The 115,631-nt window shown below is 33.4% G+C and overlaps 2 protein-coding genes across 4 annotated transcripts; one reads left to right on the top strand and one right to left on the bottom strand.

The window, feature by feature from the left end:
* The first annotated feature begins 3,068 nt into the window (after nt 1–3,068).
* LOC140444094 (long-chain fatty acid transport protein 1-like) lies at nt 3,069–45,711 on the top strand. Of its 3 annotated transcripts, none has more exons than XM_072535743.1 (10): nt 3,069–3,342; nt 20,921–21,024; nt 23,138–23,288; nt 27,762–27,999; nt 28,898–29,117; nt 32,432–32,633; nt 37,608–37,800; nt 38,566–38,914; nt 41,823–41,913; nt 45,356–45,711. In XM_072535743.1, the coding sequence occupies exons 1-10, from the start codon at nt 3,319–3,321 to the stop codon at nt 45,662–45,664; spliced, it is 1,881 nt and encodes a 626-aa protein (XP_072391844.1). In that variant the 5' UTR covers nt 3,069–3,318; the 3' UTR covers nt 45,665–45,711. The 3 variants fall into 3 exon arrangements, with proteins under 3 accessions (XP_072391844.1, XP_072391843.1, XP_072391845.1); XM_072535742.1 differs by lacking the exon at nt 3,069–3,342 and adding an exon at nt 13,146–13,283; XM_072535744.1 differs by lacking the exon at nt 3,069–3,342 and adding an exon at nt 20,800–20,860.
* Nucleotides 45,712–53,465: 7,754 nt separating this feature from the next.
* Swim (Secreted Wg-interacting molecule) lies at nt 53,466–102,845 on the bottom strand. Its single transcript, XM_072535741.1, has 9 exons — nt 102,685–102,845; nt 68,749–68,908; nt 67,655–67,865; nt 63,926–64,087; nt 63,412–63,600; nt 58,809–58,943; nt 58,322–58,521; nt 55,046–55,197; nt 53,466–54,098 (listed from the first exon to the last, which is right to left on the bottom strand). The coding sequence occupies exons 2-9, from the start codon at nt 68,906–68,908 to the stop codon at nt 53,937–53,939; spliced, it is 1,371 nt and encodes a 456-aa protein (XP_072391842.1). The 5' UTR covers nt 102,685–102,845; the 3' UTR covers nt 53,466–53,936.
* Between the last annotated feature and the right edge of the window lie 12,786 nt (nt 102,846–115,631).

Below are 115,631 nucleotides of genomic sequence, written 5' to 3'. Positions count from 1 at the left end.
ATAAAGTAATCTATACAATTTCATATTTCATCAGTTGACTTCCTATAGTAGTGTCAATTTGACCTTTGGTCAATGTTCAGTTTCATAGAATTTTGAAATGTACAGATCACATCATCATGATTGACTGTCCAACCACGTTGTCATATGTCAGATGTCATTTTAACATTTCCGTTAAGACCATGAGCCATTCTCTCTTTTGCTGTCAGCCACTATGTAGCTTATTCAAATTTAAATTTTTTTTAAACTGTTTATCCTTTGTCTAGCGTTGTGTAAATGTGTTATTTAATGCTTATGACATTCACCAAATTGTTGGATAGCCTATAATTTTGGACGAAGTAAGTCTAAAACGTTATATTAAAAAAAATTTTGTCAACTATGAACTTCCAGTTTTTTCGAAGTTAATTAATTTTCCTTCAGTTGAAAAAACGTTGCTTGGCTTATTTCAGATACCCTGAGGATACTCTAGGAGCGAAAGTACTTGGGCAAGATTTTATAAAAAACTTTTAACCATATATCAGTTTAATATTATTGTTGTGTTAATGTTTTTGTTCTGTAAAAGTAAATTTGTTTGACTCCTATACTATATTTTCCAACTTGTGTTATGTTACATCGAATTTTTGCCTACTTCTTGTTTTACATGTTCTCCCATTGTTAATGGCACAGCTCAACCTTTTCTTCTAAGTAGTTCGATACAAACCTTTTATATTCTAATCTTCTAGAGACCCTATGTATAGATTTTTAGAATATTTGGGCGGTTTTCTGTTGGCTAGTGGTATTTTTAATAAAACTGTTCAAAACTACTTTGTGATTTGACAGTAAATTTAGCGATTTTAAAACCCTTTCGTCAAGAATTTGTTAATATTTGGTATTATTTCTCTATTTCTTATTATGTTGTCTATTGTTGATATACCACTGGAATCTTCCCAGAAGACTGGCTTCAGACATTTAAAAAAAAAAAACGTGTTTCTTTGTTTTATCGACTACGAAAAAGCGTTTGATCGAGTAAAACACACAGAACTCATAGAAACCCTAACACAACATGGTATAGACCATAACATGGTATAGACCATAACATTATTAAGAACCTATATTGGGATCAAATGGCGTCGATACAAATAGACAATCGTATGACAGCAGAAATGTCAATAAAAAGAGGAGTTCGCCAGGGCTGTATACTTTCTCCACTATTGTTTAATATATATTCCGAAAAGATCTTCCAAAATGCCCTCGAAGATATTGAAGAAGGAATAAAAATCAACGGAAAATATGTAAACAACTTAAGATACGCAGACGTCACCGTCATGATTGCGGACAGTGCTGAGGGTTTGCAACGACTTTTGAATGCCATAACCAGAAAGGGAGATAGCTCGGGACTAAATATAAACACAAATAAAACAAAAGTAATCGCTGTTACACGTGCACCAAATGCCGACATTAATATTCGTATCTACAACAAACAGATAGAACCCGTACAAAAATTTCAGTATCTTGGTTGCTGGATAACAAACGATCTTGACTATGAATTGAAATACGTGCTCATATAGAGTATGCTAGGTCCGCTTTTCAAAGAATGAAAAAAATTCCTAATAAACTCTACCTTATCGTTGAAGATCCGATACCAATTTGTAAACATTCATTTATTCCATATTGTTATGAGTGGAATAATGGAAGGAAAAGTGGAGGAAAAAGAGGTCCAGGAAGAAGAAAATGCTCCTGGCTAAAAAATGTAAGAGACTGGACAGGCATGGACACACATTCGATACTAAGAACAGCTCAAGATAGAGAGCAATTTGCTGTAGTTATAGCCAACCTTCAGTAATGGAGAGGGCACCTTAAGAAGAAGATTGTTAATTGTTTTGATTGACCTTGTATATTGTGCCAAGTATACTTGTATTCTCTCTCTCTCTCTCTCCCTCTCTCCCTCTCTCCCTCTCTCTCTCTCTCTCTTGTCGTTTCCCCATTACTGAGGATTGTGATTTCTTCCAATATTTCTAACAATTTCTCTCCATTGGTCTCTATCTTCAGCTGCTCTAAGAGCTTCGAAGAATGAGTTTCCAGCTGAATTCTTCATTTGGTCGGACCATCTAGTTGGTTATCGTCCTCTTGAGCTTCTCCCCGTAACGTTTCCAGAAACAATTAATCTATCCAAACAATCATCACCTCTGCGAACCACGTGACCGAAAAATTGGAGAATACGTTGCGGACATAATGTGGACAACCTTTTTTTAATCTTGAGTTGGTTTAGAATGGAAAAGTTTGTGCCCCGAATATAAATATTGAGAATACAAGGACATTCACCAGTCCCATCTTGATATTTTGATAGATAGATCTGTCTTTCCAAACTTTAGTTAGGCATCTCGTCGCATTTTTTGCCATACGATTACGTCTCTGAACTTCTGCTTTACAGTTACTATCGTTAGTTATACTAGACCCAAGATAGACAAAACTGTACACTATCTGGTATTCCTGTAACATGTTAGTCAGTTGAATAGTGTGAAATCTGTCGACCACCATTATTTTCGTCTTAGCTTTACTGATTTTCAGACCAACTTTATTGCTTTCGTACTCAACTCTTCGCAGAAGATACAAAGTACCTGCTATGAGTAAAATTCACTAAGTTATGATTTATTGTGTCTTCGTTAAATCGCTATTTTTTATTCCCTGAGGTCTCATTTCCTACTCTTTCATTGTAATCTCCAAGAATTACAATTTTTCATTTCCCTGTATCCTGTCCACTGCATCTTGCAGACTATTATAAAAATCTTCTGTTTCACCTTTAGCTTTGTTTACGCCTGTAGCTTAAACTGATAAAATATAGACCCTACTGTTTTCCATAGTGAAGGTCGTTTCCACGATTCTAATAACTCTTATTAAAAATTCTCTAATATTATTATAGATTTTCTAAGATTGTTAATTTCGGAAAAAAAAACATTCAGTACTAAATCTTTTCGGACACCCTTTATATAAGAAGTATCAGTAATGTTTATTATCGACACTTAATCTCCCGACCTAATAGAGAAAGTTCATATCCTATAAACATACAAAATGATAAGTTTACGGCGTATGCCGGCATTTATTCATTCAACTAATCTTCGTACATTCACCACAAAAGTGTATTGCAACTTACAACTAAGATTTTTGTTTTTATTTATAAAATAACCTGATTGGAAAGATCGCTTGGCAGTTCATGAAAATCGCGAAAGCTGAACGGTTAAATACCTAGTTTAATAGTGAGCAAGGTTGAACAGTATTGAATGCAGTGTTTCTGTGTATCTGTTTTTATTGAAAAAAAAACGTAGCTGAGATAGTGTTGGTATAATGATTGTTGTATCGAGTCGTCACGTAAGTATTAAATGAAATTAAAAAATAATAAAAAATAAATATTTCTTTATAAAATTAAAAGAACATTTCTTTTATCGAACTAGGGCTTATTTTTCAAATTTCTTATAGTCTATTTCCATCATATTGATAGCACATTATGTATGCAAATCCCTAAACTGTTGATACGGGTGACTCAATGAAAAATAGATATTTGTCAACAAGTTTACAGAAGTATATAGGAAAACAATTTTAAATTGAGTAGGACCAACAGGTATAAAGGTTGAAGCAGAATAGAATACAATAGTTTTGGGGGTTACTAATCCCTAAATAAAGTTGCCAGTGTCGGAGTGATGGAGATTAACAGGTACTAATGAATTTGCAAGAAATGTAAGATGTTTATTTTATTGGTTATATATAAAATAATTTGTGGCCGTAACAGGGGCCGATTTGTAAAAAAATGAATATTATTTTAATCAAATTCCATTTCAGATTCACTGCTTTCTTCAGAATCTAAGGAATCTTCAACTCCAATGTTAATTATTACCGATTTCAGCATTGCGTCAGACATATTATCCAAATTCCACATTTTATTTTCTTTCTTGTGAGCATGACTAACAGCATTTTTCCAATTTTCTGGAGTAACTTTTGATAAGGAATGTTCTAATAATTGTTGTAAGTCTTCTAATTTAAAAGTTTTGTTGTTGCGTCCGACTTCACACTTTATTTGAGACCATATATTTTCTATCGGATTCAGATCACAGTGGTATGGGGGTAAACGTAAAATAATTACATCACGGTTTAATGCCATTTCATCAATTATATATTTTTTATAAGCTGCTTTATATGTTTATCCAACCATTCGATTATCTCTCCTTTTTTCCATGCCGTTGTTGGCAATTTTTCTGCTAGTCTTGAATGGTAACTAGCATTATCCATGACTATGACAGAATTTTTTGGAATTAAATCCAACATTTGCTCAAAATATTCTTCAAAAACGTCAGCAGTCATTTCCTCGTGGTAATCTTTGGTTGATTTTGAGGCAAAACTTAATAATCCACCATTGACAAAACCGTATTCGTTTCCAATATGGGTTATTATGAGTCTGCGTCATTTTCCAACGGGAATATTGTTTATTCCAGTAGATACACATTCGATGAATGTCTGACGGGAACTTTTTACATTTGTATCAACCCATAGATATGGTACAGTATGACCTTCATCTAGCCAAGTCTCGTCCAAATAAAAAATTGTTTTCCCTTCTTCTCGGTACTTTTTAATAGTTCTTAGATAATCTCGTCTCTAACATACAATGTAATCTTTTTCAATTAAAACAGATTTTCTTCTATTCTTTTGCCAACGAAATCCCATCTCTCTCAATAGTCCCCATAATTTCTTGTTGCTTATGATTGGTAACTCTTCGTTTCCTCTAATTAATGTTTGGATTTTGTCCAATGTTGGAAATTCTTTGTTAAAAAAAAATGAGTGGACGCTGCGTCGTATCATGTTTTTATGTATTTCTTCAATTTCCAAGGGTTTACTCCCTCCACTCTTTTTGGGAGATGAAACAGTTCCTCCTTTTCTTTCTTTTAGGAATCTATAAATTATTGCTTCTCCAACCCCTGTCATATTTGAAGACATGTTAACGATTTCACGAACATTACTTAAAGGGCGTTGATGTACAAGTGCATCGTGTACATTTAATATTATATTTTTCTCTCTTAGACTGAAGGCACCTTTAAAACTACACTTAACCGGGATAAAACCTGTTGTTGACGTCATTTTTAAATGCAAATAACAAAATATCGACACCAAAAACGTAGGTAGGTAAGACATGAACAATGTACATCTACAAACTAAATGGAACATGCAAACAATTTCTAATTTATATTATTGGCATAAGCTGTAATGTGGCATAAAAACTACTTAAACTATCATTAGTGAAGCCTTATCAGTAATTCCAGGTAATCGTTCAAAGAAGGTATTCTTTTTGTGTCAGGCGATAACTTGTATAGAAAACAATAATCACCTTTAAATTACTGTTTACATTCATTTATTTCGTGAAACATTGAATTCTCTCGTTAATCACCCGTGTATAATTAACAATAATCGTGTGGCATATATACCGACGTTTTTTTACGCACAAAAAAGGTATAGTGAGATTAGTGGACACTTATTTTACAGAAGATTTTTTAAAAGATAATGAATTGTTGGCGGCATCTTAAAATATTAATTTTTTTTTATTTATTTCAAAACAAGTATAGGGTGACGAATATGGTTTTTTGACCTGTTGAGGATTTGCATACATAATGTGCTATCAATATGATGGAAAAGGACTATATGTTATTAAATGTTTACCTGCAAGTTGCATTGTGATTATAGATTCTGAGCATGTTATCACGTTCATTATTGATATTTCATTTTGTTTATTATTAAGAATCCGACACCATATCAGTGCTGTAGTTTGTACATCCCGAATAGTAAAATGTTGTGTTTTCTTGTTGACAAACTCAGTTTCCTGGTCATTCCGTCTCACTCATTCCCAATATATCAACGTTTAACCTTTCAGTAGACGCAGTTTAATTAGCTGCACACGATCTACTACACCAGTCATAAAAATAGTCCTCTGAATGCATTTTGTTTAAATCTCCATAAAACAATCTATTGTTTGTAGTTTTTTTTTTAACATTGACATATTTTACATATTACACTCAGGTGCAAAAAAATCGATCCATTCCTTATTTCTTATTTATTTGAAGTTGTATAATTTTAGAGACATTAAATTACGTATGTAAATTTAGGTGTACCCTCGTATACGAGAAATAAAATAATATCCACAAGGAAACTAAGTTCCTGTAGTTGGCTGTATACCATATAATAAAAAATTTTCCAATAAAACCCTTTATAAAAAGGTATATAAAAAACCCAGTCGGGCTATGTTAAAAAGACAAAACGTTTTCGGAATAAGTATTCCATCATCAGTGTCAATATATTACATGAATGTAGCCACTAAATATGAGGGTAAAAACCCTTTAAAAATTAATATATGAAGTTTAGTTTACATTATGTCGTGTTTACAAATAGGATGGTAAAGTTACCGTTGGATTGGTAACATGGCGACATATGACTCTACATTAAGTTGCAAGTCCTGAGACGGTATGTCTACGAGGACTTTATTAAAGCAACTGAACTGAAGTCCTCGTAGACATACCGTCTCAGGACTTGCAACTTATTGTAGAGTCATATGTCGCCATGTTACCAATCCAACGGTAACTTTACCATACTATTTGTAAACACGACATAATGTAAACTAAACTTCATATATTAATTTTTAAAGGGTTTTTACCCTCATATTTAGTGGCTACATTCATGTAATATATTGACACTGATGATGGAATACTTATTCCGAAAACGTTTTGTCTTTTTAACATAGCCCGACTGGGTTTTTTATATACCTTTTTATAAAGGATTTTATTGGAAAATTTTTTAAATAAAATAATATTTTTAACATTGCTTTTTATATTTCTTAAAACAAATTGGTATTTCAGGTTTTTGTCAAAAAGGGTCTGAAGCAAGTAGATATTTATTGAATGTTGTTTTTAATTCAACAACCATACTAGTGTAGTGATTTTATTTTCAAAACGTGTTATATTTTTATTTAATTATCCTTCCTAAATGTCTCTTACCCCGACAGATGCTGCAAGGGCGGTGACTTTAGTTCAAGATGGTCGTAGCCAATATTATGCAGCTGAAATGTTGGGTGTTAGTCGATCTTCGGTTCAAAGAGCAGTTCGGCGTTTTAGCGACACCGGTAACTTCACAAGAAGACCAGGATCAGGTCGTAGAAGGGTAACATCCGAAAGAGATGATCGATTTCTGGTCTCATCATGTTTGAGAAATCGTCATCTAACTTCAGTTGAACTGGTAAACCGTCTGAGGGAAGTGAGAAATATGGATGTAAGCAGATGGACAGTTCGTTGACGACTTGTAGAAGGAAATTTATTATCCAGAAGGCCAGCCCTTTCTCCAATACTATCCATAGAACATCGCAGAGATCACCTTGCTTTTGCAAGAGAACATGCAAACTGGAGTGATGCAGATTGGAGCAATGTATTGTTCTCAGATGAGTCCAGATTTTGTCTAAGGTCGCCAGACGGCCGAGAAAGGGTTTGGAGAAGACACGGAGAGCGATATTTTCAATGTAATATTGCGGAAAGCATAAGTTATCGGGGGGCTCAGTTATGGTTTGGGCTGGTATCAGTTCAGAAGCCCATACTGATTTAGTTATTGTAGATAGAGGTTCTATGACTGCTGCAAGATACATAACAAGTATTTTAGATCAGCATGTGGTACCTTTTGCTCCATTCATTGGACCTAATTTTATTTTTATGGACGACAACGCGCCTCCTCACCGTGCTAGAATCGTCAACCAATATATAGAGGAGGTGGGAATTGTCCGTATGAACTGGCCAGCTTGCAGTCCCGATCTCAATCCCATAGAACATCTATGGGATATGATAGGAAGACGTCTTCGAGCACGAGTACCCCGTCCAAACAATTTGGCTGAACTTACAGCGGCTGTTCAAGAAATATGGGACTAATTGGATCAATTTGATATCCAGAGGTTAATTACCTCAATGCCTAGACGTGTACTGGCTGTTATAAGGGCCCGAAGGGGAAACACTGGATTTATTATCAATGTTTTTCTTAATTTCAAAAAGTTTTGAATATTCTTGTATTTTTGAGTTTTGGCGTATGTCTCTATAAATAAATGATTTTTTTGGATAATCTGTAAAAATTATTTTAATCTAACATATACTTTTACATATATACCTGATTTAAAACTAATATCTTCAAACTTTTTCTTTTTTCAGCAAATAATACCCATGGATCGATTTTTTTGCACCTGAGTGTATTTTATTTTAATATATTTATTAATTTATTAGTTCCTTTACCTTCAGTTTCTTTTTTACTATTTTTTCTTCAAAAGGTAGTTTACGCCCTCTTTTCTCTTTCTGTCCCGTAGAATAAATATTCGCCCTCCCTCTTTCTTTCCTCTCTCTTTCTTTCCGGTAGAATAAATATTCGCCCTCTTTCTTTCTGTTCGCTAGTAAATATTCTGTTCTATGTTGAGAGAAGAGCTAATTCCATCATAGGCATACGTCCTATGACATATGTACTAAACTTCATTTTAATCTCTCCCTACCTTCTGTCAATCACTTTCTCTAACCGTAGCGGGAATATTCTTATTTGCCTGTAATTAAAATTTATAAAAGAAGGAAAAAATTATTATAAGGTTCATTTTATCGTCTGCTGAAATCTCTTGGGTTTCGCATCGCGACTGAACTTCTGCTTTTCCTCTTCTATTTTTGTATTGGTCCCATCAACAATTATTTGCTACATATCAGTATCAAATAGATTGTTTCATATATCTAAAATATCGGTTTTCACTTCGAGTGCAGAAAAACAATATTTTCACTTCGAGTTCTGACGTTCTTAGGGGCAATATACTTAGCCCATTTTGTTTTATTATATATATACAAGGATTTCCACAGTTTTCACTGTATTCCTTCACTCAACCGTTTTCTCCAATTTTTCCTGTTTAGCCAGTCCCCTTCCTGTAGGTTTCTTCTACTCATTGCTTCGTCCACCTCATCTCTGAAAGATCTTCGGGGTCTGCCTCTCTTTCTTCTTCCTATCGGGCTCCACTCTGATATTCTATTTATCCACCGATTTTGGTCTGCTCTTTTGACATGTCCGTACCAGGTTAACCTCTTTTGTTCGATGTAGTCTATTATGTCGGAGTTCATTCCCATTCTCCTCTTAATCTCCATGTTATTTATTCTATCTCTTCTTGTTGCTCTGCAGCTTCTCCTTAGGAATTCCATCTCTGTTGCTCTTATTTTGTTTTTTATTTTATTTATTGTCCAATTTTCACACCCATAAGTGAGGATACTTCTTGTCATGGTATTATATATTTTTTTCTTTGTTTTCATGCTGATGGTCTTATCCCATAGTACCGGGTTCAATTTTCGTATTCAGTCTCTTGTTTGTCCTAGTCTATTTTTTATATCTTCCTCGGTTGTCCCTTTGTTTGATATTATGAAACCTAAATACTTATACTGTCTTTGTTCTGTTCCTTTGATTTGTTTACCTTCGTCTATTTCCAGCTGTTTTATTTCTGTATTCTCCGTTGTTAGGTATTCAGTTTTCTTTAGGTTTATTTCCATCCCATTCTTTGTATATTCTTGCTCCAGTTTTCTCATCATAAAACTGAGATCATCCTCGTCTTGTGCGATCACTATTTGGTCGTCGGCAAAACTTAGCGTATATAGATATTCGTTCCTTACTGGTATACCCATTCCTTCGCACTTTCTTTTCCATGGTTTCAGGTTTTTTTCCAGGAATATTTTGAACAGGGTGGGGGATGTGGAGCAACCCTGTAGTAGTCCCTTTGTCATCTTAAATGGACTGCATATTCTATTGCCCGTTTTGATAGCTACTTCGTTATTCTTGTAGAGTGCTTTTACCGCGTTTATTAATCTTCGTGGAACTTCGATGTCTTCCATTGCTTCCCATAGCTTGGTTCTAGGTATTGAGTCATATGCCTTCTTAAGATCAACAAAAGCCAGATGGACGGATCTATTTTTGGCCATTCTTTTTTCTATTAGTTGTTCGACCGTGTAAATGTGATCTAAGCATGCTTTCCCCGCTGTGAAACCTGCCTGGTCTTCTCCGATTTTATCTTGTATATATATTTCTAATTTTTCCTTTATGGTCTTTCCATACAGTCTACCTATAGACGATATAATGCTGATTCCCCGATAGTAAGTCTTCTCCATTCAGTGCTCTCTCAAACATTTTATGTATCATACGGAATAACTTTTCCGATCCGTTTTTTATCAATTCATTTGGTATTCCGCCGGGACCTTCTGCTTTTTTGTTCTTTAGAGTTTTGATCGTTCTTTTTACCTCAGTTAGGCTTAATTCGATTTTGATCAGATAAAAGGCATATATCGAGCACAGTTTAATTAAATCTTGCCCAAGTACTTTCGATCCCTAGATCATCTTCAGGGGCATCTTAATTCGATTTCGTCATGTGTGTAGATTTCTATTCCGTCTATTTCTGATTGTTTGAATTAGGGGCGGTCTTCGGTTAGCAATTTTTTATAGTATTCTTGCCATTCGTTTTCTTTGATTTGATCGATGTTGATGTTGTTGTTGTTTTATTATCTTTGCCCAAAAAATATGAACCAATGGCAAAATTTGTCTCATCATCTAATTCCTGGTTTCGTATAGCTTCAATCGCAAGTTTTCTTCTACATGATCTTCTCCCGATTCCTCTTCGTCATCATACTTATCACCCATCTGTCAGAAGTAAACAACTTATACTTTCTTAATATGTCAACAGGCGTTAGGATAAAACATAAAAAGTTATTGACATATTCTGATATGAAATAATTTGTTTAAAATATAAATAATCAAGTTACTTAATCAAGTTAATTATTTTAAAAATATTATTTACATGTTAAACATACAGAAAACATAGTATGAAGCTTCGCGCAAGTCTACTGTACTGCCTACTGTATCATCTTTTTTATTTATTTATTTAATGGTATTATCCAGTCGTCCTGCTGCATACAGTGTGTGAAAATTCTATCTAGAAATTCTCCTTTTTAATTTTGCTATATTAAACCGAAGAATTCTTCGCAACCTCTAGTGACTTAACTCCTACCCGTGACTGACACTCGTTTTTCCCTTTGCTTTCCCTTGCATTGCGACACTGTTGCAACCGCCCACTCTGGACATGTGATAGATCGTAACAATCGTGATAGATTGAGAATTGTTTGGATTTTAAAATTCTCATGGCACCAAGTTCTACTAGTTCTGATAATAGAGGTGCTATGTAAATAATCTTCTTTGGATACCAAGTTTGCGTGATCTAAAGAAAACGTACTTCTGTATATACAGGCGTCTTGCTTCTGATGGCCATACTTGAAGGATACGGACCCTCCCAACTAACGGTAACATCCGCGACAAGTAGTCGATTACCCTGTTGCATAACAAGTTCAAGAATTTTTCAATTCCGTCACTGCATCTTATTCTAGGCTCTACCTTTACAACCCATTCTCTATTCTCAGTTGTTGTATTCAGAGGTTATTTAACAAGGCGCTATCTTTATGTCTAAATCCCTTCTGGTTCTGATGATAATCCAGCGTGGCAATCATTTTTCCTATGATACGATGTAGTACTCTTATTAGAACTGAGGAAATCGTTATAGAAATCGTACCTTGCGCAACTCTTTGACTCTGGTATTGTTCAGTCTTACTGCATGAGACTTTGTTATTTGCATGGTTTCAAGGATTTTCACTTCTGTGACAGCAGTGCTAATCACTAGCAGTTTCTTTTACCACCACCAGGAGTGGATCGCCAAATTAGAATTACCCACATGAGCGATAGAGAAGGTGACTCTGTGCTTTGGGGCTAGGGTTAACGGGCATGTATGATTCCATACCTCAAAGTATACAGTTTCTAGATATACCAAACTTCCTGGGAGAAATAAAACTGAATGAGCTACTCTCATCACTGAGAAACTATTCATCATCATTCTGGCTTTACAACCTTGCTTGGGTACTAGCCTAGCCTCCTCAAGAATTTCTCTCCTGTCGTCCCTATTCATCCCCATATTTCTCATATCTTCATATATGATATCAAAAGAACCTTGCCTTGAGTGTTCCTCTTCTTCTATGACCAATGGTTCTATCAAGGAGCGTTTTCTAGCTGGGTCATTTTGTTTCATCCGCATTACATGCCATATCCTCCTCAGACGTCCTATCTTAAGGGTTTTACGATATCAGTTTTCTGGTATATTCTATAAAGTTCGAAGTTGTATCGTCTTCTCCATACTCCATTGTCATTCACTGCTCCATAGATTCGCCTTAGTTCTTTTCTTTCGAAATATCCTAACATGTTTTTATTATTTTTTGTTAGAGTCCAGATCTTTAAAACATATGTTATGACTGGGCCTATTATTGTTTTGTAAAGATTTATTTTTGTATTTCTTGATATAATTGTGGATTTAAGAAGGAGATTGAGGCCAAAATAGCATCTGTTGGCCGTGCAAATTCCGCGGTTTATCTCTGCGGTAGTATTATTTTCAGTGTTGAGGAGCACTTCCAGGTATACAAATTTGTTCACTGCTTCGATGACGTCGTTTTCTATAACAAGTGGTCGTAGGATTTGTGGTTGCGTGCTTATTTTCATATACTTCGTTTTGTTGGTTTTTATTATTAAATCCATTTTTGTAGCTGATTCTTTTAATGCTACATCGCCTCTCGTACAGCGTTTTCCGTTCTCTCAACAATATTGATATCATCAGCATAGGCCAGAATTTGCACTAATTGCCAGGGAGAGAGGGTCTCCCTGGCGTAGCCCGTTATTTGTTTTAAAAGGTTCAGACAGTTCCCCTGAATTCATACTGAGAAACTATTAGAAAGACAGTAAAAGGAGGACACAATAAGTCTTATAGGGCGTAGTGTGACTTCTCCTAAAAAAGTAACAGTAAAGTAGACAAAAGAAGAATATAATGATGAGAAAACTGTCAGTCTCAATACTGTTAGACATATGATAATAAATGATCTTATATTTAAGTTATAGAGTTTATTACAGATAATTAGTCTAATTAGATAATATAGATGTATTGACAAAAATAACATAATAATCTAATTAGTGCCAAATCAAATCTAATTACCTATTTCAGTAATACAAAAAATTGTTCCATATTTTTGTAGTTTTATTTTATTTTATAACCACATAATACGTGAATGCATTCTCACGATTAATTACTTGTTTACTACTATTTAAAACATTAAAATTATTGACCAATTTAGTCGTGATTTGAACGTTGAACATTCAACTCACAAAAAATGGTTAATCTTTCTGATAATAGTTCGTTTTTAAAAGAGGTATGTCGTTTAGTTTTAAAATAGCGTATCGGTAAGTATCGGTGTTTTATTTATTCCTATGTTCTTCATCTTGGCTGTTTTTAACAATGTTTTCTTTATCATCACTGGGAAAAGTGGGTCCTATCCTGAACATATTGTTCAGTTTCTACCTATATACTTAGTCTTAGTCTGTTTTTAACAACTTTTTCCTCATTATCACTAAGTGTCGAATACTGGATATTGTTCAATAACTTTCACCATTCATCATCTTAAGTTGTTTTTAATAATTCTTACTTTATTATCACTGGAAAAAGTTTGTCCAGTACTGGATATATTGATCGATTTCTTCCAATGTTCTTTATCTTGAGCATTTATTATTTTAAAAATAAAAATTAATGTGAAAATCCCAGTAGTTGGCTGTATACCATCGTTTAAAAAACTTATACAGAAGTAAAACACTTCACATTTGTATTTCGGTATAAAACATATAATTAAAACTTTTTTAAAAAGTGTCGTCAAAATTTATACAGGAGCATAACGTGACGTTTTCGATCTAGATCAGATGATCCTCAGTGCCTTCTTTTGTAATTAAAGCTAACACTAAAATTGTAGCAGTGACATCAGTATATGGTTTTACCAATGGTAAATGGACGTTCGTACCAAGGTAGGTGTATGTTTTGACTCTGTCTGTTGGTTGACCATTCACACTGATTTTTTCAATTTTCAATTCCTTCTTAGAGATCATCATACATTTTGATTTCTTACATCTTTTGATTTTTACATCATTTTCACTGGGAAAAGTGTTTCCAATACTGAATATTGTTCAATTTCTTTCAATATTCATCATCTTAAGTTGTTTTTAATAATGCTTACGTTATTATTACTGGCAAAAGTTTGTCCTGTACTGGATATATTGATCGATTTATTAAAATATTTTTGTTTTTGAGCTTTTATTATTTATTTCATCCAATTGGTTATTTAGTTCTTTTTCCTTTTCTTCGGTTGATATGTGAACATTCTATCTATCTAATTAGCCTTCTTCGGTCCATCTTTGGACATAGGCCTCCCCAATCGTTTTCCATTCATCTCTGTCTGTCGCTATAGTCATCCACCTAGAGCCCACGTGCTTCTTGATATCATCTGCCCATCTCATTTGGGGCCTTCCTCTGCTTCGTTTATATTCCCACGGTCTCCAGCTTATAAGAATTTTGTTCCATCGGTCTTCTTTTTATCTTATATTGTGTCCTATGTGAACATTACTTTTTTAATTTTACAACATTAATTTTATCATCATATAAATGTGAGCTGACGAATGGGCCAGTCATGAGTTTTCACCTTATAACGCATTATATAGTGCTCAGATTAACAATATTGTGATAATAATGTGGTATATTTTTATTTTGCTTGAAATTACGACAATTCACCATTATAAACTGCTTATCCAGTATGTTTTAATTAATTTAAAACTGTCCTTGCTCTTTAAAATTTTATAAACTACGTTTTTCTGCACTTAAATCAATTATTTTGCAGTAAAATTTTTTCTTCGTTGTATTTAAAAGTGAATTAAAGTATTTAGCGATAATGTATTGGTTTATTATTACGCCATTTGGACAATATATAAAGTCATGTAAACAGAATCAACATCACTTTTAAGAATAAACTCAAACTATCGTACCATGTTTCAATCCTCATTCACTTTGATGTTATCCCTGTGTGGAGTCGGCTATCCTAAATTTTCTATTTGGCCCATACCAATACCAATATCAAAATCCACAAGGAAAATAATTCCTGTAGCTGGCTGTATACCACGTATAACAAAAGAGGTTAGTCTTTGTATGTGGGTATATTTTATTTTATAAAAACCCTTAAAAGGGCAACATTACAAACACGAACGTTTTCGGAACAACTGTTCCATCATCAGGTTAAAATGCAGGTTAACATGCCTGAGCCACCAAAATATTTGGGTAAAAACCCTTTAAAATGAAAAATGTTACCAAAGAATGTACATGATGTTTATAATATTATATGATGTTTAATATTTTAATTAGATTTTACTTCAGGTAACATACACCCATGCTTAAGTGAGTTCCAGTGTCCGGAGAGTAAACCTCTTCAAACGCCAGCAGGCAAGAGTTGCCAACCGTAGTCCGTTTGAAGAGGTTTACTCTCCGGACACTGGAACTCACTTAAGCATGGGTGTATGTTACCTGAAGTAAAATCTAATTAAAATATTAAACATCATATAATATTATAAACATCATGTACATTCTTTGGTAACATTTTTCATTTTAAAGGGTTTTTACCCAAATATTTTGGTGGCTCAGGCATGTTAACCTGCATTTTAACCTGATGATGGAACAGTTGTTCCGAAAACGTTCGTGCTTGTAATGTTGCCCTTTTAAGGGTTTTTATAAAATAAAATATACCCACATACAAAGACTAACCTCTTTTAATACCAATATCATTCTCAGACACTCCTTCCAGAAACTCGTGACTTAGAAATTCATCTTATTGGATGATAAGCACCTCATTGTTCGACATGTCCTAAACCTCTTAACATTTCATCTCTTTTTTTAATTAATTAATTGGTATACCACTTTGACTTTTCCTTATATATTCATTTTGTTGTGTCTCATACGCCTGATTACGGCCCTGTGCTTTAGGGAAGTCCGGAATTATGGAAGGTCATTTTGTTATCGCGACAGGGGGGCATCTTGAATTCTCTAACGCATCTTTTCTATCGATGCGGAGATTCTTAGCGCTGGTAAGCAATTCCAGAAATTAATTTCTGTGTATATAATCCCGCCGAGGGAGCATTAGATTATTAGTATCGGCGAATTGTTTTGTAAGCAATATCAATTAAGTTAGTTTCTGGAGTTAAATAAAAGTAGTAAACAAACAAGCAATATATGTTACGCGGTTAATATGTTATGGTTTTTTATGTATTGAAGCAAAAAGAAACAGACAAAATGAGTACAGCGGCATTCAAAAATAATCGTGAAATTTTGTTACATCGTCTAATAACTCTCTGTATATTTTACCTTCTCCTTTGGTTTGTCTTTTTTTCCACAGTATGCACACTCCATATTCTTTGTTTCCGCTTTTTCTGCTCTTGCTCTTTCTCTTCATTAAGTAATAATGCCAACACGGTGAGATCTTTTATCCAAGCCGCCATATTTTAACTCCCTTTTACACAGAAATTATGTAATAACGTTTTCATTTATATTCTGAGCGGTACGCACATTGTTACAACGCGGTTGTATGTAAATATAACATAAATTGATATGTATTAATCGACCTTTAATCTCTGAACTAACAGAACAATGTAACAATATTATCATTTTTTTCATTCCACTCATTCATCTAAGCTTTTCCATATTCTCCGCATGTATTTGTGGTACCTAATTCTTTTTAACTGTCCAACGATCAGTTCCGTACACCATAGCTGGTTATGCGGCAGCTTTGTAGACTCTTCCTTTCAATTGTGTTAGAATCCTTCTGTCACACAACACACAGTTCGCTTTATTCCATTTCTTCCATTTCGGCTTCACTCTACTGCTTGCATCACTATAGATTTATCGATTGCTCCGTAATGCTGAGCCTAGATTCTTAAAATTATTACTTTTTACAATTGTTTTATCATACAAAGATATCTCATTTGTGATAATTACTTCATATCTAAATAAAGTACATTTTCATTCTCAACGTACCATCGGTACAATCGGTTGGCAAATATCTTTCTTAATATTTACCTCTCAAAGATTCTTAGTTGATTTTCATCAGTGGTTGAGAGAATCCACTTTTCTATCCATATGTGACCACTGGCCTAATAACTGTTTTATTGATTCATCATCATCATCATTCTGGCTTTCCAACCCTGCGTGGGTCGTAGTCTCCTCAAGAATTTCTCTCCAGTCGTCCCTATTCATCGCCTTTCTTCGTGAAGCACGTATTCCTATATTTCTCATGTCTTCATCGATATTATCAAGGAACCTTGTTCTGGGTCTTCTTCTTCTTATCTGACCAATGGGTCTATCAAGGAGCGTTTTTCTAGCTGGGTCGTTCTGTTCCATCCGCAGTACATGATTCTTAAGACTATTAATTCAGTAGTATGCTTTTCACTGTCTTTGTTTGTATACAGTCTCTTACTACCTCTAAGAGCTAGTGATTATATTTCTTGACTGTCGTTGTTCCTGTCATTTATAACTGAACCGGTAAACTAACACAGCCGGTAAACTAAGAACAAGAAATAACTTAATATCAAAACTTGCCGGAACAACTTGAAGTGCTTCTGCAGATACTCTTTGGACCTCTGCTCTAGCTTTGGTTTTTTCAGTGGCAGAATATTGTGCACCAGTATGGCTAAATAGTGCACATACAAGCAAAATCGATGTCCAACTTAACCAAACCATGAGAATAATCACTGGAACAATAAAACCAACGCCAGTGAGATGGCTGCCTACTCTGAGCAATATTGCTCCACCAGATCTACGCCGTACAGCAGCATTAGTCAGAGAGTACCAGAAAATTGTAGCCAACGTACAATTACCAATACATCAAGATATCCCAGACATCTCAAAAGAGCACCAGCGACTGAGATCTAGAAATACCAACAGTAGACTCGGACTATATTAAGATATCCACCCCAACTCAGGGTTTCAATCGGATCAAATCTGCCCCGGTCCACTTGGGCAAGGCTTAATCGTATACGTACCGGATATGGTAAATGTGCTGATTCGCTGTTCAGGTGGGGTCGTGCAGAAAATCCACAGTGCGATTGCGGACAATCTAGACAGACCATAAGCCATTGTGTTTCAGACTGCTTGAATCGTGCCTACCGTGGAAACCTCCAGGACTTTGCGGAATGTTCCCCAGAAGCAATTGAATGGCTATGTAAATTGGACATTAATATTTAGTGTCATTCATTCTATCTTTAGTGTTTAAATAATATATTTAATATATATGTATATATTATTGTATTTGTATATTTATCGTACTGTGAAAGTCCATACGCTAAATAAATAAATAATAAATAACTGAACCAATGTAGGAAAAGCTGGAGGCTGCTCTAAGTTTTCGTGTCGTTCAGATTTTATGCACTCCATATATTTTGTTTCCTTTCATTGATATATAGGCCAATGGTGCCTCTCGTTTTAGGTATGTATGTAATTTTCTCGCTCAGCATTTTTTTATTACATTTATGTAGACATGTGTTTACACAGTCGGTGATATTAATTTTCTAATAATAGCTTCCATTGTTATTTTAAAAAAATCTCCATTTTCAATATTAAATAAATTCGTTTTTTCGCACCACTGCCTTGAAACCATCCCAGGCTATTTGTATATGTTTAACTAACTTTTTGGATACACCTATTATTGACAATTACTTTAGCATCTTTTGTCTATCCACTTCAACGAAGGCGTCTTTGAAATCGGTGTAAAGGTTGTATAATGGTTACATCTTTCTTTGCCATTCTTATCTTTTATTGAAACGATACCTTTCAATATATTTGATACTCTACCATTTGATTTTGGTATCTTTGATATATCAGTATGGCAATCCCAAGTTTGGCTGGATTATTTTCTAATCCCATATTATTTATTCTTGTAATTAAGATGTACGTTGGTCGTTCAGAAAGTAAAGCACGTTTTGGCATAACAAAACAAAAGATATCAACACAAAATTTTATTTACACAGTCACAGTACCTTAGGCTATTTTTCAATGTAGTTGCCTTGTTTGTTGAGGCATTAATTGTATCGTAGAATTAGTTTTTCAATGCCGGTGTTGTAGTCCTCTGCCATCAAACTCCCTTCCATTCAAGAATTCCTGCAGTTTCGGGTACAAATGATAATCGGAAGGGAGGCTGAAGGGAGGATGCTAGAAAATTTCTCATTGTAGGATTCTGAATTTATTGTTTCACCCGTAGTCATAAAGAAGAGGTGATTTAAACCTTTAGTGATTCACATTTGGTTTTTCTTTTTTGATCACTCCGTTCTTTATCGTGCACCCTGGTTCTTCCTTGGTTGAACATAATTCACAATTTCTTTATTGAAGATTCGTTCATTGTCACCATAGACAGCCTTCATTTTCGTATAAATATCGATAGGCAAACATTTTGGCATTCAAAAACTGAATCAGAATGCGTACTTCACATTTGATGGGATTTTCAATAGTCGCCTCCATTTTGAAATGTTATAACACAAAAACGCGTGGCCACACAGTAACGAGACGTGGCTCACACCGATGCGAGAGACAGAGGTAACTAGCGCGTACGAAATCGCGGCGGATGAGAATAAGGTGCCGCGCGGATGCGCAATTATTTCTTGACAACCTACGTATGTGTCAAAGCGAAGATATATTGTCGATTCTACTTCAACGTATGGACATTTTTGGTGTCTTGTATTTAGATATTATCTACACTTATACTAGCAGCAAATGAAGTCGAAATGATAACCATCTCTCAACGGCTAAGCCAGATAAGCGAAGAACTCGGACTTCAGATTAACACCGAAAAAAACAAAAATGAAGATTGTAGATAGAGCAAATAATAATCTATCGTATATACACCAAGTGACGAATTTTGAAGTGGTAGACAGATTTGCATACTTGGGTTCCCTGATAACAAAAAACCCTCAGAAATCAAACATACACTAGCAATGGCCCGAACAACAACAGGTAAACTGATTAAAATATAAAAAGACCGAACAATAACAAGGAATACTAAGCTCAGGTTTGTCAATGACCTTATTTTTCCATTGCTACATACACAGCTAAAACATGGACTCTCAAAAAAATCGATAGGAATAAAAACGAAGCCTTCGAAGTGTGGGTCTATAAAAGAATTCTACGTGTGTCCTGGACAGAACATAGAACCAACCTGTCAATTCTGGAAGAGCTTTATATACAAGACAGGCTATTAAAAAGAGTAAACCGATCATATCTAATGTACTTCGGCCATAAAACTAGAAGAACGGTGACCATGAAACTATTGGTATTAGAAGAAACGGTAGAAGGCGGAAGACAAAGAGAAAGATCTCCAACACGATGGGCAAACCAAATGAAGACTCTGATCGGAAAATCCCTACATGAAGCCGTCAATATTGCACAGGATCGCAGCCAATGGAGGCAGCAAGCCAATAATATTTAATATTTAGAGTGTCACCACAACCTGACAAGGGCTCAAGAAATGAGAAGAAGGATTTAGATATTCCATGAAGCTAGTCTAATCTGATCAAAAAAAAAAAAATTAAAAACTAATTAAGAAGTTAGGGCATTATAAAATATAGTCGCGCCACTTTTTCGTGCCAGTAAATGCAGTTTTCTTAAAATTTCCTAATATTTTATTTTATAAAAAAGTATTTAAACAAGAACTCTACTCTCATTAATTAAAAAAAAATATGGGTATAATAATTTGTTATTTTATCACTTCAAAATTATTTGTCTTGTTTCTTTTTATCGAAACATTATCATGTAAAAGTTCTTATCTTATTTACTCCGCTAGACATTATAGATATTAAAAAATATTTGTTAATTAGGTATTCTTGATACACTGTTGACTTTTTTACTTAGTACGTGACCATGAAAGATTTACAAGAGGTATTATAATTTAGCTTTATAAAAAACTGTGTTTCTTAGTTCGTTTTTGTTTTCTTCCAGGTTGGAGTAGCGTCGTTCGTGTTAGCGTTAATATGGATTTTTGCAAGAGGAAGAAGATACCGGTTGTTCTATATTATATATAAGACATGGAGGCGGGAAACATTGTAAGATATTATTTACATTTTTTGTTTTTAAATATGTATGATAATTTGCTTTGACTTTATCCTTCTGGGGATGACATTTTCGAATGCTCGAACAACAGAGGAATTTGGATTCTATATATAAATAGCCTATCAAATATTCTTTCATATACTATGCTGCTGTACACGAAAAAAATATTTGAAACATGCAAGGCTGGATTCACAGACGGTATATCGACAATTCGACATATTTTACCCTAGATAAATTTTATAAAAAATATTGGAGTATGGCATATATACATGTAGGAACCACCAACTATTCTTGAAGTTAAAGATGCAGTTAAAAAACTAGCCAGAAATGAATCACCCGGAATAGATAACCTCCCACCTGGATTGGAATATTGGAACACTTTGCACCATACACAAAAAAGAAGATATCTTTGAATGCTCTAACCACAGAGGAATTAGGCTTCTAAATGCAGCGCATAAAATATTTTCCACAGTACTATGTCACTGTATGGCATCGTATGCAGAACAGATAGTAAAAAGTACCAGGCTGGTTTCAGAGGTGGTAAATCGACAATTCATCAGATTGCAACCCTGAAACAAATTTTGGAAAAAACACTGAAATATGGCATTGATACTCATCACATATTTAGGCTACAAAACAGCCTACGACTCTGTGAATAGAAGAAAAATGTTTAAAGCCATAAAAGAGCTAGGAATACCAAATCATTTGGTAAATTTAACAAAACTAACTCTTGAAAAAGTTGAATGTAGAGTACAAATTCAGGGGAAACTGTCTGAACCTTTTAAAATAATTAACGGACTGCGCCAGGGAGACTCTCTCTTCTGTATACTGTTTAATCTGGCTCTGGAAAAAATAATACGTATGTCACAAATCACAACAACTTGTTCAATATATAATAAATCAGTGCAAATCCTGGCCTATGCTGATGATATCAATATTATTGAGAGAACGAAAAACTCTGTACGAGAGGCGTATGTAGCATTAAAAGAATCATCTACAAAAATGGGTTTAATAGTAAATACTAACAAAACGAAGTATATGCAAATAAGCACGCAACCACAAATCTTACAACTACTTGTTATAGAAAACGACGTCATCGAAGCAGTGAACGAATTGGTATACCCGGGAGCGATCTTTAACACTGAAAATAATACTACCGCAGAGATAAACCGCAGAATTTGCACGGCCAACAGATGATATTTAGGGCTTATTTTTAACCTAAAACTCTACAAAACAATAATACGCCCAGTTCTAACATATGGTTTAGAGACCTGGACTCTAACAAAAAGCAATGAACACATGTTAGGATGTTTCGAAAGAAAAGTACTAAGGCGAATCTATGGAGCAGTGAATGACAATGGAGTGTGGATAAGATGGTACAACTTTATAGAATATACCAGGAACCTGCTTTTGTAAAACATATTAAGATAAGAAGTCTGAGGTGGATAGGGCACGTAATGCGGATGGAACAAAATGACCCAGCTATAAAAACGCTCCTTGATAGACCCACTGGTCAAATAAGAAGAGGAAGACCCAGAACAAGGTTCCTTGATAATATAACATCGATGAAGACATGAGAAATATGGGAATACGTGCTTGGCGGAGGAAGGTGATGGATAGGGACGACTGGAGAGAAATTCTTGCAGAGGCTAGGACCCACGCAGGGTTGTAAAGCCAGAATAATGATGATGGTGGTAAATATACTTACCACATATTTATCGACTATAAGGCAGCCTACGACTTAGTAAACAGAAAAGAGACCTACGAATACCAAATCTTACGGTTGGTAATGTTAACAAAAATACTTATGCCATAAAATTAGAGGACCCAAATACCATTTACTTATTAATACAAGGAAAAGTGGAGGGGACAGAGATGGATTGGTCGAAAGAAAATTTCATTGCTGCTTAATACTAGACAATAGTGTGGTGGTACAGTAGCAGACTTATTTCGCACAGTAGAAATTAAATTAGCAACAAAGTATATTGATATTTCAACATCAATATTTAACGCTTGATCCCCTGTTTATTATTTCTAAACCAACTAATATCCACATATTTTATTTGCTCATTTTTTTATTTGTAATTAAAATTAACTCTTTTTCAGAGGTATATGGCGTGGTGCAAAAACGATTCTATCCTCGCTAATGATAGAGATGAGAAAAGAAACAATACCAAAAAGTTTTCAGAAAACCGTGCGGAGGAAAGGAAATAAAATTGCTTTTTATTTTGAGGATGAGCAATGGACATTTAACGAGGTAAAAATATATTTTCATTTTTTTTAATGTCAGTACATCTTTGGACACTCTTTTGAACTATCTCCCCATATTTGTAAGTAGAATGTTTGTATATAGAACCACCAATAGACACATAGTAAGAAACGATGGTAACAATGAATACACAAAGCCTATAGGAGATGAGAATCATAAAAATAAATGAAAGTAAAGGGAAAACAACAGTTCATCCTAGTTCCCCACGTTAAATTCCACAAGAAATCTCTAAGGTTCATTCTGGTCATTGTTAACGCTTTTCTTGATTTTTGTTGACTTGTTTTATGACTTGACATTTTATGTCATACGTCAAGTATTGTGCCACATGTCACGTTTGTTTATTTTGTACTTAGCCAGAAATCTTCGTTTTCAGAGTAAGTCAATAAATCAAAATTTGTCTTGTAAGTATTAAATCTATTTTTATCTATGGTGCCCTGCGATAACTCGTATGTCGCTATAGGACGAAATAAATTAATAACTAAGATGTTACAAAGTGCCCTTTTGGTAGTCGCCCTGTTTGTTTGTTTTTTAATATAATCGTTGTTTCCTCCCCTTTCATTTAGCACATCACACATCGGATCAATAACAACGAAGATATAATAAAGCTTCCCTCGTACCAACGGCGTTCACAAATCCAAACTGATTGGGCGCAATTTGTTCCTCGCATTTCCGGTAAATTCTTTTGTGGATGACTTTTAAAAACAGCTTCAGCAGATGGCTCATTAGGCTTATGGTCCTATCATCATCATAAGTGGCTCGACAATCCGTTGTGGATCTTGGCCTGCTCACAAAGAAGTCGCCACTCCTGTCGATTCCTGGCAACTTCCCTCCATCTTCTAACCCCTAGAATCTGTAGGTCTTCTTCCACATCATGAATCCATCTCATTCGTGGTCGTCCTCTGCTTCTTGTGCCCTCTGGTTTTGAAAATGTCAATCTCTTCGTGTATTCGTGATCTGACATCCTAGCAATGTGTCCAGCCCATCTAAGTCTCTGCACTTTAACGAATTTCACACTATCTGGATCGGTGTATAACTGATATAGTTCAAAGTTGTCTTCGAATCTTCGACGCCATAGCCCATTTTCATTTACGGCCCCAAAAATCTTTCTAAGAATTTTTCTCTCAAAAATACCAAGAAGTCTTTTATCATTTTATGTTGCGTTTACTAGCGATCCAAGATATGTAAATTCTTTGACTTGCTCAAAGGTATGGTTGTTAATTTGAATTCTTTGTTGGATATTTCGAGGGTTTTTAGAAACCAACATATATTTGGTTTTTTCCTCGTTTACCACAAGTCCTAATTCACTTGCTGCGTCCGCAAGCCTTGTAAAACACTGCACCATGTCTCTCATACTTCTGCCCACTATAACTATATTATGGTCCTATAGCCTTCACAAATTTTTGCTCCTGGTTTTTTGGGCAATGGTATGAACTCCGATTTGAGCCACTCTACTAGTATTTTTCCTGCCTTGTATATTTCATTAAATATTTCAGTTATTATTTTTTTATTTCATTAATCTCGGTGCCTTTTAATCTTGCCTATTAATTATGTTTATATTTTAAATCTTGGGTGCGTCTGATTATTGATTCGCTTACATTGTGTTTGCAGCGTCGTTGGACCTACTTGGCTTATTTAGCTAGAAATGAATTTAGTAGAATAAAAATAAACTGGATGAAGTGGAAAGAAGTAAGCGATCTATTGTATGAATGGTATCGATTGGTATCTACTCGTAGTTGTTATTTTGAACTGCCTTTGTTTTCATTCTCTAACTAATCATCATCATATAACGGGGGTCCTACGGCGATTGCCGCTTCCCGCATTTCAGCCTCCATCTTTTCCTATCTCTCCAATCTCCCTCTTCTAAGCCTCTAGATTGCATTGTTTTTGTAATTTTTCTTCTCCAGGAATTTGGTGGTCTTCCCCTTTTCCTTCTTTCTGGCGGAACATACATTAAGGCTTTCTTTGGCCACAGCTCCTCCTCCATTCTCATCACGTGACCATACCATTGTAATTGCCTTCCTTGTATTCTATCTGAAAGAGTATCTCTAACCTGTACGGTTTCGTATTTCCTCATTCCTGATTCTTTCCATTCTCGATACTCGACATGACCTTCTAAGATAATTCATTTCCACAACGTCTACTTTATCTCTTTTATTCTTTGTCATCGTCCAACATTCGGCACCATATGTGGTAATTGGTTCTACAATTGCTCTGTATACGCGAAGTTTGGTATGCATCTTTATTTTATTAGACCACAGTAATGAATTCAGTATTCGGATGCATTTTTTCCCTTGGGTTATTCGGTTTTGTACATCTATCTTAACTCTGCCATCTGCTGATATGATGCTTCCTAGATATTTATACTCAGATCTGTGGTATTTCCTCCAATTTTTAAATATTCTGTTTTGCTTATGTTTACAGTAAGCCCCCATTTGGCATATTCCTCAAATAATTTTCGATTCATATAATTTATATCTTCCTCATCGGTTGCAACCACCACCTGATCATCCGCAAACAACAATGTATACAGAGTTTCTTGTCCCACTTCGATGCCCATAAATCTACATTTATTTCTCCAATTCCTCAATGCTTCTTTTACGTATATTTTAAAGAGTGTCGGTGACAAACAGCATCCTTGCTTTAGGCCTTTAGTGACTTTAAATTCATTTGAGGTTCTGGTTCCAATTTTTACACAACTAACTGCATTTTCGTACAATTTATATATCGCTCGGATTTACGTCGAATCCAATCCGGACCTTTCGAAGACCTCAAACATTTTCTTTAACGGGACACTATCATATGCTTTCTCAAGGTCTATAAATACCAAATGGGTCTCTCTACTTCTTTCGACACGCTTTTCAATTATTTGTCGTAGGATAAATATATTATCAAGGCAGGATCTCCCGGTACGAAAGCCGCTTTGTTCTTCAATATCTTGTATCTGTCTTTCAACCCTCTTCTTTAATATTCTGCCGTACAACCGGCCCACAGAGCTCGTCACACTAATACCTCTATAATTGGAACAGTCTCTTTTATTCCCTCTCTTATATATGGAGCTTATATAAGATTTATTCCAATCTTTAGGAATTTCCTGGTCTCCACACATACATTTATTGAAAAGGTCTACTATTAATTCTAAAAGTGCAGTCGGCCCATATTTAACCAGCTCTATGGGAATGTCTCCAGGCCCTGCGGCTTTTCCGTTTTTAACCTCTTTTAAGGTTTCCGTCAATTCAGATAATGTTATTAAAGGGATTTCCTGTCTTTCGTCTCTGTTGTCTATTAATTCCCTTATCTTTTCCCATCTGTACTCTACTCTATCATCTTTCAGCAGTTTCGTATAATATTCTTCCTATTCATTTAACTTTATGAGAGAAATGTTGTCTTCATTCTCTAACTACCGGGATGAAATGTTGAAATGTTATTTAAATAGTCGCTGGTATAATAATTATCATTTAAGTAGCAGTGATAACGAAAATAATTAAACAATTATAATTTATATAAATAAGTAATATTGTTTTCAGTTACAAGGCTACTATTGACCTTATAAATGTGACTTGCAGTGAATCAATTATTTTATGTAAATCTGCTTTGACCGCATACTGTATAGCTAACTTTTGCATAATTACCTAATTAATTTTTTTGAATTTCAATATAATCAGTGAATGCAAAGTATTATTATGCTTATGTTAGGTTGTTTACTTATTCCTTTAAGTTTTACAGTACAAGTACAGTATGTCTCTAACTAAAAGAACACTGCGTATACAGTTTGATTAAGAAATTAATCCAGTGGGATCCAATTTTATCTTTTTTAACATCCTTTCTTTCTAACTGTCATCATATTACTGAATTTTTGGACTGAGTTAAACTGTAACTTTTATTTTGTAACATTTATAATGCCCTTTTTTAAATAAATACTGCCAATTAGTAATAATAGTTAATAATTAATAATTATTAATAATAATTATTGCCAAATTAGTAAATTTTATTATCTACTTTTTTAATATTTCGTACGCGAATTTATATAAGTGGTACGTGTAAAAAAAAAATTGGGAATTGCTGATCTAGAGCGTTCATAAAAATAATATGTGTCTTTACTTAATAACAGACGGTAGGTGGTTTGTCTTGACGACGCACAAATAAAGAATCATGGACTCACCTCTACCTAAACTATTTAACATTTATTTAGAACTGCTATTTTGACAATTTCTTTGGTATTTTTCTTTTTATTTTTCTGCATTTCAGCTATTAGTCATCAATTGGTTAAGTTAAAAACATTTTATAAGCATTTATAAGTCTATAATACTAAGAACTTTTTTTACTTTAACTTTAAACAATAATTTAAGAATTTTAAACTTTTCTCTTAATTATATGAATTGAATTGAATCAGCCTTACACCTAACGGTAGAAAGGCTTAGGACTAAGTAAGTAAGTGTAAGTCTATATCCATATAACTTTTAGGTAGATGAATACAGTAATAAAGTTGCAAATTATTTTCTATGCCTGGGATACAAAAAAGGTGACAGCGTAGCTCTTTTATTGGAAAACAGACCTGAATTCGTTGCTATATGGCTAGGATTGGCAAAAATAGGAGTGGTTACTGCTTTAATCAACAACAATTTGGTATCAAAGTCTTTACTACACTGTATTAGTATTGTGAATGCAAAGTCAATTATTTTTGGATCTGATTTTGTCAATGGTAAATAAGTCTTAATTTTTTTTATATATATTTTATCTTTCGTAGATTTTTTCAGAGTTTCCGGTAATTCGAACTAAAGATTGTTTAAAGAAATATTAATCAATAAAAAGGAGTATCAGAAGACATTGAATAAAACTTATTTGAAATCCTTTACAACAAATATTCAAGACCTGATCATTTTACCACCAAGCCAGCAACACCAGAAACACAAAAAATAGCACTGTGCGATAAAAGTCAAAACCAAGCAAACAAACTCAACATGTAACATCTGATAAAAATAATTATAATGTAAAACTCAAACGGACAACGCCAAATTATTGCCCGAAAAACAGAATAAGATCATATAAAGAAATCCTTATCAAAAAAAAGAAAAGACATAAAAAGAAAAGGAAAGCATTAAACACCAAGAAACGATTTTGAAAAAAGAGACTACATAGTAAGACAGTTAAAAGGAAAAACCAACAATTTGTGCAAAAAAAAACATAATGCTGGGATTAAGTCAATCTCAGCATTATATGATGCAACTGTAAATAAAGACCAAAATTTCATGGTCATCGGCAACATCTGGATTGGATACACACCCCAGGAAGAACAAGAAGAAAAATAATGTATATGTAGCTACTGCAGACACGAAAAAGAAGATATGTAAAAATGGAAAGAAATGAATTATCGAAGCTATCAATAGACCAAACACTAAAAATAAAACATTTGATAAGTGATGAGATCTTAAACCTTGATGATAAATATAACATAGAATGAACGCAACAGTTTCAACGCAGAAAAATATAGGAAGAGAGATAAATATTTATTTTTCTCTATTTGCATTCATTCGTTTATTATTAACCAGTAATTTTAGCCAAAATAGTATTTTTAATCCTTATATTTGTTTTGTTCACAGCTGTAGCCGACATACAGTCAGAGTTAGGCGCTACCATGTTACTTCAGTTAAATACTTCTTCTGTGGAAGTCATGAGAAATGCCCTTGATTTCCAAAAATGTATTTCGGGGCGTCCAAAAACAGTATCCTTGCGATCTGGTGACATGACTGACACAATTTTGTACATTTTCACTTCTGGAACGACTGGTCTACCCAAAGCTGCCAAGATCACTAACTCCAAGTAATTGCTATGATATTTTAACAGTTCTTTTATATTTATATGTTAAGGCGGGTTTACACAGGGCCTACTGTAGTGGTTTATTACATAGAATACTGCAATAGCGACCGTGTTTGTTGGACAAAACAGTGACGTATGCAAAAAAAATTAAATAAATATAGCACTACCATTTTACTATTTTTAGCACTTTACAAACTAAATTTGTGTGACCTTATTATTGAAATAACGAAGTTGTTTTAATATATTCCTTACAATGGATAACATTGCGAATGCTGCGACTGTTGCTACAATTTATAATTTTTTGAAAATGGTTCGCTAAGTTGGAGTCGCTTTTTATGGATATTAAATAATCGTCTTGTTTGTATAAATGATTTAATTTGGTCCTAACATTTCCTGTGGCAGTTGTAACATATTATGAATTTTGTTAATTTGAATATCATCTTCTGGAAATTTTTCTACACCTATATTTGATGTAACGAATTTGAAGGATATAGAAACAATTAGATACCTAGTATGAATCTTCTTCATACACTATTGTCAAAGCTTTTAATCGTACGTTATGGGCCGGCTTCTATAAAAAAATTATAATTTGGGAAATTATAAATGTAAAATGGAAAAATATTGCAATTTTGTGAATTTTTTTTTATATAATTTGTCTGTTGGCATTTTAAAAATAGAAAGTTATGTTTAGGGAATCTGATCTTTTCGCTTTTATAGCTTCTCTTCAAAATTGTTTACAATTCGTGGAAATAAAATAAATATTTGTATAATCCCTTTTTGATCTTAATATCCTTTTAATGACACCAAACTTCAAATTCAAAATTATTCTTAATATCTGCAATTACTACTATTATAAATTCAGGTAGATAAAGTGTCGTGAGTCATTAATAGGATTTTCAATTAATGTCAGACGTTTGTGTCGTGTCAATCTCAAAATGGCCACAAGTGCAATAAAATTCAAAAACGGTAATTTTTAAATAGCGAATGGAAAAAAATAATGCTAAATGTTTTTAACTACTTGTCAAACAGTAAAAATAATAAAAGTGTATAAACAATAGTACGGGAAGTTTCTGATATGAATGCAGTCTCTAAACGAACGATATTCCGATATAGAGGTGAAAGTAAAAATGGGTCACTCGTAACTCCCATAAGAAAAGAAAAGAACCGGTTATTCGAATAGCCTTAAGAATAAATACCATGAAGTAACTCGCTCTAGAATAAGACAAGTAGTGCAAGGTTTTTTTAGGAAAACATTCGTCCAACCATTGACGTAGTACTAGAAAAAAATTAAGAAACGAAGCATCTTCCGAATTTTTCTAACAGTATATTGAGAAGACTATTCCACGACATGGGTTTTTTATATGCAAGCAGATAGGAAATTCAATATTAATAGAAAAGCAAGAAATAGTCGCTTGGAGGTGCCAATTTCTCAAAAACAAATTAAAGAAATTGCGAAATCAAGTAGCCAATATCATTTATATGGACGAATCGTGAAACTATTAATGGACAAGTATGGCAGGATACAACAATAAAAAATAGACGACAGGCTTTCGTAAATGGACTTACCAGTTTTAAAAACTTCGAGAGGAGAAGTACCAAGATTTGTTTTAGTCCATGCAGGAAACAAAGATAGATATGTTAAAGGTACTGACATGACTTTTCTAGTCAAAAAATATGCTAAAGATTGCTATGAAAAAATGAACGTAGATCTATTTGAGAAATGGTTTAAAGAGATGTTAATACCAAATCTTCCAAAAAATAAAAAGAATGTGATTCTAATTGACAATATTATAATTCTAAAAAACTATTGGGTGAAACATTAAATTAAGGAGTAGTTTTATAAAAGGATATTTATTTTGAAGAAGATTACTTAAAAAAGAGCTTCTGTAAACTGCTCGTGCATTTAAAAATATTTCTGACAAATACAAAATTGATTATATTATTAAAAAATATAGGAATCACAGTGAAGTACAATATCGCGTAGATGTCCTCATCTTAAGCCTTATCACTGTAAACTGAACCCAATAGAGATGGTGTGGAGTGAAGTGAAACGGTAGGTACATATCCTCTAGGAATTGAAATTTCAAACAAAATACCATTAAAGCATTGATTTATGAAGCCTATAAAAAAGTACACAAAAATGGACATTGGAAACATTACCTTAACCTTGTTATATAATTGGAGAATAATTTTTGGATAGTAGACAATATGCATTCAACCTATTTCAATGTCATTAAACGATGATTCGGACGATAAACTAGATTATGAAACTGAAAATAATTAAAAATTGTATTTCTGGGGTGTATTGTATTTCTGGGTCTCAACATTGATGAAAAAAGTAGAGGCCTTCGAAATGTGGGCTTACCGACGTATATTACGTATATCCTGGACTGAGCACGTGACCAACGAAGAGGTACTACGCCGGATAGGTAAAGAGAGAGAGGTAGGAATAAGTATACAGAAAAGAAAGTTGGAATACTTGGGTCACGTTATGAGACATAATAAATATAGAGTACTACAACTGATCGTTCAAGGGAAAATAGACAGCAGAAGGGGTCCAGGGAGGAGAAGACACTCTAGGCTCCAAAACTTGCGGCAATGGTTCGGATTGTCATCTGCTGAACTATTCAGATCTGCCGTAAACAAAGTCAGAATAGCCATGTTGATTGCCAACGTTCGGAACGGACAAGGCACATGAAGAAGAAGAAGATTTCTGGGGTATTCTCTTAAACGACTTTCATTAAATACGTATTAATAAATGTTCACTAAAATGAACTATTTACATACTTAAAATTATTAATGTAGTTCATATAATTTAACAGCTATGGTTAACCAACAAATTATCTTTATTATGTATAAAAGCATGTTAGAAATTATGACCATTAATTTCATTCACGAATATTATATTAAACATTTTTACTTACCCAAACATATTTTAGTCTATCCTGAGTTTGGCCCTGCTTATTTTACAAAAGTAGCAAAATTTACAATGGCAGTAGATTTGGCAACGTTGTTATCCTATATCCGTACACTGCCATCTGAGTGTGATTTCCAAATTTTTTTTTTGTTTTATAGCACTCGTAGATAATTGGTATTATTTTTGAAATCACCTGAACTATTGTTGTCACTCAAAAAGTTTTCTAAGCTGGTTTTAACACTGACTTTAAATATTTCTTCCCTTTTCTCATCGTTTGCACATCTTAATAACTCCCATCACTGGGCATGTTTTAAAGATTTTGTTTAAAAGTAAGGTTTTATCTTACATCATTGAATCAATAGTACAAGAAATAATATAAACAAGAAATATACTATTTTAGGTACAGCTTTTCTGCGGTCGGTGTATACAATATGGTTGGAATATCAGAAGATGACATCTATTACAGCCCACTACCATTGTATCATGCTTCTTCTGGAATGTTGTCGTTAGGTGTGTGTCTTGTATATGGTGTTCCAATGGCCCTTAGAAAAAAGTTCTCAGCATCTGCGTTTTGGAGCGACTGTATCAAATATAATTGTACAGTAAGTAGACACTTTTCACATGAATTGGTAAACTTATTATTTTTCGCGTGAATTCTTAGTATTTCAGTATCGGATTATTTAGTTTAATGTTTTTTTTTATCTATTTCTTCCAGTTTTTCCAGTCTGAAATAATTTCTTCCATTTTTTGATTACTTCTTCATTTTTTTTTTCTTTTATTTTGTGGGTTTGATGCAAATACTGTACTTCATTTCATGAAGATGCAATATAAAAAGCACCGATATGTTTTATATTATACATAATGTTGTATTTTATATCTTTTGCTATATTTCTAAACAAAAATTGCCTGGTCAGAGAGAATACTATCAGTTGAGATGAAAGACAAAAGCAAGAATTTAAAAATACTAATAATTATAAAAAAATTAAAATTAATGCGAATATCCCAGTAGTTGGCTGTATACCATCGTTTAAAAAAAACATACAGAAGTTAAAACACTTCACAATTGTATTTAGGTATATAAAAACATATAGTTAAAACTTAAAACTGTCGTCAAAATTTATACAGTAGCATAACGTCTTCGATCTAATCAGATCATCCTCAGTGCCTTATGTAGTTGGAGCTAACAATAAATTTGTAGCCGTGACATCCGTATATGGGTTTACATCATTCCAAAATTAAATTATGTGGTGACTCTAGGTCGATAACATTGAAAAAAATTTAATACTTGAGGAGCTACATGTCTCCCTGCTTGGTTTTTAACACGTGGATATTGTCAGTTAAAACGACATACGCTGTCGTTGATGTAAACCCATATATGGATGTGACGGCCACAAATTTATTGTTAGCTTCAACTACATAAGGCACTGAGGATGATCTGATTAGATCGAAAACGTTATGCTACTGTATAAATTTTGAGGACACTTTTAAAAGTGTTAACTATATGTTTCTATATACCTAAATACAATTGTGAAGTGTTTTAACTTCTGTATGTTTTTTTACTAATAATTATATATGACCCAAACGATGAAGACTCGGCTTATAATAAGGATAAAAGAAAATATGTATTTAGTAGGTGACTTCAATAACAGAATAGGCGCAAATAACCAGCAATATAATGAGGTATTAGGAAATAAGTGATGAATTCGACTGTTACTTAATGGAAATTCTGTTTACATATCAATAAAGTGATCTATTTTTGGTATGTGTTTACACTTTATAGTCTTTAACTGAATAGGTTGAGGAGGGGAGAACTGTTTGTCTCAAATTGGTCATTCAGAATTATGTCTGTATTTTTTAATTTGTTAATTTCCATATATACTAATAAATATAGCTTAAGGCCTTTATTTTGAATGTGAAGAATTTGAAATTGGTCATTAAAAGAATGATTATGGTCTAGAAGGTGAATTGCGTATGTAGAATCTGTTTTTCTAGTATTGAAGGGCCTTCAATTTTAACAGTTTAACCTTTTCGTTTAGTGAGGTTTTCGGTATCGAAGTACAATTAAATATAAACGTTCAGAACATCAACAACAAATTTATTAAACAAAATATACGTTTTATTATATTTGGTTCTACCAGATTTTGATCAGATGCAGGAGTAGATCTCTTGCTGCTGAAGACATCGGTGGTATATAACCCCCCTGTTCACTTGGAATAACTTCCCTATCGCAAAGTTTAAGAATGTTTTAGCAACAATTGTTACTTTACTTTTCTTTTTTGTTTTTTTTTTCTTCGCGTGTTGATAACCTTTCTAAACGGTCTGTCCATCATCTACAGCAACTGAAGAAGAATGCCTTCGAGACAAAAAATTCCTGGACTTCTACTACTTCTCCTAGTAGTTCGATTCACTGCGTATATTATAATATATACAAGGAGTCACTAAAAGGATTGATCATAAATTATACCGTGAGGTTTAGGGATGAAGTCGATTTGGACTAACTTACGTATAATTTATGACCAATCTTTTTGTGGCACCTTATACCGTGAGTTTTAGGGATGAAAATAAGTCGATTTGGACTAACTTACGTATAATTTATGACTAGACTTCGGCAAATATGCATATTGCATATTTTGCATATTGTGCATATTTTATGCAAATATTTCATATTTTGGCATATTTGTATAAAAGTTTGCATAAAGTGCATAAAAGTTCAGATTTTTATACTGTATTTGAAAATTTTTAAACATACCAATTTATTTCAATTCTTGTATAAAATTTTGTAGTCATTTTAATCAAGAAATGATCTAAGTACGTAATCTCTACAGGTACAAAACATTTACAATTTCAAAGAAGATCAATTTAAGTAGCCCTCAACATTCTTAGAAAGTCTCGGTCACTGAGGCATTCAGTTATTGGATAATCGCTAAGGGTTCGCTCATTTGCATTTTATGATCTAATCCCCAAATCTATCTACAATTTATTGTATCTTAACAGCAGGTAAACGGCTAATAGTTTTGTTCCTAATTTAGGGATTTTCCAAAATCTCCCAGTTTATTGAATTAGGTACCTAAACATTTCTAATTTGATGCTCAGATTTGTAAATCATTTTTGTTTTGATATTCAAAGCGTAAACACTCGTTGTGCATAACAAAAAGGAAGATTGTGATTTTATAATGCCTAAAACAACCAGTGCTTCAACTTGGATTAAACCTTATAAAGAGCTGTCTATGGATATGGGAAAAATCTACTGTTCAGTCTGTGGCAAAATTGTAAGTATCTAATATTTTCTATTAAATATCTAATATTTCATACATACAGGGTGTTTCCAAATGACACTTACAACGTTTGACTGTAGATACTTCTCGAAAAATTGAACAAAACGATATAGTTAATGAGGGGTCAAACTTATTTACTTTTCGAGATACAGGGTGTTAAAATTAAAAAAAATTAAATTCTTTTAGTTAATAACAACAATAACTTTAAAACCAATAAACGTATTTACTTGAAATTTAGTACTCGTAGGTTGTTTTTAAATGAAAAATAGCTTCCTTTAGTGAGAAAAAATTGTCCATGGTACAATACAATGGTGTGTATTTAGAAAAATTTTTCACCTTTACTTTTTTTATGAAGTCAGCTATTCTAAAACACAATTATTTTTATTGTAATTGAATTAACAAAAAAAAAACTTTTGTTGAATTTTAAAATAAGTTATATGATGTACTAATGGTTAGTAACAAAAACTAATTTGTGGATTAATACTGCATTTAAAACACTTAGCGAGTGTTTTTTTTTCCAAACCAGTTATTTGATTAACCAAAAACACCTTGTATATTTTTATATTTTAAAGGTTGGGTTAAAATAAAGGTTTTTATTTTTATTTATAGATAGCATGTGAGAAGAAATTTCAGGTAGACCAACATGTGAGAACTGCTTCACACCTTGCAAAAAAAGGAAAAATAGGAGGAAAACATCAAACTTCAATGGCTAAATGTTTCCAATCTACTTCAAAAAAATTAGATGAGCAAGAAACTTTTAATGAAGACTTATCGCGCATTAGTGTCTGCAAACATACCGCTTTCAAAATTAGTAAATGTAAATTTTAGTTCGTTTCTAAAAAAATATTGCAAACTTAATGTTCCAAGTGATCGGTCTCTAAGAAGAAATAATGTGAACGGGCTATACTCGTCGGTGTTAATTAATATTAAGGAAGAAATTGCAGATAATTATTTTTACATATCTGTAGACGAAACCAATGATTCCTCAGGAAAGTATATTGCTCATTTATTGATTGGTGTTCTTAAAGAAGATACCTTACCAAAATCTCATCTTATTTCATGCCAGCAACTTGAGAAAACAAATGCTTTAACAATTTCGCGTTTTATACAAGAAACATTAGCAACTTTTTTTCTTCCGACAACTATTCCTTCTAATAAATTACTGCTTATTTTATCGGATGCTGCTCCTTATATGGTGAAAGCAGGACAAAATTTAAAAATATTTTTCCCAGATTTAATACATGTTACTTGTGTAGCGCATGGATTAAACAGAGTTGCAGAGGAAATACGAAAAAAGTTTCCTCTTGTAAATACCATGATATCCAGTGTCAAAAAAGTATTTCTTAAAGCTCCTATAAGAATTCAACTTTATAAAGAAATGCTACCTAACATTCCTCTTCCACCACAACCTATTTTAACGCGATGGGGAACATGGTTAGAAGCAGCTAATTTTTATGCAGATCATTTTGTTAAAATAAAGAACATAATTGATACGTTAACAGATGAAAGTTCCCAATCTCTTTTGGATTCTAAACAAACTTTTCAGAGTAACTTGCTTCAACAAGAACTTTCATTTATAAAATCAAATTTTAGTTTTGTTCAAAAAACAATTACTCAGTTAGAATCACCAAAACTGTCATTGTTCGAAAGTACAGCATTAATAAAAGAATTTGCGTCATGTTGTCGGAACGTTAGAAGTAATATTGGAAAAGATATTTTAAAAAAATTTGAAGCTACTATGGAAAAAAATAAAGGTTACCATATTCTTTCTGAAGTAGTCAGTGTTCTAGCTGGAAATATTTCGGAAACAATTAATTTAGAACCAAATGTTTTGGTTAGTTTGAAAAATGCTCCCGTTACATCAGTTGATGTTGAACGAAGTTTTTCCATATATAAATATATGTACTCAGACAGAAGCCACAAGTTTTTGTTAGAAAATTTTGAACACCACTTGGTCATTTATTGTTACCATAATTCTAAATAAGTTTATTCATACTTAAAAATGATGTAGTTACTTAAAATAAATGTAAATCTTAATGAATAGTAGGAAATATTTAGTTATGTACACTTTTTTTTTTAAATAAAATTGTTACTATTTTACGATTTTTTTATTTATTTGTATGCATATTTTGTAAAATATTTGCATATTTTCGGGTAAACACGTGCATATTTATGCGCATATTTTCTACATTTTTATTGCATATTTGCCGAAGTCTATTTATGACCAATCTTTTTGTGGCACCCTGTAAAAGCTAAATAAATAAATTTAAGAAGCAATCCAATATATACTTTATTTATTAGGTTACGAACTATATAGGGGAAACCTGCAGATATATTTTAGATGCCCATAGAGGGCAGACAAATATTCAGCACAAAGTTAGGACAATGTGGGGAAATGGTTTAAAAACAAATGTTTGGAAAGAATTCGCTCATACTTTTAATGTTCCTAATATTCTTGAAGGATACGGTTCAACTGAGGGTAATGTTAATATAAGTAAGTATTTGGCATACTTTTCTTGTTATCATTAGTCAATTTTTTCTATCCGGTATCTTTATTTATACACGTACATTATATCAAGTGGTTTAACCCTTTCAGTACCGCTTTTTTTCAGCAAACGGAAAAATATTATATAAAAAAAATATAACATGTATATATAAAAAAGCAATTTCTTTCGTTTTGAGAGCACAAATGGACAGTGCACTTCAGAAATTGCCATCTTGATTTTCCTGTACAACGATTTTTTCATCTTAACGGTAAAGGTAGCTGTGGGTGCTTGGAAAATGTCCAATATTATCAAATTGTACTTCAGTAAAAGGTCTATTTTAATGGTTTGGCGTTATGCAGCTACTACTAAACTAGATGTGTCGTTTGAAGGTCTTACCCGTTTAATATAGCAGTTCCTTCTCCTTTAAATATTTTATTGGAGGCATTTTACTCTAAAAATTAAAATAACACTTAGACATTTTGGATACAATTGTGCCCATCGAATTTGAGGTACACTTCTAGATTTGAAAAAAGTCTAATTTCAATAAAATATATTTCCAATTAGTAAGAAGTAACGCTACTTACAACATTGCACTGAAATATAAACCGCGATTGACTTTTATTCAAACTGATATTTGAAGAAACAAGTACACTTACCTCTTACGAACAATGCAGTTGCCGCCATATTGCTTTTGACATCAATCAACATGACTGAGAGGGTTAATTCACTTTACTCTGTATCTATTTTTTCTTGCTGATTATGTTAATTTTTAGTAAATGTAGATGGAAAACTAGGCGCGGTTGGTTTCATTCCTTTAATCATATCCAAATTCTCGCCTCTAAGAATCATCAAGTACAACGAAGAAATTAACGAACCTATAAGGGATAAAAGTGGATTTTGCATTGAGTGTAAAGATGGAGAACCGGGGCTAATGGTAGGCAGAATACATAAAGCTTTAACCCTAAGTAAATTCGAAGGATATGTGGACCAAAAAGAAACTGCTAAGAAACTTTTTAGAAACGTTTTCAAAAAAGGGGATATGTATTTTAATACTGGAGATCTTATGGTTAAAGATGAATTTAATTATCTGTATTTTTCGGACAGGATTGGAGATACGTTCAGGTAATTACTTTTGAGATTTATTTTTTCTTTGACTTACTTCGATCTAAATTTTCTTACTTTTTTCCGCAGTAAATATCATTTTAACAGTTATGATGAACTCCTTTTTTTACAAAATCGAGCACATCTTTCTACCAGCCTTCTTCAATCTTCTGAAGTCGTCCTAAGTGAGAACCTTTTAAAATAAGGTAAAACAAGAAACATTACTATTCTATCTGTACTGTAATGACAGAAGTTAGTGTTCTAGGCGTAGTACTATCATATTATCTATCTGAAATATACGAGTGACACAAAACACGGTAACAGAAACATTCGTTGATGACACAACAATTATTTTATACCACGAAAACCCACAATAGCTACAGAATTCACACAAAATTCCCTAGATAACCTTCAGAGATGTTAAAACAAATGGGAAATAAAGATAAATGAAAGCAAATCATATTTACATAAAAAGAAACACCCTACAATCGTCATAAACAGTGTACTGATACCACAAACCGAAACAGCAAATCGCTAGGACTACACTTAGACCAAAATCTTACATGCACACATTTTAAAAAAGAGAAAATAAACAGATATGGAAACAAGAGAACTACAATGAGTGTGAGGAACAAAATCACGTGTATCGACGGAAAATAACATTTTGACCTATAACTATTGAACTAGTTTAAATGTATTAAGTTATAACAGGTTATAAATGTGTACCTGTTTATGTTATTTAATCACTAGAGTAACTTAGAGATACATTAGAAATGTACCTTTCTGAGTGCTAAAAACATTAAAAACAAGACAAAAAAAACTCTAAAATGAAGCTCTCAAATTTTAATTTGTCTACGTCCTTGTCGTGTTCCTAAAACATATCCCCATATCTGAAAAGCACCATCTACTAAAAATGTTCAATAAAATCCGAAAATTTTTGTCGATATGGTTATATTTGATAGCTAACCAATGGACACATCTGATGTCACAATGGGCGAGGTTTTTAAAAACCTTTTTAAACATTTCTAGTTTGTGTGTATTCGTCTCATAAGAAGTTGGAAATATTGGTTTTTTTAATTGTTTTTGCAGAATAAATAAGGACTTTTGGTTAGGAAAATTCATTCTGTGTGATTGGTATTATTTGTTGTTCTGGATTTTGTGAGGTTAGAATATCAAAGTTATTTACTATGAATGTTCATATTTTAAGGTTCTGTTATTGTTTGATTAAAACTTTAATTATTTTTGTACTGTATTTCAAGGTATATTGATATTGTTTTTATTAAGGTTATTTCAAAATAAATCAATAAATCATTTAATTTATTTACAAAGTAGAAAAATAGTTAAATTAATGTTTTATTTTTTTTTCGTTGTAACGGCTTTTATCCTGTAAAAGACAAAAGGTATTCGTTTTTTTGTAGTTTAAGTTGTAATAGAACATTCTGTGAAAACCTTTCTATCAATTTGCGACAATGAATGTTTAATAAACTGTTTTTTGAATGTTGTATTAGTTTTTGAGTTTATTTTTTAGATCTGGGCATGTAATGGCTAGTAAACATGTGTTGAAGATATCCAGTATTACTGAATTTTTCAGTAATGACAACAAAACTACTATTAACTATTTAAACTACGAGAAAACGAATATATTTAATCTTTTAGAGGATAAAATCACTAGCACTTAAAAAAATTAAAACATTAATTTAACTATTTTTAACTTGGTAAATAAATTCAATCATTTATTGGTTAAACCATAACATAATCTTAAAATATGAACATTCATAGTACATACATTTCTTAATCCTTTGTTATTCTTACCTCGCAAATTCACAAACAACAAATAATACCAATCGCACAGAATAAGTATTCATAATCAAAAGTCACACACTTACTTTACTTTTTCGTGTCTGGATCCGACTACAGTTTTTCTGCCCAATATCGGGCTACGTCTACACCCTTTGTATTTGCGAGCCATAAATCATCGAGGGTGCACTGTGATGGGTAAAGTCTGCATACTCTCAGGTGCTCCACGTTCTGTATTTCCCCATATTCACAAAGTGCGTCGCTGTCCGTCTTGATGCCCCATTTAATGAGGTTCTGTTTTACAGGGGCAACACCTGTGCGTATGCGATTCAGTGTCCGCCAGGTTCTCCAGTCCAGGTTCATTCCATTAGGTCGTTCTGGATGTAGGGGGAACAGTTCGGGTGGTTCGATGCTGACTTTTCTCATAAACCTTTTCCTTGATTTAAGTCGGCTGATTCCTGGCGGTTCGTCAAACCCGTATAATTGGTGCCTTTCATCGAAAGTTTGCCTGAACTTCTCCACATATTGTGAGGCGCATCTACGGCCATCTGGTGATGAGAATCCAGCTACCCGGTACAGTAGGGGTAGGGGGGTAGGCTTCATACAACCGGTAATTATTCTGCATGTTTTATTTAAAGCCGTGGTGACTTGTTGGGCGTGTCTAGATCTACCCCAGACGGGACAAGCATATTCCCCTGTTGAGAAACATAAGGCCTCAGCTGTTGTCTTCAAGACCTGGGGGTTTGCACCCCACTTGCTCCCTACAAGTTTCCGGAGAAGATTGTTTCTCGTAGAAACCTTTTGTCTCGTGCTCTGACAGTGGAATTTATACGTTAGTGACCGGTCTAGTACTACTCCAAGATATTTGGGCCTATCAGTATGTTTCAAGCGTTGTCCCTCCCAAGAAACATTCAGCTTTACATGCGCCAGTTGGTTGTTGAGATGGAATGCACATACTTGGGTTTTAGTAGGGTTTGGCTTTAATGAGTCACACACAAAAACACAAACTAGAAATATTTGGAAAAGTTTTTAAAATCCTCTCCCATTTGGACGTCAGATCTTAGGTAGTCCACAACGTCCAGTACTTACTCCTTTTTGCTTTTAAGTGATAATATTATTGACTATTTTTTAGATGGAAAGGAGAAAACGTGGCTACGGCCGAAGTTGAGTTTATAGCATCTGAAATCTTAGGACCAGTCGATCTTGTTGTATATGGAGTTGAGGTAAATTTATATATTCTCTTCTTAATTTTAGTTGTACATAAATAAGGCTTGTGTCTTATTAGGCATACGTGTGTTGCCTGTTATGGTCTATGCCGCTTAGAGAAAAATAAACAATTTTCATTGTTTGTAAAAAAAAGGTTTATATAGGTTAGGAACGACTATCGGGGTAGAATTAAAAAGGGAACGTGGCACTTAGGGAGTGCCGACAGAAGTGAATACTTCTTATAGCGCGGAATTACTATATGTGGGTTAATGAAATATTATGTCCCCTTATTATTGAATTGATAATAGTTTTTATAATAACATCACACATTTGAGTTCTTTAAAATTAAAAAAATAAATTTTATTTCTTTAAAAATTTTGTTAAAATGATTTAAGTAATTTTCAAAATTTGTTAAATTTAATATAGAATTAATCACCATTATACTTTTATTATTATCTTGTATTTATGTTTATTTACTTACATTTAAATGATCATTATAAAAAAATTTCTCCTCTGCAGGTAGTCGAACTTCAGTCATTTGCGTGAAAAGTTAATAGACGTGAAGTAAAGCAGGCGGTTTTAATGACGTAAATCCAAAGGAGCATATATAACTGTATGTGCAAATAAAATTGTTGTTTTTACTATTTGTAATGTAAACATAGCAAGGAAGTAAAGAAGGAAAAATTAAGAGGTAATTAGCCTAGTTAAGAGTAATAATTATTTAAGTAATTATTATATATTCGAAATTAATAAAGAATAAATTCGACACAGTTTAACGTATACATTTCAAATTAAAAACAAAACAATTGACCCAGTTTAACACAAACCTGAATGTTTAAAAAATTACGACACTTAGACCTTGTTGGAAATTAATACAAGGTACGAATTGTTAAACAAGTGATAAGAATTGAGCTGACTAAGAAGTTTTACATAGCGTGATCCAGTTTAACACATGGAATAGATGGCATAATCAGCGAAAACGTAGAAACAAATCTCCACTTCGGACGTGACAAAAAGAATCTAAGGTACGAGTTGGCAATAGATAAAAACGGAACGAAGCGGGCCAGCGTCCAGTAAGAGCGCGGCGCCCGAGAGTGGCCCCACGCTAGCGAGGACTAGTGGGAAGTTGGCACTCTAGAGCTCTCCACGCAAGAAGTGTGGAGATCAGACGATAAGCAGCCAGTGAACGCGCTATTTAACTCGACGGGATAGTGTGACGTATAAGTGCCGGCAACTGGAGATTCGAAAGTTCGCGATCTCGAATCCCTATAGGACTGGAGGCGTATTCATTAGCTAGAGCCTAAATACGCTAAGGTAACTAAGATCTATATACTAACCCAAGGTATATCTAATGATACGGAATTGTCCGACCTTTAATTCCTTGCTTTGTCTCTTCTCGTCTCCCTTCGCGCCTGATAGAACATTATTGGTCATAACTGATATTTTGTAGTGTACAGTCTATTTAATACATTGCAAACTCGAAATTTGTTTTTGTTATTTCTGGCCGTTACAGGTAGAGACTAGAAGAGATACACATTTCGCTTATGCAGTGCTCCGGCTTCTAACGTAAACCCATAGCCTCTCACTCTTTGCAGGACCTGAGACCGAGAAGTCCTTAATCTCCTTCCTTCCAAAAATTTCCCTACCCTCTTGTAAATCCGCGAGGGTGGAACCAGTCAGTCCAGACTAGTGGAACCAGTAAGCCTTGCCCCGCCGCTAAGCTTGTAGATGCATTGATAAGGATATTGAGACAGACGTCTTCTACAATGGTGACAGCCTTTATTAGAGTGGAGACAATTCATTAGAGGGGTTTATTAGATTTATTTACAGCTTCAATCCTAAATTATTACAGCTAGCCACCCCAATTTATTACATATTTTCCTTACAATTTCATCATATTTTCTCAACTTTAAACGTTCCTTGGACTTTTAAAACCCTAAAAATTTTATTAAACCATCAACATACCCCCAAATATCTTTCAAGATGCAACTCATTCTTCATTCTCATGGAGAATTTACCAGCTACCATATTTATCTGGCCTTCAAGTTTCTCAATGTTTGATATGTTTGAAGCAACTGTAGATACTTTTGCTGTGAAATTAGTTGATTCACTTGGAGCTGTCATATTAGTAAATAAAAAAAAAAACAACAAGTAGGTCAATGAAAAATAACTGTGTTTATAGAGCTGGTAAACTAATCCTACTATTCGAAAAAGACGATAAAAATAGCCAAAAACGAGGATCAATTATTAAATAGCATCCTGAAACTTACGCACGCCTTCGATGAATAGGACATGTAATTAGGCGAGATAAAGATGCAACAATTTTCGACCGAAGAGGACCAGTGGGAAGACGAGCCAGAGGAAGACCAAAACTTAGGTATCAAGATAACATAGAGGATGATCTAAACTCCATCGGAGTTAAAGCATGGAGAAGAGTTGCCAGAGACAGGGGCGAATGGAAGATTGTTCTGAAGAAGGCATGATGATCCTGAAACTTTCAACCAAAATTTTGAAAGAACGAATAAATCAAAGGATGAGCTTAGCAGATAAACTGATCCTACTGGAAGATCGTGTCCAGATGTAATGAGCATAAATCAATAAATAGACTGACATAATGCCTTATTAACATTATATGGCGAAACCGACATATTAACACAAATCGAATAAAGAATTTATAAAGACAGTGTTCTACCAATAATGTCGTATTCATCAAAAACAAGAGCCGGCACAGCCACGGCATAAAATCTATTGGTAACGGTGGAGATGAACATCTTTTTTCTTTTAAGTATCTTGTCCGGTCTCCCAGGGACGTTGGCTATCACTATAGCAAGACTTGTTTTATTTTGTGCCATAGGGAAAGCTGTCCAGCAGCTGATTCGATCAAAAGCTTTTTCCTAATCAATGAAACAGGCAACTACTTCCTTTCTTTGATCTCTGCTTTATACTGAATAGACCTTCGCGTGTTCCAAAAGCATTTCTGAAGCCAAACTGTGATGTATATGTCGCAGCAAGATGGTTAAATTAGCCGATTAAACAACTAGCCCTTTGATTGAATGGCGCTATTCAATCACAAGAGTAGTTATTTTGTCGAATTTGTATGCAATTAAAAAGTTCAACGACATGGCTGATTGAAAAGCCGCCATATTATTGACGTAATTTGTTTCTAGACTACCGCGCCATTAGTAGCACCAGTTAACTGGTTGAAAAAAAAATAAAAAAAACTGAGACCTCTACTTATTGGCAGTAATGTCCTGATCATCGCGGGCCTTTGGAACCAAAAATATCAAAGGAAAAATTGTGGATTTTAGAAATGGATTAAAAATTGGTTTGTGCGACAAGAATTGCATTATAGATAGCTATAATGATGAAATTTTAGATACTCCGATATCTTCTATCTTATAAATTACAATTTATATTTAAATGTAAGTAGAATGTAAGTTTTGTTATTTTTATTTCAAGGTTCCAAATGCAGAAGGCAAAGCAGGTATGCTAGCTGCAGTCGACAAAGAGAATACAATAGATACAAAAAAATTGGCTACAGGATTTAAATCGCAATTGCCAGCTTACGCCATTCCCCTATTTGTAAGACTTGTGGATAAGATGCCTCTAACTTCAACTTTTAAAGTGCAAAAGACAGTACTGCAGAAAGAGGGATTTGATATTAATTCTATTCAGGATCCATTATTTATTTTTGACAGTAAAACCGTAGATTATGTGCCATTGATGAATGTTTATGATGATGTTATTAGTGGTAAAAGAAAACTGTGATTTAGGTTATTGATTGTAATAAATGTTCTGTTTTTATTTTAAAGAAACCCTCTATTTTACTTATTTCAGTGTATAAGATGACTATTTATGGTTGGAATTAATAAAAATAAGAAAAGTGTGTAAGATTTATGAGAAATACAATACGAAACAGGCTACTTCAATTTAAATATATTGTGATGAGATCTGTTGATATTGTAATTAAAAATGAGCACTGGCAATAAAAGAAATACAGAATAACAGCCGAATAAAAGGTAAAACTAAAGTCATTGACATGATCCTAACTCGATGACATGACCGCATTGTTATTGTCTTTTATCTTAGGTTAAGTTAGCCGCCTAACTGTCACTTGTTAATTTATAGGCGAGCGGTTTACCCATCGAGCAAAAAGACAAAAGAGGGAATCTAATCGTTATGAAAAGGCGACCAAAAAAGTGGCCTCTGATGGCGGACATATCCGGAAATGCGAATGCGCCAAATTTAAATTTTCCGACACTTATTAACAGTAGCTATAAAATAGTTTTCAGAATGTGCCTTAGACGAGAAAATTTTACTTAAATATTAACGATAACAGTCTAAAATGTGAAACAATTGTTAAAAAACTTCAATATAAATAAGATTTCATGTGACAGTTGGGACAAATAATAACATAACCCAACTAAATTTGATTTCTTAAACAAGGAAAGACTCTCTTTATATTTTTTGCCCCCACTACCTTTACATTCCCTCTTTTGTCTTTTTGCTCGATGGGTTTACCCCTCAAAAGACGCTTAGAAACAGAATATACCGACTAAAATCCTTTTTGCATTTCTAATGCACCAAACGTTTTTTATTGGATTCTATATATTTTTCCAAGATGAAATGTATTTTTTTTTAATTTTTACAAGTGGGCCGGCAATTGTTATTAACAAATAACTAATACAAAAAAGCAATTTCACCAAATTGCTTCGGAATCAATTTTTTTAGGTGTATCTCATCAAAATAAACACTTTTTCTCTCTTGATAATTTTTCGAAAAATGCTTCCTTTTCGAGTTATTTGCTTTTTTTTTGTTGAAAAAATGCCTTAATTAGTGATTTTTGGGATTTTTTTTTCTAAAAAACTACTAAATGAATTGCAATTCTACAAATAGCTTTATAATCTTTAAACTATCGAGTACAAGTTAGAATATTTTGACAAGGATAAATGGTTTCTATCTCGCTAAAAACGTGGACCCAAATATTTCGAATATGCCTTTCGAGCAGTCTACCGCTAAGTGTGTACAGCGGTTGCGTCGATACAGGCGTGCGGCACGTAGAAATATTTTTGTTTAAATTTAAAAAATTAATTCAATACAAATATTACGTACAATTTATTAAAAAAAAAAGATATTTCTAATTATTTTTATATAGACATATTATAATTAAAACAATTAAAATTAATTTTTTACAATGCTATAATAATGTAATTTTTCTTTTAATATACGTGGTGACTATATTATTGAATGTTTTATTACAGTGAAATACATTAAGCAATATATAATTAATTTTCATTGAAAAATATAATAAAATTAAAATTTAATATTAATTATACATCGTTTTCATTGTCAATAATTTGAAAATTTTCGTCAACAGCAACAGGATTTCCATCTAATAAGCTGATTTCATTGTCTTCAATAAAGTCGTCTTTAACATTTTTACAATTCTCTGGTGTACATGCACATACTGCGCAGCATTCTAAATTATAGGAAATACAATTACAATTTTTGACATGAGCAGAAATACTTTTGTAACATATCTGAACTAGTTTCGCCTTCAAAATAATTAAAATCGAAACAATTATTTTCCATTGTCCAACCATGGGTTAATGGATCAAGAGATGAAATAATATTGTTTTTTGCTTAAATCCATTCATTTATTTGCCACTTTGCTCTTAAGTAATGTTGTAATAATGCTGGTTTCGAAGGTGGTAATTTTTCACTAGATGCATTTTTTTTAGCGCCTACAGCACCTCAACCGCTGTACACGCTTAGCGGGATACTCTCGAAAGGCATATTCGAAATATTTGGGTCCACGTTTTTAGCAAGATAGAAACCATTTATCCTTGTCAAAATATTCTAACTTGTACTCGACGGTTTAAAGATTATAAAGCTATCTGTAAAATTGCAATTCATTTAGTAGTTTTTTAGAAAAAAATCCCAAAAATCACTAATTACGGCACTTTTTCAACAAAAAAATGCAAATAACTCGAAAAGGAAGCATTTTTAGAAAAATTATCAAGAGAGAAAAAGTGTTTATTTTGTTGAGATACACCTAAAAAAATTGATTCCGAAACAATTCGGTGAAATTGCTTTTTGTATAAGTTATTTGTTAATAACAATTGCCGGCCCACTTGTAAAAATTAAAAAAAAATACATTTCATCTTGGAAAAATATATAGAATCGAATAAAAAAGGTTTGGTGCATTAGAAATGCAAAAAGAATTTTAGTCGGTTGATGCTCTGCTTATAGGGGTAAACCGCTCGCCTATTAAAGGAGCGTTCACATTAGATATACAGTGTGTCCGTAAAGTATGGAATAAATTAGATATTTCCTAAATGAAAACCCTTTTTAAAAAAATCTAAAACACGTCGATTTTTAAATCTAATGTTCTACATTTTACAATAAAATTTCATTATACAAGGTGATACACATTACAGTGATGACGTCATCGCTCTTTTTTTAAATGTAACACCCTGTATTTTAGAACATTTTTAGTTCTAGTCTAGTTATCACGTAGCCGAGTGCCAACGTGTTCCAACTCTTTCTCTCCGAATACTTTATCTGTTGGCTCTCTGCGTCAACGGGAAAATTTCTAAAGTCATTCAAACTAAGTTTTAACTTCTCCACACTAATTTGTAATATGTAAACACATTAATATCGCCTGACGAATTTAGCAGACAGCCCAGTAAGCAACCGATCCAAAACAATAACAATAAACTACCTAATTTAGTTCAAAATGAGCGTGTTGCCAGCTCTCCTAGTGTTTCAAATATTTCAAAGAATATGATTTCGACAAAAATTTTGGAGATGTTAATCAAACGAAAATGTGATTAGATTATAAATTTAAATGAAGATGCTATGAACCAAACTAAGAATGAAGAAAAAAAATGGAAAGAAGTAAGAAGTAAACCAAAACGACAATTACTTATAGGGAAGAATGATGCAATTAAAGTCAATGGTAAAGATCTAAAGGGTATACCCAAAATAGCGGACCTGCACGTATACAGGGTGGACCCACGTATGACTGCTGATGATATGACAGAATCATTGAAAAGTTTTTTCCCGGAGGTTACATGTACATCTTTGTCTTCCAAACATCCTAATATTTATGCCTCATTTAAGGTAAGTATATATTATTACCACTTTAAAGATGCTATGGATTCTAATAAATGACCGCATGGTGCCTATGTCCAACGGTTTTTTCACCTGAGAACCAACTCAGACATGCATCAGCCGAAGACGCAAACCTAACGGCAATTAGTTCAGAGTTCAAACATTTTAAAATCATTTGTGTAAATTCACAGTCAATAACAAACAAAACATGTGCATTTGAGCTAATTTTAAATTGTAACTGTCCGGATATTGTTTGTGTTACTGAGACATGGTGTAATGAGTTAAGTGTAAATAGTATTAATTTTGAGAATTACTGTCAAGCTGCTTAATATAATAGACTTGAAAAAATCCACGGTGGTGTCCTAATGTTTGTCAGAGAGTCAATGTCATTTAAAGTACCAAAGTATATAAATAGTTTAGCAGAAGAAGTTAATTTCGAGTATTGTTGTATAACCTTCAATTTAAATGCAAGTACGTACTGTTTGATAAACATATATAGAGCACCCAGTGGTGATGTAGAGATTTTCATGAACAAATTATTTTTAGCGTTAAACTATTGTTATGATCATTTTAAATATGGTATTGTAAGTGGTGATTTTAATATTAATTACCTGAGTGTGTCTCGGGAAAAGTCTTTACTGAATGACATTATTGAAAGTTTTAATTTAACATGCCAAAACTTAGAACCTACTAGAATTTTCACAAATAAAAACGGCAGAACAACAAAATCTAAAATTGACTATTTTCTTACAAATTATTCCCTACCATATGAGGAAACAGTTAGAGATTTTCATCTTGGAGATCATAGTGGATTGGAACTTATAATACCAAATATAAATTCAATAGCAAATCACCACACAAATGACATAACGAATGCTATAACATTTAGAAATTTGTCTGAACCAAGTATATCAACATTGCAAACAAGGTTGAATCATGAGGATTTTAAGGTTGTTTATGAAAATCTCGACAATATTGACTCTGCTTATACTGTTTTTGTAAATACCATATTGATATATGTTGTCCTATGGTTGTAAAAAAATTAAGTCAAAATAATACTAACAACTGGATTTCTAACGAAATCTTAAAGATGGGAGTTGATTTAAAAAACCTTTTTTGGTTGACAAAAAATTCGACAGACCCTGATGTAAAATTAAAATATAAAGAAGACAAAAAGAAGTATACTGATAAAATTCAAGAAGCAAAGAAGCATTGTTTCCAGAATACTTTTCACAACAAAAATAACCATCAAAAGCAAAAATTTATTTGGAAAACAGTTAATATCAAGACTGGAAAAAAAGGACAGTATAAAAACATAGAAAAAATCGAACACTTAGGAAGTTTCATAAACGATAAAAAAGAGATGGCAAATGCTTTCGGCGTATTCTTTTCATCATTTTCAAAAAATGCATTAAATGCCAAATATGGAAATTCACAATTTAAAAACTATACGACCTTAAATGTTGACCAAACATTCTTCTTCTATCCTATTGACTATAGCGATGTTGCCGAAGCTGTTTCATCCTTAAAAAATGTAAATTCAGTGGGTATTGATTGCATTTCCACAAAGCTAGTTAAACATTATGAGCGTGTACATTATTCAACCGTTAACTGATTTAATAAATAAATCTGTAGAGATGGGTATTTTTCCCACTGATTTGAAAATTGGTATCGTTTCCCCAATATTTAAAAAAGGAAACAAAACTATGTTAGAAAATTATAAACCAATTACCGTACCAACTGTCTTGTGTAAGGTTATAGAAAAATGCATTCATAAAAGGATCTTGTCATTTCTTAGTAAATATAACATAATAAGTTCGTATCAAAATGGGTTTCTTCCAGGTAAATCAACCGAGAGTGCATCAACAACATTTTTTAAATTCATTTATAGTTCATTAGATCAAAAGAAATTTGTTGGAGCCCTCTTTTTTTATTTAACTAAAGCGTTTGACTCTATAAATTTAAATGTAGCAATTTGTAAACTAAACGGACTTGGATTTCGAGGTAATTTTTTAAAATGGTTACAATCCTATCTAGAATATCGACAGATGTATGTCAAAGTCGGTCATTATCAATCAGATTTGTATGACGTTGATCTTGGCGTTCCACAAGGATCAATACTGGGTCCTTTGTTATTTCTTTGTTATATCAATGATATGCCTAAATATATGAGTACGGAAAATATTTTTTTGTATGCTGATGACACGACTTTGGTGGCATCTGCAGAAAAAGCTGAGGAATTGAGGTTAAAACTCAATACCTTAGCCCATGAGTTTACGTCTTGGTGCGAAAAAAAACTCCTTAATAGTAAATTCGAGTAAAACAGTATGTATGCAATTTTATATAAAAACTCCAATAAAGGAAAATTTCTCTGTCAAAGTCGACAATGATTTTATCACTTTATCTGACACTACAAAGTTTTTAGGACTACATCTAAACAGTAATATGAGCTGGGAGGTACATATTAATCATGTATGTTCGAAAATTAATTCTGGATACTACGCTCTTTTGCAACTCAAATACTTATTTACAACGGAACAGATACTTAATGTTTATTACGCTATCATCTATTCACATTTGTCATATAATATTGTTCTATGGGACAGTGCAACAAATGTCTCGAAAGTTTTTATAGCCCAAAAGCGCATAATTCGCTTGATTTTTAATTTACCATATAGACATACGTGTAGAGAGCATTTTAGAAAATATCAAATACTCACTGTTCCCTCAATTTTTATATACGGAAGTATTCTGTATACAAAGGCTAATATCAATAGATTGAAATCAAATTCAGATGTACACAATTATCGTACAAGAAAAAAAGATTTCTTTAGGACTCCTAAACATTACACTTCTATGTTTGAAAAAAACCCTGATTATAGCGGCGTAAGGTTTTTTAATCAGCTCCCATCCAAATTAAAAAGTGAAGCAGATGATGATAGGGCATTTAAGAATAAATTCAAGACTTATCTCATCGAGTCATGTTTTTATAGTGTCTCGAAAGTTATGTCTTAGATCAGTGGCGGCTTTTGAAGGTAGGCAGGATAGGCCGGGCCTACCCAATAATTTTAAGAGCTTTAAAATTGAAAAACATATATTCAAAAATTATATTAATACATGTAAATAACTTTTAAATGTACTAAATCATTCAATACATTAGCGTCCGTTAAAACAACTATATTATTATATTACCACAGAAAGCATCGAATCGTATTAAGGCATTTTAAATATCATTAATAGGCCCGACCGGAACTGGCCGACCTAGCTCACATAAGATCCCCATACAAAAAGCGTTTGAAGTAAGCAGCTTGCCGGACAACGATTTATATCGTCGTGTTTACGCTTGCTGTTTAGGCACCAGACGATCGGGCCTACGACGACAATCGTTGTCACTTGTAACGTAATTATTATCAAATTCTAATATAAATTTTTGTTTATATTAGATCGTTGTCACTTGTAACGTAATTATTATCAAATTCTAATATAAATTTTCTTTTAAATTATGATAAAAAAATATGTAACATAATCTATAATTGTAACATATTTTTAAACAAACAACACAATTGCAAACAAGTACACGGTTGCCCAAATAAATTTTAAAAAATTCGTAAAATTCGAAGAAAAAAATCACATTTGCGTGATTTCTATATCGCCTGATTGTATGAAACTTATATATGAGATTGTTTTATAACTGATACATAAAAATGAGTTTTTATGGCGCTTTACCAGGTTGCAGTAATAGTAATGTTTATAGTGAGTGTTTGGACATTGTTATTTCACTATTGGAATCGCCATTATCTAGAAGAACTGAAATTGGTAGAAAAAAAATTATTATGAATGAAAGGTCTACTCCAACATTGCGTATTGACCAAAAAGATGGGAAAAAGGTGCGTACTTTTAATTTCTCTTGGTATGATGTCTACAAATGGTTGTCTGGAAGTATTACGAAAAACAGACTATATTGTTGGCCGTGTTTGAAATTTTCTAATAAGAAATGTGTATAGAACTGTAAAGGATACTTTGATTTAAAAAATATGTCTGCCTCCTTAAAAAAAATATTCCAGTTGCAAGGAACATTTAAGTAATTTCCTGTCCTTTAAGGATGTACAGAAGAGGGCGTTTTTTATTCGCGATTTGCTAGATGAAAAATCAAAAATCTCAAAAATTAGATACAACGCAGAAGTTAAAATGAACAGAGAAATCATTAAACAATTAGTTAGGGGGGGTCATGACCCCGTGACCCCTCCCTCTGGATCCGTCACTGATTACACATAGCTATATGTAATTTGCTGGCTTGGCCTACCCAAAATTTTACCACACCAGCCGCCACTGTCTTAGATATGTTGTATGTTGTTTCTATATTTATGTGTATGTTTATATTATATAGGTAGTCTTTAACGTTTCCTTTTACTTTGACATGTCCTATATTATGTAAATAATCTGCAAGGATGAATAAAGTTTTATTTATTTATTTATTTATAGCATTTATTAATAATACAAAATGACACTACATACAAAAATCAGATAAGAAACCTAATCCTAATATTCGAACCAACTGTCAAAAATCACAATACTGTGTAACAGTACGAGTTGAAAGACCTGTTGTCATAACAATTTTTTGACAAATATATTAGGTACTACGAACTTATAAATCTTATAATAAAAGAAATGAATGAAATAGAACAATTTCACCATGCTTAAGTACTTTGTTATAATGGTTTTTATGGCATTTTAGTAACACTAAAAATATTTGGTAAGTATAAATTTTCACAAATAACAGTAAAGCTTAAATAGAAGTAGATTAGTTTAAGAATCTCATGAAGTTTACAAATATTTATATGTAAATAATAAAAATGTGAGTCCAAAGATCGTTCTGATGATGAGTCATGAGATATTAAAACTATCTAAAACATCTTTTCGCTTATTATATTTGGTTGCTTCCCAATTCGTTTGACAGTAGAATCTTTCTGGATACATGTGGCCAGGAAGCGATAACAAACGATTCGATTTCACATTCGTTGCTTCCTCGTACGATTCTGAAATATCCATCTTCTCCCCAGTTGGGACCCCAGCTGTTGGCTACTTTCTGCAACAAGAAGAAAAATATAGTATTTAAAAAAATAATTTTTCTTCTTCTTAGAAGTACGACAACAAAGCTTAAAAGCAAGTAAAGTGGCGCAATCTCTAAATGACACAATCTGGAAGAACAAATACCTAAGACAAGACACAAAAACAAGAATCTATAAAGCAGCAATTAGACCTTAATAATTAACATACACGGCGGAGACAATAGAGATGAAAATACTCCGACAAATATCAGGGAAAAGTCTGTTGGATAGGGAGAGAAGCGAAAACATAAGAAGAGCGTACAATATAGAAGACATAAATGGATGGGTGACAAAACGGAAACAGGAGTGGAATGAACACATCAGTAGAATGACAGAGGGTGGGATAGTACGAATAGCAAGAGATAAGTCACCAAATGGACGAAGAAGTATTGGCAGACCAAGAAAAAGATGGCGCGACAATTTAAACAATTTAGGAGGCTAATATTGAAGAAGAAACGGGCTTTAAAGCCTACATAGAAGAAGGAAGAAGAAGAAGAAACAAAGAATTTGACTACTTAGATGTCTTTATATGTACTGTTACTGTTATTACTTTTAAGGGAGAAGTCATGTGCCCTATAAGATCTATCATGTCTACCTTTTTTGCATTTTCTGATTACTTAATGATCAGAGCAGCTTACGCAGCCCTATCCTCTCAGAAAGTTTAGTAACTCCAGAGGCATTGTATTAGGTAAATCTACTTCTCATACTTTCTTAGATAAAGTGCTAGGGAGATATAACAGTTTGAAAAGAGTATACAAGTATGTATAGAGGTTTCACCTTCTATCTCACAGAATGTGCATTCTGCTACGATGTTTTCAGGTGTTTTTAATGTTTTTCTTTTAAAACAAGTAAAACTAATTCAAACTTCCCGAGTTTCCAGATAATAAATACCGATCTAACTTTATTATTCTCTAAAAGAACTTACCCAGTATTTTTGAACTCCTCTAAAGTTATATTCTTCACCCCATCCAACAATCCTTACAGAATGGTAACCTTGTTTGTGATTGACAGCCAAATCTGAGTGTTTGTATATTCCTCCGCTGTATGTAAACAGATCGTGATAAACTTTCATGGTAGCTTAAAAAAGAAAAAAAGTGGTTAACATTTAACAGTAACAAAAAAATATCTACATTTTATAGTATATACATAAATTATCTTTTGAGATACAAGTCTAAATTGTCTAAAATTATCTAAATTCAATTTATATCTAGTTCAATCTCATAGTCCAAAAATTATTCTAACGTAGAAAAAACTATTTTAATTATGGGATCGAAACTGTTGTCTTTTTTAAGTCGCAAGATTTTATCCATTTATTAATTGAGAACCCTAGAAGTAAAAGGGTATAAGTGACATTTTTGTAAATATTGAGAGAACCGCATCGCTGAATTGTAGATCTTTCTTCTATTTGGAGGTAAATAAAGCTAAGCTATAAGTCTAATAGGTGCTACTTTTTAGAGGCAAGTTACTTAGCCTCCAAGACAACTATAAGTAGGGCTGGAAAGAGAAGAGATACAAGTGCAACTGTACCCCTGTTCCACTGTATCAGACTGTTAGTTTCGTTTGTTTTATATATTGTTTTGTTGTTTAAGTAATACTTTAATGTAAACATCAGCGTTTTACGTTATTTTAAACTACATTGTTGTACAATGTAGTTTACATGGACAAAAAACACAATATTCATGAAGCAAAAAAGTTACGACAACTTGAAAATCATCATTGTAGGAATAAATGTACCAATAATATTTCACAAGAACAAAGACTTTCAATTTTTAAAGAGTATTGATCATTGGGCACTGGAATCTCCAAACAGCTTTTCTAAATCGATCCATACAGACTGAGCATATAAAAAGAAAAAAAGTAAACAGTTAGCAAAAAAGAGGTGTCATGTGTTTATAATCTGGATAGTTTTGGAGTATGTAAACAGTTTTGTCTATGCGTGTCATGCATAGACAAAAGAGGAAAGAAATCACCCCCGAACAAAACTTCTGAAAGCTCAATTAAAATCATAAAAGGGCATATTAATAAGTTCCCTAACAAGGCACTACACTATAAATAAGACTCAAACTATGAGGTATCTTCCTCAGGAGTGTAATTTAAAAATGTTGTATAAACTTTATTGTGATTTCTGTAAGGAGAAACAACAGGAAGAACTTGTAAAGGAAAGCTTTTACAGGAATATTTCTAAAACTCAGTTTAACCTTAGTTTCAAAAGGTCAAGTACAGACACCTGTGATCACTGTGACAAATATCAGATACCAATAAATCATGGTTCGGCAGACGAAAACGCTTTAGCTCAGACAGAAAAAGACTTTTACTTACTTAAGGCGGAAGCCGTATGAACAGCAAAAGATGAGTGTCATGACCTAAAAGATGCTGGCTAAGTCCCAATGTGTCAACTTCTAAAGTATATTATTTAAGGCAACTATAAATGTATAACTTAGGGGTCTATAACCAACAGACTGATTCGACCCATTTCTTTATCTGGCACGAAGATTAGAGTCACGTGGATGTCAGCAAATAACATCTTGTCTCCTAAAATATATCAGAAGCCTTCCTCTATCTGTAAAACTAATTAGTACATTTGACGACAACTATGGAGGCCAAAATAAGAGTCCTATGACACTCAAATTTTAGCTCTATATTGTTAGAAACACTAATACTCAAACAGTAGATCATCGCCTTTTTATAAGTGATCATTTTCTTATAATGAGTGTGGCCAAGACTTTGGTTTTGATACGGTTGAAAACGAAAAGAACCAAAAAGGACCTGTATGTATCCCAACATTGGATGGAGCTGGTAACTTCTACAAGTAGAAAGTTTTTTACAGTACAGATGGAAAATGACAATATTTTAGACTTTTAAACACTTCGCCATACTTCAAGAAGAGCGTAAGTGAAATACAAAGCATGCAATGGTTACAATTTTCAATAGGACAAACCTTTAACCATGCTTTACAAGAAAACAGCTAAAAGTATCATAGAGATTTTGTGAGCTATGTATGAAACCCACTGGAGCTGACAAAACTCTGCCCTTCTGCCAGATCTCTTGCCATTTTGCCGACTGGCAAAAGGCCTCTCATTAAGCAAGCTAAATATTCAAATCTTCAACAGTTACTCAACTACGTACCATGAGTTTTTCATAAATCTTCGACATGATGGTCAACAAGCTGGAGAAATAGCAAACTTAGAAGAAGCAGAAGTCAAAAATGACGATTTGGATCACCACTACAACAGTGATGTCGATGAATCATGAGTTATGGTAAAGAATAAATTTGTACAAAAACTTTATGATCGTTTTACATGTTTTACCTTTATGTTGCATTTCTTAGAAGTAAAAGGGTACAAGTGCTACTTAGCAACCTAAAAATAGCTCCAAAATGATAAAATTATGATTTTTGTTACAAAAAATAATAATAATGCCTACAGTTACAAAATTGGAGAAGAAAAACTGGCATTACAAAATCATGGCAATTACAGTGAAGGCTTAACTTTGAACGGCGTTTACTCAAAAATTACTTTTTGTCACTTATACCGCTTTACTTCTAGGGTCCTCAATTGAGATGTACTATATTATATAGTATGAATACGATTTTGTAATTGTAACGAGCAGCTACAAAAAATATCTAAAACTATTCCCAAACGAGCCGTCTGTGATTAAAGAATAGTTACTATTCCTGGTATTACCAAGAACTATAGAGATCCAAAAATTGAAGATTAACAACAATAGAGAGAAGAAAAATCCAGAATGTAGACTCAGTGCAGGCAGCAATAATAGAAATATAATACCAATATCAATCTAATACGACTGGGTATAGTTGTAGAATCAGAGTCCTCATCTCCCACTCACTCACGTTTACTTTACTCGTACTAAACGCGGTCTCATGAGTATTTTTGTTAGATATTCAGCCCTATTCTGTAACTACAAATCGAATAGAAATGATGCAAATCAAATAGAGGTCAGCAAGTCGGATCGGAATTGTAGGAATCGGTATTCTGTAACTCATCTCGACCTATACTATCGGAATGTTGTGTAGAAATTACATAATATAACCTGTAAAATATTGTTTATATTAAATTTGAGATGTTTTGAAACGTGAAATCTTTTTATTGCATAAAAATAAAAATGAATTTTATAAACCTGCAAATAAAAATAATGGAAGCACATGTATAATTAAAAATGTTACACAAATATCTATAATTACCTTGAACTGGACCAGATCTAGTAATTTCATACATAATATCAGTCTCGTTTCCTAATCTGTAGGCAGGTCCGACAGTGTATCTTCCTCTCCTCTCAGCGAATCTTTGCTGTTTGCAGCCAGCTGACTCTAGAGTTCCTCTTCGTTTTATTGTGCATCTTTCGTTTCTGGCGACGTAGGGGAAACAGTCTTCATCTACCAGACTATAATAAATTTTAATATAGATAAGAAATATGCAAGAATTCGGAGGAAAAGGAAGAAGAAGAGAATAGCCAAAAACGCTAGGAAAAAAAATATTTAGAAGATCACGAGAAATAATGAGGTAATAGAAATAAATAGAAAGGAAAGCTAAAAGAAATATTTTTAATTGCTAAAGAATGGAAAAATTAGAAACGATGGCATCTTTTACTTAAAAGGACATAATGGATTAATGGGAAGCAAATAAAAAATAATATCAATATGTATTTTAAATTCTCAATAAGATACTTACCCGTAAGCTTTAGTAAATGACCATGCTCTATCAAGATGACCACCACTGCAGCTCTGTTGTCCTTGAGTATCACAAGAGACTAAATTTTGAGCACTGAGTTTAACTGCTTCTTTTCCATTAGACACGATACCATACCTAAAAGATAATTTTAGTATATACAAATTTGCGGCAGGCGTAGAAAATATATCTCCAAAAAAGTTTTTAGAGCTTTTAATTATTACAAATAGTTTACAGATAGCTTTAGAGAGTTGAAATATTCATTCGCTAATAAGAGTATAATTATGATTCAAACTGTTGATTCAGTGGCGCACCCAGAATTTGTCTTAGGGCGGGGTTTGAAATTTTTTTATGCTACCTTCATTTTGAGTCTCTAAAATTTGGGTTTTAGTTTAATTTAAAGTACTAAAGATAGCGGTGCCAAAGATTCAGGTATCTATTATCCTGCGTAGCAACTAAAACCACCCTCTCTTACTTGTGCGCAGTTGATTGTCGCACGTACCGTACTCCGAAAGTGGGGTGGCCACTGTAAGGCTGACGACATTTTTGGAACACTCCCTTCTCGTATCTAGATCTATTGTTCTGAAGCTATTTTCTTGTGACATTTTAAAGTAATCACTATTTTAATGGGAATAAGCCACAATTGAAGGTTAAAATAAGGTTATTGACGTTTGACATTAATCCAACTTGTAAATACAATACATTTTGGAAACGGCTATCGCCGTATTCCCGTTTTCCTCCGCCAATCCTCCCGGTCCAAGGCATGCTTCTCCTCCAAGCCTCTCGATTCCATCGCTCTTTTAATTCTTTCATTCCATGATCGTCGAGGTCTACCTCTTTTGTTCTTCCAAGGGGCTTCCATTTGTGAAGTTTTTGGGGCCAACTTTCGTCAGGCATTCTCAATAGATGTCCAAACCATTTTGAACCTCTTCTTTCTATTCTGTCAATGACCGTTTCTGTAGCATTCATGTTATTTCTTATAGATTCTTTGGTCTTCCTTTCCTGCCTTGATGCTCTAGCACTTCTTCTCAAATAATCCATTTCAACTTCAGAGCCATAACAAAGAACTGATTCAACCATGGTTTGCTCTATTCTTTTTTTGTTCCTTTTGGAAATGTTGTGATCCCACCATAAGGAGTTCAGACATCCTACAATTTAACGTCCCTGATTAATTCGTGTTTAATTTCAGATTCTTCCAAGCCGTTCTTAGGAATGAGTGGACCTAAATATTTAAAATTTTCCACTTGTTTGATTTCCACGTCCTCGTCTATCAACACTTCAAACCTTGCATCTGAATTGATAACTAAGTAAATATTCTGTTTTCTTCATGCTGACTTGTAACCCCCATTTTAAATATTCTCTCTATAGACGCTTTATCGTAAATTCTAGATCATAAGAATCTTGAGCTAGGATGACTTGGTCATACGCAAAGTTCAGGGAGAACAGTACGTCATTTTCTATGGGGATTCCCATTCCTTGGCAGGGGTTTTTCCAATTTTGGAGGGCCACCTCAATATATAAATTAAACAGTTAGAGTAACATACTGCATCCTTGTTTTAGTCCTATAGTTACTTTTATTGGCTCTGATAGTCTATATCCGATTTTTAGGTAAGTAGTGTTATCCCTGTATACTTCTGTGATTATTCCTAAAAGGTATGTACTAATGTCGAGTTGTTGTTAAGCTTGCCACAATTTAAGTCTTGGAACTGTATCATATGCCTTTTCTAGGTCGATAAAGGCTAGATGTACTTCGGTACTAACCGCTATTCTTTTTTCTATTATTTGTTGGAGTATAAACAAATTATCAGTGCAAGATCAAAGATCAAAAATTCAAACGTCAATAAACTTATTTTAACCTTCAATTGCTACTTATTCCCATTAAAATAGTAATTAGATCTTATCTCTGTCGTTAGCTCGGTTGGTGTTTCTCTTCTTCTTCTTTACACACTTCTGTACATCTATTACACTCCAACATTGTGTGAGTAACAATGTTGGAATATTCGCAGTATATGCATTTATCTGTATCTGTCTTTCTAAACCTATGAAGATACGCCCTAAAACAGACAATCTACCCAGTCCCTTAGGCTCGGCATCAGCATCTTTGTCCACTGAGCAACATCTTCCTTGTTATCCCACTCATCTTTCCATCTTTCCATTGATCTTTCCCTTTCTTCTTTTTTTTATAGCTGTTGTCAAATCCTTCCTTCTCCTATAGAGATGTCCCTTTTCTACTGCTAATACAGGCAGAGGAACATAACCCGTGATAGTCCACAAGGCCGCCGCAGATACAGTCCTGTAGGCGCATGCTACTCGCAACAGACTCGTTCTGTCTACTTTTTCATAAGCCTAATATTAGGTATAGATATCTAAATATAATAAAAAATATTATTAATTATTGTGTATTAATTATTGTGTATTTATACAATAATACAATAATTATTTTGTTCTACATATTTAAAGTGGTAATTTAATTATTCAATCAGCGTTTTGGATTTTTTGTATTATGTGTGAAAGACAAGTTACGTTTTCCTACTATTCTTTATATATTGTTTACTTTATATGCCCTGGGGGGGGTTTAACCCCCAAAACCCCCCTGGGTGCGCCACAGTGTTGATAGCGTTTCTCTTAATTGGTAGAATCCTCTGGCCTCTTCATTTCTATAAAGGTTCTTTTCTTTCTTATGTTTTTTAAAGTGTTTCTACTTTAATTCTGTTAATTTTTCTTAATTAATTCTTTAATTAAAATTGCAGATCTTTCTTGTAATCTCTGAACCACTATTTTATTTCTTAGTAACCTTTCGCGTTACCTTTCCTGTTCAGTGGTGTCATGGCAAAATTAGCAGTGGCGGAACACATTTTCCTTAACTCCTTTACAAGTAAAATATTACTATGTTTTTTTAATACAAGTTACGTCTGCATTTTTTAAATTGTATATGCATTTATTTAATTCAAAAATATTTAAATTCTGAAATTGTGACTTTTTATTTTATTTTAATTGTGAGAAAAGAAGACAACATAGCCTAATTTAAATGTTTTGTAGGCACAAACGTAACGATTTATTGTAAAATTAAAGCATGCAATTATAACAATCCAGTTTTATCATTTACATGACAATATAACATAGGAACGAAAGGTGGTGTTTAACATACAAAGGAAAATGTTTCACATTCAATCAACATTACACTATCTAAACATATTAATTTTCTTTAACTATAAGAAATTGAGTTTAAAAAGTTAATCAATTTACAAAAACTGAACAAATGGATTTTCTTCTTTTGGAGAAGGTTTTGCCGTGCGTGTCCTAGTGTCGTCTGCTGTGCGGTGTCTCCTCAACCAGGTGTTCACATAGGTTTCCACATTTCACTTGGAATATACTTGGTCCATGTTGTTTTATAAACATAAGGCTTGTAACATATCTGGTTAAGAGTCTAGTTTGCAAATCAGTCATTATCTGGTTCATGAGACTAAAACCTCGTTCATATTCTGACGAACTACATGGAATCAGTTCAACAACGGGATGAGATCTTATGGTACTCTTGCAGGTGAATTAGCCTCGATATAATCTCGAAAGCAGTTTGTTAGTTTGGTTTTTTTAAGCTTAAACGTTTTGCAGAGATTTTGAATTTCTTCTTCCCCATATCGTACTGATTTATCAGTTGAGTACTGATCAGTTTCCAGTAATTTTAAATCAGATAGAAGAGAATATTGTTTCTTACAGTTTGAAGAGGTGCTTAATTTTGGCTCATGACTGGATTTAGTAGTAAACATTCTTCGAGTTAAATTGTTGTTATCAGTTGTTTGTGGTTGATGGTAGTAATTCATGGATTGTTTGTAATGGAGACATTGTTGAAATTACCGTCCTCCTCAGCAATGTAAGCCTCAAGGGTCTTAATTTCAGGCTTCTCTTTCAAAGTTTAAAAGAATCCAATGCTTCTGATTAATTTATGTCATAGATAATGGCTAAATTTAACAAAAACTGTAGTGATGAAAATTGCCTTGATAGGTCACAGTGTATAGATCTTTCAGTAGAACTTCTGTACTTGTCTGTCTTCACCTTTTCAAAGTTGTTGTAAATGACAGAGTAACTATACCACGCAGCCGAAACTGCACGATAAGAACTTGCAATCCATCGAATCCCTAAAACTTTTCCAATTTTTTGGAGTTGTTCCATCCTTGAGGCACACTCGGAAAGTTCATGCTGGTTTTTGGTGAACAAACAGACAGTGAGTGCAATGGGGCGAGCAGCCGTGTTCGGACGAAATGGGATGAGAGAGTTTCCTAGAAGTGCAGTCTAGTTTTCGCGCCGTGGCCGAACACTCTAGTTGTCGTGCACTAGGCAGTAGTAGGCCTACAACGATTCACCACTAGGGCGGAGTAAATCGCTGTACTGTATCGAAATATAGAGAGCGTTTTCTATAATTCGTATTTTATTTACAAAACCTAAATTCTCTATTTCGCGCCTTCCGGCACCATGACACCACTGTTTCAGTCATAAATAAAGCAGCCTTGATTTACTTCATATTATCGATACAATCCTAATATATAATGTCATTATTGTATAAGAGTCACAAATGTCTAATATTTAGCAAAATCAATAATAATATTACCTGTCAGATGCAACAGCAGCTGTTGAAATAGCCCAAGACGATCCACACCATCCCTGATCTTGAATGCCAGTGATTAAACCACGCCAGACTGAATTGGAGTCGAAATCTCTGGGGAGTGAGTTTGGATCGTAAATTCTTTTGACGGGATTCATTGTCATCACGAAACGCTGGGGTGGAAGTGTTCCCAATCTGTGACAAACAAAGTTTATTTGCTATTTTTGAATTTTCTCAAATTATTTTTTTATACTCTAAACACAAAACCATGTTTTAAGGTTGATCTGCACCCCCCAAAAGACAAACTACACATTCAAAAAATTTGAAAAAATTTGAGAAGGTATATGTGATCACTAGAAGTATTCTGGCAACTTTTAAGCAAACTCCATGTTTTTGTTTTCGAAAAAATTCATATATCCTAATATAAGAATTTAACCTGTGTTAAGAATCTAATCTGTTTTATAGAGTTTTAACTATAGATATTACAAAATATTAAAAGCTATTAAATAAAATTTATTACCTAAATTGAACTCCATCATCTAAAGTTCTTCCCCAAAATTCAGAATAGTTTTGAGCAGTCCATCCAAACTCATCTGGATTCCTGTTTACAGTTTCAATGATGTTTTGGTCAACAAGGCATACATTTCTTTCGCACAAAAGTTCGGATTGTCTGGCACATGTACTAAAATAAAAAAATTATATGGCAATTGGCACGGCTAAGTTCAGTAAACTTGTAACGTTATAAACGTCACATCTCTATTAATTTATATTTTAATAATTATTTCATTTTAATTTCTTTATTAATTTATTAATTTCTTTATCTTCAGTTTAATTTTTACTATTTTTTATTTATAAAAATAGTTGGTGCCCCACGTTGGGCGCCAATGTGTAACGATAAGACTACCAAAGAGAATTGAAATACTATTGTAAAAATAATACCTCAATCAACCATGGGAGCTTATCGTCTATACCTTGCCTAGCTCAGTACTACTACTACTTTTACTCATTTTATAATTTTGATATTATTGTTACCTTACTTTAGGTACTCAGTTATCCTGAGTACTAATTTTTTTTTGAGGTTCATTCATTAGCAGTATCCATTAACTATTCATTTTTGTGAGATATGATCTCTATATTATGTATTTACCTGACTTTGCTTATTTGTCTTTATTTTTGTATACTTACCTTTGACTTTAATTATTAACTAGACTTCATACTATGTGTAGAATGCTATTTTGCAAAGGAAGTTGTACTTCCGAAGAAGAATTTTTGAAGACAGAATTCTTCAACAATGTATATCTGAATATATCAGATGCATTGCCCCTTTGTTATTATTATTTTTGTTATTGTGGGCCTGAGCTTTGATGCAGATGTACACTCGTACCACTGGATCTTCCTTAAATGGTGGGTTGTCTCCAGGGTATGGCGTCGGGGGGTTCGTGGCACATAGGGCTGTCGTCTCCGAGGAGCGCTGTCGTGGTTTAACCGTGGGCTATGGGCTACTGCGTTCATACCAACATGGTTTCAATTGATCCTTTGGTAGGGTCCATGTACAGTACCAAAGTCTACAGATACCTGATTAGTTTAAGTTAATATTCTCTATTCATTTTTAGTCTGATGAAGACTAAAATTCATTGGGTAATATGCATTTATATTCCCCTGAGCATCCCCCTCAGAAACTGTATATTATAATTATTAAATTTTTATTATAAACTTTATGCTACACCATCTTACTGCTTACTTTATAACAGTACCTATTTAATTTCAGTTTAATGAATACTGAAATTCATTGAGTAATTTTTTTTATTTTTCCAGAGATAATCTCTGTAGTAATTTATTAATATTAGATTAATAATTTTAGTGTGATGAATACTACAATTCATTGGGTAATTTTTTTTATTTTCCCCAGATTAACATCTGAAAATTATTTTGTTATTTTTTTTAAATATAGCAAATTTGAGTTATACTTTAAATTTTTTATGAATAGTAATGTATACTTAATTACTTATATTCATTAATTTAATTATTTTGTTATATATTTTTTAAATAACATATAACAAATTTTAGTTCGACGGATACTACAATTCGTTGGGAAGTATTCAATTTCCCTGAGTAATACTCTAAATTTTTTTTATGATCATTCTTTTGTTATTATATTCATTAACTTAATTGCTTTGTTATAAAGTATTTATTTTTGATTTGTTACTACGGATTACTACTGCATATATTTATTCCTAGGTAGAACATTGTGTTCTTGTTTTCTTTGAGAAAAATTTCTCAGTTGTGTTCGAAATTTTTCTGATGGGTGGTAGGAGTGTGTAACGTTATAAACGTCACATCTCTATTAATTTATATTTTAATAATTATTTCATTTTAATTTCTTTATTAATTTATTAATTTCTTTATCTTCAGTTAAATTTTTACTATTTTTTATTTATAAAAATAGTTGGCGCCCCATGTTTTTTCTCTTCTTCCTCTGTCTTTATTTTTTTTTCTCTCTTTCTGTCCCATAGAATAAATATTCGCCCTCTCACTTTTGTTCGGCAGACTATTCTGTTCCGTGTTGACTGACAAGCTAGTTTCATGATATCTATAGCAACATCCTATGACATCTGTGCTAACTTCATTCAGTCTCCCACTTTCTGTCAAAACAACTTTTCTGTAGTGGGATTATTTTTTGCCTCTTTTTGAAATTTATAAAAGAAGGCAAAAATTATTATAAGACTCATTTTTTATGGTCTACAAATTCTCTTGGGTTTATTGGACATATCAAAACCTTACTGGACAGTTTATTTTTATTGGACATTTCATTGGTTTATTGGAAATATTGGTTTATCAACACCTGAATTGACCAGATTGAATTGATTGGCCACATTCAATTTTACTAATCAGGACATACAGCCACGTGTGACTGCAGCTCTCTCTCCAGAAGCCACAACTTCTAATTGGAGGACCCAACAGCTAGAACACACAAGCAGCCCATCGAAGCAATAAATAACACTTATTAACTGTTAAGCTTTGGCAGGGTTAATTATTGTTTTTTTATTCATCTAAATAAATATGTTTGGTTAAAATTTGTCTTATTTGCTATCAACTGAGAACTCAGGTTCAATCCCTAGTTTAAGACAAGACGAACTCACCCTTGAGATACTGAGCTAGGCAAGGTATAGACGATAAGCTCCCATGGTTGATTGAGGTATTATTTTTACAATAGTATTTCAATTCTCTTTGGTAGTCTTATCGTTACAAACTTATAAATTGATTAACACATTCAACAGTTTTATTCTGGAGATTCAGTTTACCGTAAGGGTAGAGTGCGCAAGTTTCTCGGTTTCCTTTCTAGACATAAGCACCATTAAACATAAACACCACTTTATTAAAATTGATTAGTACCAAAAACAAACTTGTGATAGGTACTTAAACTATTATTCATACCATAAATATTCCCTTAAAGTTAAACTACTTCAACTAATTAAAATCATCAAACTTTCAGATCTTTCTTTCCGCAATAAAAAAGTTTATGTCCCAATTGGCTTCCCACTATCTCCAGTAATTGCAAATATATTTATGGATGACTTCGAGATCCGAGCACTATCCACATCAATGCTCAAACCCACATGTTGGCTAAGATGTGTTGACGATACATTCATCATTTGTCCCCATGTCAGTGATGCTTTGGTGTTTTTCAAGACCATCTATGGTATACATCCTAGTATCCAGTTCACGATGAAGCTGGAGGCTGATTCATCCCTACCGTTTCTCGACGTTATCTTAAAGAAAAACCAATCCCAAGGTCTCAACCCGCCCATACCAATCATTACTTGCATGCTAACTCTCATCATCCACCTTCAGAAATATAATTCAGTCATTAATACCCTTGTCTCCAGTACAATACGTCTTTGCGATGATGCAAGTAGACCCACTGAGCCCTCTACGCATGCCTGATTGGCATGGGGAACCCCCAGACACCCAAATCACACCATCATCGACGGTATAAATGAACCATCCGCTGTTCCCACATTACTGCTACTGGGATTCCCAGTAGCAGTAATGCATTGATTATTGATCAGTAGTAGTAGGTGTGTGTCGAACATATAAAAATGTCCTCAAAATTATTATATAAAAAATATTATGAAACCGTTTTGAGTAACTATTTACATAATAGTATAAGTATGGACAGTTACATTATGGAGTTCTTACTAGTATTCAAGTGAAAACAAATTTTAAAAAGCTTAGTATATATTCTTACCATTCATTACAGTTATCTTTAACTTTTTGGTTAAGGAAAAGGGTTCTGTCGCCCCACTGACATCCGGTTATATTCTCTGGTGGCTGTGGAGGTGTTGGAGGTGTTCGTGGTGTAGTTGGGATAGTTATACCTCTACAGTGGGACCAATAATCTGGACAACAGTCATCCACTCTTGTAGAATTGCAAAACTCATCGCAGTAGCATAATGTACCTTAATGAAAAAAAAAACAAATATAAATACACTCATATTTACCACTATCGTTGTGCTTTTTATTTTGATAACTAAAGGTAGTTTAAAATATTTAGATGTCTTATTTCGAGTACACATTCTTCTGTTTTTTTTTGTTTATAGCGATTATATATCTTCTCATAAAGGTTGGCGATGACTTTTTCAAACTCTTGCCTGTCATAGACCTTTCTTATGATTAACTGGAAGTCTAAGCTAGTCAATTTTTTGATGGTTCTTAGCCGCGACATCTGGCGTCTGCCTTCTTTTTAGGAATATAGGTATTTAGGAATTTATATCTTTCATGCCCAAGGACATGTCTAAGATACTGAGCTTTTAGTCTTTTTACTATTCCTAAAACTGTCTGATATATGCTCATTTGCCTTACAATTTCTTCGTTTCTCACAAGGTCCTTCGATAAAATATTCAGCATGCTGCGAAATACGTCTCAAAGGTTTCCATTGTTTCTTCGCATTGTACTAATTTTCAACGTCCATGCTTTTATGCCATATTGCGGATGCTATACATAATATTTCACATTAGATAAGACTTGTGTGATGAGAAATGGGAAATAGGAAAATGTTTCAATGTAGAAGATGTGAATATTGATAAAATTGCGTAATTTAAGCTTCAAAATTTCAGATGATAATAGAGATGGTGATGGAAATATTGATGAACCTATCGATGACTGTGATATGACTGATGATGATCATAAAGATAATGAATATAATGGTAATAAAGATCTAAAATCATACCTACATCTCTATCATCTCTATTATCTATGCACACATCTATCCTCACACACAAATGCACTGTTATACAGTTAACACTTATTTGTTACAGAAGCAATAAATTTAATTATAATTACCCAGAATAGGCACTGAACAAGAATCTAATCTATTGTTGCAGCATCCAATTGATTCACAGTAAGGACCTGGGAGATCAGCAAAGTCGTCACCCCGGAAGGAGTTTACCAGAAGGATTAAAGAGCTTGCTAAAACGCAGCCCAAGATGTAATGTCTAATCATCTGTAACAAAAAAAAAACGTATTTAGATTCAAGTCGAGTATGGTTACTAATTATTTCAAATATATTTTCATTTTTACTACTACTACTAAGGATTTCCACAGTTTTCACTGTCTTCCTTCACTCAACCGTTTTCTCCAATTTTCCCTGTCATTCCAGTCTCCATCTCGCAGGGTTCTTTTCTCCATAGCCTCGTCGATTTCATCTCTGAATGACCTTCGGGGTCTTCCTCCCTTTCTTCTTCCAATCGGGCTCCATTCTGTGATTTTGTTTATCCAGCGTCCTCTGTCCGCTCTTCTGACGTGGCCGTACCAGGATAGTGTCTTCTCCTCTATATAGTCGATTATGTCTGATTGCACTTCCATTCTCCGCTTAATCTCTGCGTTTTCAATTCTGTCTCTTTTTGTAAGTCTACAGCTTCTCCTCAGGAACTCCATTTCTACTGCTCTTATTCTACCTCTATTTCTCTTGTTTATTGTCCAGTTTTCGGACCCATATGTCAGGATACTTCTTGTCAGGGTATTATATATTCTCTTTTTTGTCTTTATCGTAATGTTCTTATCCCACAACACTGAGTTTAGTTTTCTTATACAGTTTCTTGTTTGTCTCAGTCTGTTGTTTATATCTTCTTCTGTTGTTCCCTGGTTCGATATTATGGTTCCTAAATACTTGAATTTATCTGTTCCATTTATTTGTCTTCCCTCGTCTATCTCTAGGTTTCTCATATCCCTGTTTTCTGTTGTTAGGTATTCGGTTTTCTCTAAGTTTATTTCCATTCCGTTGTTTTTATATTCTTCTTCTAGTTTTCTGAGCATAAAGCTGAGATCTTCTTCATCTTGTGCGATGACTACTTGATCGTCGGCAAAACTTAAGGTGTATAGGTATTCGTCTCTTACTGGTATGCCCATTCCTTCGCACTTTCTCCTCCATGGTTTGAGTGTCTTTTCCAAGAATATTTTAAACAGAGTAGGGGACGTAGCACAGCCTTGTAGAAGTCCTTTTGTCGTCTTAAATGGATTGTAGGCTTTATTTCCACATTTAATAGCTACTTTGTTTTCTTTGTATAGTGCTTTAACTGCTTTTATTAGTGTTTGTCGGATTCCGAGATCATTCATTGCTTCCCATAATTTGACTCTAGGTATTGAGTCATATGCTTTCTTTAGATCAACAAAGGCCAGATGGACCGGTCTCCCTTTTGCCATTTTCTTCTCTATCAGTTGTTCTAATGTGTACGTATGATCTAGGCATGATTTTCCTACTGTGAACCCTGCTTGGTCTTCTCCAATTTTTCCTATTATTTCAGTTTCTAGTTTTTCCTTAATAATTTTCCCGTAAAGTCTACCTACCGACGATATTATACTAATTCCTCTATAGTTTTCACATTTTTTCCTGTTTCCTTTCTTATGTATGGATGTGATGTATGCTTGTGTCCATTCCGCAGGTATTTCTTCTCCATTTAGTCCTCTTTCGAACATTCTATGTAGATTATAGAAAATATAGAATGTATTTTCATTTTTTATATTCATATTTTTATGGAAGACCCCCCAGAGGGAGTGTAATGGTCATCGTGATATCTTGTATTGTCCGCCTCCAAAGATCTCTGTCTCTGGTCATTTCTTTTAACTTATGCATAGGTCTTTTGTATATTCCTAAAATTTGATCGAATAAAATTGAAATATTTGTTCATTCGTAGTGTCCTTTTGCTTCTTTTTTTTTGGTTTATTTGTTGTTAATGCTATAAATATTATTCGATAATTGTTAATTATTCTAAACAGTGGCGTATGGATGATGGTGTATAACATTCCTTTGAAAGGCCTTAATACAGTGGTTACAAATTATGCTATCTACATTTTCTTCTTAGCTAAATTTTAAATTCCTTCGTCTTCAACCATGTTCTGCTACAGGATTTAGTTCTTCCCTTACGAAGTTAGTTGATGTTGGACAATCATTTCATTATTCCTGGTGAATTTTGGACGTTAGAGCTTTGTCAACTTGATAAAGTTCATTAATGGTAGGTAATATTGACACTAGAATTAGGCGGATCATATACCACCGTCCACCATACCTGATCTTTACTGTTTATCGTGGATTGAGATCTTGTCTCGTGAAGAAATTTTTGTGCTCCATTGTCCTTTGAGCCACTTTTCCGCACTCTGGAAAAGTATTTGAAGCTTATTTAAATATTTTGTTTCATTATTTTTAATATTTTTACCATATAATCACATTTAATCGCTAGTTTCGTATCTTTAACTTTCCCACGTTAAAATTGGCTATATTATGTGGTAACCAATATCAGTTAAGGTAGACGCCTAACAAAATGGTATAAATAATAAAGAGGAACAATTGAAAGAACCTGTAGACAACTAGGTTCAAAAAGTAAGTCTGTCCAAATGTTGCAATATGATACTTTGTAAATAACACTCAATTAATGATATTAATACGAAATTTAGTTAACCCTTTCAGTGAGAGCGTCTTCCTACGAGGACACAAACTTAATAAGCATCGTATTGCCTAATAGTGGAATTTAACCTTACTAAATAACATGTTCCCTGCAGAAGGACAGTATATTTAATAATTTTTGAATGATGGTGCTACCTAGGAGTGAACGAAGTACCATTGACATAAAGTTGAGTACGTCCAACCTACATACACGTGTATATTTGTGATTGATTTACACGCAGAATTATAACCTGAAATCTATATAAAATTGGTTTCATTGTAACCAGAAGTTTAATAATTTATGCTTTTTTATTTAAAAACACACTTAGCATTCTTGCAAACTCTGTATATTTTTATAAACATTGACGTCCTTCAGAAAGGACAAAGATACTTCATGACACAAACTGTGAGAGTAAAATTTTATCGATTTTAGTTTATTCTAGTTTTGATTTATTTATAATTTACTTTGTCGTCATCATCCGATCATATTTCATATTAAACTATTTTTAAAAAATTAAGGAGCTGTTAGAGAAGTCAAAAAGTAAGAATGGTTCTGCGTACGTTCTGCGAAACAACTGGTTTTATAAGTATTATGAAAAATAATATAACTGTGCATTTCCTTTTGTGATCATTCAAAATATTTCTGTCTTAACTTTTTTCTTGCGGTTTCACTGTGATCACCTAAAAAGTAATTTTGTCCTTGTAGAAAGACATTCAATAAATCAAAAACCAAAAGGGCTATAGCCAAATTTTATGTCTAAAAATCTTCAAAAAAAATAATAGAAAAAGGCTGGAAAGTTTCAGATTTTAATTTGTATTATTTCTTGTAGTGCGACTGAAAGGGTTAATTTTATATTAGAAAAAAGCTTTCATTGCTAATTTTACGATCTACTTCGTTTTTTCAGCTACATGTTAACTCAATTCTTATTTAACTCTGATTAATCTTACAATTAGATGATTTTTCGGACAAAAATCCGAAATTTTTAATTCTAATACTTTATTTATAGCTATAGTTTATTTTTATGAACGAGAGAGTAATTAGCATAATTTTAACTGGTAGCTCCGACCACTCCATGGGCGTGCTCAAGATTAATTGAAAAATTACTTTGAATAATTGTAAAAAATAAATGAATTATTTCAGTGTTATAAAGCGTTATGTGTATGTAAACAAAAGTGACCTCTTTTATCACACACTATATTAGAACTGACTGGCCTACATTAAAAAGGGTTTTAAAAAATTCACATTTTTTTTAATTTTTAAAAATCCAAAAGAGAAAAAGAGTTTTTAAAACCGTCTAAGGTATGTTAAATAGATGAATAAAAATATTAATATAAAACTTACAGCTACTTGTTACAAATCCAAGTCAGATTCAGAAGATGAACTTTCAGAACCAAGATTTATAATAACTGGCTCGATCATTTTATCAGTAATATTGTCCAGCTTCCACATTTTTTCCTCTTCTTTAATAGTGTGATTTACTGCCTTTTCCCAGTTTTCAGGTTTTACATTATTTACGGCCTCCAAAAACAACTGTTTAACATCATGAATTTTAAAAGTGGTATTTTTTCTTGAAACTTCACTCTTTATCTGTGCCCATACCAGTTCAATCGGGTTTAATTCACAATGATATGATGGGGATCTAAGTACTGTCATTCCACGATTTTTGGCAATTTCATCAATTTCGTATTTTTTAAATTTTTCTTTATGAAGGGCACACAACGAATAAAGTTCCTTTCTTATAGATCCGGGATGGTACGTAATATTTTTTGAACTCAGCCAATTCTGCAAGTCTTTTTTTAACCACTTGGTTGTGGGCAGTCCTTCTATAAGTCTGGAGTGATAACTTGCATTATCCATTACTATTACACAGTTCTTAGGAAGAAGATCTATCATTTGTTCGAACCATTCTTGAAAGACATCAGCGTTCATGTCTTCATGGTAGTCACCGGTACGAGTTGATTCAAAAGTTAATAAACCACCTTCAACAAAACCGTCTAAACTGCCAATGTGTACTATTATCAGCCTGCGTCCCTTTCCTGATGGTGGGTTTAAACCAGTAGATAAGTTATTTACAAAAGCGTGCCTTTGACTTGTAACAGTTTCATCCTGCCAAAATTTATTTGGTGTATGACGCTCGTTGATCCATGTTTCATCAAGATAAAATATTTTTCTTTTTTGGTTTCTCATTTCCTTTATGGTTCTTAGAAAATGTCTTCTCCATATGACAATATCGCTTCTTTCTAATAAAATAGACTTTCTGGGATTCTTTTTCCAGCGGAAGCCTATTTCTTTTAAAAGTTTCCATAACGTACTTCGACTCATTTCTGGGTAATCCTGATCATCTCGAACTGAGACAAGAACTTTATCCAATGTTGGAAATTCTTGTCTAAAGAAGAATTCATGCACTTTCCGTCGAAGTCCTTCTTTAAAATGATATTCTATTTGAAATTTTGGTTTCCCTGGAGCATTACGTGGCATTTGAAAACTACCACATTTCTCTTCTTTAATAACTCTGTAAATCGTAGATTTCCCAACACCAAGTGTACTGCTAACTAACTCAACGGTCTCATCAACACTTTCACATAAACGTTTGTCTGTAAATGATTTAAAACAATTAAATATTAATGTTTTTTCATTAACTGTTAGAGGACCAATTTTTCGGCTTTTACACGGCACTTCCAAATTTTCCATAACACTAGTATACACAATAAACTGCACCTTGCAACTGAAGTACCTACTTTTAGTGAACTGTTAAGAATTTTGAATACGCCACTTGGACCTTCCTACAAAATGGAAAAACCCACTATCACATTTTCTGTGGAATAAGTTTAGAAGGTAATTATCTAGTCAATTACTGTCGTAGATTCCTGGAATTAAAGAATTAAATGTTTGATTGTTGAAACCCTTACTTCGTGGAATGCACTCATTTCAGATAAAATAAAACGTTTTATTTTATCTAAAGAATTAAACTTTATTTTGCAAATAGGTAGGTACTTATTAAACTTTTATTGGTTATATATAACCAATAAAATAAACATCTTACATTTCTTGCAAATTTATTAGTACCTGTTAACCTCCATCACTCCGACACTGGCAACCTTATTTAGGGATTAGTAACCCTCACAACTATTGTATTCTATTCTGCTTCAACCTTTATACCTGGTGGTCATACTAAATTTAAAATTGTTTTCCTATATACTTCTGTAAACTTGTTGACAAATATCTGTTTTTCATTGAGTCACCCGTACCAACAGTTTAGGGATTTGCATACATAATTTATTGTTTTATTACTCTCTCATACATAAAAATACACTATAAGATAATATTCTAATTGCAATGAAGATGGCATCTACGTAAGAACAAAGTATATGTGAGTCCACATCCTCCCATTCAATGATCTCAAGTTTTATTTTAACAAAAAATTTTGTTAAAATTTTAAAAGCAGTGTGTAATTTACATCAAGAATTGAGCCTTATTTGCCTAATTAATCCATTTTATTTGTACATCTTTTAAGTTGCTACCACAGTGGAAATCGATATTATAATCTACATTCCTAAAAGAATTAAAAATCTTGTCACATTGTACATTAATATGTATGATATAAATTTGAATATATAAAACAGAAAAGAATGTATGTCCTGGGTTTTAATATATTTTTCAAGGATTATCCTAATATTAAGTATCCACGTCATTAAATTGCTACTGGTATTTTAATCTTTGCCGGAAAATTTAGTATTAAGAAAAGAACGGACTGTTAAGCATAATACAGTGGCGAAGAAGAGCAATTTATTCAAAAATATTAATTAATTGGCACAATTGAGAGAAATTTCATGAAAAATCATTAAACCTGGTTATTTCTACTAGTTTTTTTTTGTTTTTTTTACATACACGTAGTTATACCTCGTTGTGTATTTGTTCCTGTTCAATTCAATTAACTGCTATAAGCACAGACTTTTTCTGAGAACTGAAGGACATCGCGATTGGTACTGCACCTTTCGTACATCGGTAAGCTGTATGGAAGGATGCTATGGAGACGCATCGATGACATGATTAAGAGATCAGGAAGCTTATTCTCGAGGCAATTTGGTTTTTGTAAAGGGAAAAGCACGATTGATGCAATCGTGAGTGTATGTGACGCACTTCGCGATAGAGGGGATAAACCCTGCTAGGCAGCTCTGCTGTTGTTTGATATTAAAAATACATTCAATATGTCGTAATGGAAGAGAGAGAATGTTCTGGTTAACTGATAAATGTGGTGTCGGAGTATCTGTTCGAGAAAAGGAGTAATTCTTCTGGATCATATGTTTGATCCATGTTACTTAGCTTTTCTGAAAGAATCCGTGCAACTGCCTCCTTTGTTTCCTTATCTTTTTGTCTTCCAAATCTTTTAAATCCAAACTTTAATTTACCAATAACAGGAATATGATCTGACGATACGTCAGCGCCGGGGTAATTTTTAACTGAGAGGCATCCATTACGGAATCTCTTGTTCACCATTATGTAATCAATTTGATTCCTTATTATGTTTCCTGGTTGATCTTGAGGAGATAACCAAGTATACAAACGTCTTGGTGGTAGTTTGAAGAAAGTATTTAGTATTGCAAATTCTTCTTCCTCTACAAATTGCGAGAATGAAATTTTTTTCCTCTACAATGCCAACGGCAGTGCTGACAGTGGTGTCGACGTGACCCCATAGAAAAATTTCTCGCCTACGATTTTATTATTTTTGATGAAATGAATGACGAGATGATGAATAAATTCGTGCGTAAAAATTCGGTTCTTTATCATTTGCCAAATCCGAAATCTATAGTATATGTGTGTTTTTTAGTTAACCTTTAACTACGGGCGCCCCTCCATTAGTCATAACTACGTGCGCGGTGTATTCTGTACACCACCGACTAAAAACGCAAATAAAAGCCACAACTAGGTATTTTTAGTACATATATTGTATATAATAAATGTAGGGATGCGATGGGTAATATCCGTTGGTGTGTTAGATTTTTTGTAGGGCCCTTCCGGTTGTTGACCACAATACACCTCAAAATTGGTGACATAAAAGGTCTGCGCGTCACATAACACAAACACTTTTAAGCCATACTTTGCAGGTTTACTTGGAATGTATTGCACAAAGTTGCATCTACCTCTAGAAGGTATCAAAATTTCATCGATAGTCATTTCTTCTCCCAAGGAATAGTTGCTGCTACAGTTTTTCATAAACGTATCAAGAGTAAAGCGAATGGCAGCAAGTTTGTCAATTGATTTTCGGTCCTTTCGAGTATCTTTGTTGTCAAACCTAAGAGCAGCAAGCAAAAATAAAAATCGATCTGCGCTCATACAGGCTCGAAAGATTTCTGAGCCAGTACCATCTTTTGTCCACAATTCGAGGAAGTGTGTATGATTTTGTTTTTTAGTCCCTGCAAGAAATAATAATCCTAATAATGCCATGATTTCCTGTTAAGTCGTATCTTTAGCCCGTCTTGGCCGTTCATAATTTAATCGCATTTTTGCAATCTGCAAATTTGTACATTCAACTATATTTTCTATGATTTCATTTGTAAAGAGTTTTTCAAAAGCACTTAGTTCCGTAGTAACATCTCTCGCACAAACTGTTGGCCCAGGAAATATCTTGACAATATTTTTTGAAGGAGTTTTAGTAAATTTGCTAAGAAGAGATTTCTTATACCATTTAGTTTTTCTGTCTTTTGCTATAAAATAATCATTGTCTTCATCAAGATCTGAACTGTTTTCAATGTTACTATTTGTGTCCGAGTCAACCGTATATTGATTTTCGTCATTCAGATCAACTTCTGATTCAGTGTCGTGCTCCGTTTTTTCTATTAGCTCGTCGTCTGAAGTATCTGGGTCTCCACCAACATCTTCATCAGATTCTTCCTCAAATATAGCTTGAGCCATAGCTCTAAGTTCATCTTCTGAGAGTTTTTGGGGATTTCTTACTGGTACACGATCCCTGCAAAGTAAATATTTTGTTATCCACAAGGAATCTACGTTCCTGTATTTGGCTGTATACCATATATTAAAAAATTAATTAAAATCCTTTGTAAAAGGTATATATTTAAAAACCCAAACGGGCTGTGTTAGACAAAACGTTTTCGGAATACATCATTCCATCATCGGTGTCCTAGAAAATATGTAACCACTTAATTAAAAAGAACATGAAGTTAAAATTTTGACCAAGGTTAAAGAAAAGTGTGGTTAATACTTACTAGGAGTACATGAATGTAGCCACTAAATATATGGGTAAAAACCCGTTAACAAATAATTAGTTACATTTGTTCGACATTATATCTTAAAGATAGCGACATATGACTCCACGTTGAAGTTGCAAGTCCTGAGACGGTGTGTCTACGAGGACTTTATGGAAGCAACTGAAAGTAGACATAAAGTCCTCGTAGACACACCGTCTCAGGACTTGCAACTTCAACGTGGAGTCATATGTCGCCATGTTACCTAATCCAACGGTAACTTTAACATCCTAAGTATTTATAAGATATAATGTCGAACAATTGTAACTAATTATTTGTTAACGGGTTTTTACCCATATAGTGGCTACATTCATGTACTCCTAGACACCGATGATGGAATGATGTATTCCGAAAACGTTTTGTCTAACACAGCCCGTTTGGGTTTTTAAATATATACCTTTTACAAAGGATTTTAATTAATTTTTAAAAATGTCTAGTTGTTCTTGCCGGCGGTAGGATTCGAACTCCGGACCACCGGCATGCGAGGCAAGGATCCTACCGCTTGCGCTACGCAGGCCCCTCAAAATACAAACATTAGTAAATTAGTCCCGTTACGGTCACATCACGGGTGTGTGTGAATCGGCCTTTATGACACGATCGTCGACGTGACGGGTTCCCAAGCGAGCTATCTTGTAGTGAGCCAGATCTCAAATACCGGATTCGGAATACAGGCGGAGTCGTGAAGAAATGGATGATAAAGCACGGATTAAAACTTGCGGTAAAGAAGACCTAAGCCATCACTCTCAAAGTAGGACGAAAGGAACAGGCAAAACTACAATGTGCAGGGACCTGCCTGACACTCAAGTAATACTTAGAGCACCTGGGTGTGTCTTTGCTTTAGAATGGAAAGTTGAGGGAACACGTGCGGGAAGTTATCCGTAAGACTGCGAATTCTTCCCGAAATGTTTTATATGAAGTTATTTTCATTAAATACTGTTTTAAAATATTGATCTTATCGAATATTATTAATTTTTTTCCATGTGTTCTTAATATTTCTGGATTTCATCAACCCGTCGTTGATTATTCGATTTTTATAATGTGATTGCATGTTTAACAGAATAGAAAATATCAGACAAATATTGTCACCACTTTCAACCTAAATTTCTTTTGAAGATTCCATTTCTTGCTTTAGCACAGCTTTCCGATCTCGATGTACTAGAGATAAATCAAGATCGTACATGGAACAGTAGATTTGGCAAATTAGTCAACATTAACAACTTTATTTGACCAACAGTGTAATAGTAGTTTGTGTAATTTGCAGAGTGATACAGGTAACGTCATGAACGATGAAATATACCATACAACTTGCTGCTTTTATGATTAGGCCTGCTGTGTACGACTATGGCAAATAAAAAACTTAAACGAACTGTAAAGAGAGAACAATCGAATATATGGAGTGCAAGAAACTCTAAACAGCTAAATGTGGGTGTTTCGAAATAAAAACAAGACCTAATAAAAATATCACATAAACCAGGTCTGCGTGCATACATTGCAACACAAGTGCGCTCTCCAAGAAGTGCTAATAAAAAATAAAACAGCCAAATGTATAATTTTTATGGCTGTTGAAGGCGTCAGAGGTACTTTCTTAACCGGTGCCAATGTCTTCCATTAACATTTAAAGGAATATTTACTTACTGTTTAAAGTTTTTATTCGTTAATCAAAATGCAAGATGGTACCTTCATAAAGGTGAGTGTATTTACGAACATTTACCAGTATTGTTATATTGAATTGCTTTTTCTTCCGATCATAAAACAATCTTAAATTTTCCAAAATAATAATTTTTGAAAAAAAAATATTTGTCAACTTTCTGCGCCATGTGTTTCAATGTCAGTATTTTGGTATACAAGTCAATTTTTGTTACCATTCTAGTGTGATTTACCTGTTGTTAATTTCCTTTCCAAAATCAACATTTTCGGATATACAAGTTGAAACGGTGAAACAGTCATATTATTTTATCTTCAAGCTTTATATTTTGTTATTTTCATATTCTTAAATATACCACTAGTCAATATTTGTACAAATAACTCCAAATTTTGTTCTTCATTATCTTTATTTCTATTTAATAACAATTTTTCTCAATTATTTCCAGGTCTATTGCCGTCCCCCTCAACCTATAATTCCATATGAGGTTCTTTATACAATTAGTGCCTGGCATAACAGCATACTAATATATTAAGAGAATATTTATTATTATACCTATGTATTATTACACGATGTTTATGGAATAGTGGTGCGAAAGTAATAGCCTCTCCTATTTAACTGTCAACCACACCCTCTGTCTCTGTCCAAAATAGTCTTCATAGGACATGTAGCAAGTGAAAGAACCCTAGTTGTATATCCTTAAGGTAACGATGGCGATAAATAACCAGATTCAAAGATTCGGCAAGGGAATAGAAGGTAAGAAGGCTAGGTCGTAAATCAGCGAAATCTCTGTCTATTAAATATATAAGGAAACCACAAAATTACGATATGAAATATACCTACGAACCCGGAAAATTAAGAAATGTTGAATGCAGGTTAAAAATCGATATACCGGGAATAACCGACACAATATGGATGAACTGGAGGATGCAATACTAGAAGAACTTAGCGGGTCAACACAACTCGGTTTTAAGGGAGGACTAGGAACAAAAGAGGCAATTTTATGTTTGAACACTTTACTTTTGAATACAAAACTGTTTAGATCAACGAAAAGATGTCTACCTCACCTTTATCGACTACGAGAAGGCATTTGACAATGTTAAACATGATATCATGATGGAACTACTACATAGGGCCAACATTGACCAGAAGGAGATCAGAATTATTCAGAATCTATACTGGAACCAAATGGCAAAGGTGAGGATTGATCAAGACCAATATACGGATGAATTTGAAATCCGGAAAGGTGTCCGCCAAGGCTGCACACTCTCTCCGATGCTTTTTAATTTATATGTTGAAAATATATTTGCGGAAGCATTAGAAGACACGGAATTAGGCATTAAGGTGAACGGCATACCAATTAGCAACCTACGCTATGCGGACGACACAGTGATTATAACTGATAAATTGGAAGATCAGCAGTTATTACTTGATAGGGTGAATAGCATAGGTAAAAAAATGACCTTAAAATCAACATTTTGAAAACGAAATATATGGTCATTAGCAGAAACCCTCCAGAAAACCCGATAATATGCATAGGTGACGATCGCATAAAACGCGTCTTCTTCTTCTTCACGTGCCATCTCCGCGACGGAGGTTGGCAATCATCATGGCTATTTTGATCTTAGATGCTGCTACTCTGAATAGTTCAATTGATGTGCATCCGTACCATTCCCTCAAGTTACGCAACCATGAGATTCTTCTTCTTCCTACACTTCTCTTGCCCTGGATTTTCCCTTGTATAATCAATTGAAGTAGGTTGTATCTCTCATTACGCATAACATGCCCCAGGTATTGCAGCTTTCGTGTCTTGATGGTTTCCAATACTTCAATTCTTTTGTTGATTCTTCTCATGACTTCGTTGTGTGTTACATGCTCGGTCCATGATATCTTCAGGATTCTTCTATACACCCACATTTCAAATGCTTCCAACTTTTTAGCAGTCGACGCGTTAAGTGTCCATACTTCTATCCCATAAAGCAGAGTCGAGAAAATATAGCACCTTGCCAGCCTAACTCTCAAGTCCAATTTTAGTTCTCTTGCACAAAGTACCTTTCTCATTTTATTGAAGTTTGTACGTGCTTTCGCTATTCGAACTTTGATTTCTTTGGAGTAATCGTTTGTGTGATTAATTATTGTGCCAAGATAAAATGCGTGAAAACTTTTAAATACCTTGGCACCACAATCAATGACCAATCTGATCCACAACAAGAGATAAAAACCCGAATACAAATGGCAAGACAAGCTTTTGTGAAATTCAGACCGCTCCTATGTAATCAAAACCTACATTTCGAAATACGCTACAGAATGGTCAAGTGCTACATATGGTCCATCTTGCTTTATGGCATGGAAACGTGGACTTTGAAAAAAACATCTATCAACAAACTTGAAGCATTTGAAATGTGGTCATTAAGAAGAATGGTGCGCATACCTTGGGTGGATAGAGTTCGAAACGATGACGTCTTTAAGAGAGCCGGCGTGGAAAGAGAACTCTTTAAATTAATTAAAAAACGCAAGATTGGTTACCTTGGGCACATATTGAGAGGAGCAAAATATGAAATACCACAGTTAATCCTACAAGGGAAGATCGAAGGTAGGAGAGGAGCCGGCCGCAAACAATTATCCTGGTTAAGAAATATTAAAGAATGGACAGGAATACACAATACAGGCGAGCTGTGTCACGTCGCCAAGAACAGAATTCTAGTAATGAGATAGTCGCCTACGCACTTTGGTGTATGGCATGTTAAGAAGAAGAAGGAGGATGCAATATAAATTAATACCTCTATGGAAGGTTGTCACTCCATTGTTTGCGCGGTCGTCCAATGCTTCTTCTGCCGATTGGTGACTTATCTCTTGCTATTTTGACAACACGGGTCTCCTCCATTTTGCTTATGTGGTTATTCCATTCTTTTTTTCTATTTTGTGTCCACTCATTTATACAGTGTACGTTACATTTTCTTCTTTATTTTGTTGTTTTGGTAGATGTTTTCCATAGTTTTTACAATATTTAGGGGAATTTCTCTATTATACAGAAGATGGATTACATCTTTGAGTCTTACTCTGTCAAACGCTTTCTTTAGGTCAATCAGACACAGAAATGCTGGTCTATTATACTCTAGTGATTTCTTAGTAATTTGCTTTATAACGAATATTGCATCTGTACACGATCTTTCACTACGAAAACCCTGTTTTTCATCTGCTAAACTTATCCTCTGGTTTATTAGCACTTGTAAAATTTTAGCTCTAAGTTTTATCGTAGTATTTAACAAATTTATACCTCTGTAGTTTTCTGGCTATTTTTAAACTCCTTTTTTTAATAGTAGAATTTGTTTGCTCGTTCTCCATTCTTCCGGTATTTTATTGTGTTTTATAATTGTATTAATTAATCTTATTAATTGTTCTGTCATTGCTGCTCCACAATATTTCAGTAACTCGTTTGGTGCCCCGTCTTTACCTGCAGCTTTTCTATTCTTCAGGTTTTCTTCATTTTTGGACTAATGGGACTCAATGTACACTGGATATAAAGTATATCTGCATGGTTCCTTATTTTGTCCCCTTTTAGTAGTTTTTATGTCTAATATGTCTATTTATATAGAATTATATTTTTAGATATAAAAGTATACTTTCTCAAAATTATTTCCTTACTTTTGTAAATCCTCTTATTTTTATATTAAGTTTATATGGGAGTAAGCCACAATTGATTGTAATAATAATTACATTTTTCAACTTACTAATGTTTGACGCTTTTTGAAAATGATTTCCGAAGTGAAAATCGAAATGTCAAACATTAATCAATCAAAATCTAATTATCATTCCAACCAATTGTAGCTTAATCCAATAAAAACATAATATTTAAATTGGACATGCTCCAAGAAAGCAGTTTCATAACCCTCTTATTTTAATACCTAATCTACTATATTGTTAACTTTATAAATTTTTTGAACTCAATCAGCAACAAGAAGAACTTTCATGTACCGAACAAGGTAAAGGAGCAAAGATGCATAAATAATCTCCACTATCAGCCTTGCATGCTCATTTCAGAATACATTAACACTTATGTAACTGATTTGAATGTATTTAGATCAGTTTTCAAAGAGCATAATAAACATAGATATCCACGCGCACGTATTTGAATAAAAAATCTTTATGTGGTTTTTGATTATTGAGAATATAACTTATGCTTGCACGAAGGTTTAGTCATAAATAAAATACCACAATTATTTGATTAAAAAGTAAGATATCTCGGTTAGCAGGTTAAGTGCAGAGGTATGCATCAACTTTGTAGATACAGGATGTTCAAAAATTATTTGTACAAATAGTACTACATAGTTCTGAAGAAAATTTTATTATGGTTTACACACCAATAATACAAACGAGAACGGTACCACAGAGAGGATGTTGATCATAAGAGAGGTTGAAAATCCCAATCTTGTAACGTATTAGAATGACTATTGTTATCTATTAATCTTGATATTGTCCATTGTGATTGTCTAATCTTCGTATACCCTGTCAAAGGTTCTGAGAGCTTGAGAAATTTGATAAGAACTGCTAGCCTTTTCTTTTAAATTTCTGCAAAAGTTTCATCCTCTCTTCTCACAAAGCCAACCTGTTTCAAAATAGCATTTTTAACGAAGATGTTTTGGATTCTAAAATATAAGGTCTTATCGACTTCCTCGCCGAACTTTTATATTTGAATTTTATGGATTTTTTTTATGTTATCGTACCAGTTTTTCCCTATTTCGGTTAGCTATTATGTGTCTGATGATGTTTTCAATACCATACAGTTACTAATTAAGCATTGCGGCGAGTTCTCCACTCTCCTGTCAATGCATCTCTTTGAGCGCCAAATATCATTATGAGAACCTTCCTTTCAAATACCAGCAGCTTGTTTATTTCCTCACTTCCATATGTAACGACTGGGATAATAATTAACATATACAGTCTTAATTTAGATTTTATTTTTAGCAGCTTAGACCTTAATAATAATAATAGGGAGTATAATGCTCTATCCGCCGCAGATATCCTTGCTGAGACCACGTTTTCTATGTGGTTGTCATCTGTGACTACCACTTCCAGATATGGGGTCATGTATTTCGTATTCTCTTCATTTATGCGAAGACTCAGACTACCTGTTTCCTCCTCGAGTTGTGAAAACACCTCTTTCACGTCTCTTGTAGAATGAACGACTGCATCTATATCATCAGTAAAGGCCAACAATAGTTTTCATCCACAGTTCGCAAATCCCCCTGTCAGCTCAGATAATATTTTACTTATTGTATATTCCCCTGCAAAATTGAATAGCAACGGTGATAAGGGGTCTCCTTGTCTAAGTCCTGATGTTATACTAAATGGTATCAATGTTCTATTCTGTAAATGGTTCTGTTCTGTTTATCGATGAAGCTAACCGAATAAGATGCTCAGGTCATGTGGTAAGGTCAGAAGAAGACAGTAGAAGAGTGCTATAGACAGTAATGTTTGAAAGACCAGACGGCAGAAGATAATAGGCCGTCTCAGAAAAAGATGGCAGGATGAAGTTAAAGCCGATTTGTCTATGATTGGGGTACCACAATGAAAAATGGAAGCGCAAAGTCGTAGAAGATTGAGGACTACAGTGAATGCAGCGAAGACTCACCCCGAGTTGTATAGCCAGTCAAGAAGAAGTTTTTTTCTATTGATGGTATTTAATCTTATTAAATAGCTTTCTTACATCCACCCAAAGTGCTCATTCAGAGTACAAAAGTAGTCTTAACGGACTCCACGCATGATTAGTATCTTTTCTGATATCTCTATATTTTCCTTACTTTTGTATCCTGATACCAGAAAGATTTACTAATATTCTTACGTCTCACCTATCACGATTTTATTTTTTAGTATTTTGATTAATTTTTCATGATGGAGTATATCTAAAGCCATTTGTAATTTATAAAACAAAAAATACATCTACATAAATGTGCCCACATCTCTATTTCTACACTTGTAGGATTGTACTCAATCCATTTCTCAAAAAGAAAAAACAATTATCATGAACATTATTTAAAAATATCGTTAAAACATGACTTATAATAAAATACTTGGTATTTTAGAGTCTTGGGAGTTGGATCAGAAAGTTGGAACTAAGGAGTATCACAGAAGTTTGCAGGATCTTTATTCTTGAGGTTTCCTAAAGTAGCCTTACTTACATACTAGCAACATCTACTACCAGCTCTCCACCTTTCACACCTTCAATAGCTTCTATTCTTCCTTCTACAAATATTATAAGTCTATCTTTATAGCCTTTCCAGTGGGTTTCTCTTGAGCCCTCGACAAAGTGTGAAGACGTGGATGTGAAGCAGGGACCTCATGCTGGCGGCCAAAAAGACTGAAGCTATGATCCTCAAGTATCCGAGGCGAGGGTCAGAAACCATAGAGTTTTTACACTGGAGAGAAAAAGGATCTTACTAAAAAAGTGGAGTACTTGGGGGTAATCCTAGATACGAGTCGAACCTTTAGAGAGCACGCGAATTACGTCGTTTGCAAGGCAGAGGAGAGAACTTCAGCGCTTATAAGGGTTATGCTCAATGTAGAAGGACCAGGGACTGAAAAAAGGAGCATTTTAGTGGAAGTGGTCCACTATATTGTACTCTATGCGGCACCGGTATTACAACCAGTGCTAAACGTCAAAAAATGTAGGAGAATGCTAGAAAAAGCTCAAAGGAAACCACTGCTAAAGGGGACACGTGCATACAGAACAACATCCACGGTGGCCATAGAAATGATTGCGGGGATGTTACCTATCCTCCTGATGGTGAAGGAATTGACGGAAATCAACGGGAAGGATGTGCGGGAGAAAATAGCACAGAGAAAGTAGCGCAGAGAAAGAAAGCGAGAGAAAATAGCAAACGAGCACAGGGCGTCCTGTACGAAAATATTAATTCCAAATATTGCAGACTGGATGAAATAGAACCGGGAGAATTGGCGGAGGAGAACGGGAATACGATGATAGCCGTCTCCAAAATGTATTGTATTTACAAGTTTTGTAAGGATCTTCTAATATATATATATATATATATATATATATATATATATATATATATATATATATATATATATATATATAATTTGTAAATGGTTTTAAGATCACCAAATAATTCCATAATACAGTTTTTCTATCCCCTTTTTTATTTTATTTCAATTTTTGCCTTTCGTTATAAAACCACCTGCATAGTTTTACTTTTCTATTATGCAAAGAGCTTAAAAACATTCTGTATTAGACAGTTACTTTTATTAACATTTTATTACAATTTATCGGTAATACTAACATCATTACATAATCAACCTTTAAACTTTATGGTGTATTTAAGAATGTAACATAAAATGTGAATTAAATAAATAAATCAAACTGACAGAAATTACTTTAAATAGTATTGTTTGAATTGATAAGGCGAAAAGTGTTTGTGTATATTCAGTTTTGCTTTTAAAACCTTGCAATATCTAATTAATTAGCTCTAACTTGATAAATAAATATTAATATCAATTACACACATTACATTATATATCACAGCACCATTAATAGCACTCTAATTTAACATCATTAATTTTTTTCAAATCCTCAAATTGCCGCGATGTCCGTGGCCGAATAGCCTTGTTTGGAGAGTGCCTTATTTTTAGAAACTCGGTTTCCTACTTGGGAGTTCATTTTACTAGGACTTTCAACTGGAAAACCTACATTCAAAATACCCTTGATAGGGTGAGAAAGAGGTTTAAACTCGTGACAGTGCTGTCCGGCAAATTGGGCAGGACACGATCTAAAACACTATGGCACACCTATAAGACATTTATTAGACCCATCATCGAATACAGGGCATGCATCTACGCCTCTCTCAAACCATATGAAATCAACATCATCATAGATACCGAAAGAAAAATCCTTAGATCCTGCATGAGGGTGAGCAGGCACTACCCATCAGCACATACATATATACACATTGGCTAACATAACACCAATTAAGGACAGAATCATATCCCTCAGCAGGAGGTATGTCCTTCGCACAATCGCAGGCTCAAACAACCGAGCCAAACAAGTACTAAAGATTCCATGCAATCGCCGAGGGCTAATACTCAACAGGTTTCCACAAAGAAAAGTTCCGTTCCCTCCAGCTAAACTTCTACAAAACACTTTACATAAGCTTCTTGATAAGTATTTTGAAATCCTAGAAACAACCCCCAATCAAATATCGCAGTTAACAACTGCACGCCAAAAACGCTGATTAAGAGCCGTTTCTACTGTATGGCTGGTAACCCCTGAAGTACCTCCTTCGACATGCTTGGCAAAGTTCACCCAAATTCCTCTTGTGCTCTCTAGAAACATCGTCCACACAAACAAGCCATCTTTTGACCCCCAGCTCCTCAGTAGTCCACTACTTCTCCACTTAAAACGTCATTTATCACGTTTCATCTTAACACCACTGCACCAAGAAAAAAAAAGAGGAGTACCCCTTCCTTGAAGAAGCTTAAAGCTTAAACAAGGTAAAAACACTGGTTCCATTAATATCAATTGTTGTTCTTTTTCAGATTATTTTTGCACATTTGAATTATTTAAAAATTAAAAAAAAAACAAATTTAAGCAGAATAAATTTTAAATGTTAAAATTACCACGTCTGTTCTGAAGAACTACATGAACGACTTTGACATTTTGCGATTAGACAGCATTAAGATATCGTTTTCTTCACGGAACGACAGTTCCTTATTCTAATATTCATCGATCCAATTGGTTATGTAAAATTTTACAATCCCAAATGATCCCTTTACCTACAATCTACAGTCCAGCTCAGTTGCTTCTTATTTGCATCATTATCATCATTCTGGCTTTATAACCTTGTGTGGGTCCTAGACTCCTCAAGATTTTTTCTCCAGTCGTCCCTATCCATCGCCTACCTCTGCCAAACACGTATTCCCATATTACTCATGTCTTCATCGACCCAGTTATCAATGGGTCTATGAAGGAGCATTTTTCTAGCTGGGTTATTTTGTTCCATCCGCATTACATGCCCTATACACCTCAGACGTTATATCTTAATGTTTTACGATATTTGGCTCCTGGTATATTCTATAAAGTTCGAAAGTTGTATCGTCTTCTCCACACTCCATTATCAATCAATGCTCCATAGATTCTTACTTCTTTTCTTTCTAAAAATCCTAACATGTTTTCATTACTTTTAATTAGAATCCAGGTCTCTGAACCGTATGTTGGGACTAAGCGTATTATTGTTTTGTAGAGTTTTATTTTTGTATTTCTCGATATAATTGTGAATTTAAGGAGGAGATTGAGCCCAAAATAGCATTTGTTGACCGTGCAAAGCCTTCGGTTTATCTCTGCGTTAGTAATATTTTCAGTGTTTAGAAACGCTCCCAGGTATACAAATTCGTTCACTGCTTCGATGACAGTAAAAGGGCAGCACCGGTTCGGGGCCACAAAAATAAAATTTCCCCAGATCTACTGAAAAACAGGGCCTTTCACGACATCTGGCAACAACGCCTTCCATAAGAGCCTATGTGTTAGAGTGAGGTAGAAAATCAATTTTTCCCCAGATTCTGGGGAAATTTTTAAAAAATTTTAAGGTCCATTCTAGTCATTTTTAGCTCTTGTTGTGGTGGGGGTAAAACGGCTCGTCAGATCGTAAAGTGCAAGGTATCGTCGGAAAGGGGAGGGGGTAACGCGAATACTTTTACACAAAAAAACAAAGATGGCGGCATTGTCAAAAGGACACTGAGCTTGTAACGTCTAAACGGCTCAACGTACAATAACGTGCAAGGTATCGATGGAAAGGGTAGGTAGCGAATAAGTTATACTGTGGAACATATTTTATACGCTACATTTAGAAGCGTAATTCCTCTGTGGTTATAGCATTTAACCATATCTCCTTTTTTGAATATGGTGCAAAGTACTCCAATATTCCAACCATTGGGAAGGGATTTCTGTGTCCATATTTCTTTTATAAGCTGCTGTAATGCCATTATGACATCGTGGCCACCTTCTTTATAGAGTTCAGCTAGGAGATTATCTATTCCTTCAAGGTTTGTGGCCAGTTTTTTAACTGCATCTTTAACTTCAAGAATTGTTGGAGGTTCCTCTTCCCTCTCGTCTGTTCCCCTTACCTCATCTGTTTCGTCTTCCAGGTTTTCTTCTTCTTCCTCTATATTAACTGCCCGGTTAAAGTATTCCACCTATCTATTCAATACATCTTTCCTTGTTGTTAATAGGTCAAGTCAAATTCTGACTTCTGCATTGTCTTGTGGTTGGTGTTTCAATGTCTCCCTTTATTCTGGTCCAGTAGGAGTCTTCTTATCTGCTCTTTAATCAAAATCCTTTTCAACTGCTCTATATCTTTGAAACCATATTATCTGAAGCTCATTTCTACGTCAAGGTATTACAAAATAAGACCAATTTTTATCATGTTGACACAAGAGCAAATCACTATGCAGATCATAATTACAATAAAGAGATAAATTATTCTAACCATCTTCAAATTTTCTTTGTTTGTCCAAAGGGGATAATTATACATTCAAATATCCTACTGATTAACATTTTAAATGTTCTCTTCAATTGAATATTTACATATTCTTTCTCGATCGATTTTTTATGCTTGATATTTGCATATATGACATTCCGATTTTGTGCCATCACGTTTTTGATTCCTATTGTGGAATTTTTTTACATACTGATTGAATGGCGGCCTCGTGCAAATATATTTTTAGAAAAAAAAAGAACAAAAATAAATAAGACTAGACTGAAATACAAGCAATGGTAACTATAATGAAAGATTTGTCTAAATTTCAAATGCTGTCCAAGCCTTTTTTGTTTTTCAGTTGTCCATCGATATTCTTTTGTGTTTGGTATAATTTGAGTATTTGGTACTCTTTTAAAATCACTTATTACACTAATTTCAACTTGATTTTACGAATAGTATATAATTTCATTTGTGTCAAATATTCCAAGTCTTACTATTAAAAATTGCACACTTTAAAGTTATCTATTAGACTTTTTAGTTCAACTTCTTCAATTTTTCTTTTATCACCTTTTATTATCTTATTAGTTTTTATCCATGGGGCATAAATCTATGATTAATTTCAGTAATATTCAGTTAATATTCAGTACTCCTACCAAGCTTAATTTTGAATACACAGTTATAGTCGAGTTTTTCTTAATTTGTACCAGTTTCATCATAACTGTTCTTGCAATAGTAAGCCTTTTAGGTAGTTCTTTATCGCATCTTCCTTCTTTTGTGTTGGGAGACCCCAACTATATGAAACTATTTACTACTTGAAGTTCCCATTCTCTTTAATGTGTTGAAGATTGTTCTGTGCTCTGTCTGCTATCATGATCTTTGTCTTACTCCTATTTAACTGAAGCCCATACTCCTTGCTTTTTTTTTCCAGGCGTCTCAGTTTTCCATTTCTTCTTGTTGTGAAGCGCTTATTAATGTGTCATCGGCATATCTAAGGTTACTGATTTCTGTCCTTTAACCGATTTTCCATCCCTCCATCCGTCTAGTACATTTCGTATAATGTGTTCGCTGTAGGTATTAAACGAAAACTGGAGAGATTATGCATCAGTGCCTGACACCGGCTTCTGTTCTGAAATTGTCGAAATAAATGGGGCTGAACGGACAACCAAAAAGCAGACACCTATCTAGCAGAATCCGAAACATTGGTCACTATTCCAGGCCAAAAAAACTTTTAGTAGTCTTTGAACAAAGAATTCTGATAAAAAGGTTTGGTACTATTTGTGTTAATGTTATATACTGGATTTATGAGTGTTTAATAATCCTTTCTCCAAGAAAAAATGATTAAATTTTTTGATATTCCAGCACAGTTTGCTTTTGACGTTGTGAACCTGTACACAAATAGGATCATTTATTTAAAAGGCAATCATACTCTTATAGGACCTAGACTTAATAACTCAGGGCTCCGTTTTGAGTCCTATTTTGTTTAAAAATTTTGCTGTACACAGCAGATCTTCACAACATCACTATTACTAATATTGCATTTAATATTGTAAATATGCTGACGATTTCTGTTTGTATACAGAATACAAAAAATATCAGCAAGCCATTGAAAACCTGAATAAAGTGTATAGACTCCATCAAAAATGGTTTATAGAAAATGGTTTTGAATTATCTTGCAGTAAATCACAAGTTTGTTTATTTACCAGACATAACTTTCCTAATCCCAGTACAACCAATTTTCCTTTAAAAATACAATTAAATATCTGGGAATGATACTCGACCAGAAATTGACCTGGAAGGTATATATTGATGACATGTTGAACAGATGCAATAAGGGATTAAACTTTCTTAAATCAAGTAATAAAACTTGGTGGGGACTGGATGTTGAAGTTTATTATTTTACTAAGCTTGCATACGATCTATTTTGGATTACGGAACTGTTTTGTATGGATCAGCAAGTAATGAACTACTAAACAAAATCAACGTCAGATACAGAAGTCAGCCTTACGAATATGTTTAGGAGCCATGAGATCCACTACAGTACAAGCTTTATATTTGGAAGCCTTGGAACCTCCTTTAAATATAAGACGAAACTTTTTGTCCAAAAAAAATTTAATGAAGTATACTCACTTAATTCATCTCTATACGAAAAGATAGTAACTGAATTGCTATGACCTGACAAATAAATATTGGCAAAAAAAGAATAAAATAAAATTTTGAAGATTAATAAATAAAAATATTATTCTATCTATAACGAGCAATTACAAAGAGGCAAGAGCTTTATATACAGATGCGTCTAAATCTCCAGATAGAACCGGATATACCAGCGGGACATATAGAAAAGAAATTCAAACTGAACCCGGAGACTTCGATTTATAGAGCAGAGGCTACTGCAATATATGAAGCTTTGTTATATGTAGCTGAAGTTGATTTTGTCCATATTATAATTTTGTCTGACTCCTTAGCAGTGTTAAAATCTATTGGTAAATATGGACCACCAAACTTCCAAGACTGTCAACACATTTATAGAATTAAGCATATTAATCAAACTCTTTTAACCAAAGGAATCAAGGTACATTTTCTCTGGATTAAAGCACATGCAGGATTTGAACATAATAATTATGTCGACTTTTTAGGCAAAGAAAGCATTTCAACCGATACTGGTATTCTACATAAAGTAACGCTTTCTGATAGTATTATTTCTTGCAAGTCAACATTGCTTCGAGAGTGGAGCTACCAGTGGAAGGAATACTCTTTTGTGAATCAAAATAGATACTCGTTAATTCAACCAGATATTCCCAAATTTCCTTGGTACAAGCCTTGTAGAGCTTCCAGGAGGCACATAACTTCCATTAGTAGAATACGATTCTGGCACGCATGTTATCCAAAACACTTATTTAAAATACAGGTTTTGGATGATGACAAATGTGAGCATTGTCGGGAGAAAAGTGATTTAGATCACATATTTTTTGGTTTTTCTAAAAACAGAGTCTACTCATCCAAACTTATAAATGATTTATTAAAATATAAAATAGCAGCTCCTTGGAACATACTATATTTATTATCACTTGGCTTTGTAAATGTTTAACTCTTTAATTAAATTTTTAAAAGACTGCAAATTATCATTATAATTCTCTAAAAATTATTTCGTTAATCTTGTTACCTTTGTTTTAAACCATTTGTATAACTTCCTTTTCTTCATGGCCTAGTGTTGTTGTGTCTTATATAAATCAATGTCCTGATAGGTCCCTAGGCGAGAAGAGAGTGTCCCTGTTTTGAAGTGTTTAATGTGTTAAAAAAGAAGTACTTTTTAGGACGAAAAATGACGCGAAGTGTCTGACAAAAATAAGAAGACCGAGATGGACAGGACTTCGAGTACGATCACAACAAATTAAGTTATGGTACTTATTTTATTATTTTTGCAAAGATGGTAAGAATGAGACATAACTAGTTTTTTTAGAATTAGGGTGAGCATGTGGCGAAACTGCTATTTGAAACTAAATATTACTTTATATGGGATTAAACCAAAATTGATTATATTGATAATTTTTCGACTGTTCTAACAACCATTCAAATTTCGTCATTTTGTGTCATGTGGAACAATTTCACCCAATCATGTCAACATTAGACTGATAATTGCATTCAGTGCAATTTTCAATCCCTATGGCAACACGATCGAGTTTGACAACTTCATCCAAATAAATTTCAAAATGTCACGTTTCGGCAATGAGAATGTTCAAAGTATAAATGCGCTAATCAAAGAAAAAATTCCCAGAAATACAACCTACAGTCACAAATATATTTGGGGAATATTCATGGAATTTTGCTGCGGACGAGAATATGAGTTGAATGAACATAGAAGCTTAGAAGAATTGGCGTTGATACTAAAAGATTGGGCCGTCAATATGAGAAAGAAAAACGGGGACGAATTCAAAGAGGCAACGGTGAAGACAATGTGGAACGTTTCGTGCAAACTATTGCAAGAAAAGTACTATAATGACTATAATATTATGATTGACCCGTTTAACAATATAGTGTTTAAACCAGCCCGAGATGCCCGCAATGCAATCAGGAAGAAACTACAAGCAGATCCATGTAAACGTAAGGCCAGTTCAGTTTCGTTAAATTGGTCTGAAATTAACAAAATAATATTGCTTTGGGATGAAGATACCCCTGAAGGTCTTATGCGTAAATTTTATCATATTGCTGCTGTAGAATTAGCGTGGCGAGGAGGAGAGGCAGTTGCTTGTCTGGTGGATTTTTTTCAAATCGAGAAAAATAACGATGACACAACAATTGCTAAAAATTACTGGTCATGGCAATCAGAATTCTATAAAACCATACTTGAATCTCGATCAAGAACACCACAACAAGATTATAAATATTATGCGTGGTAATAGATCTTCTATAGTAGAGAACAGCAACGAATCTAATGTTAACTTAAATGTTAATAATTGTACTTTCACTAACTGTACTTTTAATAAATAAATGTTTCGTTATGTTGAGTTATGATTTTTTTTTTCGAAAAATTATCCGCCGAATATCCCTCGGACATTGATGAATGCCTCATAATTTCATGACAAATTTCTCAAGCTCGTTGCTTGGTAACCAAGGAACGAGCTTTCGATTGTCATGAAATTATCTCGTCTGTTATCAATGTCCTAGGGATATTACTACTGAAAATTACATTCTACATTTATTTTGACATTTCAATTAAACATCAACAAACAAAAAACAGCTTCAGAACCTCTTCTGTTTGAAATTTTACTGAAATTCCATGTTTTCAATAGCTATCTTTGAATAAACAAGCGTGAGACTTACTTCAACAAGCAATAAAGTGCTGTTAAAGAAATGCATCAATTTCTCACACTTGCAAACGACTTAATTGGATATTACGCATAAATTAAATGTCATAGCTTTAAGTGGTATGTAAGACAGGCACAATAACTAGATTAATTAATTATTTCGAGTGTAATACAGATGTATCGAATTCCAAAAGAGGATAAATTATCGTATCAGGCCAGAATGCCAGTAAAGTAAACAATAACAGGTCAAATAACTTCATGATTCATGTTGTTTGTTTATTTTATAATAATAGCACATTGTTTTCGGGATGTATAAACTGTAGTCTGAAATTATTTTTTTTACATATACGTAAGACAGAAGTATTTTCATGTTTCATTTATTTTCTCAATGCCATTCCTCAAGATGTAAAAGTATTTATTGATCTTTTCCGCCCAAAAGTCGTGTTACATTTTCCCTTCCAGTGTCTTAATATATTCAGGGATTCTACAGTATTCACTGCCTTATCTCTCCCTCAACTGTTTCTATCTGTCTCTGTTGTCCCATTCTCCCATCGTCTAGGCCTCTTGCTGATGGCGTCGTCTACTTCGTTCGTATAAATTCTTCGGGGTCGTCCTCTTTTCCTCCTTCGTATGGGGCTACATCCGGTTATTCTCTTTATCCATCTGCTGTCGCTAGTTCTTCTTACATGGCCATACCACTTTAGTCTTTTTTTTCTATATAATGTTAGTATGTCTGTTTCTATCGATGTTCTTTGCTTTATTTCGTCATTACTTATCCTATCCATTCTGGTGACTTTGCAGCATATTCTCAAGCATTCCATCTCTGTTGCTACAATCTTACTGCTGTTTTTCTTATTTACAATCCAATTTTCAGCCGCATATGTCATAATACTTCGCACTTATGTTTTATAAATCTGTGGTTTTGTCTTCATATTTAGGTGTCTATCCCACCATACTTGTCGTCAATCTGTAAATCTTCTATGTCTTCTTCACTTGTAGATAGGTACTCTGTTTTTGCGAGGTTAATATCTAGGCCAGCCTTGGTATATTCTTCTTGTAGTTTCTTCATAATGTAACTGAGGTCTTCTTTGGTCTTGTGCAATCACTACTTGATCGTCTGCAAAGCTTAACGTATATAGGTATTCGTTCCGTACCGGTACTCCCATGCCTTCGCATTTTCTTTGCCATGTAGTGAAGGCTTTCTCTCAAGTATATTTTGAATAGGGTTGGAGATGTGGAACAACCCTGCAGAAGCTCTTTTGTTGTGGTGAAGTCTCCTATGATTCTTGTTCCCATTTTAATGGATACTTTATTTTCTTTATACAGAGATTTTGTAGCTTCTATGAATTCCGTCTGTATTTTTAATTTGTAGATTGCCTCCCATAGTTCTGACCTTGTTACATAGTCATTTCTCAGATCCAAAAATGCCAAATTTATATCTCTATTTTTTGATTTTTTCTTTCTTTCTTAACAGTTGTTCCAGTGTGTATATGTGGTCTATGCATGATCTTCCTGCCGTGAAGCCTACCTGATCCTCCCCGATTTTGCCTTTTATCGCTTGCTCTATCTTTACTCGCAGTATCTTCCCACATAATCTTCCTATTGATGATATTACGCTTATTGCTCTGTAGTTTTCGCATCGTTTTCTATCTCCTTTCTTAAATATATATGTCATATATGCCTCCGTCCATTCCTTTGGGAGCTGTTCTCCGTTTATGGCTTTCTGAAATATTCATTTTATCATCCGGTGTAATTTTTTTGAGCCGTACGTAATAAGCTCAGGTGGGATGCCTCTAGGTCCCGATGCTTTTTTATTTTTGATTACTTTTATGGCCGTTATCATTTCACTATCTGTTATTTCTATTTCTTGTTGTGAGGATCTGCTTCGTCTTCGCCTGTTTTCTTTTCCAATGAATTGTGGTCTTTGTTCTGTTAACATTTCCTTGGAACAGTCCTTCCATTCTTTGTCCTGTATATTTCTTAATTTATTTTCTCTCTCAGTACTTTCCATGACTCCGAAGTTCTTGTACCTCCTATGTATGTTTCAATATTTAAGCAGGTTCTTTCCCATTCTTCATTATTTTGTTGTGTTATTTGTTTTTTTAGTTCTGTATCTTTCTATTAAAAAAATCATTTCATTAAATCAAATTTTAGTTTGCTTCAAAAAACTAGTACTCAATTAGAACCATCAAAGTTTTTCCTTGATAGAAAACATAGCCTTAATAAAAGAAATTAGATCAGTTTTCAGAAATTTACTGACATAGATGACGTTCTTGTTGGTAATTTTTTCGAAGCAATAGATTTAGAACCAAATATTTTTTTTTGAATTTAAAATATGATCTCATTACATCTGTTGATGTGGAAGGAAGTTTCTCAATTTATAAATATATTTACACAGATACAAGCCATAAGTTTTTATTGGAAAATTTTGAAAAACTTTTGGTCATTTTTTGTTTCCATAATTCTAAAGAATAGTATTTTACTTTTTTACTATTTTCATTACAATTAATTACCTTAGTTTTTTATTTATTTGTATTGGTTTCCAATTATTAAAATAAACATTAATCAATATAGATAACATTATTAAATATGTTTCCATTAACAGTATGCATATTTTCTAAAAAATGCATATTAAATGCATATTTTTTAAAAGAAATGCATATTTAATGCATATTTTTGGGTAAATTAATGCATATTTTTTTGCATAGTTGCTTAAGTCTAGTTATTTCTTAGGATTATTCGATTTCTTTGAGTATGTCACACCCTGTAAAAACAATTTTTTTAAAAGACAATTAAATCGTGAAGGATCATTAAATCTGTATATATCCTACTAAAAATGTCTTCGTCAATTATGTAATATTAAGAGAATAATCTTTTTACAACCCAAGTGTATGTATGCTGTTACTTCGAATGGCAATATAAATCCTATTACAAAATTATTTACGGATCTTGTAATAGTAGATATTAAGACACCAACATAGTTTTAGTCTCTGAATTAAAAAATATATATTGTTATTTGCAAATAAGGAATACAGTCGTACGTGTTAGGTTAAATTGTGAATTATGTACTCATATATACAAAAGGAATATTTGAGGAAATATAGCAAAACATAGAAATTACAGTAGACTCCCTCTATAACGAGAACTGAAATGACAGACTAATTACCTCGTTATAAGCCAATCTCGTTATATCAGACAATAATAATACTGTGCATACATATGAATCTATAGTTTTCTAACCCATTAACTTCCTATAGTGAAGCCATTCGGAGCAATATAAGATGCTAATAAATATTGTTTGAATGGCGTTTTTGAAAAAAAGTTATGTACTTTTATTGTCAATGAAATATATTAAAACATAAAAGAGTTATTTACTTTTATTATCAATGATATACGTTAAAACAAAAAATCTGTACTTATATTTTTTTCTCCAACTACATAATGTATAAAGCGTATTTTCAAGGATAACATAAAATATTGCTTCTGCAATTTTAAGAACTCATTTTCATTCATAAGTCATTTTTAACTGCTTTAGATGGTCCAGTATCATTCTATCATATTTTCTAAAGATGTGAAACAGTTGTATTTATTCATTGTAAAGAAGTTTATTGCGGGCTGCAGTTAAGTTTATTGAGGGGCTGTTTGAAAAGGTATTTATTTATAGCCACGACCCGACCAAAAACGTAAAAAACACGTTTTTGGATCTTATTTTCTCTCGTTATAACCAAATTTGCCTCGCTATAGACGGTTATAGTTCAATAGAAATTTCACGGGACATCTAATGTATCTCGTTATAAGCGACACCTCGTAATAACCGTGTTCGTTATAGAGGGAGTATACTGTATATACACAGATACGAAAAAATGTATGGTTAGTGGTACAAAATTAACGAAAGTACTAACAGAGATAATAGCATTATGTTTTCACTTAATAGACAGAGATTAAAATCTTTTTTACAGAGATTAGACTTTTTTAAAAGGTTATGATTAAGTAAACCGACAGTGATCTATATTCTGAGAAAATATCGTATATAGTTGTTAATAAATGATTATAAAAGTAGATGTATACATATTTTTATTCACCTACTTTAGCAATTCAATATTCTCATAATCTTGATAATTAAAAAATGGATTACTTAATTAACCTTTTTCAAGAGATATTGGTACTATTGATTCAATAATAGTAGTATCGGATTCCAAGATGAAAAATATGCACATAGTACCTAGGTTTTCAGATTCTTTTAATAATTACAAAATATTTAATCGTCTATAAAAAAGACTCAGAGTAAGTATACAAAATATCCATAGTGTAGTAGGAAATTTTCAAAACTTTCAATAAATCTTCTATAAGTATAACACATGGAATATTGATTTTAAATTTTGAGAATTTCGTGATATTTCTTGGATATCGTTTTTCTAGGTACCTACCAGGTAGGAATAAATAATTCTGTATTTTTGATAAGAAGTTTAAATGGAGATAATATAGATTCTGATTATAAAGTAAAGCCATTTTTAAGAAGTCCACTAAACAATCCAATTTCTATAATGAATTTCATATTAGAACCAGATACGCAACATAACTTTTTATATATGGAAGAGAAGGTTTAGGTACTATTTCATCCAGTGGAAGTGGCTATAAGGTTGATAAGATTCAGCTGTTCTAATCTACAGCCACATTCTACGAGTATAACCTAGCAAGAGAAAGATGAATTGCTAAATGAAGACGTTACTGGACTTTTTGAAGTTAAAGATGTTTGAGCTAACCTTATATAATATTTCAATGTTATGAAAAAACCTGAGAAGAATAATTAAATATGTATTATTTTTTTATTCCTTATTAAATTTTTCTTTACATAATTTAATTTATTTCTGTCACCACAAATTGTATAATCAAAAGCGATATTAAAATATTAGTGTGATTTCTTCGAGAATTAATTAAATATTGGTGTGTTCCGAAATTAATTTTACATTTATCTTACAGATAAGTAACCGCAACATAATTTGTAATTTGACGTGAAAACAAGGGTACATTTTATTTTATAAATAAAAAATGTCTATCTTTCAGATAACTATCTGTCAGATAGGACAATATTTATCTGGATGTGAAAAGACCGGACCTTTCATGCAAGAAGTTTATTATTTTAAAAATTTAATTCTTTTGCAGTAGATTGAAGAGAAATGCAAAGAGATCGAAGACCTTCAAAATAAATACGATTTGTTTAACCTACACAAGAAAGTTAAAGAACTGGAAGGACTAAGAAAACAAAATCCCACTCGTGCAATTCTGAATAGACACGGGACTACTATAACACAGACGGACGAGAAAGTACAAAGATGGGCAGAATATATCAACGAATTGTTCGATTATAAAAGAGGAGAGAGGTATAACCTTCTACACCTCATAATACAGGGTAAGATCGCCGGAAGGAGAGGCCCCGGCCGACGAAGAACATCCTGGCTCCGAAATCTCCGGGAATGGTATTAAGAGACCACCGCTAATTTATTTAGAGCCGCCGTAAACAAAGTTATTATTGCCAATATGATCGCCAACGTTCGATAATCGGACAGGTTACTGAAAGAAGAGAAGAAGAAAGAGCAGATCGGGAGCACATGGAACTTAGGTCAGAAGATATAGGTCCATATATTACAAAAGAAGAAATATTACACGCATTAAAAACAATGAAGAGTGGGAAAAGCCCTAGACCTGACATGCTTCCTATAGAAATTCTAAAAATTCTAGATGAGAAGCACATTGATGTTTTAGTGACACTCTTGAACCAAATTTATAGTTCAGGCGTATTAGCCAAAGAGTGGTTAGCGTCGATTTTTATTTGTCTCTCCAAAAAGAAAAACGCAAGGGAATGCAGCGATTACCGCACCATTAGCTTGATGTCTCATGAGCTAAAGTTACTACTAAAAGTCATCCATAACCGAATATATCACAAACTGGACATAGACGTTAATGATACACAATTTGGTTTTCGCAAAGGCCTAGGAACGCGTGAAGCTCTTGTTTCACTTAATATACTGATACAAAGATGCCTGGATGTCAATCAAGATATACAGGTATGTTTTATTGACTATAATAAAGCATTCGATACAGTACGACATAGACAATTAATGAATGTCCTGAAATCAAAACAGATTGACTACAACGACCTCAGGATTATATCAAATTTATACTATAAACAGCGAGCAAAAGTACGTGTTAACGAACAGCTGTCAGAATGTGGAGTGAAACAGGGATGCGTATTGTCGCCAATTCTTTTTAATGCCTACTCCGAAGAGATCCTGAAAAACGCTGTTGAGGGTGAAACAGCTCGAATAAAGGTAAATGGAGTTCCCATTAACAACATTAGATATGCGGACGAAACTGTGATCTTAGCCGAAAATATTGAAGATCTTCAGAGACTGGTGACCAGAATAGCGGAGTATGGAAAAGAGTATGGTCTAACAATAAATGTCAAGAAGACGAAATTGATGAGAATATCGAAAGCTCAAAGAAATAAGGAGAATCTTCTAATAAACGGAACCAACGTCGAACAAGTGGACAAATATGCATATCTGGGAACAATGATTAACTCCACAAATTATTAAATTCAGGAGATCAAAATTAGAATAGAAAAGGCTAGAGCCTTGGAAAAATTTCAACAAAATGAGAAGAGTGCTATGTACAAGAGATTTAAAATTGGAACTAAGAGTTGGGTTGGCGAGGTGCTATGTTTTTTCGACTTTATTTTATGGAATGCAATCTTGGACCTTGAATGCGACATCAATGAAAAAACTGAAATCATTCGAGCTGTGGGTGTATAGAAGAATTCTGAAAATATCGTGGACAGAACACTTCACAAACAAAGAGGTTCTGGGAAGGATAAATAAAGAAATAGAAATTTTAAATATAATTAAAACAAGAAAATTGGAATACCTCGGACATATTACGCGTGGAGAGAAATACACCTTGCTCCAACTGATTATCCAGGGAAAGATCCAAGGAAAGAGAAGCATAGAGAGGCGTAGAATGTCATGGCTGCGCAACCTGAGAGAGTGGTACGGATGTACATCAAATGAACTTTTCAGAGCAGCCGTCTCAAAAGTCCGAATAGCTATGATGATTGACAAACCTCCGTCGCGGAGATGGCACTTGAAGAAGAAGATATTATCTCCAACTTCCTACAAGGAAATAAAAATTGAAGATAGAAGACAGAAAGAACAATTTCTGTCACACCTAACTAACGCCAAAGAGATTCGGATAACTATAAAACCTAAATTTTTGCAAATAGTGACAAATAGATATACAAAATATAAAAATAAGCAACAAATATATGAGCATGTTTTAAGGCAAGCAAGAAATTTTCTCTAATCCTCTTTGACGACTTCTTTTTACACGCAATAGAATAAAAAAAGATTAAAAAGAAGAAAAATAATTATTGAGTAAAATAATTTTCACAAACAAATAAATGTACAAAAACAAATTAAAATCTTTTTTTTTTAATTTCCAGATCTCGAAAATTATTGCATATTATTAACAAAAATATTTTTTTTGCATATTATTGAGAAGAGCCATTCTTTACCAAATTACATAGTTTCGACTTGCGTCAAATCAATTATTTAGAGAATCTGCATACAAGCATAGTCATATTATCTCCAACTTTCTACTAGGAAATGAAGGAGGAGGGAAGGACTTAAAGATAAAGAACAATTTCTTTCACACCTAACTAACGCTATAGAGGACCTATCATCTTTTGAAAACTTAACCAAATCTTTCTTCAAGTAAATCAATCAGATTTTACCAAATTCGGATAACTATAAAACCTAAATTTTTGCAAATAGTGACAAATAGATATACAAAATATAAAAATAAGCAACAAATATATGAGCATATTTTAAGGCAAGCATGAAATTTTCCCTAATGCTCTTTTATGACTTTTTTTACAAGCAATACAATAAAAAAAAAGATTAAAAAGAAAAAAAAATTATTGAGTAAAATAATTTTCACAAACAAATGTACAAAAACAAATCAAAATCTTTTTTTTTTTTAATTTCCAGATTTCGAAAATTATTATAAATTTATGTATAAAAATATCTAAAATATAAGAAACAAATTTTTCGAATACAAATCCTAAAATCAAATAGTAAATAAACTCACCTTTACTCAGCGTGTCCACCGTCTTCCTTATCACTATCGCCTCACCGTCTACCACGTTTCACTATCAAACGCAATATGATGCGGAGCAAGGAGCAAAGCTTACTGAGATTGAGCCAAAGTACCACCACCTCTAGACTTCGCCAGCAGCCTGAGTCAAATCTTAATCTTCTTGTTTATTGAAAAGCGATTATCAAGGCCGCATTCATGCTCACATAAATAATTCGGAGTGGGATTGGAAATTAATATATTATGGCTTTATCAGTGTGTTGACGTAACAAATTCTGCATGTGTGTGATATTTAAGAGGAATGCATATTTATTTGCAAATAAGAATGTTTTATATAAAACAAACCCGTGCACAGGTTTATATAGACAAGTCTAATTATTATTCTAACATCAAATGCCTTTCTTTTATTCGATAGTGAAAAATTCATATAAGTAAACCATAATAATTACCTACTCTAGAACTTTTATGAGAAGTACGAGAAGGATCAACCCAAATTACAAAATATACAGATTAAACACATATCATAGAGAAAAAGCTACACACCTAAATAAATTCAACAATCTCTTAAAACACAATAGTAATATCAAGTTTAAGCACCACAAAGGCAATAAAAACAATACAACAGTTGTCAGTCTATCAAAAAGACAGTTCAAGCAACAGAGGATCTGATACTCTTAAAATGTCTAAATTCTGCTGTAACCTGCCCATCAGTATTAAAATTAGAGAAAGCGCTGTTGAAAAAGTCTGTCAACAACTACCAATAGATGAAAAAAGAAGAAATCAGAATTCTGTGCAAACTAGAACTAGAAAAAAGCACTAAATCGAAAGCAAATGTAAGTAAAGAGGAACTGAAAAAATTATAAAAAGACCCAATGAGATCCTCAAAAAACAAAATATACCGAACATTATCTAAATTTAGGAAGTACCTGACAGACTACCAATAAAGAACATTAACACCCTATTACAGCAGGGCACCACACCTACACTGTCCCAAAAATACACAAATAGTTCAGTCGTTCAGTCGAGATTTGACTTTTAAAAATCCTACGAAAAAAGCTGAATTTTGTTGATAATGTCAATTTTCATCATCATCATTATAAGTGGCTGGACAATCCGTTGTGGATCTTGGCCAGCTCACAAAGAAGTCGCCACTCCTGTCGATTCCTGCCAACTTCCATCTTCTGACTCTTAGAAAATGTAGGTCTTCTTCCACATCATCAATCCATCTCCTTCGTGGTCGTCCTCTGCTTCTTGTGCCCTCTGATTTTGAAAATGTTAATGTCTTCGTCTATTCGTGATCTGACATCCTAGCAATGTGTCCAGCCCATCTAAGTCTCTGCACTTTAACGAATTTCACAATATCTGGATCGGTGTATAACTGATATAGTTCAAAGTTGTATCTTCGAAGCCATAGCCCATTTTCATTTACGGCCCCAAAAATCTTTCTAAGAATTTTTCTCTCAAAAATACCAAGAAGTCGTTCATCATTTTGAGATAAGGTCTACGTTTCAACCCCATATATCAAAACCGGTCTTATTAAGGTCTTGTATATATTGAGTTTTACTGCACATTTTATATATTTTTTTAAATGTTTCTGAGACCGTGAACAGTTCTGTTTGCTATTGCTTAGATGCAAGATTAGTGAATTCTTTGACTTGCTCAAAAGTATGGTTGTTACTTTAAATTCTCCGTTGGAGATTTCGGTGGTGTTTAGAAACCAGCATATATTTGGTTTTTTCCTCGTTTACCACAAGTCCTAATTCACTTGTCGCGTCCGCAAGCCTTATAAAACACTGCACCATGTCTCTCATACTGTCCACTATAACTATATTGTCAGCGAATGCGCGAATTTGCGTCGATCTATTAAAACTAGTTCCATTCGTTCTAATATTTAATTGTCTGATTGCTTTTTCCAGGCCAATATTAAAGAGGAAACACGCCAGAGTGTCACTATGTCTTCTTCTTCTTCAGGTGCCTTCTCCTCTACGGAGGTTGGCAATCATCACAGCTATTTTAATTTTTGAGGCAGTAGCTCTAAATAGTTGTTTTGAGCTGCATCCAAACCATTCTCTCAGGTTCTTAAGACATGGTGTGTATCTGTTATATTCTAGTGACTTTTTTAGAATCTGCCTATGAGCTTAAATTTGACGTGTCGTTGACTTTCCAGTAGTAAATCCGCATTGATATTGACCAACAATATCCTTTGTAAAATGTTTAAGTCTTTCAAACAATACATTGCCGAAGATTTTATTAACAGACATATTATTAACTTTAGCCACTTTTCTGGTACCAATTCATTCTGACATATAAGTACTATTAGTCTATGGTTTGCTGCAAAAAGTTGATCACCACCTTTTTTATACATTTCCGAACAGATTTCATCCATTCCTGGGGCTTTATTGTCTTTAAGTTTTAGGATGGCATTTGACACTTCTTCTCTTGTTAGGTCTTCACTGTGTAGTTGACGTTGTTGATTTTGTTGATTCTCTGTTATTACCTCCTTCAATATCGTTTATATTTAGATATTCGCTGAAATGTTGTGCCTATCTGTTAAGAACTGAGTTTTTATCATGTAGAATTTCACCGTTAGTGTCTACAAATTTTTATTCGTGGTTTAAATTCTCGACGGCTATTATTTAAGGATTTGTAATATTTGCTAGTTTCATTTTAATCGAATAAACTTTATATCTCATTGAAAGTGTTCTGTTCGTATTCCTTCTTCTTACGTCAAACTGCGTTTTAAAGGTGAGAGGTGCAACTTTCGTATGCAATTTTTGTGTTTTGCCGCAAATAAAGTCAGTTTACTGCTAAGGAACTGGATGGCCATAATATTGCCGTGTTAAAGAAATCGCTGTTCATGAAATAAATGAAGCAAAGTTTGTATGAGATATTATCGAATTTTTTTATTCATTTGAAAGGACTCTCGATGTATGGAATATAAGATCGTTCAAATTTCCGCCGCGGTTTTGATAGGTGGCGTGCATCTGAAAAATCTGAATTTGATGAGTATAGGTTATGTTGCCGTTGAAGACCGCTATAGTTTCTTGCTTATATGTAAGAAAACCCCACAAAAAACAATCTAATGGGCTCGATTCCAGTGGCCAGTTCACACCACGTCTATGTGAGATGACTATGCTCTCAAAATGGCTGTGCAGAATATTCAATGTGGCATAAACTGTGCGTCACAGAGTGTCGCCGTCCTGTTAAAACCACATGTAATTAATGTATATCATATATATATAATCCAATTTAGACCAAAAGAAGTTGGTAATCATTGACCATAGCACTCACCGTTGACGGTGATGGCCAAAATACACTGCGGAAATTTCTCTGTAATTTTCAGTATTCCTTTTATCTTCTTTTTTGTGAATGGTTGAAATATACGTCATTTTATATTACCCTGGCACTATACGTTTATTCAGGAATGCCTGAAAGAGTTTAATTTACATGTGGAAAAGTTTAGATGTTTCGTTTATTAATTAATTCTGTCGGCATACGTTCTGGATCGCAAGATTTATGATTCGTTAAGCTAAACCCGATCACTGTTAACCAACCCTACTCAAATTGCATCAAAAAGGTAAACCCCAACATCGTCACATATAATGCTCGGTCACTTTCTTCCGAGGAAAGATTCGAAAAAATGGAGGAAGAACTCTCAAACATAATAACAGATCCCCAAGAGGTAGATCCCCACTTTTAACACATTTTTTAAAAATGCACCCATTGATATCATGTCGAAAATTCCAGGTAATACAGTAGACAAAGACAGTCAGTCAATTATTATAGATAATGAAAATTTCTTTCAATTGTACCCATTTACTGGGCAGGAACTGATCGAACTCTTGCAAAGTAAACTTAAAAACAAATCCTCTAGTGGTTTTGACGAGATACCTGCATTTTTGGTGAAAAAAGTTTTACCTTTTATAATCAATCCTTTAACTTATCTCACCAATTTGTCTTTTTGCAATGGGGATTTTCCTAATTACTTGAAGACAGACAAAGTATTTCCCATTTTTAAAAAAGGAGATCCAAAACTGGTCAGCAATTATAGGCCTATAACAATTCCCAGTATATTTTCAAAGGTATTTGAGTATGGATATTTAAAGAGATTAAATGGTTATCTAAAAAACAATAATATCATAACTATAAATCAACATGGATTTCAAGAAAATAAATCTACTAATACGGCAATCCATGCATTTTATGCTCATTTAACCAGTTTGATTGATGCAGGCGAATGTCCTATTGGAATATTTTGTGATCTTAGTAGGGCATTTGACTGTGTCAACCATGAAATATTATTTAAAAAACTAAAACAGATAGGTATTACAGGAAACTCTTTACAGTGGATTATGTCATTTCTAAACAATAGACAACAATATGTGAGCCTGCAGACGAGGATCGAGGATTGTGTAACCAGTTGTAGATCTAGTCTTGTTACTACAAACATGGGTGTTCCCCAAGGATCTATAATAGGACCAATTCTCTTTGTAGTCTACATTAACGACATCGTACAAGTGGACAGAGCGGTAAATTTCACTATATATGCGGATGATACGTTAATTATTCTATCTACAAATCCAACGTAATCCTACAACATCAATGTAATGATTTTCTTTCATCTTTATATTCTTGGTTTTGCGATAACTCGTTGCATCTTAATGCAGAAAAAACGCAAGTTATACATTTTCACAATAAACAAAAATACTTGGAAAATCTTCAGCTTATTTTTAACAACATGCAAATAGCTACGGTGTCGTCAGGCAAGTTTTTGGGAATAACGATTGACGAAAGTTTGGATTGGAAGTTGCATTGTGGAGCGGTTGTTTCGAAGTTGAGTTCCATTAACTATCTAATTAGAAATTTAAAATATGTTCTGACGGAAAATCAGCTAATTATGATTTATTATGCACTCGTAGAGTCCAGGCTAAGATAGGGATATGTTTTTGGGGTATGTCTGGTTATGCAAACGGTATTTTCGTCATATAAAAGAAAATATTGCGTTGTGTCGCTGGTGTCTCCCGACTAACTAGTTGTAGAGAATATTTTAAAAAATATAAAATTGTAACATTGGGGTGTCTATACATTTTTGAATTATGTGTTTTTAGTTTTAATAACTTACATCAGTTTAAAACGAGTGGTGATGCATAATTTCAATACTAGATATTGTAATAAACTTTATATACCATTTTCAAAAGGTAACATTAAATTTAAATCGCCCAGGGTATACGGGCTACAGGTGTTTAATCATTTACCTACAGTTGTAAAGTCCACTAGTTCAATAAATGTATTTAAGAGGAATCTTAGGCAATTTTTATGTGAAAAAGTGTTTTATAGAGTCGAAGAATTTTTTAGATCTTAGATATTAGCTGTATTTCATTTAGCTTTTTAATTCATTTCATGTCTTGTTTAGTCTAGTTTAGTGTTTAGTTTTTAGCAATGTATATTTACGACTAATTCTATACAAATTATGTTTGTCAGAAAGAAAATAAAGAATTTAATTTAATTTAATTTAAAAATAAATTGGGATATTGTAGATATCAGTGAAGTAAGAAAAAATGGAGAGAGTCTTATCACACTCACATCAGGCCATTTATGGTACTACAAAGGAGAAGAAGAATCGATAGTCGGAGACGTCGGTTTCTTTATTCACAAAATAATTGCCAACAGAGTTGTATCAATAAACCAAATCTCAACAAGGGTGTTAAGGGTATCAAAATAAGCTTAAGATATATTCTAAAGATCGTTCAAGTGTACGAAGAAGTCCAAATATTCTACGATCAAATATCCTGTGCAATCAAGGAAAATCCTGGCCACTTCTTAATAATAGGTTCCGATTTTAACTCCAAAATAGGCACCAAGGAAGACTCCTCTGAAATAATATTGGAAAATTTTTGGAAGCCAAGGCAGAATTGATAAATAACAGCAAAAATTAAATTTGCTTTATCTATTTCTTCAAATTTTCCTTTTTATTGTCCTTTTTTTATAATATATAATTATAATACATAATATATACAGATCTATGTTTTCAAATACAATGTGCCTGCTTTTGTCCGTTTGCTAATAGGAGAGCTATAAAACACTACTGACCGCAACCGCAACCATTTCTTTGAATTTTGTGTTTAGTAAAAACCAAATTTGACTTGCAAATTTTGCAAAGACAGCCGCCCTAGTGGTAAGATTTTTGGTTTAGATAGAGTTGCCAAAATTGTAAGTGTTGCTTATGAATTATACTAAAATATTAGTCTGTTATTTATCTTTGGGCACAAAGTGTAACTTTAAAGAATACCGACAGGGTATCCTTTAAACAGGAAAAAACAATAGGCAGGCCAGAAATTCGAATGAAATCACATTGCTTGAAAAAAAAGACAGAATGCATCAGAATTTGTGGCAATATTTGTTGTGGTTTATTTAACACAAATTAAATTAAGAAAAAAACTTTTTTGAAAATAAAACTTTAAATACAGGTTGGTTAACAAATATAATGTAATTCTTATCCTAATTGTATACTTTTCTAAATATTTTATTATTTTGGTTGAAAAATCTCAACTATCTCAACTATGCTTAAATTTTGTCTTGGTCAGGACTTCTTCCAATTTAATATTCTTCTTCTTAAAGTGCCCTCTCCTCAATGGAGGTTGGCTACTACAATTTTAAACTCTTCTCTATCTTCAGCTGTTCTTATTAGCTGTTCAAAATTTAGCCCTGTCCATTGTCGGATGTTTCTGAGCCACGATAGTCTTTTCCTTCCTAGGCCTCTCTTTCCCTCGATTTTTCCTTTCACTATAAATTGGGCATATTGGTACTTATTATTTCTCAGTATGTGGCCTAGGTATGATGTTTTTCTAACTTTTACTGTGTTAAAAAGTTCTCTTTCCTTGCCTATTCTATGCAGCACTTCTTCGTTTGAGGTATGCGATGTCCATGAAATTTTGAGTATTCTCCGGTAGATCCACATTTCAAAGGCCTTCAATTTATTTACGGTTGATGTAATTTAATCAAAAAATATATAAACAGCCAATAGGTTTAGCAATGGGATCTCCATTATCACCTTTTCTAGCTGATATTTTCTTAGACAGAATAGAACAGAAATTTGTTAATAACAACAGCAAAATAGTTTTTTGGTCAAGGTATGTTGATGATTGTATAGCTCTCATACAGTTAACCCAAGATGATGCTTTACAGATTCTGGATGATCTTAATAACCTCCATCCTAACATCTCTTTTACACTGAAACCAGAATCTGACAATAAGTTAAACTTTTTGGATATGACTATATCTCGTAATAAAGATTCTCTCGAGTACAGTATTTACAGAAAACCTACCCAGACAGATCATGTTATACATGAAAGATCTAATCATCCAACCCAACATAAAATGGCTGCTTTCAACAGCCACATTTATAGGCTACTCAAATTTCCACTTTCTAATGATAAATTTAATTTAGAACTTAATACTCTCAAGCAAATTGCTTTTAATAATGGTTATGATCCCAACATTATCCATATACTTCTAAATAGAGCTAAACTCAAAATTGCACAAAAGCTTGCATATTCATCACAATGTTTTCTTCAACCTAATGCTTCAAATAACATCAGATATTTCTCCTTTACTTATATTAGCAACATTTCCAATAAAATGTCTAAACTTTTTTACTTCTACAATTGAAAATATCAAAATTTCCTTCAAGTCACACAACACTTTAGGTTCCTTTTTAATCAACACCAAAGATAGGATGAACACACTTGACAAAAGTGGTATTTATAAATTAAGATGTGATGATTGTGATGCATCTTATGTAGGTAGAACCATTAGAAAGTTATCTAATTGGACTTGGAATGGAATGAATGGAAACTCTCACTGTCTCAATACTCAAATTAATTTAAATTGTACTAAATTTAAACCTTTTTTTAAAAACTTTCTCCCATTGACTGTGGATTTAACTGAACTACTTGGATTATACCCCATTTATACACTCTGCTTTCAATTTTGAATTTTAATTTTTAGTATTTTAATTTCATAGCTAGATTTCTTCTTTTCTACAGTATTGATAGTGCTTGGTAGACCCTTTTATTGTAGTCAACCACCCACTGTCTAATAGATTGTTTAGTTTATTTCTTGCATTCTTAATTTACGTCCACTTCAGTTGCCCTCAAACTAACACCCTAATTATTATAGACAGGTTTGAGTGTGAGATTTGGATTATGCTTTCCTATAGCAGTGTCAGTTGGACCTTTGGTCAATGCTTAGTTTCACAGAATTTTGAAATGTGCAGATCACATATCCATGATTGTGACTGCCCATCCAAGTTGTCATATGTCACATGTCACCTTAACATTTCCGTTAAGACCAGGAGCCATTCTCTCTCCTGATGCCAACCACAATGTAGCTTCGCCTATTTTTCAAAATTTTAAACTGTTTGTCCTTGTGTAGTGTAGTGTTATGTACAATTTTATGTTTATGACATTCTTTGATTGTTGGATAGGACACCCATCGGCAGAAGAAGTATCGGACGACCGCGCAAAAGATTTAGTGACAACCTTCCATAGAGGTATTAATCCGCCAATGAACCAGCAGAATTGCTTAAAAAGAGGAAGAAGAAGAAGAAGAAGAAGCTTGTAGTCGAAATTTTATTAAAATAAAATAATTTATACCTAATAGGTTTTTGGATTTCTTTGTCACTTGGTATATAATAGCTTGGCCATTTAAATAAGATGCCAGATAATTACGCTAAACTATTACAAAAATTTAAGATGATTTGATGATTTAGAGGAAGACTAAACGATTAAAATGAGAATAAAAAACAGTCGTCGTGTGTTCAGAAGCTTCGATATATAACTTTTCTTTATACATTCTGTAATAGTTGTAGATAGCAAGCATCTTGTTAACATTATTTGTTAGTCTCAATAGACGCCAGATATCATGAACACAAAGCAAAGACCTTTTTCGTACCGTGTCCTAGAATACGTGAAGCAAATATTGACAGTGTTATCACAAACTAAATAAAAATTCGGAACGGGATTAGGTATAATAAATAATTTTTAGGTCATATCGACCGTCAGCCAATATTTAATACATTATGTATCTAACACTGGTTTATTTAAAAATTTAAATGCATTTAAAAAAAATCAATACATCAGTTTCTTCAGATCGTAAAGTTTTTACGCATGCCTACTACGACAGCTTAATAAAAATATTAATGTAGCAGTGAGACATGACTTAAGGCAAACAGATTACAATGGTTGACGAGGGAAATAGAAGTTTAAGAGTTCTGGAGGGAAGTCAAGCTCCAGGTAAGAAGAATATTGTAAAGGTATTTAGAGATCAAAATGGACAAAAAATAACAGATAAAGACAAAATAATTAAGACAGTTAAATAATTTTACACGAAACTATATTCGAAAAAGATAAGAAAGGCAGCATCAAGTTAAGAAAAATCGAAAATGTGGGTTCAGAGGATATTCCAGAAATAACAACTGAAGAAATCTAAGTCGTTAAATCAAATGAAAAACAATAAAGCAGCTGGTGATGATCAAATCGTTATTGAGACAGTTAATGCAGGAAAAACGACCGTATTAAAAACATTGGCACAATTATATCATTCATACCTTTTAAACGAAGATACACCGTCTCACTGGAATAAAGCTGTTTAGTAGTCACATACAAAAAGGAAGATATAACAAAGCTGAAGAACTATAGACCTCCTAACATATTATCTCACATTTATAAGTTACTTATAAAGGTAATAACTAATAGATTGACACCAAAACTAGAATTCTATCAACCTTATGAGCAAGCAGCATTTAGAGCTGTACACTGAATAAGCATTGAATTTTTAGATCCCTGATACTTCTCTTTGTCGACGTTGAAAAAGTATTTGACACGGTCAACCAAAAAATGCTGCATGCTCTAACGCAATGTAGAATAGACTACCGATACATATCCCTCACTTTCTATGCTACAGCCTGTGTAAGACTTAATAATGATACTGGGTCCTTTAGTATTGAAATAGGTGTTCGGCAAGGAGACAGCATGTCACCCAAACTTTGCTAGAATACGCCTGTAAAAAAATATATTGAAACAAGAAGGACATCAATCTAGATGGACAATTTTAAAATAATCTAAAGTCTGCAGATGACATCGATCTTATTGCAGACAGCTTTGAACAGGCGCAGATAATGCTCCAAGAGCTCCATAGCCACAAACAGAGTAGGTCTTAGAATATTTTTTTAAAAACACCATTTATGACCAATTTAGTCTACAGCAAAACTATCTCAGTTGAAGACAGGAACATCGAGCTAGTTGAATCCTACAAACATTTGGGTCATGAGATCAGAATAAGTCGAGATGACCCATCAATCGAGCTGAAAAGAAGAATAAACCTAGATTGGGTTGTCAGGAACCACGGCCTGTTGATTTTTGGGACGAACACAGAGAATATTTCTTCAGACTTCATAGCCATGAGTAAAGTTGCACTCGCAAGATAAGTCCCACTTTACATTCACCCAACAGCTCAAATATGTGTATGATTCGTAGTTGGATTGGATTGGAGCAATGCTTTGTAAAAGCTAAAGAGTCAAGACGGCAACGGTTCTGGAGCTGGAAGTTGACGGGTGTCTTTTGTGTTAGCTCCTGGAGATTTTGTTTAATGGAGATCTTCTGTGCAGTCGGGTTGCTAATTCAGTAAAAACACTAAGGTTAGATATATAATAAAGAAGAAGGTTCCTTTCATATTTGTTGTGAATTCGCGAAGAGTAGCTGTGGAAATCTCCTCATCTAAGATAGGTACTGTTGTGCAATAAGATTTTAAAAGCACAGAAACCCAATCTCTATCTAACCCAATCTCTTTTCATGGGGCGTGTGGTTTTAAAGGAGTGAGGGAGTAAGGAAGTAAGAGGTATGGAATGAAGTTTTAGGAGAATTTAAGCGCCTGAAGGTGGGCAAGTTGAAGAATGGCAGTTATCTAGAGGGCAAGGTGTTAAGTATCTCGATGTAACGGATAGGTAATTGCAAAGTTGACTAGTAGACTGTGTTACTGTTGGCCGACACGACGTTGAAGTTGCTTGGTCAAACGTGTTGTGAGTTATCTGAATATATAATTGTGCGACATCGTTCTCTTTATCTGGGAAAACGGTAAAAAGAATCGTGGTCATGAAATGAATTATTGACTTCATGTCCAAAGAGAGTTTATAGGCAGGATACTGTTTAGTGGTAGTGATAGGTTGGGTTTAGTGGGTGATGGTTGGGAATACTATTTGGATGAGGGCATTTAGGTGTAAAGTCAGAAGGATGGTCTCACCAGCGTAACCATTGGCAAGGAGGAGCCTAGGCCTCCTGTCAAAGGTGTCAACCACTGGTTCCTAGGTTATATGGTGGTATTTCCCAATCAGACTCATTTTTGAGAACTGGAGGTGATAAATTACCTATTTAGTTTTCTATATAAAAACACAGAACACATTTTCTAAAAGAAGGGTGAATTTAGTGAGAATTCATACCTGCTAGGTGGTCGGGTATCTTTGAGATAAGCGAAAGAAAATTAAGGGTCAAATCCTAAACAACGCTTCAAATATCAACAATCCTCAAAAATAGAGAAGAGTTTTTTCAATAGTTGTAATTGACTTTGATAAGAACTCACTTCTCTAAAACGACTGAAATATAGAGTTAACATTTAAATTTAAAAGTATTCCTGAAGAATCACAAAAATTTACTGACGTGACATTTTTATGAAAAGAGTCGAGTAGGTTGTAAGGAGTATTTGGCATAATTTTGTTTAGCTTGTCATATATTAGATCTAAGGGAAGAGAAAAACGGAAGCGAATAGCGCCTATAGAATCGTATCTCTTTGGTACTGCAGTCTTTAATTTTACGACTTACTTACAGCTTTTAAATTCTTTAATGTTAAACTGAGCTTGAATAATTTGAGTATGTGGTTTAAATGTGACTCCATTGAACTATTTAGATCCAAGATGCGTATTACCGCGCCAACCTTTTTAGCCTAGATGGCCCATGAAGAAAAATATTTTATCTGTGGAATATCAATTTGATTATATGTATGAGTTACTTTTCTTAAGTTTAATTGTTGATGTGCAGTATACAACACGCTCGAAGTTGTCACTAAGGTGCCTGGAAATGAAGTTTAAAGAAACTGCTTAAAATATAAGTCGGCTGAAGAAAATAATCATGGTCAAAGAAAATAGGCGAGGGCATGAGTACATACTCTCTATTAGTATAATTCAAGACTACTTGCGAACATTATAGCCAACATTTAGTAATGGAAACCGACTCTTAATATTTTTGTCAATTGTTAAAATACATATGCTATTAATCTCTTAGGCAAAATATTTCAATGTATGAAAGTATCATCTTCGGTTTGTAACATTATTGATTTAGGCCTTAAATTATTTACTTTTGTATACACTATCTTTAAATTTGATCATCCCATTCTAAAATACCAAATGGTTCAACGGTGTCAGTGTTTGTATAAAAAATATTACACCACAAATACAAAGGGAATATTGATGCGTGATATTTACTCCGTGGCTTTGGTTATTTTAGTTATCTTAACGATTTTTTTCTCAATAAGTGTCTTTGTATTTCGGAGAAACGTGATATAGGTATTTATTAGAAACAACTGCGATAATTTTATATTCACCTTTTATTGAGAATTGCAACTTTTTAAACAAATCGTAAAATTTACGCCAGTATTTTAAATTCATCTTTAGTTACTTCATTTTTAATTAAACCTCTATTAAATGCCATATACGAAATACTAGTGAACATATGGTATTATAAACAACTACCATAGGAATGTAAAGCCGGAGAGATCAGCCCACTACATACAAAAAGGTAGATCAGCTTCAAAGCAAAAACTATCGGCAATAACGCTGCCGAAGATTGCCTACAAGATACAAGATACAGTATACTCCCTTTATAACGAACACG

This window comes from Diabrotica undecimpunctata, chromosome 6 (assembly GCF_040954645.1).
Source record: "Diabrotica undecimpunctata isolate CICGRU chromosome 6, icDiaUnde3, whole genome shotgun sequence".
NCBI lineage: Eukaryota > Metazoa > Arthropoda > Insecta > Coleoptera > Chrysomelidae > Diabrotica > Diabrotica undecimpunctata.
Note: the sequence above shows the minus strand (reverse complement) of the source record. Positions and strands in the feature narration are given on the sequence as shown.

Excerpts from the sequence above, each read along its gene's own strand:
- Swim (XM_072535741.1), bottom strand. The coding sequence starts at position 68,908 with ATGATTAGACATTACATCTTGGGCTGCGTTTTAGCAAGCTCTTTAATC. Across the intron at positions 63,601-63,925 it reads GATGATGGAGTTCAATTTAG|ATTGGGAACACTTCCACCCC; the intron begins GTAATAAATTTT and ends TGTTTGTCACAG. Across the intron at positions 58,522-58,808 it reads TCATTTACTAAAGCTTACGG|TCTGGTAGATGAAGACTGTT; the intron begins GTAAGTATCTTA and ends AATTTATTATAG.
- LOC140444094 (XM_072535742.1), top strand. The coding sequence starts at position 13,245 with ATGGTTAATCTTTCTGATAATAGTTCGTTTTTAAAAGAG. Across the intron at positions 32,634-37,607 it reads GTATCAAATATAATTGTACA|GTTACGAACTATATAGGGGA; the intron begins GTAAGTAGACAC and ends TTTATTTATTAG. Across the intron at positions 38,915-41,822 it reads AGGATTGGAGATACGTTCAG|ATGGAAAGGAGAAAACGTGG; the intron begins GTAATTACTTTT and ends ACTATTTTTTAG.